The sequence below is a fragment of the Vanellus vanellus genome (genome assembly GCF_965231255.1).
Source record: "Vanellus vanellus genome assembly, chromosome: 9".
Taxonomy (NCBI): Eukaryota; Metazoa; Chordata; class Aves; order Charadriiformes; family Charadriidae; genus Vanellus; species Vanellus vanellus.
Window position 1 is genome coordinate 25,038,820 of NC_138914.1, and position 107,874 is coordinate 25,146,693.

Genomic DNA, 107,874 nt, shown 5'->3' on the forward strand with positions numbered 1-107,874 from the left:
TGGCCTCCTGTGGGCCCACTCCAACAGGTCCATGTCCTCCTTCTGTTGGGGTCTCCAGAGCTGCACGCAGTACTCCAGGTGAGGTCAAGTGAGAGTGGAGTAGAGAGGCAGAATCACCCCCCTGAAGTCCCATCAGCATCTCCACAAAGAGAGCCCTATTTCCAAGGCACCACCCAAAATTCTAATGTCAGCATGTCTCCACTGCAGCCACTGGTGAGCTAAACTCTCTTAATGCCATGGGGATTTTGGTGACCACAACAAAGGGCAGCTGGGACCTATGAGGATGTAGCCAGACACTCCTCTGTAAGTGGGGCTGGAGCAGTTTAAGGCTCCTCAGCTGTCCTGTGCTGCTCCTTGGGTGACGGTCATCTCCAGCAGCAGAGCTGTGCTCACAGTTTCGGTATTTTTACTCTGGAAAGTCAGCTGGATTATCTTCAAGCTGTGCTGGGGGCTGCTAGAGCCGACATTGCCGATCCTGCACGGAAACAAGTTACGGGAGACTCGGTGGCTGTGTTCTGGCAGCTTGGACATCTTGTTAACCGTCTTGCCAGGGATCAACAGATAAAGAAACTAATTGGTGAGGTTGTCTCATTGTCCTGTCTTTTCCATGAGTATTCTGATCTAGAAGCTGCGCAAAGAGGGTGCTTGGCTGCTCTCGGGCAGGGAGGAGTGAGCGGTGGAGCTGTGCTGAGATGCCTCAGCAAAACATAATTTGATCATGAAGTGAAGTTTCTTGAAGTTTTGAAGTGAGTTTTTAATACATACTTTTAAGCCAGCTGGAAAAAAAGCAGTCGCTTAGGACGCAGAAGACATCTGTGTGGTGGCCACAGACCCTGCGGGCAGTAAGCAGTGGGAGGTTCGCATCGGCTGACACAGCGCTAGGAGTCCAGGGGCTGCATTGCACCAAGGGATCTGCTCCTGTCTTGGAGCTCATGGGAGAGGATGGGATTTTTCAGGAGTATTCAAATGGCCTGGGAACTGAAGTCTCACGGATGGTGACATCCTGAAGCGGGCACTTCAGCAGAGCCTCCATCTGCTCCTTCAGTTTGAACAGTGACGGCTCACGGGACTGAGCCCTCAGGTCCCACGCCTGGCGTGGTACTCAGAAAGGGCTCAGGCAGGGCCATCAGCACAGAGGGAAGGCTTGCCATCATTTTTTGAGCTTCCCAGTTTTTCATACCATCTTGTAGCATTCTTCCTATAGATATCCTCTGTGGACATCCAAGGCCCTTCCATTTTATGATGCCCTGTAGCTTTAAAGCCATTCGCCCCGTAGTTATTTCCATGCTACTGTAGAGAAGTAAACCAAATTATCTGTGTTCCTCTTGACCACATCCACTCTTTAAGGAAATGTTTGCAAAGAAGCCGTCTATGAAACCAACCTTGAAACAACAGGGATCGCTGAGCTGCCAGAGAGGGGCCAGCAGATGACAGGGTACGTTCCTTCCAGTTTTCCCCTCTGATGGCAGATTTCCCTATTGCAGGAGGTGGTTCACACCATACCATACTGTCCTATTTCAGTCCTATTTCGGTGGGCACCAAGGGGCGAGCAGCACCCATCAACCCCTGACTGTCCTACGGGCAACTCCACGGTAACTTCACAGAAGTGGTAGTTCAAATGCTGCAACAAAATCCCCAGATAAACCCAAACCAGGAGCAATAAGGAGATGTGCAGTTTGAAACAAGGCATTCGAGGATGTAAAATTTTTAGTTTAAAATGGCTAAAGTCATAAAAGGAGACAGGTTTAAAAGGGCCTTTCATGTCACAAATTAGTTTAAAGAATTATATAAAGAGTTTATTTCGTAGTCATAACTCTTCATGCAGTTTGCATTTATCAGGCCATACATGCACCTTCTCACTTCTCCCTGGCCTTATATTTCAGCACGCAATCTTATGTCATGCACCATCTCGACATGAAAAAGTTACTTCATTGGGCATCAGTGTCATTAAAACATCAGACATTAAAAGTTTGTATTTATTGTGAGTCACCAGAATCCGTACAGAGTGCACAGACAAAAATCTGAACTTTGACCATCCTATCAAGTGTCAATAAAAAATTATCACTTTCTTACAAGATTTTAAATTTTCAGATATTTTATTTTAATTTTTAATTTTATTTTTTAGGGAAAACAATTGTAGTAACTCAGAGAATTCACAGTAGCTCCCTCGTAGTGCCGCATGGAGAGGAGGCGCAGGGAGAGGCAGGAGCAGAGGGCAGGAGAAGCTGCCAGCAGTGGGAAGCAGCGTTGGTAACTCCACCTGGCCACCAGTTCTCCGTGGTGGCTATCAGGCAGGATAACCTTTAGAGGTAACACATCTTTGTCATTATGTTTCTATATTTATTTGGGGGAAAAAGAGAACCAAGAACTGGTCCAGACTCCTGCGTATTTTGGAAAAAAAAAAACCTTCCTCGCGGTGAAAGCATGTAACATGTTCCATGTTCCACAGCCGTGCGGACGGTTAATTGGTCCCGTGTTAAAGCCTTAGGCAGCCTCCCAGCATCTCCCAGACCATTCATGACCAGCGGCCCCATCGGTCGGTGCTTTCCGTAGGGAGCCCTGGCTGGGCGACGCCAGGACCTGGCAGCCAAAGCCTCCCACAATTTAATGAACATTGCGCACAGAAATATTTTTGAAGTGGTTTTCGCCTATATTTGACAGCAGGATGTAAAGCAGTGAAACGACTGTCATGTTTTACCGAGCTCAGCGACGGAAGCAATCGCTTATGGCAGCAGCAGAACTATTTCCATTAAATGTGGCCCTGAACTTCAAAGCCCATGTGGCAGGAGGTATCATGCTGGCTACGTCTTTTCACTCACCGTTCACGTTATGTGTGCAGTTCTTCATTGAATGTAACCTTCAGGAGAATAACTTAAGTAAAATATATTAAAAAAAACACAAACAACAGACCGAAGGAGCATCCCGTGCCCTCCATGCTGGGGACCAGGGAAAAAAGCAAAACTTCTGTAGGGCTCCCAGCTGCACCCAGGGAGCTGAAAGGGCAGTGGAGGGCACTTTTGGAAGTGCAAAAATCATGCAGGAGTAGGCTGGCAGGAGGTTTGCAGAGCGGTGAAGCAGGCAGCAGGCAGCAGAAGCTGTGGAGGAGATGGGGGCCGGCAGCCCCGCTCAGCCCCTGGCCACTGCTGGCCCCGGGCTGCCCCATGGCTTGGCTGGGACCAGTCCCAGTTTACATCATGGCCCGTGGTTGGGAGCGCTGAGCAGGTTGATGGGACCAACATTATTTTTAGGGTCCTCCTGGTGGGACCATCACCGGGCTGGTGTGGAGGGAGCTCTGCGGAGACCCCCAGGCCCGCGGCCACCTCTATCCTGCACCAGCCCTGACCACCTGCGCTGGGTGGCATCGAGGGGGGGACCACTCACACCCCGAGAATTGCGGAACGACAGAAACCAGCTCCCGTGCAGCACCCATGGCTGCAGTGCCCGGAGCCTTTGGGAGCAAGGAGGTTATGGCATCAGCTCTCCTTCCTACCAGGTGCTCCCGGGCTGGAGTTTGCATATGTACTCTGAGAGTCGCTCTGTTTCCCAGCACGGATATTATACTAGCCTCATGGTTTGCTCAGCGTCCGAGGTTCATACACACGGGAAGGTGCCCGGTGCTTAGGAAGTGTTTTGATAGAGGTTTTGGCAAGAAGGAAGATGTGTGCATGTGCCACTCTCCCGACTCCGTGCCCATCGCCACCAGATTCCGCCCCAGCCCGCAGGATCGGCTGAGGCTCGGCAGCCCTCTTCAGGCTCTGCGAGCAAATGTAACGTCTGAAGCGGCAGTATTCACATTCATTTACATTAAGAAAAAATAACCCCCCCCAAGACGTGATGTTCCAGCACATCCCTCTCATGCCACCCCCAGTTATTGCTTTTTTCTTAAGCCCTTGTTAAACTCTTCTGTTTTCTATAGCAACGGCCAATGCTGAAGTACACAGCAGCTGTAAATCCAGATTAGCAGATACAATAACCCCCCCGCAGACCACAATAACCTCTGCCACCAGTGTGACCGAGCTCGCAGGCAGCGAGAGGGGCCGCGGCGTTCCCCGAGTGCCTACGGAGAGGTGGCAGCAGCACCAACAAGGAGATCTTCCTCAAAACTTACCTGCGGGGCAGTGGCCATCCCCTCCGCTCCTTCCCCAGCCAGGCTGGGAGAGTTGGGGGTGTTCAGCCTGGAGAAGAGAAGGCTCCGGGGAGACATTATAGCAACTTTCCAGTCCCTAAAGGAGCTCCAGGAGAGCTGGGGAGGGACTCTTGATCAGGGAGGGGAGCGATGGGACGAGGGGTGGCGGTTTTAAACTGGAAGAGGGGAGATTTAGATCAGATATTAGGAAGAAATTCTTGACTGTGAGGGTGGTGAGCCCCTGGTGCAGGTTGCCCAGAGAAGCTGTGGCTGCCCCATCCTGGAGGTGTTCAAGGCCAGGTTGGACGGGGCTTGGAGCAACCTGGGCTGGTGGGGGGTGTCCCTGCCCAGGGCAGGGAGTTGGAACTAAGTGATCTTTAAGGTCCCTTCCAACCTAAACCATTCAATGATTCATCTGCTGCCCAGTACATCTGAGCCCCAAAAACAATGTCTGAGCCCCCCCTGGGATGACAGAATCGTTGGCTTGAGCACACCAGCACCAACACAAAGTTAAAACCAGAGCAAAGCCCCCGGGGCAGCGCTGCAGATGAAAAATACGTTAATATTTGTTAAAATGTGTTTTAATAATCCTTTCTCTTACGGTCAGTTCTTGGAGCCACGCAGCCAGACCTTCACAGCCACCGTAACACCGGGAGTCACCGACCAGCCATGAGGGCCGAGATGCAGCAAGGAGAAAAATGATGAGAAGAAATTCGGTTGCAATCTCTGGAAATCAGTACTTGGTTGCCACATTTTGTGGGGAAAAGGCATGTTCTTTGGGGGAAGGGGGGGGGGGGGGGGGATGAAAATACCAGGCTCCTTCGGGGCTCGCTCCGCAGCGCTGGGCACAGGAGCATCGTCGCTGGCTCGGCCGCCGCGGCTCTCCCCAGCCTACACTGGCTGCCAAAGCCGGGCAGCAGCTTTCAAAAAATGCTATTTAAAAAGGGATTTTGGCCACGGTTACCCAAGTAATGTGGCCACTGTGGAGCCTCATGCAAAATGTTTTTTATAAACATTTAAACCGTTTGTAAACAAGGTTTCTTAACTTGGCAGTTGGACTCGATTTTTTGTTATTTTTCCCCCAGAGCAGGCTGCCGCGCTGGGGGCTGCCTTCTGCCTCCATCTCACACGGTGCAGCCCAAGTGGGACCAGAAGCCTCTTCCAGTCTGAAACTGCATCGAGGAGGAGGATGCGCACGAGCCCATCACTGTCGTCAGTCGAATTCGCATTTATTTCGCCTCTCCCCGCTGTGTTTTATTAGGGCTCAGGATGCTCAATTTTTACAAAGCTGAAGAAGCCAGAAGTTTATTGAGTAAAAGAGAGTTTCAAAGTGTTTATAACTTTTCTCTTTCGGTTTGCTGAGAGCCTGTTATGAAACAGAAGACAGAGTGTAACTAAAGCAGGACTGAATGTTAGACAAACATGACTCTGACAGGGAGACACAAAGCAAAAGGACGTTTGCACTGGCAGGGTTCACAAGCAGTGACACCTGGGGACATGATGCTTGGAGCTGTGCAGGGAAGGTGCTGCCTGGCCTGACGCGGGTGGCAAAATCTGCCGTGACCGCAGATCCGCTGAGACATCACCCCAAGACACAACCTCGACACGTCCTCCAAAGAGGCAGATGAAACCCAAGCGTGACCTGCCTGCCTCCAGCCCAGCAGCAGTGAGCGAGTTAGCCCAGCCCCATCTGCGAGACGGGATTTCTGCCCTCGGACTCGTCCCCGCTGGGATGCTCCGGGCACCCGTGGGTTCTGTGCCTCCAGGCTGGCACCCTTGGGAGCCACCTGGCTCCAATGCCATCCTCCAGCAGCCTCCCACCATCCTGCCGGCCGGCCCTCTGCACTCATCTTATCCCACCACATCCCATTGTGTCCTCTCCCATCCCATCCCATCCCATCCCATCCCATCCCATCCCATCCCATCCCATCCCATCCCATCCCATCCCATCCCATCCCATCCCATCCCACTGCATCCTACTCGATCCCATCTGACCCCATGCCATGCCATCCTATCTGATCCTACTGCATCCCACCCGATCCCCTCCCACTGCATCTCCCCATCCCATCCCATCCCATCCCATCCCATCCCATCCCATCCCATCCCATCCCATCCCATCCCATCCCCACAGTGGTGGTCACACAGGCCCTTGTTCCTCTCCCTCCCTCTTTCCCCGCGTCCCTTTGCGCTCACCAGCTGTGCTCAGCAGATGTTTAACACGTCTGGCAGTGGGTCACTAAATGTTACGTTTCATTACAAACACAGTAACAGAACCACTGTGAGTTAAACTGAGTGTTGTCGGTACTTTATGATGTTCCTGCTTGTATGTAGTACTTTGCCCAACTTTTACTTAATATTTTTGTTTTCATCCTTCACTTGCATTTTTTTAAACTGCTGTATTAGTCTGCACTGCCATGTGTGAACAGTTGCGATTTCAACCTGGAACCCTCCGTCATTTATCTCACAACATACACCAGAGAGTCCTCAGACCTCAATGCCCAACCAAGGACAGATTACAATCCCATAGTACTTTCAGAAATACACCTTTTCCTGCCTAACCCCTGAATTCCTCATGGCATTAGCATCCTCTACTTGGGCATCAATAGAAAGGAACAGTATTTAGCTCTTACCTGCTGCTTGGCCGTGGAAAGGCAAAGCCCCAGGGGAAGGGCTCGGGAGCTTCTTGCTCTCCTCTGCCTGAGCCAAGGAGAGGGGTCTCAGGGCAAAACTCAGGATGAGGACCCTGGGCTGTGCAGGGGCCGCGGGTTTGCCCTCAGCTGGGCTGCGCTGGCACATGCTGTGTCCTGCCCTGCGCTGCATCCCCTCCTGCCGCTGCATCCCCTTCCACTGCTGCATCCTGCCCTGCGCTGCATCCCCTTCCACTGCTGCATCCTGCCCTGCACTGCATCCCCTCCTGCCGCTGCATCCCCTCCTGCCGCTGCATCCTGCCACATGCCGCATCCCCTCCTGCAGCCGCATCCCCGCCGTGCTGGACCAGGGCACAGCAGGTTGAGCACGGGCCTGCGGCTCAGGTCAAGGCGTGGGACGAGGCAGGATTGAGGATCAGGCAGCAGAGGAGCATCGGGGGCGAGACCCACGGCCCCTCCAGTTTTGAAGGCAGCGATTGCAGGGGCAGCTGCAGGCACTCGCACCAGCCCAGAGGAACAGAGGGTGTTGACCCCGTAACTCATCAGAAAAGGAGGAATAAAGGGGCCACAGAGACCCCCCCGGGCTCAGGGCAGCGCCCAGAGGGGAGCAGAGCAAAACCTGCTGTAACCATGGGCCGGATGAAATTGCAGAGTCGCCCTGCATGGATTCTACCCCTGCCTTCACCAAAGTTCTCGAGCAGATTTAAGCAACGTATTTTCTCTTAAACAACAGTCTTTTTGGGGAACGATTAATGCAAACTTACTTCTTCCTTTTTCTTAATTTGCAGCAAGCACAGTTAGAGCTGGGGGCTGCTACACCCTGCGGAACCCACCCCGAGGTGTCAGGTGGCCGTGGGGCTGCATCCCCGGCCCTGGGGCGGCCCCAGCCCTTCACGCCGCCCCCCGTCAGAGCTGCTGCTGCTGGTGGCACTCACCCACGGGTGGGTCAGACGCCTCGGGGACGGGGGACTCCAGCGGGGGACTGAGGTTGGGGACCATCACACCCCAACCCGCTGCGCGACCCCACCAGCTACCAGGGGAGAGCGGTACCCGCTGGGGACCGGCGTCCCCGGGAGAGGGGCAGCAGCTGCTGGAGATGCCACTGTAGCCGAGGGCTGCACGCTCCTCCCCAGTGGGGAGGCACAACCGGCCTCCGCTTGGCCTCTGCTCTCGCTGTGTCACGGGCTTTCAGCGCAATGAAAAGGATTATACAGACTTTCACGGTGGGAGCTGTCATTGGGATAATTATGCTCCGCATGGAAAAAGGTGCCCACGATGTCACTTTTCATCTCTTCGTGGCACTGGAATGATGGCTGCACTGTCCCGTTTCCTGTCCTTACCGTGATCGGGCGCTGGGGCTATGTCCTGCACGAGGGACCTGTCACTGGTGAGCATAGGAACAGCCCCCCCAGCGCCATCAGCTGCTGCGGGACTCCGGGCTTTCCCCATCCCTGCAAAACTCACCCCTTCAAGGCTTTTTAACGAGGACCAGGAAGGTGGCGCGGCGGCTGCTGCCGGCACAGGCGGGCTGCCGCCCCCCCAGCCCGTGACGCAGCCATCCAGCGACGCAACCGCCGCCTTAAAATAGCACAACGCCAGCCCGGCAAAGAAAATGGTCGCAGCGCTTCCTCGGCCGCGCTGCTCGCCATCCCTGGTGGGAGAAGGGAGGGGTGGCCAGACACTTACCGCCCAGCCGATGGGTTAAATCTCCTTTTTTCCTGCGTCGGTAATTGCCCACCTGCCTGTGCTGAAGGACTCCACTGAAGACAGGATGTAAGAAATGCTCTCACAGCTATGGACTGCGGCACGCAGAGATCATCATTAGTCGTTAACAATGCAGTCAAACAATTAGCGAGGTCAGCCCAGGCAGCAGCACCCATGCTTCAGTCGCTTGCAAGCGAGGGGCGAGTGGGGCTCGGCCCTCCCCTGCCAGCCAAGCCCACTGGCATGGGACATGGGATGAGTGGTGGCCACATCCCCGCCCAAACGCCCAGTTCTCCCAGTTTAACTCCTGGGGACGGATCACGGGATATCAGTCACATCTAAGCTGAGAGGTCTGAAAGCCTTCATCTTTATTCCTATCAATTTTCGCTTTGGAAATAAAAATTCTCGAAGAGCCCTTTGGCTTTTATAAATAACAATATACCCCTCACGCCCCTCCTTGGGCACCTATTCCAGATGCCGCCCCTGCAGCGAACAGCCAAACCCCTCCCTCACCCTGTTTCCAGATGCCACCCCCGTAGGGAACAGCCGAACCCCTCCCTCACCCTGTTACCAGCCGCCGCAGTCCCGGCGCATCCCCATCCCAGTGGGGACGGAGGCAGCTGGAGGTGAACCACCGGCAAAACACACGTCAGCAGCATCATCACCACCTGCCCACTCCGGCCCGAGCTGCAGTCCAAGAGTAGTCCACGGGATTGTTGCAGGAGATGCAGCCAACCCCTCTACACACGGGAAATGGATTATTAAAAAATGTGAACTACTTTAATTAGCACATTAAAAAGCTCCGTGTCACACAGCGCGTCGCAGAACAGAACATAGTGACCGATGTATAAACTCACACGTGCAAGGCGTTCTTCAGGAACAAGCCCAGGTGATATCTGGTCATTCCGTAGGATCACCAATTCCAGAGTCTGTTTAACTCTTTGAAGGAGGACTAAATTAGTCTGAAACGCGTCTTATTTCCCGCACAGAGCCACTCGGGGCAGAAGGGAACACCGGCAGCCCCGTGCCTGCCCCACCGGGTGCAGATTCACGGAACATCGCTCGGTCTCCCCCAGGGGGACAAACCCGGCGCTGGTTCTGGGTTTGACACCAACGCTGCCAGTCAGGGAACCAGGGAGCACTGGTTCCTGTAAGATGTCCCCACCGCTGCTCCCGCCAGCATCCACCGACAGTTGAAGGCTTGTTCTCCTCCTGCCCCGCCGCCGCTGCTGCTGCAGGAGCCGGGTTTTGGCCACGCTGGGGCAACGGCAGGGGTTTAAATAGGCCACCAAGAAAACAGGTGCTCCAGGTCATGTACGTATAGGCCACCGCAAACCTAACTTTCTCACTCTAATTTCTGGAAAAAGTAAACGCAGCACCTTACACGTGGGCCAACAAACGAGGTAATTTGCTGTACTTTCACATCCTAGTTTTAGTGACGCTCGTGCAGGTTCTTGTCACCCTTTGGCTGCCCAGGAGAAAATTCTGCTGGTGTGGTTCCACCGAGGGCAGGAGTGAAGGCAGTGCACCCGCAGGACGTGGCACATCGGTGACATCTCCCGTGCACGTTCGTTTTTGTTGCTACTGCTTATTCCACACCACCAGGTTACACTCGAAAAGCGACATCCATCCTCTCTACTGCTGGGCAAGAGGGTGACTGCTGCCTTGAACCTTCACCACCACAAGAGCTTGGGTGGTATGTCCCGAACAAGCAAGAGCTAACGCAGGGTGAGTAACACGGCGGCAGCAATGGGCAGGAGGGGACAGGATCCCGCTGGATCCCCCCGCTACCTGCCATGCCAGCAGCACAGCCGCTCCGCTCCCACTCCTCTGACTTGGGAAGCAGAGAGGAAGAGTGACGGCCATCACTGGGAATCAACTCACGTGGACGCACCAGGAGAGCAAAACCCCTCAGGACAAGCCTGTTCTAACACCGCGTGTCAGGCACCAAACAGGTGAACACTCGGGCAGAGAGACAGCAGCCAACAAGAGTCTGCCCGGACCAAAAAGCTCGCCTGGCGCCTGGTATCAACCACGGTATAAATTTGTAACTCCTCATGTTACGTCAGTATGATCCATGACAGAGAAAACTGCCGTGTAACGGGATCATTTACAAGGAGCAGAGATACAGGCACTGTCCATCACCTGATATTTTGAGTACCCGGGGTTGGCGTTTTTATTCTTTAAACGACCGCCCCCGAGATTTCTGTTGTATTTGCATCTTATTAACCACCTCGCATTTACCCACGGGCATCTGAAGTAGCTGCCTAAAACGGAAAGGAGAAAGCACGGTGCCGACCAAGTGTGGTATTCCCCAAGGGCGGTTGAAGGTCACGCTCTCCTCCTCCGTCCTTCGGGAGGAAGGCAGGTAGTCTGCTAACTCAAGGACTTCACTTGGGCATAGGAAAACTTTTATTTACAAGGTGTTAATTAAAAAAATAGTTGACAAAAAAGGCATACAGTATTTTATACTAAAAGAATAAAGATTTTTATTAAGCACTGTAAGTTGCATTCAATAGCCTTCAAATACACCACACCACAATCCATCTACAACCAATCAAACCCAACAGTAGTTCATTCTTGCACAATCCATGAGTTGGGGCAGAACTCCCTTCAACTTACATTAAGATACCTACTTAGCTCTTGCGGGCAGGGAATGGGGAATTACACCTCATTTCTGATCACTAATGTGTGATGAAGAGCATCAGGAGAATTATATGAAAACGAATATAAAGAAATGATTCTGATTTTGAAGTACATTAAGTTTGGAAACACTAACAAAAACATCAAAATGATACAGGTATATTTGCTTATACTAAATTCTTGATGGGAAAGTTCTCAAGAACAAGCCATTTGTTTCCTGCTACAGAAGGGGGGTACTTTTTTTTTTTTTTGAAGATCAAAGCTTTTTTTTTTTTGTTTTTCACAGAATTTCATATTTGCTAATATGAAGGCATAAAACAGCAACAGAGAACAAGAATGCATACAGCAATGAGTACACCAGGGTAACGTTGATATTCAAAACGGCTAGATAATTTTTTTTTTTTTAAAGTTTTAGAATAAATGCAACAGAGGTCAATAATCACAAAATTTTAAGGTTAGAGCAAGATCAGTCAATGACTAAACATAGTTAACATCTTTTATAGGACTATTACTGATTATTAGCTTTTTGTTTTGCAAATGGGCACAGTACTTGTAAGAATGGAAGAAAGAGGACAATAACATGCATAATATTAACTACACACTTTAAAAATTATGAACCATGCAGAAGTTTAGCTCAAATAGTAGTACTAATGGTCTACGTCTGATTCAAAACCACATAGTTCATTGATCACGGATGCATGGTATTAGTCACAAAAAGTTTCAGAACACATTGTGTTTATTTTGAAAGGTCATTTGCATCTTCTATGATTTCAAGTTTATCTCCATGTAACTCGCTCGTAAAGTATGTATGATGTCTATTTAAAAATCAGCAGAACTGCAGTATTACTCTATAATTTTTCGTTTCGATAGTTTGCACGTTTGAACACAAAAGAACCACATCAACGGTGATGAAATTTCAGAAAGAAAAAACTGTGGTTGTGCCTTTTTCCCCCCATAATCATGAAATCAAAGCCTTAAAGAAAGCTTTATTGTGACACAGTAATGCAAAATCAAATATAATGGCATACATATGGTGCCAAGTACTAAAAATTATATTTTAAGCTATATATACTTAAAGACTGCCAAAATTTGTTTTCTTTATATTTCAAAAAACAAAACTACAAGCTTTTGTCATAACCAGTTTAAACTTTATGTATACTTCATTTTAAGTGCGGGAGTCAAATGCTCTTCATTCTCTTTCTTTTTTTTTTTGTTTTATTGTAGCATTTTGACTACAACTGGTTAAAACTAAAAATGTGTTGTTTAAATCTCTGACATCAAAGAGGGATCCGAATTTCCAAAGTCCTCATTTTTCTCTTACGGAAAGGAAAAAATGTACGTAACTGTAGGCTCTCTTTCTTTCCAGATATTCCTAATCCTGACCCTTCCCAACATCCTTCACCCTCTATAAAAAATAAGTTTACTCTTCTTTTTTTAAGACAGTGGCCTCAAGAGCATCATCTTTATGGCAAACACTGTCTGCATTTAGTGCATTTAAGTGAGGATTTGTATTGCACATTTTAGAGTCATTACTCAAGGCACTTTCAGACTGATTGGAAGCCCTGATGTCTCCTGTATTCCCATTCATCTGGGAAGCTGGTTTTTCCTCATTCACAACTCCATTTTCAGCCAGGGATCCATCTGAAGACACAAGTGAGGATTTAGATTCCTCTGATTTTGACTTAAGTTCTTTGGCTACTTCTTCTGCTGAAGCAGCATAAGGAGGTTTGCCCTATTTTTTAAAAAAAGAAGAAAATTACTGACGAACCACCGCTATATATTTACAATCTGTTACAAAGACACTATTAATAGGCAGCATGCATCGTGCCCAAGTATCGCAACGGAATACTGAGCACTATGTACCGCTGAAATAAGAAGTGGCACAGGAAATAAACAGCACAGCACAGGTGAGAAAGAATCTGCAGTAATTTTGAGCGCCTTCTAGCCATGCCCTCTGCTGCTCCTGCGGTAAAACGCCCTTTCTGACTTCGATGCTTCGGTTATTTGACAATGAAAGAGCTACAGAAACGCCTGGGAACACCGCAACTGAGAATCAATATACAGCTTAACTCTGCTTCTTGGTTCACAGACGTTATAATTTAATGATAGGATTACATGTTATTCAAATACAAACCAAAACTTTTTTCAGACAATTTTTAAAGAAGTGCAAAAGTACCATGCAATATAATCTGTACTAGTCTGTATGCTCCTGAGGTTAGGAGAGTGACTTTCATACCAAAAGCATAGAGCAGAATCTTACAAGGCTGAGTATAGCAGTAAAAAACAGATTTATGCAGCGTTAGATTTCAGTCTGAAGTATCTGCAACAATGAATCTTAGCGTTCCAGAAACATAACAGGCCTTAAACAACAAAACAAAATAAGTAGGTTGGGTTGCTAAGAGGCAACATTCTCATCTGTTCCGCTGTTAACCAAGTCAAGTACTAAGAAATGACTTGAGAGACGGACATCTTATACACCTCAAACAGCAGCAAACAGCGGCACACTCTAATAATCTTAATTTTCACATACTAGAAACAGCACGGTTAGTACTTTTCTGAATTGCTGAAAGGTTTTGCAGGCGAGTGAGAACTGTTGTTCTCCAGCATCAGGATCACAAACCTCGTCATCCAGAACATCACAAAAACTTCTGCAGTAACATGGCACGGGCGTATGACTGGCATACGAGGACAATGAATATTTATCACGTGTGTAAATGGACTTCTTTACAGGCTTCACTAAGTGTTAACTTTTAAATACATGCTTTTTTTCCTTCCAGATCAAGAGCAAAAGGTCTCCCCTTGTGAAAAAATAGCCATGTCTTATGGTCGATAAATACAAATTGCTTATTTTGGTCAGATTCTCCAACCTTTTGTCTGTACGGCCTCATAACGAGTGTCAGTGAAGCCACTGCAGGGCAGATCTCACTCGGTGTAAATAGGCACGTCTGAATCTGCCCCCGCACAGACGCTCTGCCCTTACCCGCCCAGGTTTGCGAGAGAGGGGAGAACACTGTTACTCTGAACTGGGTATCAAAAGCTACTTGCTACGCATTAAGGTTCCCAAGTTCTCCCTGCCACATGTGTTTTAATGCACCTTTTTTCTTTTCCCATAAAAGGAACCATCCTAAAGTATAGCAACTGATGACCGTAAAATCCAACGAGCTCAGGATCAGGCAATAGAAAACGCCACCGTTTATCTTTCTCCTCCCTATCCCAGGCACAATTTTAGACTGCGATCTTTGCGATCACAAGTATTTACCATCCAAATTACGTACCGTTAATAAAAATACGAATACCCAAACTTGCTGACCGCCTCTCAAGACTATCTACCCTCCACCTACAGGCACTATCTGAACTACATTGACAGATGTAAACCTGTAGTAAGCCCAGAATATCCGGGAGCTCCTTCTCAGAGCTTCTTTTATTTCATAGGTTAAGGTACTTGGAAATTAGATACTATATAATTAACATAGTGGTTTCTCTTCTATTTAAAGTAAAAGATGTAAAGCTTTAAATACACAGGTACATTTGTAGTCATACAGAATCTGCGTACACAGGAATTTAACAAGGAAGAGAGCATTTGAGTTTTCACACCTAGAGCACGGAAAGTTTTACTTGAAGTTAATAGTTTCTTCATTGTCAACTGGAGAACATCCCTTCTCTTACTGTCTGAAACCTGCAAACACCCCCCTACTCTTATATCCTGATGTCTCCATGACAAATTGCAGATCCATCCGATATATGAATTGTGAAAGTTTTCCACCTCTTTACTACCCACTCATCCATTACCACTGGGACTTGCACCAACATTCAAAACTGCATAGCAGCAAGAACAATGGAAAAGGGAGGAAAACATAACTCTGAAGCAACTGGCAGTTAATAGGAAACAGCAGTTTGCTTCAGCTGTATTTAAAGGATCCATGGGAAAGACCAAAACCACGATCCGCAGACGCTTCAGATATTGTCACCGACAATGAAAACTGTGCGCTCATGGGGGCAAAGACTGGGCTGTTATTTCCTAGAAGTTCAGAGTAAGTTAGATTTGGAGCCACGCAGCAGCAAAGATCCTTCTACTGCTACTAATTTTGCTTCATGAGGTTGGACCGTGGTCCCAGAAAAGAAACTGGGGCAGGGGGGGGAACAGAAATGGCTAATTTGTTTCAGCTTTGTATTTCTCCCATCTTCCTAAATTTTCTTCTACTCCCACGGCTGGTTAGAGCCGTGTAGGCACAGCTTTCATATCAAAATACATTTTTCCACGTCTGTCTTTCTAACCCAAGTGTGCTCGTAACGGAGATGCAACACTAGCCTGTCATCCATCACTGGTCGTGCAGCTTACAGCTCCAACGCGTAGGCAAGATCATCGTTAGAAACACTTTTATCTTTTAAAGTTGTGCTTGTCAATATTAGCTGGTCTGGAAGTCCACACCATACTAGCCTGTAAACTAGAGTGTTTTGAAGTCAGGCACATGGCTTTATTACCTGAATTGCTCCCTGGCTTTTATAACCTCTCCCGTAGTACCTTCCGCCTCTTCCAAAAGTTCTTATCACTGGAGTGGAAATAACTCCTCTAGGACGCCTGTAAGTTTGGAGGAAAAGGAAGAAAGAAAATTACGTATCAACTTTGTTTAAAACTACATTAAATTTTATTTTGCTGGAAGATTTTTTCTAGCTTTACTGTCTAATGACTAACATTTACATTTCTTTAAAGAAGCAATATGACTAACTAATTCAGAATTACAGGGTTCTACTGCTTCCAAGTGTATGAAACCTATCAAACCTTTTGTTTTCATAGCACTAAAATGACTATTTCTGTATTTCACTTCCAGAGAAGAATAAATGAGTAAGTTTAAGCTTTGCAGCAATATTTTTAAAGTGTCAAATTATCCCTACAGCACAGAGCTCAAAATACATTCACCTTAAAAAAATACGCTAGCAATTTCAACCATTTATAAGGCCTTTTCTCATATTTAATACCACCTCCCAAGTATAAACATGCTAGACAGACGCAACGAGACAAAAGAAAGGAAGGCAAAATACAAAATTGCTTCAGTTTTGATGGGAGAATACAAAATGATCTAAGAACCCGAGAGAAAAAAGGAGGCTTCAGCCATATCTGACATGTAGCAATTTATCAAGTTTGGATGCTTTCAAATGGAGGCTTCCAACCAGGACACACCAGGTGGGGGCTTTTCGATTTGATTCTATAAAGATTAGATCAGCTCAAAACAAACTTTCACTCATCCCAAAGTATTTTCATGCCATCTATTGCAGAAATTCCTTATTGTTATGTCAAGGGTACCTCTCACCTAAAAATTCTTTTTGTTTTCTCTGCTAGAAATACGCGATTGCTCTATTTTTCCTCCAAATGCGCTGCCCGGTACTGGGAGGTCCCAGCGTGAAGACTGCCAAAACTATGTTATGCTGAACTGACTCGGCGGAGAAACACCGATTTGCACCACACAAATCTTTTCACACACATTGCAAATTCCCACACTGAGCAGTCAGAAATTAAAATACTGGGATTTAAAAACAAAGAATAAAAAGCAGGAAGTGGGCCGTGTTTTATATTTAAGTATCACTCACTGCATTCTTTCATAAGATGTTAACAGAGCTTACCTATCCCATTTACTAATCTTTTTACAAGGTGAAAGTGTGCCCTTCAGGGAGCTGAGTAAGATTTTTCCTGCTCTGAAAAAAAAAATCACACTAAATACATTGGTGGATCGACGCCAAGAAAAAGCAGCTGGTATGATTTTACACAATAAGAACATCAGAGTTTAGTGTTGCACAGAGACATGAGACAATGGTGTAAACAAGGCTGACACGATTCCCTCTGTTGAAACAGATTAAAAAAAAGAAATAGACGTGTGTGATAAATTGCAGACAACGTACTGTGCAGCTTCCTAGTAGTGTTCTTTAGCATGAAATGGCATCTGCCAACAAGGACCCTGATCTTTAAAATACCCATCTTTAGACAGAACACTAACATTAGTGTGTTTTCCTACCAGCTTTCATTTTTACTGTCAACTGACACAACAAACTGCCCAAAGACAGTACCTCTGACAGAAAGAAAATGTCAGATGTTTTCTCTCTTAACTCAAAAGCCACTACTGGAGAACAGTATTTCTCTGTCGTAAAGGAGCAGTAACACCCTTTTGGTGGGATACGACCGCTTCCCAGGTAAGGAGGGCTCTCGATTTAGAACCTGTGTTAGTTCCTGGCTAAAAAGTTTTGCATAAATTCATATATTTGCTTCTTCAGAAAATGGAGGAACTGCTGTTCTGCGAAGGAAGTCAACGGTATGTACAAACGTAAGCCAGATCTGAGCCTGAAGTTGTCTCCAGATCATGACTTGGGGTGCCTGGGTCAGACAGTAGTCTCGGAGTACGACACGATAAACTACCCGGAGGTTTTCCACATTCAGCATTTAACCAAAGAAAAGTAACAAGCTCTGTAGTAAGCCAGATTCCGTTTTTTTTTTCATGAGGATCCACAAACAAAAGAACTTATAACCACACACTAACCTCACTTAAATGGTGAAAAATGTTATTTTGCCCACTGAAACTGAAGAGTGAGATTAAAATAGCCAAAGGAGCCTAGCGCCTCACCCCACACCTTAGCTTGTCCCCCCGGTCTCCAGGTGCTACTCTGGAAGAGCGCAGGTGTCCCATGGACCCCACCGGCCTGCACAGTTAGCTGACAGCTGTCTGAAGCCTCTAAAACAGCAACAGGCGCTTATGTTTTGGCAACTGAATCTCATTCTAGAGAATACAATGTTCCTACCTAAATTTGCTCCCCTTAAAGCATCAGCTCTGCTCTTCCACCAACGCTCTTTGCTGCTGCTGAGCTTCTTAATCTTTGTTTCTGCTGTTCTTGCCTCTCCCTGTCCCCACACTTCTCTCACTTCTCCCCCTGCTCCCATTCTCCCAGGGATTTGGATCCAGCCCTGTCCTCACTCAGTCCAACACGAGAGCCGTTCCAACAGCTCCTGCTGACTCTAGCACTACGCTTCATAGTGCACATTTGACTTAATTAATGGATAGAGAGGAATTTGTCCAGTTCAGACTTACTCTTTCAGACTGCTTCCTGGCTCAAGATGGCATAAATATACCTACTTTACTCCACTCATTTAATATAGTTCTAAACAGACACGATATATAACTCACGTTACTTTGGAATTGTCTCCCATAACAGATACAATCTTGATTAGAGACGATAGACAGTTCTGTAAGGCACAGAACAATTAAGCCCATGGAAAAAATATAATCTTAAAAAGTAAAGGACTAGATAGTTTTGCAACAAAGTATTTCTTTTTCAGAAAATTGTGCGCCTGTAATGTCAGCTGTAGCAAAATGAAATAGAAGAGCTGAAGAAATTAATATTCTTTTAAGCACATCTGCCATCATGACTGTCGCAGAGAACTATTAAACCTAGAAATGTCCTTCATGTGTTTTCTGCTTCACAGAAGAATTACATAATGAAGTTATTAAAAATTGTACCATACTTCTTAATAAATGTTCTACCGTGACAAAGGAAGTAATTGAATGCTGTGACAGTTTTGATCAGCTAGAATGTATTTATTGATTCCGTTTAAGAGGAAGCCCCCCAAGTCATTTCCTCATAGAAAACACTCCAGTGTGTGTATATACATATATCTATAGATCAGATTCAGAGTATGACTTTTATTTGCACATAAAAACGCTTATAATCATCTGAATAACTAGTTAAAAACATCTCAAAATGCTTTTCTTGAACACTCAGTAGGCATAATTTACCTAACGAGTCCTAAAACGTGTTGTATGTAACTTCTAATGCCTCCAACTTTCCCCTGTTTTACTTTTTTTCCCCCCAATCATTAAATTACATAGGAGAAGTACGTTCCAGAAGACTGCACTTACCCTCTCGCTGGTCCTCCCACAGAAACGACCTGCAGAGGAAATGGCCCTCTACCCCCTCGTCCACGTCTGCTTCCAGCCCAATGGCCGACTACAGTGCCGGCAATTTCAAGTTTCCCTCCCTGAGAAGGAATAGGTTGGACTCCTGCACATAAAAGCAAAACCAAAATCTTGGTCTTCACAATCATAACATTAAAGTTACAGAATGAATGGAAAACTGGTTTGCCCAGATTTTGTTACATATACAGGTCCCTCTTTTGATTTATTGTTTTGTGATCTTTCAGAAGAATTGTCACTCCAAGAGTCTTTCTCTCCCCCCTTTTTTAAAAATAGGTGTGAATTTTGGAAAGAAAACTCATCTTACATGAGTACTTCAGTTTCAGTAATTAAAAATATACTTCAGATAAGCAGATTAAGAAATGGAAGTGAAATTTTACAAGCTATCTGAAGATTATTTTTTTCCTGCATTCCTAATGAAGAAGTAGTTTTTCCAGGTTTAAGGGCATTTTAGTGAACACCAAATATCAGCATAAGACAGATTATAATTGCTATAAACAACTTACTAGGAAGAAGTCTCTGTATGAAGTTGTTATAAAAATATAGCATTTGAACTGATCTGAGTATAAAAGGTAGGTTTATCGTTCCGCCTACCAAGAAAGCAGCTAAAATTGCATTTGTCTAAAATACAAATATATCTTCTATTCCAGTTGCTCCTATCTCTACATCTGTGTTTTGCCCTTAAAAATCAACACTGGGGCATGACATATATTTAAAAAAAAAATCTATGGAAGTGCAACTGAGCCAGATGTTACTGGTAAGACCATCAGCACTGAAAGGGTTACAAAACACAGCATTTATGCAGCCACTATTAGTCTTTAAACGTTAATACGCTAGGACCTAAATTGCTGATTAAGTTCAAAAAGGTTCATACTTCCCTGTACAAGTCTTTCAGCTTCAAACACACATTGTTTACAGGGGCAAAGTTATTCACACAAGGAAGCATTAGAGGTATGTTCGGTTTTAGGATAAAAGCTCAGAGGCCAGAGAAAACAGCTGAATGTGGAAAAATTTTATCCTAAATTGGCATTAACGGGTTGTGCCACCTCGTAGAGGAGATGGGCAACAGGCAGGTGGGTAGGTAAGTAAACCTCACGCCTGCGTCCACGCTGACACTGATGCCAGCGAAGAACGGGTTAGCAGTAACACCAAAGTCAGTCATGTCTACATCAGGTTGTTTTCGCAAAAAGCTAAACTGCCCCCGAATTTCAGAAAGTAACTGTTAATACATTCAAGCAAAGTTCAGCTGATTACAGATTCCACCCTCGCGTTTTGCAGCGCGGGAGACAGGCGGTCTGTGTTTCAGGCTACCCTGTGTTTGGAGGAGGGTTTCTAGGCGTGAGAGGGGCTGGTGCCGAGGGGGCTTGCGGCGGGGACCTGGGGAGAGCAGAGCAGACAGCAGCCTGGGCAGGCTCCGGAGAGGGAGAGCCGAGACAGTTAGGGAGAAAGGGAGACCGGCAGTCAGTAGGAAAGCCTCAGACCAAACCGTAAAGTGAAGGAAGCCGTTGCCAGAAGCTCTAAGAAAAGGGTTTGGGGTATAATTACCGCCCTGAAACTTGCTAGTCCTGTTGCTGTCATTGCCAGAGAAGGCTCCGGAGTGTCCTGCCGCTGCCGCCACCCGGAAGGCCCGGTAAGCGCCTGTGGCTACTGTTTCCCCATAAGGGCCTCCGAAGCCATAGACTCCTGTTAGACCCAGGGTAAAGAAAGACAGGGGAAAAGCTGTGAGGGGGCCAGGCATCTGGGACGGCCCCCAGCAGAGGCACTGCTGCCTCCTTCCACCCTTCCGGAGGCCGCGCTCCTGCAGGCGATGCTGCGCGGGAGGGAGCGAGCCGCCGCCGCTGCTGCCGAGGAAGCCCTGGCCAAAGGTGTCCTGCTGCCTGAGCGAGCACGGGGTCTCGCATCCAATTAGCAGGTCTTTAACCCCAGGTTTGGAACGGGCATCCCGACTTCTACGGCTAATAAGCACCGAAAGGCTTGCGATGATTTTTTGGCAATGGGCTCCGATGGCTACAGTTGTGGCACCTGCAGAACATCGTACTCCCAACGTCCAGTATCAACACAGCTACAGGCCTTGGTACCGGGGGTCTGAGAAAGGGAGTAACTCCAGGAACAGCCTGGAAGGGTTGTACCAGTGTTTACACTCAAGGGTGCCAGTGGTTAAATGACTGTAGCAAAAAAACAGGGGGGTGGGGCGGAGGAAAGGTTGTCCTCAAGCCTGAGAGTTAAACTGTGTCCATTAATTTAGGCATTCTTAATATTTATAAACATTTTGAAGCAATGTTCAGTGCAAATAAGAGCCTTTTCATATCATCCACCGGGGATCAAATCCTCTTTTTTCTTTTTCATACAGTAGCAGTAGAAATATTTTGATCTGGCACAGTTACTAAAAATCCTGATGGAAATACGCAGCGATACAACCCATTCCATATTGCTAGGCTACAGCTAATAAAAGTAACAACAAAATACAGTGATTGGCACATGCCAACACATGCCAACCGCTTGCTTTTATGTGTTTTTCCTATGAAGTTGAACGAGCAAATCAGTTCATAGTTTTGGGAATGCGGAAGACAAGGTAATGCTTCACACCAACATGTTTTGCACATGTTCGCTTTCCCATCACTTACCAGCAAAGCCTCTCCCCCTGCCCTGAGGTGGTGGGACTGGCCCAAAGTGTCGAGGATACATAGAAGCTGGATAGAAAGGCATGGCAGGTGGAGGTGGGAAAGGGAGAGGATGGTTCTGCCTGGAGAAATTTAATCCTTCTAGGATGCTCTGACGCATCTTTTCAACCTTGGCTGCCTGCTCAGCCTATGAATAAAGAGAAGGTCAGGAATGGATGTTAAAATTCTGATTTCAAAAGTATAAAGCTGCATTTACACAATAAATTCAAAGAAGAAAGCAAAATATAGAAGAGTAGACAACTACTGAAAACCATTTCCATAAAGCTAGCTAGAAAATTGAAGTATTCTGTCTTGCCTACCTGCTAATAGTTCAAGGATATTCCAATTGTTCACAGGAAAATCATTACGTATTAGTTGAGAGATGGTAGTCTAAATACTGACACAGTTTAGAAGTCGGTAACACAGAAACAGTTCACAAGTTAAAAAGGATTTTCCAGAAAGGGACTGAGAAACCTCCGTCTATAATTTCCTGAACACTTAATGCAGCCCTTCGCTTTAAACAGAATAATCATCATAAACTTGGACTGCAAAACAAAATCTATATAGACAGGCTAAAGCACGCCTGGAGGCTAACAAGCCTGAGAGGGACCGCAGCCATCATCAATATTTAATCTATGATCAGCTTCTCTTGAGTCAGAAATAAGCAGCTGTTTTCTTAAAATTTCGTACCTCCCCAAAAATAAATAAAAAAAAGTTTTGGTCATTCAGTAAACCGTTGATTTTTATCAGCTTCCTGTTTTTATAGTCAAATAATAACTTTGCATGATTTGTATACGAAAAAAACTCTGAATAAATTTGTATTTTAAGATAGTTGTGAGAAATGTGAACAGATTTTGAGCTTAGAATGACTTCACAGACTAAAATCAGTTAGAAATCCCAAATTTTTCTCCACTATAAAACCACTGCAGCCTTGTCCTTTGTGAGTCTTGCTAGCAGACCCAAAAAGATAGTACTTGAACAAATGAGCAGGGATATTTTTCAACTCAGTCATTCGTTACATCATAATTGCATTCAAGTTTCAGTTTCCAGAGAGAAAAAAAAAAAAAAAAACAAAACTTTTCCAAATCTACCAAAATGCCACCTCAATCATGAACAAGAGATAGGAGAGTAAATAGAGTTGAAAAATACGTCATATTTCCCTTTTAAAAGCAGAGAGATGATATGTGAAATAAATGACTGATAAACCCACCACACCTAACGCTTCTGAAAATTTGGCACACTTGAGACTCTGTCACACTTCCGAAACTACACACCTGACCATCACAGAGGTCAATGAGCGGAACTTTCTCCCGGCTTGCTTTGATGAGCTTGGTCTGGAATAATTTTCCATCAAAATACATCCACGGACAGCAGTGCTCCCATGGAATTGGCTGTCCGCAAGCGTCGTTTGCAAAAAGCGCCATATCGACACCACTCATAAATAAAGCAGACAGCTGAATTCCTCGGGGATCGAGATTCTCAATCTGTTTAAAAAAAAATTGCAAATTTAGTAAGATAAAAATAAGATGTAATTCAAAGTTATTCCAATAGTTACATTATTTTCAAAACTCTTGAAAACAGAATGATTTTAAAAGCTCGGCCAGACTTTTCACATGTATTGCCAGTTTGGCTAAAAGAATGCAGCAGAATCTACTGCAAATTGTATATGCAAAACTGCAATACCCAGGAAGGCTGTTGTTCCCATCCATCCACTCTAGAGGTGAGAGATAAAACCAAAAAGCTGTTTTCTCAACAACAAAACACAGGAAACAATTTCTAATATTTTAATGTTATAACTCAATTCATTATCAAGAAGTCACTAAAAAGTTTTATTTAAAACATTCGTCTTTAAATTTGTGGCATGTGGTGTCTAAAACATGCAAGATGCATACTTCAGCTGCACTCAGGTCATTGCTAAATATGCAGCACAGAGTTTTCCAAACAATGCTAAAGCACGTTATTGCAAGGAAAACCTTTAAAGACACTTATAGGAAATTAGCAGTAGAAAAGTTCATTAAAAAATTCATGTCAAATAATCTCGCGCTTCTGAGATATTTTGTACAAAGTGTGAGGAACGAGCTCAACATTAGCATTCATTTTTTTCTTCCCACATACCACATTTCCCTTCCAACTCCTTTATAATGGATTTTCTATTAGCTTCATTCCAGACTTCGCTGTTAGAATGCGTCTCTTATTAATGAAGCAATGTTTATGCATACAACAGCTTTATTTAGGACGCAGGATAGATATACAAAGGTAGAGTTAAACAGTGAATAATAGCTGGTGGTGGAAGCAAAAAGGATCTGCTTGCAGCAAATACATTTTTAGCTCTGTCGTAAGAAAATATCACTACTAGTGTTCTCTAAAATACTTCTGAAAATATCAGCCCTTTCTTGGGAACATTTTCAAGACCTTGGTATTAAATTTTAAAATTAAACTACATTACCTTCCTTATGCATAAGCAACCTTTAAGATCCAAAAGACTATCCGGATCGTTTTGCAGATATGCAGCTGGGTTCAAACTCAGCTGCTCTTTCTGTCTGACTTCAACAAAACAGAGAAGCAGCTGCTTCATATGAAGACAGTAACAACAGTGCATGAAATATTGCATCTTTCAGTTAACCAACATATATTATGGAAATGATCCATATTACTCTTCACGTACGATTTAAAAATAAAACTCGGCAAACAATTTCTGTTAACTCTGCCATTACAACTGCTAACACGTGAATTCTCTACTTGCCGTGTGACAAGTTCAAATAGATTCTGAAGGGGATTCTTCAGTTGTTTTCTTCCCCTTACATTTATTAGTACTTCTACAGCTAAGTACTAGGTTTCCACGACCAGATTGATTTGGTTTACAGATTGAGACCGAGAAGTCCTACATGCAGGAATACAACCCAGATTCTGCTTGCCACCCACAGAAGAGAAATAGTCACTTGCTGGCTTTGAGAATGCTCTTGCAGACATGGTATTAGCGGTAAAAAATTCCTTTGAAAAGCCTAATAGCTAAAATCTGTTGCGAGCTTAATTACTGTTTCTCCTGAGAAGAGCCGTGCTAGGATTGCTGCTTTTGTCTGCGCCCCTCTGCAGTGCGTACCTGTGAACAGGACCAGACCCGGGAAACAAGTACCTTCTCCTTGCGGATTTAACTAAGGACACCATGCGCCCAGGCACTGCTGGAAGCAGAACTGGTCACTAGGCTTTCCTGAGCCCTACGGTACCCGAAAGACTAGGCGAAATGACTTCTTCAATGTGAGGTCGCACGACTAAGAGGTGATGAGCATCTCACCTCCTTCACTATGTTGATGATCAATGCAGACAGGAGGTAAGATGGACCATCACTTCCAGTTGTGCGTTCCCAATACATCCTAATACCTCCCATAGCTCCCAAATACAAATGTAGCGTATTTTCAAAAACACTATTGGGCTTAAGATATGTTATGTAGGAAAAATGTATCTAAAATTATTTCCATTCAGAAAAATGTTTGCTTAGGAAAAAAAAAAAAGGACTAGATTTTATTCATTTTATTCAGAGAGCTTCAGAGTAGGTTCTGAACAAGTTTTGAAGAGCAAACAAGGTAAAAGCAAACCCAAAATCTCATGTATTTTAGCTCAAAGGCTAGAAGAGGAAATTTCACTGTGAGCATATGAAGGTTGAACAGGGAAATCCCCCAGAGTAAGAAGATCTTGCACAGATTGATAGGCATTCTGTATTTAAAATAAGCATACCACACTAAACAACTCTTATCAATTAGCTAGCAGTATTTACTTATTTATTTAGCAGTATTTATTTAGAAAAAAATAGAAATTTGCAATCTTAACTTTTGAAATCCTCAAAATAATTATATCTACAATTCCATGAGCACTAATAAACTGTTCTCCTTTTTCCCTCCTGCATTTTTCCATTCAAGATTATGCGAGTCTCTCTCCATTTCTACATTTAGCTGCAAAAATCTTTTGAATGCTGACTCATGAAAAAATACCCAGGTTAGTATTTAGAAACAGCCACACAAGGCATAAGTCGTCTTCTTTTTTATCTTTTCAATGGAAGCACATTTGTTTTAAACTTCTAAGAGACAGCTGCTTCAGAAATTGTGAGAAAAGGCTCTGCAGTATAGAATACGCTTAAGATTTTAGTTATCTATCCAACCAGTGAAACAGAACTAATTATCAATCTTTGCAACACTTTAAAATACTACAATTAATATTTTGGAAAGTATAGGGCATTATGCAAGGCTTGTAGTGAGACAGGCACATACACATCACCCACTACAGTCAATAATACGGATCAGCTTGCAATAAATCTCTTAAATCATGGAAGTTATAGTTAAGAATTACCTTGAGTTCCTGAAGCTGGTCAGGTTCATAGAGCTTTGGAGACAATGCTTGGGCAAGGAAAGCATCAAGTTCCTGGCGACGAAGTATACGAACCCCCGGCCACTGTACCATATACCTAGAGAGGACGCCCATAATTATTCAGAAGTTTCCATTAATAGGTAAATCAAGTGGTATTTTATGTGATCAGAAATCACCAGAATGCAACAACAACAAAACCAAGATATTTTTGTTGTCTAGATTTGAATAGTTAAAAAGGCCAAAGCACTAAACAGATTTGAAGTTTAAATTTGTTTAAATTCATATGGAAGAGCTCCCGGGTATGAATCAGTTGTGCAAACCCTGCTTCCAGTGACAAAGGAGAAGACAGGCTGCCAAAACAGAGTTTAAAACCTAAGTGGATTTGGATACTTCTAAAAATAAAATTAAAAATAAAGATTAATGGTCTTTATAAAAAAGACTAATGATAGAAGGACCTTGTGAACATGTTTTCCAGATAACACATTACTCAGATATTATCTAGTCAGTGAGCTTTATGCTCATCATGTCTTAATGAACAACAATTCATACATGCTACATGTCACAGGAGAGAAACATGCTGTCCAAATGAATGAGGAGCTCGGCTTTAAGATACGATTTGGACTGTTTTTTGTATACTTACTATTCTAGAAGGAGAAAAAGAAAGGAGTCTTAGTGCTCAAAGGGCAAGACGAAGTACAACAGAACCGAAGACAAATTTACCACTCTCAAAACCAGCCTAAAATTTCTCACGTGCAACATGCTAACCTTGAATTCTGCCAAATTTATAAGCTAGCGATATTGAAATAATCACCCCTTTCCAAAAAGGTAAGCATCTCCCAGTTCCTCAGTCAATTTTTCAATCTGAAAATTAAACGGGTAAGTATTTTGGACCTTGTGACCTTCTCTTTGAAAAGCTGAAGTACGGAACTAATATTTCAACTGTTGGTTATCATCATCTCAACTAGATGAGCAATTCTAGCGCGGGGCTTCTCACGCACAATAAGCACAGTATCCTTCACATGAACTTTGCAGCCTGGTCCGCCGCTATGCAGCTGTTCTCTGAAGAACTCTCTTTCGCTTTACAACTTCGCCAACGCAGCCTACGAGACCTCAAACGGTATTTTTAGTAAGTTGAAGCCTGGAGCATAGTAAGAGTAAACTAATTCAAACACTCCAGTGGCCGCTTTGCAGCACAAGGGTTTTTTTTCCTCCTCCCTTCAGTCCTCTAGAGACTGAAGAAAGAAACATTAAATATACTGAATATACAGCATTCTTAAATTGAACATATTGAATATACAGTCTTAAAAGACTCACGGCAGCAATGTTCTAAAACCAAAACAACCCCCTTCTCCTAGTGACGTTACAAATGCGAATTAACACTTTCTATACTCATGGTTTAATACAAAGTTAAACATGTCAGAGAGGTGACACAGTAAAACCTTTCCCTTATTCTGTTTTACCTTAAGGTGACACTGACCTTAGTACACAACAGAGCACCATAAGATGAGTGGGCACATTAGTTGGATTGAGCATTGCTGGTGTATCTGATCTCATACAGGCCAAAAATGCCCTCATTCTTCGGTTCTTGTCTTCTACTGCTTTTCCCAGCCACAGCTTCTTCAGATTAGGACAGGTCCATTCCCTGAAGGCAAGTGCTTCCACCAGCTCAGGGGTTTGAGGCGATTTTCCTTTGTAAGCAGCCCATTCTTTAATTATCACTGGTGAAACTACAAAACAGCAACAAAGGAAAGAAAACATTCCGAGTTAAAAAGCAGCACCTACTTAAAACTTTGTATGCAAGAGATTTTGATCCAAAAAGCATCGCTCAGATTGCAATAGATACCAATGTTCTAGATTACATTGCCAAAAAGGTAAATCAAACTCTGAATGGACCACCTTTCAATTGTCATCACTTACAGACGAAGTGCACACGACCAAGATACTAAGAACACTACATTATTATTTTCAAATTAATATAAAACATAAAGGAACTACATGTATTTTTTCTAAAACACACAGCATAATTTGAAAATGCTCTTTCCCCCTAAAATATCTGTCGCTCATCAAAAACATACAGTGATAAATAAAAATAGTACATAACTACAACTATATTCCATATGTGGTGTATTAAGAACACTATGATCCTAGTGATTTTATTCAAATCAAATTTAGAACTTATGTTATACTTGGTTGTAGTTGTTGCGATGGAATCGGATCTCAAACGTGGGTGGGTTTCAGGGATTTTTTTGCCTAAAAATTTTTTAAAAAAATTATTTTACATAACCCTTTCAAATTCCTGCACTGCTTTCTATTAAGAGGTTAGTATTTTTGTGTCTGCTAAGCTCCCTGTCGTCCACATCAAACCAAAAAACTGTTCAAGTCTGTATGGCTGCTACATCATCTCCCTTTTTTATGTTTGAAGGCAACTACAACAGAGCAAGAGTTTAAAAAAAAAAAAATAAAAAAAATTCAAGACTGAGAAATTATACCTTTGGCCTTGGAATGACCCCAAATGTGACACAGCTCAAAATTTGTCTGCACCCTTCTTAACTCAGCGCCCAGTTATGCAGTGTGGAAAGACTCAAGGAGCTCGTTAGTGAAGCTTCAGGTTACAGCCCGGAGAGATTCATGGCAGGAGCACAGCCCTGCTCTTTCTGCTAGAAAGCTTTCTGTTACAGACGGAGAAAGAGTACTGCTGGTGCCAGGACAGCCCTTACAGTGACAAGGTCTCCTTCAGCAACCAGGCATCAGCCTTACAAGGAATTTTATAGCTCGGGGCAGGCAAACCGTGGCAGAGCTGATGATTAGGATTAAAAAAAAAGAAGCTCCAGAACCCCTCAAAACACTCTCATGCTTTTCCGGAATAAAACTACTGCAGCATTATAGCTACATTTCAGAGAGCTGGGGCTAAGTTTTACAAAGATAACATGCAGCAATGAAAATAAATATTCTGATATTTTTAGTTGGTAGCCTCACTACAAAATCATGTTCTATTTTGGTTGCCACCAAGCTATAGAAGATGGGTTTTAACTGCCAGTAGAACCACGCTGTGATTTGTGCACCGCTTATCACAAGGCTGTTCACTTTTTTAGGCCTGGGACAGCAAACACGACAAAATAAAAGGATGTATTTTACATCCTTTCAAAGACCCGGTTAATTGCTTTAGGTCTCAGAAGCAAGAGAGACTTTTGGATCAAAACTTCTTAGCTCTCAGCAAACAGACAGGAAACACCATGAGGTGTTTCAGTTAACTGCGTTAACAGTTTAATCTGTTAGCAGTTAAAAACCCCAAACTGTTGACAATTGACATAAAATAGTTGTTTGTGTTTCAGAGTTCTTTTTTTCTTTCCTTCAACCTCCTTTTGACAACGGAGGCAATATTCCTCGCTACACTCCATTTCTTGGTTTGGATGCAGATGCAAATTCCATGTGCACACCCCATCAGATGAGCACCAGTTCCTCAGCTTCTAAAACTCCTGTACCAGCAGACAGCAGCAAGCGTTTCTTTCATATATATTTCACACATAAAGACCTTAAGCTTAGAAGAAGGGAATATTTGATGTCTAGGTTTTCTACCTGCAATCCTACATTTCAACATTCAAATTTGGTTCAAAGCTTTTAATCTGGGGACGACAACTTTTACGACCCTACAAGATTAAGGCCACAGGAAGAGTAACTCAGTTGCTCTCAAAACATACCGTCTTCAGTAACATGCCATCTGTAGAGGTCACAGTGGAGATGCACCCTGGCGTCAAAATTTTGCAAAGTAATGGTTATTATGGGAAAGGTAACCATGCTTCTTGCAGAATGGTTTAATACGAAGGTCACTCTAGCGGCCCAGCAAAAGGTACCCTCTGACTGATGGCGATGAGGAATTACAGCTGTATCAGTTGATAAGTGACTAGCACTGGTCACCCAAATTTAGCATTTAAAGTAACAGGTGAATCTAGGACTTGTCTATACCCACTTATTTCTCCAGAGCATTTCTTACACCTTTGACAGCTCTGTACTGGGACTGCTGCCAAAACCATGGTCTCCCTCAAACACTGAGGATCTGTGTCCTCAGAGGAACCCTTTGTGTTCTCTTCCCAGGACTTCCACTTGGAGATTGGCAAGGTCTACCCCAAAGACCACATTAGCTACAATGGACACTCAGCATCAGAGTGTGTTCACCCACAAGATCCCAGTGCCAATTATACTGGTTTTCATACTAAACTTCTTCCTGCTGCTGATCAGCAGATTTAAACACTCCAAGTAGACTAAGCAGCTGCACAGTATATTGACATCTGCTTTGAACATCATCCGCACGACACTTTAAGGTCAATCCAAGTAAAAATGGGTCAGCATCAATCTGCATTAGGGTAACCAGCTTGAGAAACATGTGAATGCCATTCCAGGCTCTAAGGACATTAGCAACAGCATCCTGCCCCTCAAGCTGTCTGTTAGAGCCCTTGTTGCTAACCACAGCCCAGGTGGCTTTCGTATTCTCTTTGCATTTTCTTCATGAACTGAACCTGAGGTGTTGAGGTACCTAATACCACTAGAAGACAAGCTAGCTAATGCAGATTAATCAAGCCTCATTTTTAACCTTATAATCCTCACTAACAGCACAGCTTGAGCTAAGCATGCTTGATTTTGCAGAAGGGCTACTGCCCAAGATACAGCTTTCCTTTTTGGCAGAAACCGCATCAGCTGAATATCTCCTCGATGGAGAACAGTACATCACAAGGTGGCTGGGCTTAAAATAACAAACCTTTGGATCCAACCAGGAGTTATGACAGCTTGTACAAGTGTGCATTTTTTCCACAGAGTGGAAAGGGCAGATGGTTTCATCTACACATATGATTTCTCAGAACATGGGAAATAACCCGTTTCAGAGCTTGGAAAGGAGAGCAAGTCAGACACTGGGCTTCCGTCTCCTCAGAGTGCAGCCAGCGCTGTGCCCTCAGCAGTAAAAGCACGATCAAGAACTTTGTGATTCAGCTTTTCATATCCTCTGGGAGCAGACATAAGGACATGCACAGCAAATACATTACTTAGCAGACAATTATCACTGAAGAACCTCACTGACTACCTCTGTTTTTATTGGCTTTTCAACTACGTAAAAATAATAGTGATTTACAAGGCAGAAGTCATCCATTTTAGGAAAGATCCATTATTTTGCTGTCTATGTATTTCACAATTAATACTGACGTGTCAGTTAATTATGTATTTTCCATAGCCTCCTATAACCCTCGCATGCAATATACTTGCAAATTATTCATGCACAATTATTATGTTGCCAGTGTTACGGCTTGCACAACAAAGATGACAGGATGTTAGATATTAATATATTCATTACCTCTCTACATAAACCTTAAGGGGAACATAAATGTCTTTAGAAATTAATTTCTTAATTCTCTTAACATCTCAATTCTTACATTTTCTCTAAATTGTCTTCATTATGGTGTTTCATAACTTATGCGTTTTTGAGAGGGGCAAAAAACCAAAAAGACACTGAAGGAGAATCAACATCACCAGTTCATTACAGCCTGGGTCCTCAGAAAAGTTAGCAAGAGCTAGTAAGTATGACTAATTGATCCGAGATATCTACTCTTGCCGCTTAAAACACTATTCTCTCTTTGCGTCTTTTTGCATCTTGCACAGCCTGGCCAATTCTTGCTATTTTGTTAAGAGGTGACCAAAATAAATGTGCTCCCTGCAGTGCAGCCCTTTCAAACCACATGCTTGCATCTCAGCTCAAATCCATCGTTACTAGCATCGTTAGCCTTGCAGTGAAGCAACTAACTTTTGGGCAGACATTCAAGTATTTATTTTTTTTTCTATTTTTTGAAGAGCGTGGTCAGTCCTAAGATAGAAGAAGTAGGTCAGTAGCTGAACATGTCCTGCAGCAAGATTTGCTGGAGCTCCTGTAACTAAACCAAGTCAGCAGTAGCGTTCTTAGCCTCCACTGAGAATAAACCTCTGAAAAGCAGTATAAATGAAGAGAAAATAGAGATTATATAGGTTTCCCCAGTAGCCTGTAGAGAACATAACAGGTTTACAAGACAAAAACATGCTGAAAACTGAAGCAGACCTTCAGCACTCAGCTATTTCACAACTACCAACATTGTTGTACACTTTTAAGGACAGAAGTCTAATGAGGATAACTGAATACTACAAATAATGTCACTATTTTCATCCTGAAATAACCTTGTAGCCTGAAATACTACTATGTTGTGCGAGTTTAAAGCATTAAGAAGTTTGTGACAATATGCGTGCTGAGATATTATTCAAACAGGATAAATATTAATTCCCACAAAATAACTGGCTACAATAAACAGTTTTTCGAACAACACTGGAAGATTATCATGTTGACTATGAATGTACAAAAACTTTTCACAGTTAAAAATGGAAAGAGAAAAGGAAATGAACATAAAGGCTACAACGGATTCTTATTTTTATCCTTTTACACAGGAAGACTGTGAATGATGCTTTCATACATTCTAAATCTGATTCTTAAATTTAGTCTAGTGACAGCAGACGCCAATATATAAATACTTCTGCTGCTGCTCCCATCCACTTAATGCGTTAGCATTCCTTTAACCTTTCTAAGATGCTACTGTAAAGTTCAATCATTTCCTTGTATGCATTTCATTATAAGAAAAAACAGTGCAGAATGAGGAGGTTGAATTTTCTGCAATGACAGTAATTCCTGGAAGCAGAATACTTAAAAAGACAACTTCCAGATGAATACGAAGATTAACATCCACCCCTCTGAATTAGCAAAAGGATCTTTTGATGAGTCTGTGTGCAAAAGTTTAGTCTGACTTCACCCAGGTCTGCCTTTACTTATGTTACACCTCACTTTTGTGGATTTTACACCAAGTTTTTATATGCCAATACCTGAAAGATACTAGAGACTTGCACATTTCACTGAACTACACTTAATTACACAGTTGGGTTGGTAAATTAAACATATGCACCTCTCATTTTTGAAAAAAGTATGCAAATTTGTATCCATGTGCACAGAATAGAAGTTTCCAATAATCAAGTTCTGACATATACTTTGAAAATTAAATCACAAACTGACATTTCTTGCTGCAAGCCTGATAGCAGCTTGAGCACACGTTTTAAAACAAACCCCAGAGCTTGCTTAGAAATGGTGATGTTTATACTTAAACTACTACAGGAAATAAAATTTCAAATTAACCACATCTTTTTCTATTATCCATGGATCAAATAAGGCATAAATTCCTCCAGCGATAGCTAGACCGATGAAATCTTAATACATATTCTCATTCAAATCACGGTACGAATGGATATGAAAACACAGCAAAGGGAAGAGAAATAAAGCATGGATTCTACAGTACATACATTCTGGTGGAAGTCTGTTCTTTCTAAAAGCGAGTCTTTCAGTTTTCTTTCTGCTTTCTGCCAAACTAAACAGGACTCCGTAAACATACTGACGAACTGGCCTATAAAGAAGAGCAGCAGGAGGCAGGTCTTTGTTGGCTTCATCTTCTATAGAAACAGCAATTTTGATTTCACCCTTTTGCATGAAAGAAAGCAGAAAAACATGACACATTATAGCAAACAAAGTATTTAGAAATGCACGGTAACTCAATACAGCTCTACTATAAATCTCATCTAGACAAGACAAATGTGATTCAGCAGTAATGTGGATTTTATGTATGTGAAGGTAACACCACAGGAGGATTACCCCGCAATCTACTTGCTTTACTCCAACAAGTCTCCAGGCTCTGATTATCCCTGTTGCTCCCCTCTTTCTCCATCACACACCTTTTCTTTTTTTGTCTGGACTGTCTCCAGGTGAGGATTACCTAAATATTGATCTTCAAAAAGGGATACTTTGAAGAGTGAAATAGTACCCAAGAAAATACAGTAATGTGCTTAAAGACAGTCAGAGCACATTTCAAGCTGATCTAAACTTAAGACTATTCATGCTAAAATCACCAGTCTTTTTGGTGCAAGGATTTGAAACAACATTGAGGACTCATTGTCAAAAAAAAAAAAAAACCAACAAAAAAACAACTGGGAATTACATACGTAAAGTTGGTTTTGCATGTATATAAAGCTTTAACTTTTTATACTTTTTCAGAAAAAAAGCATGAAAGAACCTTCCAGCATTCTCCTTCAAAACAGCAGCAATATTCTACGTTTTCTGTGTCTGCACCTCCAAAACTGTTAAGATTTTCTTGGAAAACAACTGACTTCACTGTATTGGTCCCATACACTAGCCCGTATTCTCAACAGTGACAAGCAAGCGCTCCATTTTGCTACTTTCACTTGAAAAAACATTTAAACTGTCCCAGTAATGAATACCACAAGAGGCAGCTTGGAGTGACTACATTAGGATATTGTCAGGTTTAACTCAGATAACGCTACTTTAGGTACAAGGTATGTCTGAAAGGTCTCTATACATAACAGCAACATAACCTGGAACACCTCTACATGCCAATTTCATAATTATACCACATTTATCTGTCAGTGTACCCATGGTATACTTTAGGTTCCCTGCACGTACTTGCTCAAAAGCATTATAGATAGTGGGGGAAGAAAACCAGTCTTACGTAGTACTGATTTACTTTTGACACAGCCATCTCTAGTTTGACTTTTTTTCTCTCTGTCAGGAGTGGATTTCTCGAATCACAGAATCATCTAGGTTGGAAAAGACCTTTAAGATCATTGAGTCCAACCATCAACCTAACACTGCCAAACCCACCACTAAGCCATGTCCCTCAGCACCACGTCCGCCTGTCATTTACATCCCTCCAGGGATGGTGACTCCACCACTTCCCTGGGCAGCCTGTTCCAGTGCTTGATAACCCTTCCGGTGAAGAAATTTTTCCTAATATCCACCCTAAACCTCCCCTGGCACAACTGCACAACTTGAGGCCATTTCCTCTTGGCCTATTGCTTGTTCCTTGGGAGAAGAAGCGGACGCCCCCCTTGCTACACCCTCCTTTCAGGCAGCTGTAGAGAGCAATAAGGTCTCCCCTCAGCCTCCCTTTCTCCAGGCTGAACAATCCCAGGTCCCTCAGCTGCTCCTCACAAGACTTGTGCTCCAGACCCCTCACCAGTTCCGTTGCCCTTCTCTGGACATGCCCCAGCACCTCAGTGTCTTTCTTGACATGAGGGGCCCAAAACTGAACACAGCACTCGAGGTGGGGCTTCACCAGTGCCAAGTACAGGGGGATAATCACTGCCTCAGGCCTGCTGGCCACACTGCTCCTGATACAGGCCAGGATGCCGTTGGCCTTCTTGCCCACCTGGGCACACTGCTGGCCCATATTCAGCCGGTTGTCCACCAACAACCCAGGGCTTTTTCTGCCGGGCAGTTTTCTGCCACTCTGCCCCAAGCCTGTAGCGCTGCGTGGGGTTGGTGTCCAAGGCCAGGACCCGGCACTTGGCCTTGTTGAACCTCACACCACTGGCCTTGGCCCATCCATCCAGCCTGTCCAGATCCCTCCGTACAGCCTTCCTACCCTCCAGCAGATCAACACTCCCACCTAGCTTAGTGTCCTCTGCAAACTTACTGAGGGTGCATTCAATCACCTCATCCAGGTCATTGATAAAGATATTAAAGAGAACCGGCCCCAGTACTGAGCCCTGGGGAACACTGGATTTCACTCGATTCGCCACCACTCTGGGCACAGCCATCCAGCCAGTTTTTTACCCAGACAAGAGTACACCCACCCAAGCCATAAGCAGCCTGTTTCCCCAGCAGAAAGCTGTGGGAAACAGTGTCAAAGGCTTTACTGCAGGCATTTAATTTGGTTCTTCCCATTGTGAGATATGTATTAAATATCAAGTAGTATTTAAATGTACTAGAACATTTGGCTATGCAAAGTATGAAACAGAACTAGCATCAATGGTCTTCATATTCATACACCTTTTGATTCTTCCCCACTTTTCTTCGGTAAAGAAGTGTAAGAGGACAGCAATATGAACTGTAACAGGACAGCAATACAAGCTACGGTGCAAAACAAACACATGGGAAATAGGAAAGCCAAAAGCTCAACCTTGGTGCAGAAACTTCTCTTTCAGATCCCTGCCTACGGTCCTTAGTTTTCTGGACTGGACTTTTAAGATGAATACAAGTTAACAGGAATGTGGACAATGCCATTTTGCTAGATGCCGTACAAATATGTACATTGAATGGGCTTGATGTATGAGAAACGGTACTAAGTGTTTTGAACACTAAAGAGGAGGAAGATTAAAGTTGTCTCCTCCTGGGACTCATCTGTTTGCACTTAGAAGGAACAATGAACTTAAGTCTTTTGGAACTAGTTAAGTCGCACACAGAATTGTGCAGGAAAACCGCTGCTCTGGCTCCTTCCCGATTCAAAACAAAGCAGAGTTCAGCAGCCTCCAGACACTCCGAGGCAGGTTATCACTACCCACTTCTGTAAGAAGCTCTCCAATTGCCTTCCAAGGTGTCCTCATGTGGCCATTCAGGTAGATTATTTTTTTTTTTACTGGACACACTGAGCAGACAGTGTCCTAGGTTGTGTGAAAATGTCTGCAGCTTACCTGGGATGTGAAGGTTTGCACATAAAATAGCCAAACAAAAAAAAAAAAAAAAGAAAACCCAAAAGCCATCAGAAATGTACTGCCAAACTAAAATGAACAAAAATTCAGAACATCGAGTGCATCTATAATTACATTTTAGCATTATATAAAAGGGGTTTCCTATAGCTGCTATGTTTCCATCAGGGCTAGCTACCAGGGATGGGAGGGATCAGACTGTGAGGGAAAACAATCTAAGTGTTTCTGAACACTGAAAATAGAAAAGACTTGGCACAGACACCAAAGCACATAGGCAGGATTTTTTAGATGGAAATGGACTCTATATAAAAAAAAACAAACACCACACACGCACACATATATACACACACATACACAGACATATATACACACATGCATAGAGATGTAAAAATATCTACACATATTCAGGAAACGCGATTCATTTTTAAAGTAAACTCTTCTAGTTACAGTCATCTCATATTTATTGGAACAATGTACCACACCAGATCAGTGCTTAGAAAACAGGAAAAAAAGGTTAGAAGCACTAAAAATGGAGCAGAACTCAAAGCATTAAAAAGGATGTAAATTTATGATACTCTTTAGCCAGAAATGTAAGTGCAATTATCTTTACAGAATCGTTATTTCACAGTACATAATTTTTAAATGTCATACCTTGGTTAGGACATGAAAGATGTAGGGATACATTAACCCCTTCTTGTGCCTGTGTTCTGCCACTCTTAATACTTCAGGTGCTACAGGAGGTAATGGAGGGGTAGTAATATCCATGTGGTTTCTGGTGGGCATTGACAACAGGCATGGGATTTGTGGATTACTGGTTTGATTCCCTTTGCCATCAGCTGCCTGACTTCCTGAAGAAGCACTAGAGGAACCTTCTGCCTGTAACAGAACATACAAAAAAAAAAAAAAAAAAAAGCGCTTTTTAAATTTGTACGGAAACATACCAGGAGATCAGCCAAGAGAAACAGCACATTTCCTTCACTCACAATGAAAATAGTAAATCTTGACATCATGTTGTATCAGTATGTAGAATACATTATCCAAAGCTGGCTACAAGATTTGCAGAAAATGTAAACTTTCAGCCATTGTTTGCTAGAAGCAAATGACTGAATAAATAAGTATTATGGTAAAGCTTTAACTCATTAACAGCAACAGTAACTATTATTTTCTTTTTTTTTTTTATTGGCACAATACAAAAGGGGAACTGATGACCTCTTAATGAAATGTGAATGACCTCTTAACGAAGTATTTCCAAGACACTATCAACTAAATGGGTTAACTGACAGTCACAAAGTCTGTAATGTCTCTAGGCTTCCATCAACACATCCCTTCTCAGTCCGCATTTCTAAATAAAGCAGGAAAAACTACACAGTTCAATTTAAAGACATTTAAAATATATAGTATCTGAACTCAAAAGCCTTATGTTTTGTGGTGTTTTGGTTGTTTTTTTTTTTTTAAACATAAAATTCTTTTCTCTGAGAAGAAGATTGAAGAGAAAATGGCAATGTTTTCTGACTGCAAGATTAAAGTGGCATTTTTATTCCGTTTCTAGAAATGTAGTTCAGAGATTTATAGGAAAAGCACGATGCATAAAAATATACTGTAAACCTTCCAGTGAATGAGCCTTTTGTAAGCATTTATGTTGCACCTCTCATAGATACTACCAAAAGAAGTAGAGTGCATTCCTAAAATTCCTTGTCTTCAAAACCGAAAGCTGTTTTTAGTTTTAAGAGTTCATACTAGTTTCATGCCTATAAACCATCATAATAATATTAAAAACTTTTGGGACTGAAATTTAATTTGTTCACTTGATGATACATCATGCATGAGTATTTTCATAATTTGTGTAGAAAATTTCACATGCTTCCTAAGACTTTAAAAAGCAAAGCTGCAACAGAAATGGCCAAAGCCATGAAATCCCACAGAACAAGTAAAAAAAAAAAAATAGGCCCAAACAAGCTCAGCTTTTTCACTTCAGGTTCTTCTGAAAAATATAAACCTGCATGTAAAACCAACGGAAAAACCCCACACAACCTCCAAAAACCTTCCCTAGGAAGGGGTATATTAGTAAAAATATGCTGTAGCCAACTATCAAAGGGGCAACATTATTTTCGGATGACATTTTAAGCACATAAAGAGGACATTACTGAAAGATCATATTTTAGAGCTGGCAATCCAGACTTCATTTTATTTATCAAAACAAAACTGCCCATTGCTGGGGGCACAGAGGGAAGATGACAAAAAAAACTTAAATGACAGCAATGCTTTCCCCATTTGCACTACCCAGGTTCTTCCTGGATGTGCTCCAGCAGTATTCAAACACCTGAGCTGAGAAACAACCACATTTAAAAGTTTGTTGGTTTTTTTTCTCTTGAGTAATATACATCCACCCAAAGAAGATGAGCATACCTTTGTCATGTACAATCACGCAGTGAGACAACTATGAGCAAGGAATTTTGACATTTAAGTCAAGTGAAAGGAGTGCCAAGATTGCCGCTGTCTGATCTACGCTAGATTTTCAGCACTTTAAATTACCTCAGAAATTCACATAGGTCATTCAGTTGAAATCTTCAGGAAGTATTTCTTGGTTTTAATCACTAATATGTACCTCTCTAGGAAATTAGTTCGTCTACAAAATGTACTTAAAATCCTCCCTGTCATGCTCAACAGATGCAACTGTCTTCTCCTGCTACTGAAGGCTGAGAAAGTGGTTTGATATTAAAAAAAAACAGTAAAACTCCCAAGCATTTATACATTAAATTGGATGCCTACATCTCTTGGAAAGCATAATCACTGCTTCTACAGCTCTAACTCTGCACGTAGGACGACAGGCGGGCAGACATGCCGTGCAGCCTGTCCCCCCCGCCCATCGCCCAGCTCCAGGGGAGGCACCGCCGCTGCTCTGGCTGCTCCCCTCCTCGGCAGGACACGGGGCTGTGCCGCACACATGCAGGGCTGCAGCTGGCACGCACCAGGCTTTGTACGTGGCCCGTAATACAGAGAAAAAAGGAATGTAATAGGTCAAATTAGCATTTGCACATGGTGACTAATCCACAGGCAGATACAGTTATCGTATGGGGCGTAGCCTGCAAAAATAATAACCACTGATAGATGAAATCATCAGCTTGATATTTTAAGCACAAAGCCCAAGTTTACTGGAATTTCTATGCCAAAGGGACAGGGAAAATGTTCTGTTTGTCTGCAGCATAAGTAACTCGTGATTGGGTTTTTTTGACACAAAATTAACAGTTGGTGTACAGCTCCATCACAAAGACACAGAGATATTCAGCGCAAATGCGTTGAACGTTCTTTCCAAAAGCGGTTCAAACTTGGAACACAGACCATCATACTCTTCATTTGACTATGGTGTTACATCCTGAAGAAACTTAACAGGATAATATTAAGTCTTTATCAAGGGCTTAGGTATCCCATCCTTACTTAGTTAAGTAGCAATACACTTTTAACTGGTCCCATGAAGCTACTTTAATATGTATTATATGACATTTATACCAGGTGGTTATAAAGGACTTGTACGCCTCAGCTGAGCTTTAATACACCTACAATGGTCTGTGGCTTAACGTTGAAAAGTGTTAGAGCTGTCCCCACTACACTGTAGCTTATACAGAACCCACAGACACTTAGACTGCTATAGTCCTTAGTAAAAATCAAAATAACACACTACCGTAAACACGGATAGCAATACTTAAGGATGAGATTGTTAGCTAAAGAGTGAACAAGTTTATTGGTTTCTTTCTATCTTATATTCTAACACATTCTATTCAATTTTCTTTTTAATGTATGTGCTAAAATATCCCTTGGAAAACTTCTTACTGTACTTTAAAGCTGTTGTTTTGTAACTCACAAAAATGTGTAAAAGTTTACACTAAAACCTACAGCTCAATATGAAAAATTGAGAATTTTCTGTAAAGCTTTAATACAAAATAATCAATTGTGATGTTTGGAACTTAAGGAATTACCTTTGTTTGGTCTCCCAGCTCTCCACGCGTTTGACTTTCTGACTGGGTTCCTGGTTTTTCCCAGCCTATTTTGTTCCCACTGACATGGCTGAAGGACGACATAAAGAAAAACATCGTATTAAAGTGCTGTTTAAGATACAATGAGATAAAACCTTGGTGACTGCTACTGTAACTATGGGCCAGAGACTCTGATTTTAAGGGATGTTATGTATTAGAAATGTCAATTTGCAGGAGTCTTGAAGAGACTTTAAATACCAACTTTTATTAATTTACACTATGTCAATGTTTACATTGTATTTAAAAGCTGTATATGACAATGAGTGAAAAATGTTCATGCAGGAAAGATTCTTGATTGAACTTTAAATACTTGTCACTATGCCGAGTAATTTCCCTCAATTGGAAGACTATTTCTACAAACTGTGATATAAGTGACACTGCCTAGATTTCAGTTTCTAAATTTATTCAAAATTTATTGCACAAAATGCATAAGGCAACACTATAAAAACTGCCAAAAATACTGTTTTTTCTAAAGCAGGTACATTTCCAGTTCTACACTGCATGGAAGCCATGCAAACTCACTTGATTTACTAAGCAAAACGCATGATAATATTTGAAGCTGCTGGAATACCTAAAAAAGCAAAGTCCAAGCCGTCGTGTGTAATCGTAGACACACTCAGAATGTAATACCCAGTAGCAACATACTTATACTATTACGCACAACCCCAAACTTTTCAAGGCAATCACAGACCCGCTAAAGCCCCGGGCTCCGATTCTCTCACAGTAAGCGACTACACCTAACAAGACAAAAGTAAACACAAACCGCCTGCCTTCAAGTTGCCTCTTCGTAGGTCAGCAAGCAGTAATTAAACGAAAGCCTGCACAACTTTATTGCCAAGGACAGACATACGATCTAGTGGGAAGTCAGAAATACTTGTGCAGTAAATAAGGCGCAGCAGTAGAAGAGAACAAAAAACAATTTCACTGCTGCTTTGTTCCACACATCGCCTGTCAATGAGGGCTCTTCAGTCACTGTCCTAAACAGTGAATTTCTGACATTCACACCCGGTTTCTTTGCAAAGCCACATTATCCCAAAATTTAAGAAGTGTAAACACTACAAACGCAGTTAAGTTTCATAGTTTTTAGCTACTGAAATTTTAATGAATTATACTGTGCAGTAGGAATATTTCTTTTATACAAAGTAAAGAACTCGAAGGCTTTATGACATTTACCAAAATCTCACTCTCTCCTTTCTTCAATAAAACATTAAGGGCACAAATGGAAAAACACCCAGCATTATTTGGTTTTGGATTTCCGCTTGTTAAGGAACAAGGCGTCTCGAGCGAACCATGGATGTGTTTGCAGTCATAGTGACCTAAAACTATTTTCTGAAGGTCTATCATATCACTAGTATGCAGATTTCTTACTTTCAGGATGCTGGCGAACGATTTTGAAAATAAATTTATTTTAACAGAAGCCAAGTAAGAAAACATCCTCATGAAAAACTTACTTCACTGCACCTCCATTGCCTTCATCGTTGTCGGAGGACGAAGATGTAGAAGAGGCAGGAAAATAGGTTGAATCCACATGATTAGGGCTCCCACTCTGAGCTGGATTTATTGGAGAAGATCGTTCATACAATGGTGTATGTTTTCCTTCGTGAGGAATGTTACTGTAGTTGTTCTGCTCAGAAAGACTTTTTCCACCTGTTTCCAAGGTGATGGCTGGCTCAGAGAGACTATATGGGTATGGACCCTGACCTTGGGCCCCACCCTGATTGGACATCTGCTGGGCCTAAAATAAAGTGAAGGTAATGAAAAGGCTTTTCTTTTAAAACAAAATACATTATTTCATCAAGTAGCATTTTCCAAAACGTCCACATTACATCTCAGCCATTTTGGACATCCACAAAAATTGTTCTACTGGAGCCTGTGGCATCACTATAGTTCCTTCAGACTTAATCAGTGAACACCCATGCTAAAAAAAGTTAGATACACCTTTCCCACCTAGATTTTCCTTTGATGAGCACAGCAGGTTTCTCCCAAGGAGAAGGGCAGAGGGCTATACTTACCACAGGTTTTGCTTGTAGTGAGGTCTGTGGAATGTTAAGCATCTGAGAAGGAACATATGGTGGCACTATCCCAGGCATACCAAACTGATTCGGTCTGGCTGCTGTATTGCAAATGGGAGGAGGGGAAAACAATAAGGAAAAAAAAAAAAAAAAACCAAACCGTGAAAAAAGCCCAAACACTCATGAAACCACTCGCTATTTGACACAAATGTTACCCTTGATATCCTTTTGCGTCTATGGTTAATTTACTCTTGTTCTGTTAGCGTTACTGTTTTCTAGTATACCTTTAAGTCAGTTTTGTTCGGTTTTGCCTTTCAATAAAATACTTCGCAGCTTATGAAGTCTATTTTACTTGTCTCACCTTCTCTCAGTTCTTTGTATGTCTCATTACCACACACTTCTATTCTACCTGGGAATCAAAGGAAGCTTAAAAGAAAAAAAGCCCAAGAGATGTCTCAATGAAGAAGCTGGCAAAAACAATGTCACGCAGGCACGGAATGCTGGCACTTTCTATCGTTTGAGTATTTGCCCTAGGGTAGCCTTAACGCCCTTTAAGGCAGGTCTTTGAATGTAAATAAACACCCCATCCCCCAAAAAAAAGAAGGAAAAATCTCTATTAGTAAACCAGTATCGTAACTGAAAATCTTTAGAAAATTTTAGCTCAATTTATGTTTCAGCGTTAAGAATGAGGTATGTGTACTACATCGTGTGATTATACAATTAATGTGTAAGCCTTGAGGATAATCTGCAATGCCAGAACAACTCGTGGCTGCAACTTAAACAGGTATGTTATGACATCAAAATAATCAAAAGGCTATAATGAGATTTCTTAAAACATGTCCAGTAAGTCCAGTGAGAAACAGGAAATATGTTCTTTGGAATAAAAATAGAAACTGTCTTCATGATTGGAACCCATCACCAGATTTCAGTTGTTTACAGCACCATACTCTCAAGTGCCCTAATGCTAAAACCGATGTAGCAATAGCTACAAAAAAAAAAAAAAAATCAATCCAGGTTGTTCTCCTCTTTTTTTTGGGGGGAAAGAACACAACCTCTATGCATATCCTACGAAAACCTTCTTTTGAAACCTCATATTTAAAGGTCAATGAAAATTGATATAAATATTTTTATATATAAACAAAAAAAAATACAAATAAAAAATATAAATATTTTTATAAGATCTTGCTAATACTACTATTGCTGACTTAGGGTTATCGCAGGTTTTAGTTAAAATGAAAAGCCTTATTTCTTTAATTACTTACCTAGGTAATGTGGTGGATGAAATGGCATAGGTTTATTAGTCGCTGAGTAATAAGCAACTGCTCGCTTAAATCGAGTCACTTTGTCATCTGTTCTAGACTAAAATAAAAAAAAAAAAAAAATCCGTCAGGAGCAAATCCAGGCATGTCATCCATACATCAGCATCTATACATCTATACACTAACATAGTTAATGTATACCATATCACATACAGTATTAACGCCTATGGACCCTTGAGGACTACAGCACAACTCCAGCGCAAGAAATATGTCGATCCATGTAAGGATAATGCTTGAAAATACTATCTTCACATACCACTTATTCTCAATGACAGCATACAAAGCCAGACTACAAAACCCTGTTGGTTATCAAGAATGTGACTTTAAAGCACTGAGGGTAAACGCAGTATTTTTACCTTTGGAAAGTGCAGAAAGTGAGATTAGCGTGTCTAAGACACGGCCTATACCAACAGATTTCTATTATCAACTGCTGCAAAACATTGTTTTCACACAATGCAATTCTTCAACACAAATGCACAGCACAATTGGTTTAAAAGAAAACGAAACAAAACAATATTTTGCTTTATACTTCACCTGTGAATGTTGAAAAACATCTTTTGCTATGGCATCCAAATCAGTGGTGTCCTGAATATTACGGACGTAGTCAGCTACGGCTTTGATCACTACGTCACAAGGTGGTAAAACTAACTGGTGAGCACGTACCTAGGCAAACAAACATACACACCAGTATGAAATAACAGGGTAGCCCACGATACTTCAGTTACACAGCAGAGAATTAAACCGTTTATCTATTGAAAACATATTCAACAAATTCCATGTTGCCAGATTTAGTATCTAAATATTTTGGGGGCTTCCACCTTATTTCTACAACTTCACCTTCAACAACGACTCATATATTTTTCACCTACAGTGCATTTATACATATGCGAATCCCCACCTTTATGTAAATATTTGCTAGCTAAATATCAGCTCCAACAACAAACAAGGTCAACAATGCTAACTATATTACTGTTTGATAGATAGGCATTTCTCTAGTGCAGAATGCTCTAGCTAATGTGGATACATCCATTTTATATCTAAATATATAGAGAGACATGCCAGAAAATATTTTATTTTGACAGTTTCTATTCTGAATGTAAAGCGGTATCAGAATTGACAAGAGATCCACTGGGAACGGGAAGACCTCTATGTACACAGAAAAGAAAGGATGTGAAAAACAAATGGAGAAAAGGAATACCTCAAGGAAACTTATTTTCAAGATTCTACAGAAATTGGTCTAAAAATCATTATTAGAAGATTACATAGCTTAATAATGAGTGTTTTCAAATTTCGTATATTTCTTTATCTGCAGTAGAATATATTCATATATCTTCACATATATAACACTTCAGGCAAGGAATTATTTTTAATTCTTTTATATTATACATTGACAAAGAACAATGTATGGATTTCGCCTGTTGCTATGATGTGAGCGTAGTTACTTTCTCCTTCAAGGATTTCAGTACCAACATGGTTATAGGGCTGGTTACTCTTTTTGCAGACACAGAGGAATCTCTTAAGATAATTCCACTGATAAAATAGTTTCACTATTCCGGCATTTAAAACATTGCTGTTCCACCATCCAATGACAGATGTGTCTGACCTCTCATATTCACCACCTATTTTGAACGGATGAGAAACGTGTTTAAATGCATGCTAAAAATCTCCCTTGAGTTTATGCCTGAGCCCATACATACCATATATTTGTCATCTACAAACCAGAGTCCACAGCACAGTCTACTCAAGATCTTAGGAAAATGATGAATTCCCATTGATTCACTGGTCACTGACTCACACTGTGGGCTTGAAAAGGCAAGAATCACTCTGGAGTTTGTAGCAAAAGACCTCTCTCTGTAGTAAGAAGGAAGACCTGGAAGAACTTTGCGGAATGACGTCCAAAGCTCCCGCAGCTCCAGATGGATGCGCTGTACTAGAAATTTTAGATTCAGTTCTTTGGCCTGATACCTTCTCCTGTCCACATGGAGAAAGGACAGGAACTGGATAACCCTGGAAATCCTGCACTTTCATCTCACCACTCTCAATAGGCTCCTCCTATAACAACAGTCCTGAAAATAAACTGAGCATTACTCAGCATACGATTATGGAAATTGCTGCTCTTACGTGCTCTACGTGATCCTATATGGGGTCCAGAAACTTCAGGTCAAGCAACCATCATGGACCATTGCAAAATTAAAAGCAGTGAGCAGTGCTGCTAGTTGGGTCTGAAGAACTACTCAACCATCAGCGCCTTCGCTACTTTCCCTCTGCGCCACACAATGCGCATACACAAGAACGACAAGAAAGAGGTCTTCAACTCTGTGTCCTAAATTTTAGAGAACGCCTAAGGAATTTCTAAAAACTCTGTGTGGAACCTCCGTACAATTTTGGAGCACTCCATCCATGCCTATAGGGGCAGCTAGGTTTTTTGCTTTTAACATATTTTAATTTGCCTCTTTGCAAAAATTCAGTGATTCAAGACTTGGGAGATCATTATTATTATTTAACAGTTCTGGTTTTTAAGATATGAGAAAATATGAAAAATCTTTATACTTGCATTCTACACAGAGGTATGCTTTACTAGAAAATACTGCAATTCAGCTTTGTCAGAAATGTTTATGCAAAATTCTGATTAATACTTCATTAGTTTTATCTTTGCAAATTTAAAATCTGTACCGCAACTTCTTTCTATTTTATATGGAGTCTACCATATATAACTATTTTCTTTCCTGCCCTTATTTGCTTTCTTCATACTTAGACCATGGAATTTTTACAGAGATTCCCATTTTTATTAATTTCCTTCTCCTAACATCTACTTTTTTTTTTTTTTTTTTTTTTTTTTTTTAACAGATTTCAGGATATTCATTCTATACCTGGTCATTCTCTACCAGAGATGGGCTCCACATTTTATGAGCCTAAATTAAGAACAGTTCTGTTTAGTGTGGTCAGTGGCATGGCATTATTTCTATTTCAGGGAGTAAATTCTAAAATTTCACTAGTGACCATTCTGAATATATACAATGCTAAACATAGATCACATTTGCCTGTAAGCTTACAGTCACAAATATTGACTATAAAATTTTGCACCCAATCTGCAAGCAGAAGCAATAGATTTTCTTCTCACTAGTAATCTAAGTCGTTTCCTGAACACCCTCCATTTTATTTGTAGGTGTAACAATTTGGCATCTCTAAAGTGGCTGAATTGTAACAGGACCGTGTCACATTAGATGCGCTCTCTGCAGAGTCCCTTGGGGAAACCCCGCAGTACTACCTATGTGTTTCTGCAACCTCTGCTTGAAAATTCAGTGGAGGAAAGGCGTAAGCAATCTGTCATTAGTTTTATGCGATCTCCAAGACAGTAATATTTAATAAGCCGTAAGCAGTTAGCATCAAGAGAAGACATCACATCGCTCTAGCACTAATATTCAGCTCAGACCCCAGAAGTATAAAGCTCAAGTGAGACACATTAAAGGCTTACTATGCACATTGCCCCCAGTTTAGCTGCTTTTAAACAAACAGCCCAAAGACCTCACTGGAGCATATTCTTAATTCCTGAAGTGAGACCTTCTGAGAGTACGTGCAGATTTAGAGATATTTCAGATATCTGAACTGTATTTTATTTTATTCTGTTTCAAAGACACCCAATCCAGATGTGAGAACACCCTCAGAACTAAAAATGTCATGACCTATGCAGAAGCCATTATCAAGAAGTGAAGAAATAAGAGGTACTTTCCTGTATTAAAGAAGAAAAGATTTCTACTAATTTTAGAACTTTCCAGAAATCCTAAACTGTAGATTTTTTTTACTGAACCATAAATAATATTTCTATTACTGTGTGCATTAAAATATAGCTAAGTCTTACTAAGTGTTAGGTATGGGAAAAATTAAGACTTAACAGCAAAAGTTAAAAAAACCTGTTTGTGGTTCCAACTTACTTTAGTTGCACGCAAAGCATTTCAGAGCAAAATCAGCACCATATTTTACTGATTTTTCATTGTAAGAGATTTCCTAGAAGCTATTTTTTTAATGCACTCTGAAAAGATTAAGTGGGGAAAGGAAATTAATTCTACATAGGTATTTGTCCAAATGAGAGGCAGAGAACAAAATTACAAGCCCAGAAGCTACAAGATACAAATGTCTTGGTTTTGACAAAATAATTTTGCAAAATTGCTTTATTAAAAGAGAATAGACTCACATATGTGTAATTCCATGGAATTATTAGGATACTGTAGAAGGTACCTAAACTACACTTGGGAAAAGCTCCCCAATTCTGGGACAACTTCAGTTGCATGCTGTCTCCAGGAAGCAAAGCCTTTAAAAGCTAATCAACAGAAGTACCAGCATTTACTGCTGCGCCTGCTGGAAACAGATAAACAGTTCAGTTTTATTTTCAAACCATTAAAAAAAGAGACCTCGAACAATCAGCTACTGTGAGGTGACACATAAGGAACGTTGGTTTTTTTTTCCACTGGTGAGAAAAAAAGGCTGAAAATAAGAATAGTACAACAAAATGCCTGGGGTTTGTTAGATTTGCCCAGTAATTTCTACTGGAGATCGCATCCAAACTGTTTGGATCTTGTCTCAGCCTTTGAAAGTTAAAAACATTTAATCTTACAAGCTGCTTGTGCATCTGATCTAATGACAAGCTTTCTGAAGAGGCAAGAAGTTCCCTGCATGACTTAGAATCCTCTCAAACCAGCAAAGCTCAGCTTTTCCCTGAAGACAGGGTTATTCAATTAGAAAGTCTTTCTCCTCCTCTCACCATCCTGGTTGGGAAACTGACCTCTTTCTACTGCTGCATGTCTTGGTGGTAACAAGAATTCACACAACATGGAGATCCTTTGCTAACAATTTACATACATAGGGCTCTGAGAAAACCAAATCTAAACAGAGGAACAAAAATGATGCCAGAAAGATAAAGGGGAGAGCAGAAACACAAGCCAAAGATGTGATACAGACTGGCTTCATGTGAGACAACCCGCGTGACAACCCTGCACACTACCACGAACTCAAGGGCTGGGCTGCCCTCCAGGAAGACCTTGACAAGCTAGAGGAACGAGTCAACAGGAACCTTAAGAAATTCAACAACTACAAAAGCAGTGTCTTGCACCTGGGCAGAAATAACCCCTGGCTCTTCCACAGGCTGGAGCTGTGCCAGAAGGGACCTGGGGCTCTTGGAAGACAGCAAGTGGAACACGAGCCAGCAGGGTGGCCTGGCAGCAGAAGCGGTCAGCTGCACCCCGGGCTGTGGAGCAGGAGCACAGCCAACAAATCGAGGGATCTTGCTCCTCAGCACTCATCAGATCACCTCTAGAGCATTGCATTCCGTTTCAGGCTCAAGCCAAGATGTCAAAAAAGCTGAGCTGGTTCTGCAGAAGGCCGTCAAGATGGTTACGGAGTTGAAACGCTTGCTCTATGAGAAGAGGCTGAAGGAATGGGGCTTATTCAGCCCGGCAAAGACAAGGCTTTGGAGATACCTAACAGCAGCCTTCCAATAACTGCAAAAAGGTTATGAAGCACATGGAGCCAGGTTCTTCACAGCAGTGCACTGCGGAAAGTCTAGAGACAACAGACATAACCTCAAACAAGACGGACTCAGACTGTATGCAAGGCAAAAACATTTTTACTGTTGGGAGTCAAACCATGGAGCAGGCTGCCCAGACAGGTTGTGCAGTCTCCAACCTTGGAGATTTTCAAGACTAGAGTAGGCAAAGCCCCGAGTAACCTGTTCGGACCTTAAGCCGACTGTGCTTTTAGCAGAAGGTTGAACTAGATGACTTCCTGAGGTCCTTTGTGACCCTCATCATCCTATGATGGCACTTAGCATAACAAAAAAAAAAAAAAAAAAGACACTTTAAGCATATCTTAAGAGTACCACCTTTGTTATCTGAGCAGCAGTAAATTACCTAAGCACCTACTTAGTCTCTTATATTAGCACTTATATTAGTCTCCCTCTGACAGACACCCTCCGAAGTCAACAGGGAAAGACAGGAATCTCCTAGAGCAATTCAGAGGAGACTAACCTGCATATTTTGGATTGCTTTCTAGAAGCATCTCTCTCTGCCTCTCTACTGAGATGAAACAATCAAGGAGATGAGCTTTGCCAAGTAAAACCAGATGCAGAATACTGGATGGTGGGCATATCAAGAATTCGCCAAAGACCAATGAGCTCATCCTTTCAAAACCACCCTAATGGGAAGCTGATCCATCGCAAAACAAAGACTGCAATCTCAAAGTTTCCCTGCATACTCTTCATTTCAAAAAGGGAGATTACATCAAGACATGTTTCTAAGGTTACCTTGTGAATAGAGTCAGCACTTCTTCCACGATATGTGCTCCTAAATAGATACTAATTCATTCCAGAGATAAGAAACTACCCTCCTAATATCATTCTGATGGTATTACACATTGATCTTGAAGCTCCATCCTGTAACAAGCTCTCCCAGAGTGAGAACCAAATTGTCTTTGTCTTAAAGATAAATCCCAAAGCACACAAATAAAAAGTAGTATAGTGCCAGTTTCCAAGCAAGGTCTAACGGCCAAATTATTTCTCAGGAAGTCTATCAACTCCTTTCATGTTTCAGCTGGTCATTTCCATGAACTCTGCATTCAATCAGGTAACAGGAGGCAAGCACAGGTCTACACGTTTATTAGATGCATTACCTGTTTACACAGGGACATTTAGACAGACAAGACCCTGACACAGAACAACTGGCAGTGTCAGATTTTGATTCTTTTCCCCTTTTGCACCAATAGCAATTCAAATCTCTTCATTTAAATTTGTCCATGGAACTTCACAGTTTTGCTGAGCTGATGGTCATTGTTGCTATCTTCTGAAAGGCATGGCTTTTTAGCCAGCGTGTAAAGATGTCCTGACTGTTAGGTTAATTTCCTTCTAGATGTGAAATACAGATTGTTCGTTCAGGTTCCATTTCCCTTCCTTTTTCCCATTTCAACTCAGGTGATGAACGCACCACCCTCATGTCCTTCTTTAAAACAGAGGTACAGGTTTCTCAGATTTGCTTTTTCCACCTCACTATGTTGATAAATGAGCAAATACACCGACTTTCTTTTAGAAAAGGAACTACCAGTCTTCGCCAAGTTATACTTCTGAATTGGTGAACTAGCAAAAGCTTCTCTTCTAGAAAAAGTAACCATTTTGCTACTTCATAATAAAAACTGAGTGAGAAAGAATGCAGAAAATAAATTGTACGTTATTAACTGTCATAGTTCTCACTGAAAAGGAACAGATCAGGCCATTGGGAACTGACTCTGTTAGCTTTGGTGCTCAAGACCATACCGTCTCAGATACAAAAGATTAAAATCCTTACACAACAACAGTCTTCCAAGTCCTGAATTGAATGAGGTGTGGAATTAGAGCCCCTGGTTCCTGCGTATGGAGACAACTCAACAGTAACTCTAAATAGATGCAACAAAGCAAAGTTTGTAAGTATAGCCCAGGGATGACATCCCGGGCAACCACAACAATTTCCTCCCCTGTTTCCAGTTTTCGTGACAGCTTGCACTTTTTGTAACTGTTCTGACACTACTTCTTGTTATCATGCTTGTAGCTAATACAAACGTATCTTCCAGGGGTTTTTGAGCATTCATAAAATTTACAAGGAATGTTGCTTTCTGCACATCTACAATTAACAGAAGAGGTCTCCACAGAAAGAGCTGTAATGACATCACTGACATATTAGTGTACCAAATGAAATTAAACTGAGTTAATGAGCTACTGAAACAAGTTTTAATTTTAAAACAATGAGCACTGTTGAAACTGAAGCTAAAATAAAATAATAGTAAGCTGTTCCTTGAGTAGCAACTAATGAAGACTGGTTTCCTGTAGACCTGTGTCATTGTTGCTTTAGGTCTTCTTCTTTCTCTCCCTTTGACATCTTTATCAGCCAGGAGACAGAAATGCTGCGGTGAGTCTGGGGCTACGTACTTAAGAACTGGCCAGCAAGCTGCTGTGAAATTAAACAAATCCTGTGCTGCGCTAGCCTTGTCCCCTCAATAAGGGCACTAATTTGGGTCTTTTTTGTCACTGATAACAGTTTATCAGTTTTCAGGGAGCCTGTAACAGCCAACCGGGAACTGCTTTCAAATCTGATTAACACTGGCCAACAGATTAAATAAATACAGGGAGGACTCCCTAAGACAGCCCAGTGACGCTCTGAGGAAACAAGTTTAATTTTTCTAGGACGCCAGCTACAAAGCCCTATCAGTGTTTGCACTGAAAACATAAATCTAGAAGCAAAGATGACAAATATATAACTTTCATTCTAGTCAAGTAATTCACTATATATTCAGAATACTTTTCAGAAGGTCTAGGTGTCTGAAATCATATTCTGAACTGTCTGTAAAACAAGTCTACTCAGCCTAAACCACAGTAAAGTATTCTGAACATCAGAAAGTTTATCAGCCACTTTGAGAAAAGAAGTCCTACATTTTAAACTTTTTAGTTAAAAATGAAAATACAGGCACGCTCTTTCAGTCTTTCATATGAAGTTTTACAAGGAAGTAGCAAACACGCGTGCTTATTTTGTTTTGCCACTACAACGTGCTGACACTTACCTTCTAAATACAGGAGCGGCAGCAAAATAGGGGATGAGTGTAACATCAAATTGTCACAGCTGTCCACTAAGCAACGCATGTGCAAGCCTTAAAAACTCTGCTGAAAATCTTGTTTTTAAATTCTACCTTCAGCAAATTGTTATAATTTTTCAATGCTTCATAAACTTTTGGAACAGAAGGGGAAAAAAAACCCACCTATTTTTGTTGTAGATATAACAAAACAGTCTTACAGAATTTACAAGCAAATTGATTTGCTGCATTGTACACCTTAGGAGGCAGGGAAAGAGACGTGTCTATTGTGGCAGACAGAAAAAAGGTCACTATTATCCCATTCTCTGATGTGTCCAGTTTCCCTGTTTCCCTTTTATAGCTGTCTACTTGGCAGATGCACACAGCAAGTGTGATGAAGCAGCAGAACAGACATACAGTAAACTAAGAGCATCAGACACAAGTTACTTTTCTCAAAAAAACCCAACCATCTACTGAAGGCCACATTAGCCTTCCTGTGCAACTTATTCTCTAGCACTTTAAGAAGTGCAAAAACCTATCAATTACACACTAAGCCCAGATCAGTAGAAAATAAGACAATATGGTAGGAAGATATGCAGCTAATTGCTTGACAGTTGAAGAACATGACTAAACAAAGAATTCCGCTCTTAAAAAAAAAAAAAAGAAGAAGCTACTTTCTCAAAGTAAAACCACACTGAAGGTATTGAGTGCATGGCTCATGTAGCTGAAGGACACCGAGGGTGATCACAAAGGCTAAGTTTAGCCTCGTAAGGCTAATCACCCCAGGTATCCTCTGCAGTCAGAGAGGGACTGGGATACCAGAGGGTGACCGAGAACAAGAGCCCTGCATAGCTGCTGTGAATTAACCTATTACACTGCTCTCATTAACTGTTATGATTGATTTTAGCTCAATTGCTAGTAGTTATATTAAATTTGTACCTTAAGTGAAGCTAGTGGATGTTCTGGACCAAGTAAACTCCAATGAAAGGAAGCCAAATCTTCATCAGGTAGAATATGATTACCTAGAACATAATACAGAACTTTATTTAAGTACACCATAAAACATTACATACCAATTCTACATGCAGCAAAAAAATTTGCAGTGAGTCCTCCATTCCCAATCAATAGGATTAACAAAGACAGATTAAACTTGCAGATATCTTCCCGTTACGCCAGAAAAACCTAATTAGCATGCTGCTGCTGCAGCAGGATCCACTTCCCTCTGTTCAAGAAGCAGTCTTCCATGAAACCCAGCTCACTGACAGAAGCGACAGAGCCAGTCACAACACATGGTGTCAACCCCAACCTGGCACGTCCTATTAGGGGATCCTCATCAGGATTTAGTACTGCAGGTGCAACAGTGTAAGAACACGATGTCTTGCTCTACGACACAAGCTGGTAAGCCTTTCCTGCATCCCAGCACGTGCCGTTACTGATCCACATCGGAGCTGCCTCTGGAATCTGCACTCTGCTCCATCATGCAGCGTGGGTCAAGCAGCAAGCCACCAGGCAGATTTATCTAACCCTCAGGAATGCGGGCAGCTCCGATGACACTTAGCAGGTTCCCAGTTCCTGAAGTTTCTTTTGCTGACCTGACCAGGTCAGAGAGAAGCCTGGGCTGGCAGCACCAAAGTAATCAGAAAATTACGTAGTTGTTCCAATGAGCAGAGGTAGTGGCTACATTTACCAAGCTGTGCATACCAAATGGAAGATTGCTTAAAGTATGTTGGGTTTTTATCCAAAGCACATCACGCTCAGAAAAAAAAAGTAAAAAAATTCTTACTAGGAAATATTTCAAACATTTGAATCAATCGAAGACTAACCAATCAGCCACTGGCAGAGTTCAGTGTCTGTGGATCTAAACTTTACAAAGAGCTAAACAGAGTGCATTACTGCACTTCTGGTAAAAAACTTCAGGATATTTTCAGTATCCAGTTTTACAGAGCGGCAGCTTAGCAGTGAATGTATAGCTCTCATTGCTGTTAATATAGTTACAGCTTTTTTCTATTTTAATTTCACAGTTTGGACATCATCTTGAACTCTCACCTACTCATAAAGAACATGATATGACTCTCTGAATTTGACAACAATTGTTTACTTTCTTAATATTTTGCTTGTAAAATAATTTAGTTTGTTTTTAATGCTCTTTAACACCTGAAAACCAAGAAAGCTGTCCATTGCCTGGTGACTAGTAAATGCCCTCTTTGAGAGGGAAGTCTTTGTGTCCAATCAATACTTCACCTACTGCTGAGATCTCCAGCAAGGAGACATAATAACCTTTATTCATGACGAGCTAAACTTCAATCTCGCATCAGAAAGATTCAACAAGTTTGGATACAACAGCCAAACTCTTGCTAATCTAATCAAGTTAGGATTAGACAGCCTTTATAACACAGGTCTGAAAAAATCAATTACAGCCAGACCACTGGACAGTTTTGTGATAACTAACAATAACTCCTGCAAATGCTAAGATTACCTTTTAAAATAGTCAGAGCTTCTCTCCCTTCCACCAAAACCTCAATCTTGTTTTGTCTCCATCTGTTGTTTCAATTAATTCCATCCCCTTAAACACACACATAAGACAGTGTGACCATTTGATCAATTCTCACCACAGTCTGAATTGTAGAATTTAGGATGCGGAAGTGCAGCAGTGTCTTCTGTAGTCCAAATAAGAAGTGATGCCTGTACTTACCTTATACAGTTCTAAAATTTTACTGAGAAACAGAATGAGACTATATAACTAAACACATTACAAAGTACTGTCACAGTGGGAAAGAGATCAACGTTACATAAGCAACCTCTATTTCTTGACCTGGCTGAACAACCTCAACATATATTGATTTTCCCATTTTAATGGCTTATTATAGTGTACGCCTTAGGTTTTTTTAAGGCAATTAGATACTAATTGAAGCCACTGCCCGTTCTAAAGAGTTCGCTGAATTACAGCCCAATACCTCACACTGTGTTTGTTTTTCAACTGTTGAAGCTTGCGTTGTTTGGTTTTTTTTAAATAATTCTGATATATTTGAGTCAAAATTTACAAAAGAACCCAAATCAACTCCCCATTTACCTCAACAGCAATTAGGACAGAACTTTTTAAGAGCACATGCTCAGAGGACGCATTTTAACTACCCATGACAAGGGTACGCCTTATATTATAAAGCTAGGACTACAAAACACTTCTGCCTGGAAAGCTCTAAGAAGATAAAAGCTATAAAACCAACCAACCAACCACAGCATATACATAACTTTCTCAGAAAGTAACCTTTAAAAATTTCCCTAGTTGGTACAGTTAGAAAAATACTTTGCTCAAATACTTCCATAGAGACTTTATCCCTCAATCCCAAATAATTTGCCATTAAAAACATTTTTTTGAGTTAGGTGTTATTCCTCAGGCTCTTCCAACTGCTAAATCTTTGGCTGAATCATTCAAGATTTTTTTTCCTCTTTTCAGCGCCCTCAAATTGACCCTTGAAGTTAATGACAAAAAAGTATCTGAAAACAAAATTTTGAATTTTCCAGAAACAGATTTGCAAACCTAAAGCTGAATATTGATGCAACTACTGTGGTAGTTTGGGCCTTCTGTAATTGTCAACATTAAACCAGCAGCTTAACTGCAATTATTTCAGAATACATTCATTTATTCCTAAACAAAGTACTAGCATGGGGAGTTACACTGATGTACCCAGATCAGAAGAGCAATGTAACAGTCATATGGCTTCCCACGTAATCAAGCACTCGCTTATTCTTTCACATTGTGATTTTCTTCATTCTACTTACAGGTTCAAAAGAGGCCGAAAGGGGTCACAGGAGCAAGGGCAGAATAACCTGTGAAGCCAAACAAGGCCTCAAACATTAAATAAAAATATAAAAACTTAGATCTGAACGAGCTACCTTGCTTTAAATATACACCACACCACACACAATTACGTGCCCAAAAGCATTTAGTATTTTATTAAAAAACCTGAGGTTAGTATATTCTTAAGGTTGCAAAACTTAAAAAATGTTGCCAGTGCTTTAAGTCAAACAGTATCTGTTGGTTATAGGCTTATATAACCATTGTTTGTGTCACCAAATACCTAGGTTTCCTAATATTCACTACTTTATATAAAAAAAAAAAAAACCAACCCTCATTGCAGGAAGACCTCCAAAGTACTTTCTGTTCTAACCCTGACTTCCATAAACTTTACTCTATTCTGCTTACTCATACTGAATACACACACAAAAGAAATGCAAAAGAATACACAAAACTAAACTTGTAGCTGAACTAGGTCTTTTTAACCTTTATACCAATTTGGGAAAAGAAAAAAAAAAAAAAGCTACAAAACATCTCTCTAGTAATCATGTGAAATGACCTCAAGTTTCTTTCTCCCAAGAGCAAGCCGAAAAATATTTTGTCGTGTAACACAGCAAGAGAGAAAAATATTCAAGAGCTTCTTGCACAAAATTGCAAAACCTTCAGAAAACTTACCAGAATATGTTTCACCTACCATTTAATATAACCAAGCAATGCCTCAACTGGCCATGCAGCTGTAATTCTGTGACAAGTTAAAATGATGTCGTTCACGTGTACTTCACATTAATTCCATAAAGCATATCTGCAACTGTGAAACTGCTTTTCGAGCAGTAATTCTTACTCACTGAATTGGCATGCAACAACTTATTTATAGACTCCAAACCAAAGCTTAGCAATAGTAGTCTGTCATGCAATTTACACAGAGTTTTTGTTTTAAATTGCAGCTTAGGCAATTATCTACTATTCCTCCATATAGCCAGGCAGGCAGGTAAGGATTCTGGAGATGAAAAACATATACTAACAAAAAGCAACTTCAACTAGTCAAATACTTGTGGCTTTCTGCTGTAAGATGCATTGCTTCTTCCCTTCTTACCATGGAAGGTACTTGTCTGGACTAGAAACAATTTAATATTCAAGACTACTAAAATATTCGTATGCTAAAGCAATAATACACAGCCTCTCTCATTTACAGCTTTCAAATGAGAAGTTTTATTATTCCATCATGTACCCATACTAAAACACAAAGTCAGTGAGAGAAGAAAAGGAAAATCCAGTTTTCTTGTTTGCTCAGTACAACACAATCAAGAACATGGCTGCTCAGTGCTTATTTACCCCAAATGAAGTTAGAATGCTCTTCTAAATAGATCTTATTCACTGTAGTCAACTAGTAATTAATTCACTCTTCCATCTGAGAGAGCATGACAGCTATTCTCTACCACTGCCGTGGAAACACAGTGTGTTAAAACTGTCTCATTTAAGCAGAGATGTGAAAACAAAGTCCTTCCTACCTATGCTTCTTTAAAAATACTATACCACTTTGCATCAGAAGCAGGAGAGCTAAGAAACTATCCAACCACCACTAACAGAATGGTAAGATGCTGGTTGCCTGCGCTTTTAGAAATGTGGAGTTTCACTCAACTATACAGTATAATGTATTTCTGGTGCAGCTGATGTGCTGTTGCATTTGTCTGAGGGGAAAAAAAAGAATAAGCTCCTGCAAGCCAAAAATCTTCACTCCATGTATGTTATTTTTAGGTAGAATACAAAACAGGACAGAAATATGCTTTCCCTGTATGGAAAGTGTGTTGTATTATTAAAAGTAGACCTCATATACTATGTAAGACCAAAACTAGTAGAACCACAACTGTCCCGATTCACCCCCACCCACTGAGAACATTCTGGCTAGGCAAGAGCTTCGCCGAATTCTTACTTTCTACTCTTGTTTCTAGACAGCCACAATTTGCATCGCTCGCAGGTCTCTACAAATTCAGCATGTCTGGCCTCATAAAAACGCATCTGGCCCTCCTCAAGTATAGTAGGAATGTCTGAAACAAAGGGATGTCTTTGCCTAGGTGCTGTGTCAAATTATACACACATATTTTAAAACAGTTAACAGAAACTGAAATCGTAAGTCTGACTGGCAGCATTGAGTTCTTTTATTACTTCACTTACCTAAAAGAGCAGCAAAAATAGGAAAGCGATTTGGATTCAGGTCCAGTTGCTTGGCAACTTCATGCATTAGGTATTGGCTTGTTGTGAGACTTTTCCCATTACGGCTCAGTTTTAGGGCATGGGCACTGAAATAGTAAGGGATGTTGCACAATGCATAATCGGAGTCATATGCAACCAAACCATGGAAACCTTTTTCTCTGCAGAAAGCAATTACTTCTTGATGATGATCCTCAATGCTCTGTGCAACCTACAGTGGAAGACAGAGTAATTAGCTACAGTGTTAAATTGCAGTACTGATTTATCACATGTATTACAACATATTGGGGGTCTTCCTGAAACTATATATGCGCATTTGAAACACTTGCAGTATATTTCAAGTAATTTAAAAAAAAATCCAATGACACAGCACATACAGACAGGATGTAAGGAGCGCTCTGCAACACAGTACAAAGTTCTGGAAGCCTACACACTGGAGTGGCATTGTGTATTACTGACCTCATCTGAAGGAAATGTTTATTAACAGAATCACTCACGCTCTAAACATATTACTATACCAACGTCTGTATTAGCTCATGGGAAAAATCTTAAGGCTGTGGATACTTAAGCAGTTCAGCAAGCCAAGATGCTCCCTTAAAAAGCAATCACATGAGCACTTTTAAAGTTTTGCAGCCCTGTTTTAAAAGAAACAAACATAACCCTAGATGAACAGAGGTAACTTTCTTGACCTTTCAGATGTCTACCTTGCTGTGTTAAGCCGAATTTTGTCCTCTTTCCACTTTCAAACCTCTACAGCCTATTCATTTATGCACAGCTGTCTCTGGTGGTGCAAATTGCTTCAAGTTTATAGCCCAAACTTCACCTCTCGACTCACGTTGCCTAGCAAAGCACATATTTTAGGCTATGGCAATCAGATGACTAGAACAGACATGTTGTGCCGGGGAGACACGGGCCAATTCATAACGTTGGAAATATAAAAGCAACCCTTTCTTATCAAATAGATTAAACTAAAAAACCCACGATGACAAGTTAGTACCTACAGTCCTGCATTTCTACACACTGTTGGGAACCGTTACAACTACAGTCACAAGCACACAAAAATAAAGCCAGCTGAGTGCTTTTGATGCCTAATACTTTTACCATCCACATACATAATAAACATTCAGCTATTCAGAAAGCCCCACAAAGTTGGGTGTTGGTATAACCTACCCTCACCAAGTATTCAATTTTAACAACATAGATAGCAAGCTATCCCAAAATAGCCTAGCACAAAACTATTAGCTTCAGTCTCCACAGTATGCATGATTAAGTACAGTGTTAGTGCCAATAATGCTATTTATTTCCTCTGCAGCCAAAGCCCTGCAAAACATGAGTGAGGGGCCCTACGCCTCTACAGCCCGCTCCAACCCTCCCACAGTCATCTACCTCTCAGCAAAGAGTTTTTCTCCAGCAGCAAGTTTACAGTGACTCTTCCTTTTCTACTCATGCCTCACACTTTCTGAACCTGACATTGAATTATGGTCTTCTGGTAAGGTATGTAGAATTTCACTTTTCCCCATGTAGCTTCACAAATGTTCTCTTTCAAGCAAAATCCCGAGCAGCTGAACAGCCAGCACCTCGCTCTCGAAGCTATTCCTACAATCTCTCTCTACTCCTAATGCTACCGTCTTATAGTCTTAAGAAAACATTAACTTCTTCAGAAACGTGCTTGATGGACTGTATCAGAGTGGTTTTGAAAATTAATTTTGTCTGTGAGAAAAACAAGCGTATTCATTTTTCTAATAATTACACTGTCACCTAGCATAACATGTGCCTGCTATACACAGAATTGGAAGAGACTGTAAACATCTTTGAAGAAAATCAAAGATATCAGATTTATACAGTTACTAACTCAAGGAGGGCAATTTAGGCTTTGCCATGCCCAGCCCCCTCTCTTACATGTGTTAAATCAGGAAAATCCTCCAGATGTTTGTTGTTTTGTTTTTTTTTTAAGGGTAAATTCAAATTATGTACATGTATCTAAAATCAGTATCTTTTGCATGCATGACAACCATAGATCATCTATAAAAAACAAAGCAAGAACCCTTTTTGCAGCACTAGGTGTGACATGGGTGTGCAGATAGTACAAGAGGAAACTCAGTGTGCAGCCCGCTCTGATCTCCTATAAATTATTTCCTCTACCTCCACAGCCTCCAGTTCGTTCCCTCCCCATTTTATAAGGCTATCTGGCACAGCGAGCTACGAGCATGAAACTGCAGTATATTTAGGTAATACTAGAATCTGCGTCCAAATAATTGAACTGTCACAGGGAAAAGAGCTGTATTTACCAAGGTACAGTTAACCCGCAACATAAAACTCTAGCAAGAAGAGCATCAGAGAAATAGCTGACAGCTCTCACATCCAAGTATAACCAGGCAACGTGCATGCTTCAAAATCAACCCAGGGAGGGGGGACGCAGGGGGGAATCACAGCCAGGAGTGTGGAATCATTTTCAAGTCTAAATCTTGTGTAAACATTAATGATGCTGGATCAGAAAGAAAGAATCCTGTCCGAGTAAACAGGCAGATGCACGTTCAGATACTGAGAATACCACAAAGTCTCCCGAAAGTATTAAATATGTTAAGATCTCCAGTGCTTAAATATTCAAATTTGAGCAAACCTGCTTTGCATAAAAGTTTCTTTTAAGAATTATTCCCCCCTCCCTCAAACAGAAAAATACCAGGTCACAATTAAAGCTAAGAACCCGTAGGATATTTGTTATAACTTGGAGGAACCTGTTATTTTTACATCCTGCTGAAACCATCCGCAAGTGATTTATAATTGTTCTGGATGGAAGACATTACTCTTTTTCCCCCCTCTAATTACCAAAATAGATTAAATTCATAGCCAGTTCCTAGCTCTGCACATAAGCCTTTTACTCAAAACTCAAAATGCTTCCTGAAAATATGAAAATCAGTTTCATACTTAAAGTTAATCAGTATTCTCAAACCCAAACTCTCAAAACAAAGTGAGAAAACACTACAATTTGGGAACTCATGCATATTTAAATTAAAAAAAATGCAAATAAAAAAACCCTCACACCTTCAAGATGCATTTGCTCTTTGCCCACCAGGAGGGCTGCTAGAAAGTAAGCACAAGGGAGAAGGTGAATAAAATTGGAGTAAGTTTTAAGGAAAGAAAGATTACATGTAATGAAGCGGATTTAGAAAGATAATACATTCTGTAAGAGAAGAAGAAAAACAGAAAAGGAATGTGATTTAAGTTCAACAGTATCTTTGATGAGTATTATGCACGTTACCACTATAACCATGAAATATACTTCCTAACCCAAAAACCAATCAATTCAAAACAGAGCTATCCACAATTTCTCAACAGATGCACAAATGAAGCATCAAATGGGAATTGCTGATCTCCTTCCCATCCCCAAAACAGCTGACCAGTTCAGAGAACCAGTGCAACTGGGACATGCACAGTGGTGGCTCAGCAATACCAACCTTCCTAACAGCAACAAACTCCTCACCGCACACCCCAATATTTCATAACCAGCGCTTGCCAACTCCCAGTGCTAACCTAAAGCAGACAAATAACCACCCCCCAAAACTCCCCCATCAAAACTGTGGGGGTTTTGTGTCTGTTTTTTTAAGTATGAGAAAAGGGACTCAGTATGACGTGTCCTCTCGCTCCTAAAACTGTTGCTGGAGATTAAGAATAAGGCCTATTACTGAGAAACCGTAAAGGAGCTAATGCTGCAGCTAAGCTTGAAAGTAAACAAAGTGCTACAGGTGACACTGTTGTCAAATGTGGCAACTTTAGTTGGATGCAATGTACTTCAACAGAAATAAGCCAGGTTTGAGAGAGAGCACAGTTAAAGCACCAACAGCTACTTCAATGTGCCACAAGACTACTATGAATACCAAATTCCTATCAGTATCAAAACAGCTGGCTTCCTGTTATGTACTATGCATTTCAGTACTGCATTAAACAAAGTGTTCAGTTCAACACACTAAAAGGAAAAAAAAATATTCTACCCCATTCATTGCTTTTACTAATGATCTCTAATTCTCAGTGACAAATTAGGGAAGATTTACAATGCAGCCACAAACAAATCAAGGTAAATACCTTCTCTGCATGGCCCTTAAAACTTTTTGCTTAAAAAATAAAAGTATTTCCCAGCTACAGAAAAAAAAAAGTTCAAACGAGAGGATGTTTTCCCTATCACTTAAATTCCCACCATCATTCATATCCAAAACACATCCATGATTTTCTTTCTACGCTGATCAGAAACACACATGACTACAGCAGACACGGCCACAACCAAGCGCCAAGCCCAAGAGATTGAGTTCGGCAGAGCTCGACGGGCCCTGCAAGAATGAGAGCTTTGCCTCTGCTTCCAGTTCGTTCCACACACGCTTCAACCACTGCGGTGGCCTCAGCCACACTCGGCCCCGGCAGGCCAATCCCAGCCACGGTGGGGATTGGCCCGCCACGGCCGAGCATGGCTGAGGCCACCACAGGGTGGGACTTCCACTGCCAAGTGGGCTGGACGCCTGCAGCGTGCCCAGGGTGGCTTCACACCAGCCCGGGCAAGCAGGGAGCTGAAGGGAGCGCGTTCCTCCAAGGATGGCTCTGGTCGAGTGAGCTAAGAGGGAACAACAGCAACTCTCACCCTGTTGATGAAACTGTGAAAAACTTTGCCCAAAGTCACCTTCTGAGCTCCTTCGAGAGAGTCATCTTCACTCCAGGGCTGCACCCGGCCAGAATTTTTCTAATCCGCGGAAAGGGCAGTACAAAAGCCAGATAATGTTAAGCTGCTGCTAGTGATCAAGCGTGCAACTCTAAAGGTTGCGTAATATTTTTCTACATGCAAAAGTAATTTACGATAATAGAGCCTACAAGTATGCATTTCACTCCCGGTGCTCTTCCCTCCCTAGCAGGAAAGCGAGCAAGCGACTGAAAATTGCAGCTTCATCCCGGGGCTTGTTTTTCTAGCGGCTTGTGTTTCAAGAGACACACTCGCTCAGCTTCACAGAAACCATCGTAAATCACAGAGATGCAGCATGCTAATATTCTTTGAAACAGTGGCCTCGGTGTCAGTGCAAGAGCCCCACGGACCCCCATCCCCTACCTGAAGCGTTGTCTGTTATCAGAAAACAGAGATTTCCCCTTAAAATAAGAAGTTTATACAAAGATTGTCAGATCGGTTCGCCTGACCCCACAAACTGGAAGTGTTTGCCATTACGGAGTAAGGAATGAATTATTATCCTACGCCTGATCAAAAGTTCGTTAAATACATTGGGGCAATAGGGGGCAAAACCTTCATAAAGCGATGAAACTCGAACCCCTGTATTTCAGAGCGAGCCATTTCCCCTTCAGCGCAAGTTTAACCACCTCGCCTCAGCAGAGAACTTGTTGCAGATCCACTGTGCGCGATAACTAAACTGATTTTTTTTTTTTTTACACCCCCCCCTTCCCATTTCGTCTTGATAATTAATTAAAGATTACGATGCTTTCGGCCAGCCCCTCTCACCTGCGGTACCAAAGTCCCGGCCTCGCCACCCCCACTCCCGAGCGGAGGCGGCGGGGAAGGGGGGGGGGGGGGGGGGGGGAAGGCCCTGGGCAAGAAGGGACATTTTGAGTCAACGGAGCGGCGGCCCCGAAAGAACATGGAGGCAAAAACCTCCCTGCTGCTGGGCCTGGCTTCACAGACAGGGGAATCCGGGAGGCCCTGGGCGCTGCCGGTCGCCCCGCCGGGCCCCGCGCAGGCCTCCGGCCTGCGCGGGGCCCGGCGGGGCGACCGGCAGCGCCGTAAAAATAGCCAAATCCCCCGGTGGATTGAGGCCGCCGAAACTTGGGCCGCCCCCGCGGGCCTCGACGACATTTTGAGGCGCTAAGGGGAGAGGCTGGGTGCCCTCCTCCTCCGCCGGGCTGGGCCCGGGGCAGCCCCCGCTGCCATCTTGGAGTGGCGGCGCTGAGGAGGGGGGGCGCTGGTGTCCCCCGGGGCTGGGCCGGGGGGGGGGGAAGGATTGGGGCCGCCGGGCCCGTCTCCTCCTCACCTTGATGTGGAAGCGGATGAGGGCCAGGCGGATGCAGTGCGCCATGCAGACGGGCGGCAGGAACCAGACCTTGGGCGGCGGGGTGCCCTTGTTCTGGACGTGGCTGACGATCTGCTGCGCCGTCTGGCGCTCGTTGCCCTGGCGCTTCACCCACTCGTGGAGCCGGGCCTTCTCCAGGGCGCCGTTGAAGAAGACGAAGAGCTCGATGTTGCCGTTGAAGCAGGCCTTGGCCAGGGCCGCCAGGTAACCCAGCATGTGGTTCCACTGCCCGCCGCTCACCCAGTCCGTGTAGAAGCCGCCGTAGAGCCGGTGCAGGCAGTTGTCGGCGTCGATGAGGAGGCGCAGCGGGGTCTGGGGGGGCCGCTGGCGGCCCCCCCCTACGAGGCTGCCCCGCGCCAGCTTCTGCAGCTCGACGGGCACCACGGCGCTGGGGCAGTGCTTCTCGATGTAGTCCTGGAAACCCTGCACTCCCATGGTGAGGACCGGGTGGCGGCGGCGGGCGGGCGGGCGAGCGGGGGCCCGGCGGCGGCGGCGGCGGCAGCGGCGGGGTCTGGGCTCGGGCCGGGCGGCGCGGCGGCGGCGGCTGTAGTTGCGGGTGGGCGGTGGGAGCGGTGGAGCCGGGTGGGAGCGCTGGCTGCCGTCGGTGGCCGTTCAGGGGGGAGTTGTATGGATTAGTGGGGGGCTCATGGCTGCCGCGGCCGCCATGTGCTGCTCTCACAGAGCCATGGCTCGGGGGATCCGGGCTGCTGCCGCTGCGGCTCCGACTGCCGGGGGGAGGGGGAGCGGCACAGCGCGCAGGAAGCCAACCCGCCGCCGCCGCCGCCTGCGGCAGGGAGAGCGGAACAGGCGGGACTTGGCGGCGGGGCCGCCGCTGCCACTCACAGGCGGCGGGGGCGGGGGGGGGGAAGGCGGGAGCGCGCCCAGAGCTCCGCCGCCACCGCCGGCCCGGTGCCCGCCGCCTTCAGGGCCCCCCGCGCTGCCCTGCCCTGCCCTGCCCTGCGGCACTGGGGCGGCGGGGCCCGCGCAGCCCGCCCGCCGCGGCCCTTGCATAACCCAAGCATGCGCGGGAGCGCGGGCGGAAGCGGGTGGCGGGGAAGGGGAGGGGGCTCAGGAGGGGGGGAGAGGCGGAGGGAGGTGGGGGGCGGCCGCGGCAGTCTGCCAGGCCCGGTGCGGCCCGGCCCGGCCCGGCCCATCGCCGCCCGCCATCTCGGCGTTGCCCCTCAGCCCCGCTGCCGCGGCGAGGCCGAGTCGGGGCGAAGCGCCACCCGTTTCCCCGTGGCTCGGGGGGGGTGTCTCCCGGCGTTAGAGCCCCGCGGCGGCCGGGCCCGGCCCGCCCCGCTGCCCTGCACCGGCCTTCCCGCCGCGCCGCCCTCGGCCTCGGGCTGCCCGGGCGGCTCCTGACAGAAACGGCAGTCCCGGCCGTTATTTACAAATCATAATTACAGGCCGGCCTCACCTCGCCCGCCGCTGGGCGTTTTCTGCTGCCGGTAGAAGTTCCCGGTGATTTTGGTGGCCTTTCTGCCTCAAACGGATGGAAAGCGGCTGCCTGCGCCGTGAGGCCTGTGGGCCACGGGTTGGCTGAACTCTTGCCGTGACTGGTAAAGGAGCATCAATACAAAATTACTGGGGAAAAACCTCGTGCTTTTCCACACAAGCTGTGAGGAATTACCTTCCTTCTTCCTTATATTTTTTTATAGGCCCAGATCAGGACTGTGCCCAAGCCTGCGAAGTCGTGTGCGGTTTGTCACTGAAACGTTAACATAGCGTCTGAGTAGTTCTCTGCCGTGCAGGTACCAAGAAAATGTCAAGCGGCACGTGCTGTATATTCACATCAATATTGTATTAATCAGGAAAAGAATGCATTCTTAATGAAATTTCAGCCGTCCAGGATTGGCACCTACAGTAAATATTCCCACCGGGGAATAGCTGTTTCTTAGGCAGTGGGCTGGTTCGCTCGCAGACAGGGCAGCGCTAACACGAGGCTGCTCGGTGGAGGTTTGTATCCAAGGCCCCGTCTGGTACAGCGTAAGGACGATGAAATAAAGAATGCTGAAAAAGCTATGGAAGTAGTTGGTGAGAAATGTACGTTTCTTCCTAGAAATATGTTTTTGTAATAATCTGATAGCGTGGTTTCCTAAGTAAACAGATGGATCTCTTTCCAAACTACTTTTCCCTTAGACTTCCTACATTTTCATTTTAAGAGTAGGCACATGTTATGGTAACATCAAAATAACAAAACACCGTATAACACTTTGAAAGACACACAAAACATGGTAGTAGACCAACAGTGCTAATACAAGGAAAGACGATAGAGGAGAAAACTTTAGAATTCCAAATATCCCCAAACACACACAAATTTGGTCAAAGGGACAAGTATGGCCATACTTGAAGTACATAAAAAGCAGGTGTTCAGACTTACCCATGGGTATTCAAAGCTCTAACCGACCAGAGTACAAAATTTGATCAAAACCAGGACAGGTCATTCTCTAAGTAGCCTTAAGAAGTGAGCAATAGCTGATTCAAGAAGATTTCAAGACTTGAATCATTAATTATCACACTGGATATTTAGGTTCAATAGTCTTAGGAATGTATAAATAAAATATCTCCTAAGTTTACTTTTTTTTTGTTTGTTCTGTTTTGTTGTTATTGAAGAAGGAAAACTAGTCAAAAGCATCTGCCACCAAAACCTGGCTCTTAACATCCTCACACTTACCGTGGAGTCAGGTAGACGCAGCAGAACTGAATGCTGCTGGGCTTATGTGCCAACCCACAAACATGACCCTCCCTCCCTGAAAAAAAAAGAGAAGAAAGGAAAAACAGAAGGGGAAACAAAGTGCTTCAAGAAGTTACTTGACACAAGTAGCTGCCTCGCTGCAACTAAAAACTTTGGCCAGACAAGAAGGCAACAGAAAAGAAGTGTAACTTATGGAAAGCAAAATTACAGTGGCAGAAAGCCTGCAGGAATCATCGGGTTATCTGCATATAAGGAAATGGCACAATTGAGGAAAGGGCATTGAAGATCTTTCTTTCTCAGCACACTGAGACACAACACATCGCTGTTACCAGATGTTGGTTGTGTAAGGGAAGGGTTAATAAAGATTAATATTAAAGTCAGTGACTCATTATCCAACCTGAATAGAAGAGAGTTAGGAGTGGCTCCCTAGAAGGAAGGAACTGAACAGTCGTTAGGAAGAACTCCTAATGAATAACCATGTCAGGGCAAGAACATAGAGATGAATGGTATCATTTCAGTCCTGATTCCTCTGTTAGTGAAACTCGGTCCCACTGTGAGATGAATATTGACATAGGCTGTGGAATAGGCTATCCACAGTAACTTTCATAGGTATATTTGCCTGGGAATAATTGATAACATATATTATCCATGGGAAATGCTTGTTTTACGTTATTTCCCTTAATATTTCTCCTCCTTTCTCACTCTGGTGTGTCTCACCGTGTAGCTGCTGCCCCAGAACCTCTCAGTCGTTCCTGCTGGGGGAGAAAAGCTCCCAGCTCTCCTTGCTGCCAGGTCTGCGAGCGGCCATGAGCTCGTCCTGTGGGCAAGATGCTTTTCTGCATTGTTACTTTGGTGCTCAAAGTCAAATATGTCTCTTATATTGTTATTTTGGTACTAAATTTAAATGCAGGCATTTGCAAATAAACATCCAATAGATGTTAACACATTCTGCTGTTAGCTTTGACTATCGGCTGCCCTGTTTCCCTTCCCTGTTGTCTGGAGCATTTGACTGTAGTAAGGGTAAATAGCATGCAGCAATAAAACTGACCTTTGTTTCTCTCATGGCGTATAGCTTGCGTACCTACTTGTTAAAAATTTTGTTTACAGAAGCTTGCAGAGTCTTCATGCGATTTATAGAAAACTGGCAAAATTTTACTGGGACGCGTCTGCAGGTTGACTTACCTTCATCCTCAGTACGTATGTTTTCTCAGGTGATTTCCTTTTTCTTTGGTTGGTTTAGGTTTTTTAAGTTATAGGCACACCTGCCACTTAATCTAAAATAGTAGAAATTAAAGAAAAGTTACTTAGGTTTAAAAAACATTTTTGGGACAAAATTTGTCACCTGTGGTCTTGCTCTAATTTTGTATCATAGTACTTGCCACCAGGTGAGACATCCCTTTCTTGTATCCTAGGTTGGTGCGATTAAACACAAAGTTTATACAGCTGAAGAATTTCCATGTTCAGGAATCACATTGTAGATATTTTGGAAGGCTACAAACACCGCCTCACTTTAGCATACAGTAACTATGATAGCTATGATGGAACATTTTCCCCTTAGGACAGAAGAACGTGCATATGGGTGACACCTGAGTCATTTAAATGCTTATCAGTCTCTCCATCAGCACAGGCTCTTAGAGGAGTTTCAGTCTATTTCTGGAACTTCTTCATTTTTCAGCTTTCGGCAAGACATAAGATTGCAGAAACCCATACGTGATTGGTCAGCTTCAATAGATTTACTGCTAACAGTTTATTTTTTTCTTAGTCTATGAGGAGGAATATTATTTTTACAGCAACAATTGGGCAACACCAATTCTCACGGTTTCTTGTGTAAAACTTTCTCTTTGTAAAGAAGACTTTGCTGAAATTTTTAAGTTTCACCTAATCTGCTCTCACCCATCAAGCGTTCCTCTGCAGTAACATTTAATTTAAAATTCAACTTCCACCATGACTTCAAATTGGGAGAAAGGAGTTGTGCTGATATCCGCTGGTGTCCAGCCTTGTCTCTCGGCTGCGTGCGTATCCACTGTTTTGCTACAAGTGTGGAACTTGTGCAGGAGACTGGTGCTAGGGAATATTCTGTGCCGCAATGAACTTTGGTGACTGTTTGCTTTGCAGCATCTTAATTTGCTTTTCAGGGCTGTTTTTGCATCGGCCATGTAGAATTTGTGCCTTTCTCAAGCTCTCTGTCTCTTTTAGCTTAAGCCACTGGTTTAACTGAGGACAGCTAGCAAAGACTGTAAGACATGCATGAGAAAACTGCAGTCTGCTGATTTTTTGGTTTTTTCATTCTCCCTTAGCACTTGCCCTAATAGACCTTTAATGTTTTGTGAGCGTTGGCAATAAATCCTAATTCTTCTTTGCCCACCTAAGGTGCGGGTGCTATTCTGCCGCTGAGGAAGTCTTCTCTCCTTGTGCTTGCCCCATGCAAATATGTGCGAGTGGTGGCCATACAGGAAGAAGTCTTCTCTTCCCCCCCGCTAGTGGCATTTCCTTTTGAATTTACCTTAACAGAATGTAGTTGTTATCCAAAGCATGTTCTTCCTCATTACATTTTTCACTCTCAGTCAAAAGCCATTTCGTGGTAAGCTTTTTTTATTTTACGCGACTGCCTTTTACTATCCGGACCAACTGCTGTTGGTTCTTGATTTATTCATCAGAGAATTTCTCGTTAAGCCCTTCATTAGTTGCATTAAGTTATTTAAGAACCGTCAGTCTTTCCCAAAATTGCTAAATCCTCCTATTCAGATTCTTTTCATCCCATGGAGAAGAGGCTGATCCAAATGGCTGACACCAGTTGTGGAACAAAGACTCTCTTTTTCAGTGTCTTCATATTATTTGGGAATTCCACTTGGCAGCTTAATTTTGCTGTGGGCTCCTTGGAATACTTTCTCCTGTTACAGTTGTTGGCCTGTGTTTTGTTGTGTTGTCCATTCTCCAGCAGACAGACTATTATTTTAGTATCATTAACAATTCCCTATGCAAAACACTATCACGTGGCTCCCCTGGAGCCCCTCTTCTAAAAGTTGCGGCCATGACAAACCCCACAGCACATTTTCAAGTACGTGGTCTTGTGTTCCTCCTGAGACAATACATGGTTTTGTGTGTTTGCAAAAAGCCGATGTAGGAAGTGTATGAACGAACTGGGCAACAATTTACATTTCTTGTACAGAATGGTGAATGCAGAGCGAGGGAGTGAAGGTGTACTGACGCAAAAAAGGGATCAGGAGGAGCTGCGATACCTTCCTGGGTGGGTATTACAAGACTGCTTGTTGGCGGCCACTTTTGAGTTGCACTTTTTCCCATTTTCTTGGGCCAGTTGACCTGTTAATATCCTCTTTGGGTCTATTCTTGTCTCTTTCCCAAAGGCATCTGCTGCTTTCCAAATAATTTCTTTAGGCCATTCAAATATGAGTAAAACACACCAGGCCAACGCTGAAATCCTCTGTGGACAGGACGTATCTGAAAGCGCGCTGCTTGCTACGTGAATGGCAGAGGAGGAGAAAAGAACTTCTCCGAAAGCCTGCTGTGAAGCCCACATTAAGCCGAAGCAATGTGTAGTCTGAGGTCCGATCCAAAGAAAAGATCCTGTGCAACCTCATCAACCTTCCTGTGCAACCTCATCTAGGTGTTCCTGCTCCGACAGGGGGATTGGACTAGATGATCTTTTGAGGTCCCTTCCAATCCCTAGCATACTGTGATACTGTGATACTGTGAAAAGATGATTAAAAAGCCATCGCACTTTAGTAGAGCCACCGCTACAGCCAAACCTGGAATTTTTGATTGAGGCCAACCCGTTAGGAGCTAGGCCCTGTGCAGGCATCAGGTAAATGACAATATTGCTCCAGCAAACTTTTTAGGGCAAGAAAATGACTGGCAGCCAGTCCTCCGAGTGTATGGGAAAAGCAGCCGCGCAGAGGAGGGGGCAAGTGACGCCATCTGAAAGAATTCCTCCTTTCAGAGAACAAACAGTGCTTTCACAGCAGTGGCCACTTCGCCGTGGCACACAGTATACCGATTACATCGGGTCCATTCGCCAGCTTGAATTATTTTTAAAAAACAGAAGCATGAAAATATTAAGTTCTAAATTTGAATTTTCAAGAGTAAAAGCATAAATAATAAAGGCAGTACGAAGCAGGCAAGAGGAGGTGGAGAGCAATAGCACTGGTTCTTAGAAAACCTGGAACAGTAGCATGCTGTTCCCGTGGTATTAATGAATAGTTGTGTGAGTCGTACAAAAAAGCCAGTATTTAAAGTATATTCTGCAGGGCTTTTTGCAGGAGCATCAGTAGTATTACAAACAGATACTAATACGTTACTATAGCTAGATACTACAACAAATACGATGCGTTTGCAAGCGGTATCATCGGAAGAGTATGTAGGAGCTAAATATATATACTGGGGCCATTTCAGAGGAGCAGCTATTTACACTTCTAACACTTTAAAAACATGTCATTTTTGTTGGCATTTATGCAATTAACACAAGTATCTGAAGCATGTAAGTGACAGATTTAGCTACCTAAATGTGGGATATGGATGCCAGGTTTGGGAACGCCATCCAAGCCAGACCTTCGCTTTCAGTCTGCTGCAGTAACTAAATTCTTCATCTTACCCAAACACACGCCAGCGTGGTCTACCAGCGTGGCGGCTGTAGGTGTAGAGAGCTCGGTTATTTGCCTTGCCACCTACTGCCCTTATTTCATCCCTGCGCCTCTTGCTGTGCTCTAAAAGTCAAATGGGAAAAAAAAAAAAATTAAATTAATTTGAATTGCAAAGTCTAAAGTTGTGGGGCCGTGCCTGCTTGCATCTGCACACAGGCTGAAATGAGCTCTACAAAATCCAGGCTTTTCAGTGCAGTGGGCTGGACACAAGGGATACTTTGTGCTGTTGCCTTTTCCCGGCGCATAATGGCTCTCCGTGTCCGTCCCGTGGGCACAGCCACCACTTCTGGGACGAGGTGCTCCTTGGGCTGGGGCGGTTCGGGAGGAGGAAAAACAGACACCGTCCTCCTGTTGTCCACATCTGGCCCACGAGCCACCAGTTAGACTGTCCTGAACCACAGCGCTCAGTTCAAAGGGCTGCTAATTAGTATTTTAATGACAATTTAAATGATACTGCTGATCATTTCAGAAACATCCAGCTCACTAATTACTAGTAGTCTATGCGGTGCTTTAAGCGGGCAAAGCACTGCAGAAAGGTGGAGTAACATGTTCTCAACGGCCTTCAACGCCCTCCCACGTGTCGAAAGCGTTGTTCGTCAGCCCCAGCCTCTGCCCTGGCTGCTCACATCTGTCATCCAGCTGTGGCAGATGTTTTTGCAGCATCCTGGAAACAGGTAAAGAGCAGTGATTCACAAACTGACTTACGTTCATGAACCAAAATTCTACAAATATTAATAAAATATGTTATTATAATCATTATAAAAATATTATTAAATATACTAGTGACAAATACTAAAATTCTTACGACATCTCCGCTTCGGAACATTTTACCTTAAATACTAGCCCAGCCCTGCTGCTGCCACCGGTCACGGGGATTCCGGTTTCCAAGGCTGGCAAGTTGGTACCCGCCAGAAGCATTAAATTCCTTTCTGAGTGTTTACTTGTATTTTATACAAGATGCCCATAGTCTGTTGAGGAATCCATTCTCCAGAAAAAAATATTTGGAGTGCAAGTCACGGTTTTCTCCCCTTCAGAAATTCAGCCAAAACACACCGAATCTTCTAACTGCTGACAACACGGTGGGGGTCAAGATGTTTATAGGTAAAACACTCTATCGGTGGGAGTAAAGCACACATCTTGCCCGTATAATAGATATCTGGTAATGAAATGGAAAAGCCGTCTAAGCCCTTTCCTAAAATACACGCTTTTACAAGAATATAGGTTAACTGTAGTAAGGTGGATTTTAAATGCCAAATCTAAGCAATTAGAATTTTGAAGAGATTTTTACTGGTGCAGGGAAAAAAAAGGAGGCTTGTTTTTTCATCGGAAAATAAAATGCATGTAAATAAACATGCTGATTTTTTGGGTGGGGAATGAAGATTTATGCGAGATTAATCCCTTTACAGTCCTAGAGTGTATTAGGTTTCACTAATCTACCCTCAATTTTAGGTGCGGTTGCAGGCAGAGGCCAGGAGTGAGGAGGCAGCTCGGCTCTGCGTGCCGGCACGCGGCAAAGAGAGCGCGATCCCCTACGTACGCCGCGCACCTGAAGCCAGCGGGTTTGTGCCTGTAGTCGCACGAGCACCTGTTTGTGGGAAAAAGCCCCTGAAACTGCTGTAAGGAGGCATTTGTTTATGCAGATAAAGTGGCTGGTTACAGAACAACAAGGTTTGCACAGGGGAAGGATTTTCCATGCAATTTTCAAGCGGCTTTTTTTTTTTTTTTTTTTTTTTGCAGCCGTTTGACCCGGGAGTTTTGCTTTCCCTGTAAATGATGCGTCTCCCGCTCTCGGGTAGTGCTTTAACCCCATCAGTTGTGTTCCTCTCTTTTTTTCTTCAGGCTCTGCAGCGACGGTGTCTTTGGAAATGAAAGTCTTGAAAAATTCTTGCGCTTTCTTATTAAGTGCTTTTTTTTTTTTTTTTTTTTTCCCCTTTTACAATGTTGGTGGTTTTAGAAACTGAGTAGATCTGAGGGCAAATAATTCCCTCCTTTTCTGTTTCAGGAAACGCTTGCCTTAACTGCCAGTCTGCTCTTACAAATCTCACAGCCTGTACAGAATAGCAGACCTGAGCTGATGCCAGATAAGTGCTGGTCTGGTAAGAAGTAACGTTTAAATTTACGTATTCCCAGATTTTTTAAAGTAAAGATTATTTGCATTTGCTTTTCACTCTTTTCGGAAAGGTCTGAGATATTGGTGTCTTTGGGGTTTTTTTTGCCTGATTTACACAGATTACTTTCCCGTTTTCATATATTCTTTTAAGGATGTATCACTTGAAATTTACCCTGTGATTTTCTTGCCTGCGATGTAAGTCAGGAAAGAATTTAAAATTTAGAGAATGAAATATCTTTGAATAGCGGCAGCTCTTTTGCAAGAGGTGAAAAGAGTTAAAAAACCAGCAAGCTCGTCACTTGATGACAGAAAACCTTACTTCTGAAAGTCGTACAAACATGCAGCCTGGCCTGCGTTCAATGTCTTGACTGCCATAAAACTAGGAACGTTAATTAGCATAAATTCATAGTCTAGTTCTGAAAAGGAAAAAAAAAAAAAATAAAAAAGGGTAAATATTACATAGTTCTCAGTAATTAGAGCATTTTTATTTTCCGGAAGACATCGGTTTAATTCTCCAGATACTCTCAGTATATAGAGCAACTTTTGATCTCCCCCTACATAATACAGCACGAGAGAGTGTCTCTTTAAATTCATTTATAAAATAATTCAGGACTGTGGGTGTCTTTGATCTGTTCCTCTCTGCTAAAGTACAGAAGAGAAGAACATGTCGCTTAGCAACCCCGCGCCAGAATCGGGGGGAGGCGGGGAGGGATGGATGGTCCAGAGTCACAAAAGAGAACGATTAATCCCCGTCAGAAAACTAAACTTCTGACAATGCTTCTCTAAAACGAAGCAAGCAAGTAAACAAGCACGTGTGTTTGCAGAATTAGATAATCTCACTTTTTTTTTCTTTTTTTTTTTTTTTATCCCACTTCTGCTCTATTAATAGTTATCTTAGAGTCACATCAGAAAATCAGGCACGGGATAGGCAACGCAGGCTTAAATAGCTTCAGGACTGGGTTGCAGTCGAAGGGAATCTGAAGTTTTATTTTTAAACCAGTTAAGCGGATCTTAAATTGAACGAATGTTGTCAAGACTAATCATAATTAATTTCATACTGCGTTTTTTTGTCTGAACACTTCAAGTAAGTTTCGTGTGGAGTCTCATCCTATTTTACAGTCGGACAGCTTAAGTGTCACCAGCCTGATTTATTTAGGGTCACTTACCTTGTCGTAAATAAAAACCTAGATTTCTCTAAATGGTTACCAGGCTGTGATTAGCTGGTAACTGGGTAACATCTTAGTAACTTCAGAAAAAATATCAGTTAGGAAAGTACCTTTGCACTGAAGTAGATGAGCAGCACTCAGACAACCTCTACCCTTTCTGCAGCTGCAAGACAACGAAGTCCCGCAGAGCAGTGGCAGGAGCGGGTACCGTCTCGAGCCGCCCCTCCTCTTTCCGTTCCTGACTGGTCCTAGGGCAGCCCTAATTTAGCTTTTTCTTTTGCAGGAGAACTCAAACATCAAACCCCACAGCCCTTCACGGCTGAGTTATGGAGGAGAAAACTGCTGCAAGAAAAACTGTGCCAGAGGAGGAACGACAGAACTCGTTTAAATGTAGCCCACTTCGACGTGTTTCATGCAGATGAAAAATGTCTCATAACTAAATAAAGGTAAATTATTATGCCTGGTCTTATGTTAATGATCCTAAAGATTATTTAAAATCTTCTTAATTTTTATGCCACTTCCATGTCCTAATCACCTAGAACTCATTACTGAACGTACCACTGTACAGTTAAGAGAACCCCTAACTGCTAATGGTTCACGTTTCTCCCAGAGCTCTGTACAGGCAATTCTGCACTCAAATTCTGTAGTAAAATTGGAGATGATTAGAGCGAAAGCTTACCTCCATCCACAGGCTAGAAGCTTATCTAAACTGGCATCTGTTGCATACTCCAGCAATTACTAACATACTTGAAACTAGACATTATTGGACTCCGAAGTAACGCTTATTTTTATCTAGTAACAGAAACAGTAAATGATAGCAGGGACCTCATTAAGATCTCCGTTTCTTAGAATAGTGTACCCAAGAACTTAGTACATAAGTAACAAGATAATTCTTTATTACTGGTATATAGCAAAGACCAAGAGAGTAGAATCTTGTCTCCAATGAGATCAATGGGAATTTTACTAGTTACTGCAGGGGCGCCTGGATTTTACCCAGGAACTCTGAGAGTGTGCTTTTCCTACTGGCAAATGCTTATGTAATGTGATTCTTTGGAGAATTTTAATTAAAGAGAAATGTGTAAAGCACTTGGCATGAAGGGGTCTAGGTTTGTTAACATACAGTGTTTAGAATGAAGCCCAAATTAGAAGCAAATAATGCTAACTCAGCCGTGAGCATTTCAATAAAAATAACGTTCTGGAGAAGCTTGTATAGACGCTCTGCATTGTTGTTTTTAACAAATATTTTCTATATGCTTTCATTTTTATGATCCAGGCATATTTAGAGGCTTTATTTGAAATGTCGCGAGCTGAAGCAAAACCCGTTGACTTGACTTCATCTTTGCTCTCAATTACACTGGGGTCAACAATTCTTTACTGTAACTTAATACTGAATAAGTATTTTTGCTGACTGCTGCAATCGAGTGGGAGGAGGAGTCCAGCAACAGTAGAACTCTTTTACTTGCGCTTGTGTTTACAGTACCAGTTCATATACTTGGTGGTTTTTATTTTTAGGAAACAGAAATATGTACTATCCATGAGGCTAAGATTATCTTGGGTGAAGATTCTTGTTGTTACAAAAAAATTATGTGATTCCTCCAACGGAGATGGAACATCTCCGGCTTCTCAACCAGGCAAGCAGACTTTGTGCGGCTGTTATTTTGGAGGAATATGTTTTGGACTACGCTGACTTAAAAACATGTACAATTAACATAGCTTTCTGGTTATGGCATTCAAGTTACCAGATCAGGATGATACATGAAAAAAGCGTGCAGATAAGGCATGGTTTGCCCAAACATGTCATCACAAACCGACTTCCTAAAGGTATGTTTTAAGCTGGAGAATGAAAACACAGATGTGTGATATTTTTTCATTATAATATCACCACGATGCAGACAACCTTCACAATTTCTTAACCCCAGTACTGACAGAGGGAGAGTAATCTAAATTCCCAGAAGCATCATGTTGGAGAACTCTCAGTTTAGCACAAAAATTCTTGAAAATGTATTTGATGGAGAACTGGGCCCAGCTGACAGTATTGGGGAAAAGAAGATTTTCTTTGGCATGGGACACCATACTCTGACAGCCTCTGTTCTTAAGGAAGAATCTCTAATCTAAAATGTATCAGACCATTTCTCTGTCTTGTAATAGCCTCCAAAATGAAAATAGAACTATTCAGCTTTTTTCACGATGCATAGAAAAGTTTGAAGTTAAAAATAAATCTCAGACCTTTCTCAGTAGAGGGGAAAATGGCTGTCTTTTCTCTTTGTCTTTAAGGAAAAAGCATGCTGGTCTGATCGCCCTCTTCAAAACAGTAGGTCATGACAGAAAGGGTTTTTTTGGTATTTGAGGCTCAGTTTCCCCAGTGATCCATACTTACAGCAATGAGAACTGCGGCAGCGTCAGAGAAGCTGGACACCTTTGCTGCTTGTGGTACTGCCATAACACGTCTGACTCCAGCACCAGAGACCTAGCATAGAAATGGAATGAAAAATTCGCTGAAATGCTTTGATGTTTCATATACGCAGAATTTGAAAGGAATAGGAGCGTTAATTTTTACAAGGAAATTAATAAAAGACATTATAAAGCTATGCAAAATAATGGGTGGTATAAAGGAAGGTCAGGAAATTTTTGTTGTTTTTCTCGCCATGTAAGGAACACGGGCATTCACAGAGGGAGATAAATTATGCAAAAAAAACCCCAAAGAACCCATTCCCTGTTGGATTTCACAATGTGGCCTTGCTGCCAAGCCTGTCCCCTGACCAGCCCGGCCGAGCGGGGATTGTTGGACAGCCTGCCCCAACCCAACCCTGCTCGCTGCCATCTCTCATTGGAGTTACTGTGAGTAGCATCAGCAAAGTGTTGCGGCGCTGCAAATTTGTGACTGGCAGCAAAGGGATTTTGCAGGAGAGAAAAAAAAAAAACAGTGCAGAGAGGTCCTTGTCCTCAAAAAGCCTGTCGGACAATACCTTTTTTTCCTTGGAAGAAGTCTTATTTACACGGGGAATTTACATGTATCAATGACTGTGGCAGAATATTTCTGAGGAAGCCCCTTGTTAATATTTTGGCAGCACGAGAGTGTTTTTCCCAATTGCAAATGTCGCTCCATCTGCCACAGAGTCATTGGTTCCAACAGTCTGTCCTTCCCCGTTAAAGGGGCATCGCAGAAACACTGTGTTTGCTGCTGGGATGTCAGGAGAGGAGAGCAAGATGAATGCGTGGCCCGCTGCAGCAGTGTGCCCTGGTGGCAAAGAGTTTGCCGTGAGAAAACAAGCTGAGGAGGCACATCTTCCTATTTACTAATGAGTGAACTTTTAGGTTAGTTGCATTTAGCATCATTTAGGTAAGATTTTGATAACACCACTGGCTTAAATCTGAGTTACGTCATAGAAGCACTGGTTGGAAGGGACCCCTAGATCAGCTCCCACCTTCCACTCCAAGCAGGACTGCCACCAACACTGGATCAGGTCTGCTGTGATTTTACCTGGCCAAATCTTGGGGGTCCCCCTCTGAGTAACCTCTTACAGTACTGCAGTGCCCTCCCAGCGAAGCAGTTCTTCCCAGTGTCCAGTCTGAACCTCCCAGGCTACAATGTGTGGCCATTGCCCTTTGTTATACCATCTGTCACTGCCAAAAAGAGCTTGGCCCTGTCTTCTTCCCAACTCCAGTTCAACCAGTTGCAGCCTGCCATTAGATCACCCCTTAGCCTCCTCTCCACCAGACTGAAAAGCTGCAGCCTCCTCCATCACCTGAAGCACATGCTCCATGTCCCTGACCATCCCTGTAGCCCTCTGCTATGTTCCCTTCCCATTTCTGAATGTCCTCCTGACCTGGAGGGCCCAAAGCCAGACGCAGTATTCCAGGTGTGACATTACTGGTTTTGAGAAGACAGGGATAATGAGTTTTCTCAATCTGCTGGCCACCCTTCTTCAGAAGTAGGCCAACGTGCAGTTTGCCCCATTTGCAATGAGCACACCATTGGCTCACACTTCACCTGACATCCACTGCAACCTCCAAGTCCTCTCCAGGAGGGCTGCTGCCCAGCCAGACGGTTCCCAGCCTGCCCTGGCGCATGGCATCGTTCTGCCCAAGATGTGGGACTTCTTTGTACATCTTGTTAAACTTGATGGGATTTCTGCTGGCTTTGGTTCCCGAAGGTGCCTCCACACAAGTTAATATTTGGCATGTCCACCCTAATTTAGTGTCGTCTTCAGATTTTTTGCATCTCTGTTCTATATCATTATCCAGCTCATGGGTGAAGTTGCTAAACGATATCAGCCCTGGTGTTGATCCTGGAGTACTCTGCTTCCCTCCGGCGACCAAACAGCTGTGGAGACACTGATGGCCGGCTGGCAGTCTGGAGTCTCTCTGAGTGAGCTTCCTTCACAAACTGAAGGAAGAGCTGGTTGTCTGTTTGGTGCCTTAACTGGTAACCTATTCTTGAAGTGTTCTAGCAGATGGTAGTGGGCTACATAGCGTGCAATAGTAGCAAAGCAAAAACATTGTTTAAATTTAGTAGAATTCCTTAAATAGTCTTCTAAAAATCACATTAAAGGAGAAATGGTTCTTACCATGAAGACTTTTTACGTTTTTCAATACCTAGTCTAACATTTTGCGGCTTAGAAAAGCTCTTTTGCAATTAAGAAAAAAAAAACCCAGCAACATTTGTCTTTCGTTCTGCATTGGAATCAGACCGCCCTCTCACCATTCCTGGGAGGCAGGAAGGAGAGTCCTCCGTGCCGGGAGAGCCAGGGGCCCTCTGTGGCACACCAGTCATCCACGTCCCATCCCTGCTTCAGCTCTGGGCCTGATCTCCTAAACCTCAGGTGCATCCCCCAACCACTGTGTTATTGGCTGACCTGGGACAGGTGGGTGGCACCACCTCTCCGCAGTCCCCGACATTTTCAATATTTAACATCATAACAGATCTATCTCTGCAAAACACTTCATTTTTAGCAAAACATCCCATGTCCACAAAGATATCGTCCCGATTTGTTTTTTGAAATTTGAATTATAAGGAGGAAAAAAAGGTACGTGATTCCTTAAACCCAAAAGAGGCATCCAACAGAAAGAAACAAATGCAATTGTAAAATTATTATTTCAGTGGTGACTTGTAATCGGCAGTTTCATCTACTTGATAATGCCCAGCTTAGTGTTAGATCTAAAAAAAGAATGAAATGAGAAAATCATTCCTTTGATATGCATTAAATTATTCAGTTAGTAAATTAGTGAATCTTATTCTGAGTGTTATTAGCTATTAGCATGTTACACTTCTTGGTGTTGCTCATGAAGAATGCATATGAAAATGAGGAAAAGATTTCCCTTTTGAAGTCACTGCCACTTGAGTTGTTGACATTTCTTTTAATTGGTGGCTGTCCTCTTGAATGCGGTATTCTGCTGTCTGTTTTTATGAGAGATTCTTCATATTTAATTTGTTCTCTCATTGATTAGACTTTTTTTTTTTTTGAACGGGTAACTCTCAAAATAATTAGCCTTTCAAGGGAACCATGTTCTCCTAAATAGTTATTAATGAGTATCATCTCCCCCATTCATTTTACTTAGGCCTTTTTCATTAGGAGAATTTCAAGCTTACATCTGGCCTGGTCGAACCATGGCCGGTACTACTGAAGACAGCGGGAATCTCACTGCAGATCTCAGGAAGAACAAGATCAGACCCTGGGAGTGGAGAAAGATCATTTGCATTCCCTTTGTCTTTGGAAGACGTCTTTTTTCTAGGGGAACCTACAAACCACAGGCTCCAGGACAGGACTGAGGAGGGAATGAAAGGAGTGAAGGAAAACAACGTAATTCCATCTGAGCAAGGATACCGTCTTCAAAGACGCTATCAGCTTCAGCAGCTGGGCTAATGAGCCTCAATTATACTTCCAGTTTTACAGTACTGGAAACTTACAGCTCCCTTTTATTTAAAGTAAATGTACGTTACATAAAAATAAACCCATTAAAACCAACAATCATTCTGCATATGAAGTTATTTTCCCACTAAAGAGCCAAGGATCTTCAATGAGAACATACTTTGTCTTAGAAATTAATGCCTGTATTATACTCGCAATTAAAGAGCACGGTGGATAATAAAATACTCCAACACGTCATGCTTTGCTGCAATGATCTACTTCTGGTTCCCGTTTGTCTTCTGTAAGTCGGTTCTTGTCCCTTCTCTTACTCTTGTCTTTAACCTTAAAATCTGCCTTGAGCATTCCCAGCTGTACTTCTGCTGAAGTGCAGTCTTACTTTTGTATGTTTAGACTCTCTCCTTTCTATTTGCTCTTTCACACCAGCCTGGACCACCCTCCTCCCCATTTCACTACCTCCCTCTAAGCTCTCCTGCTCTCTCTCCTGGCTTCCTCCACACTTGGTCACTAAGGAGCCTCTACCACAGACATGAATTCTCCTGTCATTCCTGGACAGACTTCTATCCAAACCAGAACTTCAGCCCATGTCTCTGGCATTTCTCCATGAAGGTCCAGTTATGTGTTCAAGGTCAGTATCTTAAAGCAGGGGTCTAGAGTGTCTTCCAACCTTGTCCCGTCTATTTATTTCCCAGTTTCTATGAACAGTATGATCACGTTAATTTTTTGTCATTCTCATCCACTATCTCGTCTTCAGCAGAGGTTACTCTATGGGTCACTCCGTACAGACTGTATGTAAACTCAACAGTTGTTTCTCCATGACAGAAACAGCATTTAAGATATACATCCTTTTCTATCCCAACTGAAAACTAAAGCTTTGAACCAGGCTCTGATGATCTTACGGCTCACATATGCATTCCTGCTTTCTGGGCTTCACCAACGCCATTCAAATGATAAAGTAAAACATTTGTATCCAAGTTATGGCTTTGCATCCTTACCAGTCTCTTCAGGCTCCTTTTGTTTTCTGCTTCTCTGTCATTTTAAGTAAGTTACTGCTCTTTGCTTTCCCAGTGCCCTCCTTGACCCACCTCCCCACGCCATCTCTTTCACTAGGAAATGCAACTCATCCCTCCAACGGGTGATGATGCCAAAATTTCCTCGGTGGCTGAGAAGTCATTTCATCCACAAAACTATCTCCTAATCTTCCTCAGAATGCTGTCAAAAGATCCGTGCTTTCCTGACCCGCGCACAGATGCAGTGGCAGGGGCCAAGAGTGTTTACATCGGCATGACCAACGCCGCCGTCTCCTTACCTCCATCTTCTCTTGCTCCTCTGTGTTTGTCTGGTTCATCCCAGCATGTCACCTCCTTCCCTAGGCTGGCTGTTTTCATCCGCATTTATGCATGGCCAATTACGGCAGGTTTTTAGTCCATACTTAAGATTTTTATAAGTAACAGATACTAATAGCTGTCTGTTGTTTTTTTTTCTGCTAGTACTAATTCTGCAATACTAATGTTTGCACTTCCTTGTGATAAATGCTAGTTGTTTTTTAGAAGACATAGCTCAACAGCTACAATGGGAAAAAAAAAAGGGGAGGTCAGAAACATCGACATCACCTTTCAGGTTGAAAATCGATATGAAAATAATGAAATTGAAAGAAGGTGATCCAACACGGGTTGTAAAAGTTGGTATAAACGGCTGCCCAAACCATTACGGCGTCGTAACTTAAAGGGAAGCTTCACTTTGGAGAAGAGCAATGTTTATAGAGAGGCTAATTTTCTTTTATTGAATACTATTAAAATACCTATTAAAAATTATAAGTTGTAATCTAAAATACTGCAGTGCGGCTCATAGAAGAACTAGCATGAAGTATGAAATGGCCTTACATGGTGATATATTTCTGACGTGATATAATATAAGCTATTTCAAGAATCCATTTACAAGTAAGCTGTCTGGGTAGAGCTCTGCCCTCACTGAACTCAACAGGAGTTCTGCTAGTGACATCAGTGAGATGAGGTTTTCCTCTCATTTTTATCCTGTGCAAGATTAAATATTGGGTCAGGAAAACAGTATTAGTTCCATCGCATGCAAGTACCAGTGATTTTAAATACAGCATTTGCTTAGGAGGATTACTAAATGGAATCTGGAAAGTGATTTATTAATGGAAATGATTTTTTGTTGTTGTTGTTAATTCGCCCAGATTTCCTTATTTATTGGTAGAAATGGCCTGTTATTTTGCATCATAGCGTACCTCTGCTGTAGCAGTAACAAATATGCACTTAAGCTGTAGGCCTTTGGCCATGAGAGGTGGGTTGGTTCCCTCCCCCTTTCCAATGGAAAATCAACAAAAGCAAGCATTTAATAGTACGAGTGCCATTATTACACAACTTAGGAGCTTTGCAAGCACCGAAATGCTGCAAGTGCTATGATAATTTATCTTTGAACTCGTTAGTAACAATGCATAATTAACAAGTAAGCTGTAGGAACATGCAATTGCTGTGGTATTTGCCATGCGGTTGTGGTATAATTACAGAGATTATACCCGCGCTGCAGAATAGGAGTACATGGTGTACAGTGTCCTTTATTTGGTGTTATTTCACATCACTTGGCCCAGCGGAGCAGAGCCACAGGAGCTTAACAAAGTATTTCATTCTGTCGTAGGAGGAAGCGCGCCACAGGTACGCAACTGCGCGCGAATCCGCACAGAAGGCTGTTATTGAAATGATCGCCGCGGTTTCTGGCTACGCAGGGTGGCAACCTTGCTTTTTGAGCTCAAGTTATTTCTATTTTGGACCGCCGCCCTTTCAGGGCTATATATGGACTTGAATATGCAGATTCAAAATAAGACAGGCGAGGGCTTTGGGGTTTAGGATAGCAACTTTTTCCTCTCACGTAGGTCTCTATAATAATTACAGGTAAAAGAATGCCTGGAAAGAATCTCTCTTTCTACTAAGTTTAAAAAAAAAAAATGGTGTGCCAGCACATCACCATTTCTTTGCCCTGAAACTCCTTTACCATCAGAATACCAAACGTGAAGTCGCATAACGTAGGCCGTGGGAAAAAATATAGCAGCTAAAGGGGAAAAATGCAAAGAAATATGCTGCGTTAGTCACGTTTTACATGATTCAACATAAACTACGAGGAAAATTAAATTAAAAGATTCTATTATGTTTGAGACCCATATCTGGCAGAAAAAGGAATATGGTACATACCGTTTGATGCAGGAATTGCTGTGCCCCTTCTCCAAAATGGTGGTATCAGCCTTTAAACTGATGGAGGCGGCATTACCGGTTCTGAGGAGAAAATACAGACCTTTATAGAGAGCAGATGCAACACTGCGCTGGTAAAGTAAATAACAGAAACAGGGATTTATTTGCCGTTGCTGAAGATGTAAAATTTCACTTTGGCATACAAGAAAACAATCCAAGAGCTCCCTATTCTGCTCCAGGTGGAAGAAGAAGTAGCGAGCTCTTCTGAGTGCGTGTGTTAGTGTTATTGTTCAGCTTCATAATAATTTTCTTGTCTTGAGGGACTTGATTTATGAGTACAGTGTTAAAAAAAAATAATTCTTGCTCAGAAAAGCCAGCAGTGTGACATGACGGGGCACAAATCGTGCTGTATTAATTTCCAGTTACTGTGTTGGCTGCGTACAGCTACATCACAAAAATGAGATGCAAATTAACACATTATACCCATTTGGATGTCTGACGGTGGTTTTACTCTCTGCGTTACAGCCAGCGCACTCACGGTTCATCTCAGCTGCCTCGGCACCGCTGACATTGGGAAGGTGGCTGTGGCTCCGCGGGGGAGCTGCCGCGGAGTGTGGAGCTCTCCTGTCCCCGCGGCTGGGCTGGATTTGGCACCCAGGTTGGTCGACAAGCCTAAACTTGTTGTTTGAAAGTTGGGTTCGGGGAACTTTGATGCTCAGCATCAACAACTTATTTCTTATTTAGCAGACTAAACGAAGCAGACTAAATTATCCCAAGAGTCACTGATGAGCACCAAGAGTTAAAATTTCAGTCCACCTCAGATGATACAGCTTGAGAACATTAATACGGTGCACTAAGTCTTTTCTGCACTGACAAATTTAAAAATCACTTCAGAAGAAGCTGGTTTGGGAGCAAAATAGAACTTCCCTTTGCAAAATTTGTGTTTGAAAAAAAACGTTAATTGGTTTCTGACTTACGGTCTTCAGTATTTCTATGCGGATTTTTTTTTTTAAATTGTTTTTCAAGGTCCCTGTGTAAGGGACAAGGGAAGAGATGCCCATATGTGTCCCAGTTACAATCACAGGCACCATCATCCATGAATTCCATGACTTTTCATTTCCATTTCTCCTACTTAACATCATAAAGTGCCTGGGTGACAGTTGCAGCAACTGTTTACGTTATCTAAAATAGCAGCACAGTATTTCCACTGCATACCAACAAGAGCCAAGGCCTAGATTTTATAAACGTCTTCAAAGCAAGCATTTAAGGCCAACTGCGAGACTTGGATTTGAAATTCTCACTCTGGTGTACAATGGCACTCGGTGGTCCAGTTGACTTTTACCTCCTTTTCAATATTGCAGAGACGTTCTAGTACTTTTTAAGAAGACACGTGGTAAAGTACCCAAATCCCTCTGAACAGTGCAATCACTCTTTTAAACTTTTATCTGAAAAAATGGTATTTTACAGTCTGAGAAGGGCAGTTCCCTCCATCTAGATAATTGAGAAAGGGAGGCTTTCCACCGACCCCAGCAGGGTCGGAATCACTCTTCCCGCCGGTGTTTTGATATGGTCTTATTTTTCATTAAGACGCAACAATAACCAGGAGAATCCTGTAATTATTTCTGGGAATGAAGTAATTTTTAAACGGAGAAATTGTGCATCATTTCAGTTGTAATTTGGAACCCGACCACTTTATATGCCGGTGAAAGCCTCATCTCTCACAAGGGATGTTTCATGAGACAAAAATTGTAATGAACTGGGATGAGACAAAAGCTCTGGTGAGGAGCAGATTCGAGTTGTGGAGCGGGTAAAATAACATTGTCTTTAGGGTTGGAAAAACTGTCTCCTAGTTAGCGTGAAAAATACAGTTGCATGGAAACCGCAAAAGCATCTCAGTGAATGTCTTAAATAATTTTCAATAAAACGTGCTTTCTATGTGAGTTTTCTACATTCAGAAGTGGGATTGTTCGCAGGGAGAATACTCAAAACCAGATCTTTTGATGTTGTGTTCACAGAAACAGATGCCACATGATGCAAGTTCATACAGAACAAACAGAATTAGGACAAATGTTTGAAGACTTCTCGCAACAAATTGCTCACAAATAATTTATGGCGAGAATTACTTGCAGAGTGATTACAGCACATGTTTTAAAAAAAAATCAAGAAAATCAATCTGCTCGTGGACAAATAATGAAAAGAGGAAGAGGAAAAATTCCTCTAACAAATATGAAACTGCAAACTATTCAGACAGCTCAGTTGGCAACAACCAATTTTTGTGGTAGTAGGAGCTTGTAGAGTAGGAGGTAACTGTATGAAGAATGATTGATTCAGTATCTTATATTGCAATTCTGGAAGGGGTTCAACATCTAATTTAAAAGCCATTTTCTTCTTTTTACCCAGTAAAGAAAACAAAATGATAGTCAGTGTCTGTGAGCTGTTTTGGACAGACAGATAGAATCTATTTTGTGTCCACGCAGTCCTGTGGTCACTGACAATGGCTTGCTCATAAGAAAGAGCAGTTATTTATTAGCGAAGATCTTTCTTGCCAGAAAAAAACCCCCAAAACCTGCCTGAGGAAGGATATTGCCATCGTAATCCTCTTTGCATCTTCCCATTAGAGAGTAAAGGATTTGCCCTTCCAGAAGAGACACATAATCGGTCTTAAACTCAGCGTATCTTTTCAGCCTTTGAGTTGTGGAGTCTTGTGTAAACTGCATCTCCACCAGCCCTCAGTAATAAAAAGAGGGGTGATTTCCTTTCCTCTTGGCAGAATGCAAAGCACACTTTGGGCAGCTCTCTCCTAAGAGCAGCTTCTGTCTCTTCGTCCCCACGCCCCGGGAGGAAGCCAGCCACCCTCTGGGCAAGAGGCTCCAGGATGCCGCACCAGGATCCCGCAGAACTCCCTTCTGCTCAGGACAGAGGGTGACCATAGTGTGTTCTGTTTATGCCTGTGGCGTGGTGGATGCGAGTTCAGCATTCAAAACTCCATAACTCCTTACGCGTGTATTCTTGATTCAATCTTTAATTCCTAATTTAATTCCTGAGCAGGCACATGCTATCTTTCAAAGGCGTAGCAGATGCGAGGATGTCCATTTGATCCCTACTGCTTTACTTTGCAAAAAACCACGCTAATGCTGTAAATAAGCATTGCAGCACAGTCTTTGAGTGAGTGATATCCAACGTTACTCCAGATTTTAGCCAGTGAAAGATTTTACAAGCTACTTTGAGCTAAGGGAAGAACAGTTTTCATTTGAAAACAGTGATGTGTTCGTTCCCATAAATGCTGATTGCTGTAATTCTGTTGTATGTTCTTGGCTTAGTTATACTGAGCTGAGTTAGCTTGTTATAGCTTAACACTAACCATTGATTGTAAATTAATTTTACTATTCCTGTGTTTTTAGAGAGAAAGCTACCGGGACTGATGCATTTTCCTGTCAGCTGAAGGGAACAATGAAAAAAAAAGTGTACTTCTGCAAGAATTTTCTAGGCAACTTTTTCAACAAAGGAAGGATATGCTGAAGAAGATGATCTTCAGGGGCTATTTCATCAGCCCATTAGGATACAGGGTGAGGATATCTGCATCCAGTTGAGCTGTGCTGAAACCACCTTTAATTTCTGCCCTTTGTACCTTTCCTCCCATGCTGGAAATTCACGTTAAATGCAAGGCTGCTTGAAATGTCTTTGGATGGTAATGCCAGTCCACCACGGGTGAACATTCTGCCCACCGTTCTGTGCTTTAGGAGCCCTTCCTGCATCGCCTGCTCATGCTTGGGACAGGAGCTCGGGGCACACAGTGGCTCATCACCTACAAAGTACTTGTCAGGGGACAGCTAATGTGTTGGTGGACCAACTTCAACAATTTCACTACAAAAGAGCTTTAATTCTGACTGTAATCTGAATAGAGACAGATTTCTCAGCCTACTTCAGTCTACTGACTGCAGATACATATGTAGGTTGTTTGATCCAGGTCAAAAAAACACCACTGCCCTTTGGCCCACATGCAATTTTGGAAAGTTTGCCTAGAAAGGGTAAGAGAATGTTGAGCTGCTGCAGTTCCCCCCAAGCCTACCAGCTTTTTTTTTTGCTTTTGTTTAATTTGCTACATGTGATTAACTCCACTGCGTTTCTGCCTGGCAGAATCTGTGACTAAAAATATCCAGTGAGTATACGTAGTATGCTGCAACACTGGCGGAAAGTAAATAAGACCATAGTCTTCATAATCACTGTTTTTTCCAAAGATCTACTGCTCCCAGCAGACAGGCTATTTTAGGCTGTAAATGGAAATCAGAAAATGAGATTTTCTTTCCCTGCTAGTTCTTCTCCTGGGAATTTTAGTGCTTTTTCCTCTGTGCACCTACTTTGGGTGTTGGTGGCAGCTTATTGGTAATACGGCTCTCGGAGGATGGATCACTGGAGCCTATTCTGAAATACACCACTGAACATGGGAAATAAATTCCACTAGTACCAACATATTATTTGTTGATATAAAATCGAGTGTTAGATCAAACCCAGACCTGGATAGCCTGATTTACTCCATGACTGAGGTGACGGTTCACTCAATAGTCAGGCTTGCAGAGTAAATAAAGGTATTTCCTAGCTACCTGCACTTTCTGTTCTGATATTGGTAATGTATTTGCATCTCTCAATTTTGTACCCTGCCTTTTACCTCCTATTTGATGACTGAAGTCCTGTCATGAATGCAGACACCCTTGATTTGTAGACCTGTCGGAACCAGCGATGCCTGGCCTTGCCTCCAGTTTACAGCACAGACAGTATCGTCTAAATCTTACATATCATATGGATCCAATGCGAGATCTTTGCACGGTCTTTAAATCTGGGAAGTTCTAATTATCATTCTTAATACTTCATGTATTATGCATTTTTTTTTTTTTTCTGGAAAAAGCTTCGTAGTATCAGGAATTCAAAAGAATAGGTTTTGCTACAGCAACGTGCTAAGCTGAGAACTTGAGGACAAATCATAGTCTTTTAGAATTATCTGCACTTTTCTGATGCCCCAAATGGCATCGTGAAGGATTTTCTGTGCTAGGAAATACCCTAATGATTTCATAGCGTGGGTACTGCTGTGATATTACGTCTGTATCCCCCCCATGTGATTGGCTACTACTCACAAGCATCCTTTGACCTACTGAATAGCTGGTAATTTATTATAGTCAATTGTACTACAGAGAAGTGCTCTCTTTCTGCCCATATGCATAAAAAACCCCACTTTTAACCTTGGAAAAACATTAATTGTGCTATTTTCTTTGCTAAGGGAGAAGGAGTGGGCTTTTTGGGGAGCAAGCCTATTAAGTGAAAGAATCTCTCAGACAACAAGGGTCAGCTCTGCCACTGAGAGCAGAAGAAAGATTTTCAGAGAATACCAAAAAAAAACCCAGTTGGTTTTAAATAAATAAATAGGAAAACTGCTTTGTGTCATACCCAGACATCACATTTGTGATGCAGACAACACAAATTGTTGTCATAATCATGATCTGTCATTCTCATAGTCTTCCACTTTGCTTTGCCATTTAAGAGCTTTCACATGCTTAACTTTCAGCGCAGTCTGACGCTGTTCACTGGTTTGACCTTAAAATTAGTAAAATTGCAAAAACATTTAGAAAGCTGGAAAACTCCTACCTTGAAAAATCCTTGGAGCGCGATGAAAGATGTGAAGTGGGTGCACAACCCACTCTTGGATTTACTCGGTTTGAAAAGGTCCTGTCCCCCTCTGCCCCTCTTCTTGCACACCACCAGCTGTGGCTGCCCTTGCTCACGCTGCTGCCTCCGTTACTTTTTTTTTGTGGTGGGCTCTCTTCCCTTTACAGGATTTATTCATGAGGCTTCATCATCATCCCTTTCTAGTCCTCTTTCTAAAACGGCACGAGACCCAGTGACTACCTGCTGCCCACCATCTTGCTCTGTGACCAACTCCAGATCATCTTTTTTACCATTAATCGCCGTTATCTGAACATGTTTTACCTCTGTCTTTGACAAAACCCCACAGTTTTCTGCGTAAAATCCCACAGTTTTCTATGTAAGGTCCCTCATCCCAGGACCCACTTCTTGAAACACGAGAGCTCCTCAAAATTAGAGGAGCAGCAGCGAGCAGATGATACAGCTCATTAGGAACACAGCACACGGTATAACATGGTTAGCCAGCGCCAGATCTGCTGTTAATTTTGTAGCCTTTTCTCCAGAGACCCCTTTGTCTTTTCACGTACTGTGCAGCTGGAAGCCGGGAATGGTTTTCTTCCCTTTGCCCAGCACCTCGCACCACAGAGGACGTGACGGTTGTGGTCCCGGGGACGTTTAAGGACATTTTCCAAGTCCTTATCTCCTGTGCTGCAGACTTACCATCTTTGCCTTCCTCGTTCGTAGCCCTTCAGCTTCCCCGTTCCTCAGTTTTCCCTGTGCTGTTCCCCAGCAGGAGCCCCACCAGGATAGACGGGACTGCTCCGCTGTTTGCTACTCGATTACTGTTGCGCGGCCGCATCCCGCAGTCCGGTTGTCTTGCTGATGGGATAGCTAAGCAAACAGGCATACCCCACTGGCACCTCAAAGAGCATGCTTTAACTTAATGCTGAAAAGGTTGGTTATTCTGGAAAATTAACACATGCCATATTCACATAATGTACATAGGTGGGTTTCCCCCCCCCCATAAAAGGGGTCATTTAAGTCCTGAAAGGAAGAGTTGAAAGCCGACGCACGTGACTCCGTAGGTAGATCAAATTGCTTCTAAAGTAACACGCTCTTTATTCTCCAACTCTGAAAAAATCCAACAGAGGAAAGAGGAGGAGTGGGGAATAACATCCTTGCTCTTGTCAGTTCACTTATAATTCCTACGGAAATAAGGGGTAGTAGAAGAGAGAGTCACAAAAGATGATAGGAAAAAAAACCTCCCTGCTAGCAAAACCAAATAGTTTAATTGATCCACAAGGCTGGTGAAAGTTAGGTGACAAAAAAGCAAAAGCAGAATTTGAGAAAAACAGATCTATAGGAAGCTACCGGATTCAAGAATGAGAAGTTTCATTTTCACAGAAACACCAAATATAAAAGAGCATCTCTGGTGGTAAAGTGCAATCAACAGGTTGGGGCTTTGCAAAATCAAGCCGTGGCCTTTTGTGGCATCTGTTAACGTCAATACTGTAAGAATAAAATATACAATATTTCATACAGGGATTGCCAAGAAGTTTTTAAGTGGAAGTCGTGTGTTTTTTTTACAGATTCACAGAACGCATTTGCCTTCAAGTTTACTGTATTCTCAGCCAATATAAAAACACTCTTAAGCAGAGAGGTGTCTCCCAAACTAAGCAGACAATGATTTGCAATGGGAAGAGGAAATTAAATAGCTTGGTAGCTTGCCATTCCTTCCTCTATCTGGTCAGTAAACTTAATTTTTACTTACATTACATAGGTGTGAGCAAACAATTCATATTCCATGAAATAAAGGTATACCTTACGTGAAACTGAAGCTCAGCTGAGCACATCTGAAGGAGCACGACGTGTAGGAGAACACGGGCTCGGCAAACCTTCAAAACGGACGCGTCAGGTTGAGCACCCTAAAACTGTGTCATCCAAACCCCACTGACTGCTTGGGAACAGTTGTACCTGGGTTGGATGTTCCTGTGGCGCTACTGGCTGCAGTGTGGTTACAAGCACGTGAGCTTTGAGTACCACACAGCTGTTAGCTAACTGGTACAAGAAAATCTGCTATTCCAATAACCACTGAAACTTCCCAAAATGATGCCTAAAGAGAGGAAATTGTGTGTCCATACCTGTATTCACAGCATGCTTCAGATGTTATTTCATTGAAGATCCTACGGGCTATTAAGGAGAACGTGTATCAAAATACGTATGAGAAAAACATCTTTTCTCAGAATAGAAATCAAGATCAGTAGGCAGAAAAACCTTCGCTACTTAAATAGGGCTCAAAAATGAACGACAAGTGTGGGCTAATCCATCTGTCAGTCTTCTCCTACTATAGTTGTTCTGGTTGAACAAGGAATACTGTATTTTTGCTAATTATGCTTACTACGTATCACCCCACACAAGGGGGTCCCATCATGCCAGGCACTGGGCAGGCACAAGGGAACGGGTAACCCTTGTCCTGGACATCTTCAACTCTAAATAATGTGTCACCGTCTCCTGCTTTCTTGCTCTTCAACCAGAGGTTATTTTTCACTGCTAACCTGTCGGGTAGTAAAAGGGTTCTGATGAAAGCTGTATTATTGCTTTAAATAATTAAACTACATTGACTTGGATATTCTGAGAGGCTTCACTAATCTCAGCCTTCCCAGCAGTTTGCAAAATAAAATAAAATAAAATAAAAATATAGATATTGGTCTGACTCACCGCCAGTTTTGTGACCGAGCTCCTCTGCCACCTTCACCACTCACCACTCGGGACCAGACCTGCTGCTGCTCCGTCCTGGTAGCTTTGCGCTCAAGGCGACGGCAAGATCGCAGTTTATTTCAGCTGAGAATTTGACGCCGGGCTATTTTGGGACTGCGTGAAACTCGTCCTCCATAATTACTTTACAATCAGAGAAGAGTGATTTCTAGAGCAGCTTGGCATAATACAGAATCATGCTTTAAATATTCTAGGCTGCGTAACAGCAAGAAAGGACGATGACCTAGAGAGTGCAGGATGTTCACTTGGGAGTCCACAAAGACGCTCTGATATAAGGGACAGAAATAGTTTAACCAGGCCTGAAGTTGCTAGCAGGGGACCACGGAAATCAATAAGGCAAACGGGAGAGTTGGACAGTGCATGATGTCATATCTCCTCTATAATGGCACATGGGCTTTTATTTATTAGGAAAAGAAACGTACTTTAATGAATGAAATATCAAGCTGTGATTATGTCTTCTATGCTGCAGAAAGAAGGTGAATATATTATTTATTGGGATCTTCCAGGTATTTTCCGTTTGTCCACGCACCGCGTCCAGTGTGTTTAATCAGAAATAGAGGGTGAGGTCCCTTGACAGATGTGATGCTACGTGCGCTGAGCCAGCGCGTGGGACAGCAGACCGCACACCCGTGGTGCCTCCTAGCAGTGGGGCACGTGTTCCAGCACCTCCCTCACCCACAGTTTAGCAAACCACAACTTTGCACACCTGGTTTCCACTGAAAGAACACCCAGCGCTGGATGCGAGATGTTCTGTACAAACCGTGGGAGTACCGCTACGTGTCCAGGTAATACAAGAACCCAGAGCTGCAAGGGAGACCGGGGTGACATCGCTGAGGCCCCAACATCTGCGTGCCGCTGGGCAATAGATGTCTTGGCCAAAGTGGTACAGGCATGACAGTGCTGTAGCCTGTGGCAAAAGACCAAGCTCATGCCTGTGACATGCACCAAGAAGAGAAATCATCAAGAGCATCGGTTCCTGATGTGTGTTTCCATCCACCAAGAGTTACAAGTCATCAAGAGCATTGTTTCCTGATGCAAATTTGTTTAGTGAAAATTGCTGGTGATCTTCAGGAAAGGAAGATCACTGTGCAGGAGGACAACAATAACCATCTCTCGGTAGTCTCTGTTGCCTTGACCAAGGGAGAAGTTTCCATCCAAACCTCAACTTGTGAGCAACCTTGCTGTGGGAACACCAGCCAGGACCACCAGCCAGACCCCCATGGTTTTAATGCTACTTAGCAAATCTCACTTCTATCCTGTTTCTGGCTGTGACCAATCTTCAGTGGTTGAGAGGATGGGAAAAAAATAACAACCCAACCCCCTCCCCCCCCCAAGTTAGATGATATAGATAACCAGCAGAAACCCCAGGACTCACACGCTATAAGTCTAGTGGCGGTGGGAAACCAGCAACCCCTTCTCTTTTCAACTACAGCAGCCCACAAAATCCCCGAGGACTCACAACAAAAAGCCATTTTCTGTCTTCAGGAATTTCTACTTAGTTGCACAATCCTTCCACGAGCTCCTCAGACCACCTCTGCAATCACAGGGCACTCCAGAATTTTGCTCCTCACATTACTGTTAACTGTCTTCCAATTTCCAGTGTGCGTTTATTCATGACTAATTGATACCCATTTGATCCCAGGCTAACATTAACCTTTAGCTCATGCAGTTCTTCCTGCTTAATATTTACCCCCAAGGGTATTTATAAATAGTTGTCTTCTGTTATGCTTAGTTTGGTGGGGCTGAAAAAGTTAAACTGATGTTTATCAGTCATGGATGTCCTTCCTGCGCGGGAATGAATGTATCCCTTCATCTGGTAGATCAGCCCAAAATAGGTCCTCAGTTTGCAAAACCACAGTTTTCTCAGTTACACGTAAAAGTCGCTTATTTTTTGTTTGCAGTTAAAGTTATCAGGTATTAGAGCACAAGCCCTGGTCGTTTACTGAATGAAGACACTGCGCTTTCCAGCTATGGTCTTGCTCTGCCGTGCTGCTCTCGTTCCCCACAGCTCTGCTGGCGATGACCAGCATGGCAGAACGGTTGGTGCAGGGACCTTCAGGCACCTTTACTGAGCAGCACGGGCAGAGCAGCCCCATCACCCGCTGTGGCGCTCCTCCCAGATGGGCTCTCCATCATCACCAGGACCACGGTGACAATGGGCACCAGGAGGGGAAAGATGTCGCATTCAAGAGCGCTGGTCTTTGACGAGCCTGGTAACGCTTGGAGTCCAAGTGGTTTTCCTCCACTAAGATCCCTTGGGCTGATCAGAGATCAGTTGGCAGCCTCAAAAATACGTAAAATGGATTTGAAGTAATCAGGGATTTCCAGCATAGGAGCAAAGCGGTGCTGACAGCAGCATGTTTTTGGGAAGCACCTTGTTCGTAAGGTTGGCTCAGGCTTACCTGGACATTAGGTGAGCATTGTGCAAGTGTCTGCTCAGAGCCAAAGAATTATTAATTGTCCTAATTGTCATCTCCCTCTGCAAAAGTGTCTCTGCATCTTTGCTACAAGTTTATTGAAAAAATAAAGCTCATCCTGGCAGAATTCAACTAGCAAAGAGCAGAGCCTCTGGGAGAACTTCCTTCAGTTTTGGTTAAATTCTCTGTGGTGTTTGCTGACTGCTGTTTGTGCTCTCCCGTTCCCACACAGGCTGTGACCTTCACTCCATACCCCTCCGTCCTCCTCCCGCCTTGTTGCTCTTCCTTCCTTCAGGGATACCTGTCTGTCTGTTATGGAGCTCTTGCTACGGATCGCTTTGTATTCCCACATGGCTTCAGCTCTGAGCAGGACACAGCCCCTGCACCACCCCGGGGGGTTCCCACCTGACCCCTGGTCCAAAAGCTCAGCCACCTACCGTATCAGGACGATGACAGTAGTGGACCTGGGACATCTGGAAAGGCAGGAGATCCAGGTGATGCATTAAGCACTGTAACAGTCCCCAGGCTGGAGCTAAAGAAGGACGTCTACCACCCATGTATTTGTCATATTTGTGTCCTCCACTGTGTTTACTCCCCACAAATAGAATCATAGAATGGTTTAGGTTGGAAGGGACCTTGAAGATCATCTCATTCCACCCCCCCTGCCCTGGGCAGGGACACCTCCCACCAGCCCAGGTTGCTCCAAGCCCCGTCCAACCTGGCCTTGAACACCTCCAGGGATGGGGCAGCCACAGCTTCTCTGGGCAACCTGCGCCAGGGGCTCACCACCCTCACAGTGTAAAACTTCTTCCTAATATTTAATCTAAATACACCTGCTTCCAGTTTGAAGCCATTCCCCCTCATCCTATCACTACGTGCCCTTGTAAAAAGTCCCTCTCCAGCTCTCCTGTAGGCCCCCTTCAGATACTGGAAAGCTGCTATAAGGTCTCCCTGGAGCCTTCTCTTCTCCAGGCTGAACACCCCCAACTCTCTCAGCCTGTCCTCACAGCAGAGGGGCTCCAGCCCTCGCAACATCTTTGTGGCCTCCTCTGGACCTGCTCCAACAGGTCCAGATAAGTTTAACAGTAAAAATATTTGCTAAGAACGCAACCAAAGCAATTATTCCTGCATGTTTGTGGAGCACCGAAGAGTCATCCTAGGGCGGGCGCGAAGGCAGGGCACTCGGCCAGGCAGTGATGGCCCTTTTGTTCGACCTGTCCCCGCCGTGCCAGGGGCGTTCAGGGCCATCAACGCGTTCAGAAAATAACCTTAAATAATACTGGAAACTCATTTGCTTTGATGTGCAGAACTTCATCGTCTGCAGGAAATATTTCTACAAAACTCCCCCCTGCCCGGAACAGTAACACCCACAGCAGAGCGATGCTTTCCTGCAATTTCCCACCTTTTCGCATTCTGCAACACAATTCAATAGGCTGCACTCTGGGAAGCGCCCTGACCCAGCATTTTGCACTGATAACGAATTACGAGGTTAAAAATGTTCCCGAAAAACTGATGGTCGCATTTTTTAAGTTAATGCCTATTGAGTTACTTTTCTTCTAAACACACAAAGTTGCAAAATTCAATGTAAATAGACACCTCCAAAAGCAATAACTACTCCAACTTAGGGAAAACCAAATATTGAACTCTTTTAAGGAATGGCAACAAAAATATTCAGAAATTCTTGACATATCTTCAAAAGAAATTTCCCTTGCTGTGTTACAGAATTGCTTTTTAGATCACTGTACCGAAACTAGATTGAAAAATGTTTCTAGCCATCACTTAAAGAAAGGAAAAGGCATTTCTTTACTCTCTGTAAGATAGGGATTTAGTAAATTTAAACCACTCAATGCTAAGCTTTGCAAAACTGACTTTAGGTAGCTGAAGTTACACGGGATTGTGCTGCCTTAATTAAATTAATTTTCAAAGCAAAAGTCAGCATTGGAAATTTCACTCCTTAGAGATACAATATTTTCTGTTTTCAGACCTCCGGCGGTGGTTGGAGGTTATGAACTGCCTTACAGGAGAGCATCTCCCAGCCAAGAGCACCAGGATGTCCGAGGAAGCGGTCGCACGTACGGGGCTGATTTACTGTTACGGCTGCAGCCCGGCTCCTGGTGCGAGCGAGGAAATCCGTCTCTGCCCATCGAAAGGGAAGAGGTGGCGTTGGCAGGATGAGGTGGCACTTTCTGGGTCTAAGGGGAGCTGCGGGCTCTGAAACACTGCTTTCCTAAGTGGAAAACATGGTTATTTTTCTTAACTTCCACCTAGTTAAGCCTCTTTTGACCTGTGCTTCGTTAAGAGCTGTCAAATTAAGAGTTATCAAACACAGCGATTGAGCTGGCCGGCGGTGGCTCATGGCTACCTGCTGGCACCGGCCAGGCTGTGGCAAATGCAACCTGCTCCAGAGCGAGCGGCACCGGGTTAGACCTGACGAGATGCATGTGGCTACCGTGGCTAGTCCTGTCGAGGCCGGCTATGCTGCTCCAGCTGCTGGCCTTGACCCTCAGGAAAGCTGCCTCGGTGTCATGATGTGGACACCCCCACCATGCTGCCACGGAGGGCACGGCGCTCCCCCGGCTGGGCGTCCTGGTGGTCCCGCAGCCGATGTCAGCTCAGCCGGTGCTCGGCACCTCCTGGTGTTCGCCACGGCAGCAAAGGTATGTTGTACAGCTGGAGGAGGCAAGGAGAAGGGGCAGAAAGCAGGGGATGCCATCACATTGGTGGTGGCAGAGGGGCTGCAGCCATGCCAGGGCACAGGGTATGTGTGGGGGCCTCCATTTCTCCCTGGCGATGTTCTGGCCGCCGTGCAAAAGAAATCTCTTGCCTCTCAAAAGCAATGAGCGCAAAAGCACAGAGAAAGCTCTTTTCCCTCTCAGGGTCAGCAGACGGCACCGCTTCCGGGGCTAACGGGGAAGGAGCCCTCTGTTGTCACTGCAAATTATTCCCCTTTAAGCACCGCCAAGATTCCTTATTTGTTTGGCAGACACCCACCGACACCCTCACCGCAGCGCGCCGCTAACGTCGACGGCTCTTGTCCTCAGCACCCGCGGGCGGATGGGGCCCCTCTCCCCTTTCACCCCCCCGGGGTGTCGCAGGGTGGCTTTGCTGGGCAGTTAGCTGGAGTTCAGTGATAAAAAAAGGCGATTCTGAAGAATGACAGGTATCACTGTAGATCCACCACCTCTCCAGGGCCTCACTCTCCTTAGAGGGACCCTTTTTTTTTTTTTTCTTTTTCATATGTAAAAAAATAATTAAAATTTAAAAAAATGTCCTACCGGAGTAACAGGTAACGATGCAAAATCCCCAAAGCTGTAAATAGGAGCCGTGGTACAGCCTCCGAATCCCCCAGTGCTGTGCATCCCGGCTGGGGTCCCGCGGCTCTCACACCCCAGAGAAGGTGGAGGAGAGGGATGGACCACCAGTAGAAACTTCTCTGCGGGGCCATTTTGTACAAGAACTGGGGGGGTTTCATCTTGCGTGATGAAGGGAAGAAGTTAAACGGTCCCCAGGAGGCCCCTTGGTCCCCTTGTCTCAACGAGGGGCAGCCCTGCAGGAGTCGCATGCCCACCACCCTCCCGGAGCAGCAGAGCCCCTTCAGCCCCCAGACTCCATCCCTGCCACGCTAACAACGGGGAGGGGGTGGATATCCAGCGCTGCTGGACAGGCAGGGACCCCGCACACCCTCCCACCGCTCCCCTCCGCAGTGGTGTCATGGAGGAGGACCACCAGTGGCCAAGGTGGAGGCTGCGGTGCCTGTGGCCAACAGCTCAGCGTGGGGCGAGAGGGGAAAATTCAAGCTTCCCTTGTACCTTGAGACGAGCTGATGAGCACCCGCGTCCTCAGCCCAGCTTCACCGAGGGGCAGGGAGCATCTCCCCTGTCCTCGCTCCCCGCTGCGGGAGGAAGGTGCAGGGCTGACCCCGCATGGTGCTGTGCTCCCCAGCGCAGGATGCCAGCGCGAGTGCATCCTCCAGGGGAGACACCGAGGCAATGCGAAGACGCAGCTAATTTTAGGAGGAAATAGGTTTTTACTTGGCTTCAAATTTCTCCCTCAATTCCCCCACGTCCGGAGCAGAGCAGGACTATTGCCAAGGGCAGAGCAGCAGCTGATCGGTAAACAGGATGCCAATTGGGGACACTAAATCTTCTAAACCCTTCCCTGACAAACGCCAGCGCGACCGCTCCCCTCTCACGCAGAAACGATGGGGTTCCTCTCATCGCTCCCGGGGCTCGTGCACAGATCCTGTGCTTATATTAAGTTTTTTTTAATAAAAAATGAGCTCGCATGTCGTTGTGCAAGAGACCTTCTCACGGCCGAGGAGAACATTTTGTCCATCAGCTGCAGCTGGTACCGCACGGTGTTTATTGCTCTCCATCCCTCCTGGGCTTCTGTGTCGGGGTGGGGGGGAGAGAGGAGTTTTGCAGAATTTCCCCCCCTCCATCATTTTGCCACCTTTTTTTTTTTAAAAAAAAAAAAAAAAAAAAGACCACAGCAAAGCATGAACTCAGAAACTAAACATTTTGATTGGGTTCCTGCCACAACTAAAGCAGCGATAAGGAATGCAGCTCGGCTGAATCACGCTGGCTCCCAGCTTTATTTTCGCGGCTCAAAAGAGATTTTCCAGAGGCCTTTTCAATTTTGCGAGGACGTTTCTGGGCAGTTAAATGATTCGTGAACTTTGCCCGGTCTTAAGATACAAAACTTATCCAAGGAGACGCAACAGAGTCAGGTTTGATATTTAGGAGGACCGCAGAAATCGAGTCTATCTGATCCTGAGTATTATAAAAACAAGGCCCAGGGAATAGACTGCTGCTTTCAGTTTACTTAATTAGTTTATACATTGAAACTATGAATAAAAGGGCTGTGCAGTTGCTTTGGCTTTAGTAGTAACCCTGCAACCATGACAACAGCAAAGCATTACTGAATCACCATGACAAAGAACGGGCGAGGAGGGCTGCTGCCACCGAGAAGCGAACTTGGGCTTGTCAGAAATTTGGCGTACACGGAAAAATACGTCCTGACGTCGGTGCTGTGCTTCAACGCTCCCGGCTCGGTGCTCTGGGAAAAAAAATATTCGGGAACAGGTTTTGGGCAGCTCACGAGCGTCCATGTCGTCTCATTAACCGTTGGTAACAGCAACGCCTTGCAAAGCCAGGATGTAATGCAGTTATTTCTTCAAAACATAAGGAGATCTGAATATTTACAGGCCGGCGCTGGCCCTGCCTCCCTGCCTGCGCCACCGGGCACTGGGGGATGCTGAGGGTTTTGTCCTAGATCTGATTAAAAAGGACAATGAAAAAAAAAAAAAATGACACGTTTGCTCCTAACCCTTCCAGCCGGTTCCCGCCCTCGTAAGAAACAGACTCAGAAATGAGTCGGCAGCCACAGGGATGACGCCCCGGCATGGTGTGCTGGTGTGGTGCCCTTCATCCCACAGCACCCTCTTTTCTTCTCTCCTGCCCCTGCCATCGATCAGCCCTGCTCCACAGGCGGGCATGGTCCCTTGAGACACCCAGTCTGTGCTGGAGAGGGAGCAGAGGGAAAGGGAAGGAGGAGAGGAGAGAGAAGGAGGAGAGGAGAGAGAAGGAGGAGAGGAGAGAGAAGGAGGAGAGGAGAGAGAAGGAGGAGAGGAGAGAGAAGGAGGAGAGGAGAGAGAAGGAGGAGAGGAGAGAGAAGGAGGAGAGGAGAGAGAAGGAGGAGAGGAGAGAGAAGGAGGAGAGGAGAGAGAAGGAGAAAGGGCTGCTCTGCTTTTCCATCTGGGAAACAACATCGGTGGGTTCCTCCCTCTGTCGCCAGCGTGGCCATCCCATGCTGCCCCGTCACAGTGGGCCCATCGTTCCTCTTGATGCTCGTTTACTATCTTAGCTTGATCTCATCTGACACTCAGCAAAGCAAAAAGTTTACCCAAGAAGCGTAAATAAAGAAAACGAACAGCGCTGCCTGAAAGACGTGTAATCAATTCATCTGCCTAATAGCAATAGCGCTGCAAGTGTGGACGATGCGCTCAGGTCAAAGGAGGGAACTACAAAGCATCCCACAGCTTGTTAAAAAAGAGACAGAGATCCAAGGCCACCCCCGAGATGGTGCCGTTTTGCATGGGGCACGGGGTGGGACAGCCCACCTCCGAGTCGTTCCTAATTTAGCTGGAGTTGGACATGGGAAACCTGTCAATAGCGTCAGTTCAAACCAAAACAGAGGTTTGGGTTTTGCTTTTCCAGCAACCACATTTTCCCATTGAGGAACCATCCAGGCAGGTAATTGTTGAACAATTTTACTTGTCTGCTTTTATAATAATAGACATTAGAAAACAGCGAAGAATAATGGTAAGAAAGAGCAGGAATAAAAGTCTCCAAGTGCTTAACTCTACAATATGTGTGACCCTTTACGTATCTTCGCTGGTCAGTAAACAGAACTATTTTCCCTTCCGCATTGCTAATTGCCATCTTTCTCACATATCATCTCTCAGCAACGAATATTCATCAGGAAAAAAAACAAACACGTGGAAATACATTCCTGGAGTCCTGCTGCGAAGAGCAAACACAACACTGCCAGTAATTTTTAGGTTGTTTGTTGCTTCTCAATGGCATGAGTGAAACCGCTGGGATTGTCTCAATAAGGCAGATGTGTCAGAAGTGTGTCTTCGTCCCAGCCACCTTCTCCTCTCCCCGCTCCCCCCAGCGTCACAAGACAGTATTGGCCATGGAAATCAAGGTTCGTTCTGCCACCAGTAGGCAGGCACAGCGATGCTGAGCCTCACCGACTCCAATTTATAGGGATTTTTTTTTAAAAAAAACCAAACCAATACACACTTCGATTTAAAAAGGACAACAAAGCCAGGTTACCTTCTAAAGTAACCCCAAAAATGTAATGTTTAAGGCTGCAAAGTCCTACGGAGTTTCCGCGCGCACCTCTTCAAAAGCACTCCCCACGTCGACTGCTGCCAGCAGCCGACTGGGGTACCCAACAGCCTCGGCCGGCCGAACGCTCACATGCAATTAGCAAATATTTGAGCATTATTTTGCTATATTTGACATTTTTAACTGACTCCCATTTCCAACGACTATGTTAACAGCCCCTGGAATCCTTTGCTAAACATCTAACAGCCTCAAATATCTTCATATGCCTCCAGCATTAAATCAGCATCTCACCAAATTTATTCCTCCTTTCCTTTCCAGAAATTCTCCCGCTCAGAGCACTAAAGCACTGAGAAACTGAAGGCAGAAAATAAACCATTTAAATATGCGTTTGAGTCTCACAGAAACTGTACAAATCCAGAGGGGATTTGAAACCTTTTTGATTTTTTTTTTCCCCACCCCTTCTAAATCAGTAGCTACTAAAATACTTTGCTGCTTCTAAAGCCCCTGCTGCAGGAAAGCAAGCTGCATCTTTAACATTTGCAATTATTTCCTTTTATTGCCACAAAAATACTTTTTTGACAAATTAAAATGTCTTCCTTTCCAAATGCACAGCTGTTCCGACAGAGCAAGTGTTTTTACTTATTCCTTCAATAATAACCAGAACTCCTCTCTTCCCAGGGGGAAAAAAAAAAAAAAAAAGTCGAATTTTTCCATAAACTGCAATTATTGTTTTGGAAAAGTGCACAAAACACGAAGGGCAACTTTACTGTTCTGGCTGACCGTACACCTCCTCATGACCGAGATGCACCTCTGCCCACACGCTGCAACCCGACTAAAGCCGTGCTGCCGTGGCTGCATCCACAGACTCGCCCGCTTTTAGGATAACACATCGCAGAGCGATTTAGGGTCTATCAAGTGGATCAGAATTTGGATCGCACACAGATTTAAAATCTCACCTTTCTTTGCCCTGTGCGGTGTTGGTACCAGCGTCACGGTCCATGTGTCCCAGTGGAGACAAGCTATGGTCCACGTATCCCCTAAATACTGCAACCAAGGAACATTTTGGTACTTACTCTGCGTTTTATGAGTAGATCTCAGGAGGATCTGACAGATCAACCTCACTGTTCTCCTGGATTCTTCTGTCAGAGCACAGAAGCTGTTATCCAAACGTACCTGCTTGGTTAGTCTTGGGGAAATCTTGGCTCTCCAGCCCCCAAAGCCAGGCTCTTGGGAGAGTTTGGGAGCCCCTACAGTCAGGCTCTCAGGGGGTTTGGGAGCCCTCAAAGCTGGGCTGTCGGGGGGTTGGGAGCCATCACTTTGTCTCAGCTAAGAGCTAAAAAACCATCTCATTAGGCGTATTTATAACTAAGCTTGTACAGCAGTGGGGCTGCCTGTTCGTACGCCCACCAAGGCTTTACCAACTAGCTATCCCTCTAGCTGCCGCCGAAGCCTGAGGGCTGGCTGATAACTCCAACTGTTTTTCCTGGAGGATTACACACTGATTAACAGATCACAGAAAATCTTGAAGCTGAGGCCCTACCCCAGGACATCCCCAAAAGACAGTTTGAATATCTAAAGATACCCCGTATCAATAACCCGGAAAATCTTTATTGAAAGTTATCTCAAGACTTCAGTTGCCATACATCCACAGCTTAGCAAGAAACTGGGGGGGAACAACCTCTTGGAGCTGGTCTACAATTTAGCTAAAGACAAGTAGGTTTTTATCTTAGTCTTGTACAACTCTAAACCTCATGACTATGCTGCCAATAGCTAGATTGCAACAAACTGTTTAATTTTTCCTTAAACGCTTGTTTTATATTCAAAGTAATTTCAGAATAACCAACCGACACCAAGGAGTCCCGTTCTTATGAGCACGCTCATGGTCAAACCAAATGTGCCGGATTGCTTTCATAGCACCTACCACCCAAACAGGAAAGGTGTTTTTTTTTTTTTGGAAGGGGTGTTTTTTTCAGGAGGTGGCACAGGACCGTATGAACTACAGTGACCCACAGGTGGCACGGGAGAATATTTTTCAGGGCTCAGTTTTAGTTGGAGACTTCCTGAGAGGCAGCGGCATTGGTGGAGGATCCTCCTGGGCTTCCCATGAGCTTAAGCCAAGCAGCAAAGGCAAAGGGTGAGCTCCAAGGTGACGTTTTCAGTGACACCATCCAGGAACACTGCAATAGCTTCAGCACGTAGTTGCACCATTTTAGGATGGCCAATATATATGAGATGTTCAGCGCAGACAGTGAGACTGCTGGCGGCTCCGAGCAGACAAATGGAGCTGGAGACATTACCAATGCCTTGAAATATTCATGGGTGCAACGAAAAGAGCTGCTTTGGGTGCCCCTAGCTCAGCATTGCTGTTCCAGCCAGCCAGCAGGGACAAGACAGACACAGCAGACCCATCTCATCACCTCAGTAAAGAAATCAATGTGCATGTCAAAAAAAGGAGGCTGAAAACAATTCCCACCCAACAACCCAAAGGGAAAGAAAGGCCAGGGGCTTGCTGGGAGGTGGACAGGGCTGTCCGCCCACGGGTCCTGCCCGTGCCCACTGTGCACTGCTGAGCTAACCACAGGTATGAAGGGGAACAAGCACGTCCAGCATCCGTGGGAGAAAACACGTCAGCACCTTGATGGAAGCAGGGACTACGCATTGCATTTCAGAGCCAAGTTAAAGCTCAAGTCTTCGTCATGTTCCTTTTCACTCATTAAACCTTGTAATGGGCACACTCACCTGCTTGGGCTTTTGATTGCGGCCCGCAGAAAATATTTCTGATTAAACTCTAAACCCTAATGTTAGGTTGGCATCCCATGGAGAGGGGAACACTTGTTACAGCTCTGCAAGGAAGAGAGAAGCTGGAGACAGCAGGTAGGGAGGAAAAGCACCAAAGCCCAGCTCTTCCTCCGCAGAGGATCCCAGTCAGCGGTCCGTACCAGAGGAGCTCAAGGACCCTTAGCACCTCACAGGGCTTTTCTTTCAAATTGCAACGCAAGCAGTACATACATGGGCTACACCCAAAATGAAGCAGCCTTTTGCAGAAGAGATTATCTAAAACTAGGTGGACTTGGCAGAGGTGGGGAGCAACCGCCGTCCAGGTGGTTGCCACAATTTCCACTCCTTTAATCCTGATACTAATACTTAGATTTAATCTGAATATTTAATCAATTATTTTCAAACTACCTGTGTGGAGACAGAGGCCCGTTGGCTTCCTGCAGCCATAGCTGAGACCGTGGAGGAGCGAAGAGGGTCAGGCATCAGAAAAACTGATGAAGGCTGCCCACGCTGAAGATGACCCAGACCCCAGGAGAACCAGCATGGAATTTCCCTGGAGGAAGCAGCCTTGTAAACTTTTAGGGAATCAAAATCTCAGGTGAGGGCACAGTGTTTTGCTGCGACAATCACTGGAATAGCAACTCATCCCTGGACACAACACCCTTGTCCCCCGTACCCAGCACGCAGGCAATGCCGGCGCGCAGCACTGGCGGGCGAGGGAGGTGCATTCACAGCCAAGGGAAAGATGGCAGCAACCAAAATAAAAAATGAAAGGTGCAGCGCTCAGTGGGACCCCACATCTCCCACCCGTTAAAAAGGGGAATGGATCTGGTCCCTCCCTACGAGCAGAAAAGGCCAAGGCAAGCCACAACTCAGCAAGAGCCTTCACCACTTATCTAACCCCCACTCTCATGCGGGAGATCAGTCTCATTTCCCGAGACGGGGACGGGACGGGACAGGAGGCACCCCAGAGAAGCACAAATATATGTATTTTGGCCCTGGGGCTTCAAAACTCTGAATTTATAAAGTGTCTGAATGGTTCTTTGCTTCATGGCTCTTGAGCTCCGGCAATACATCTAAATCCACCTGCGCTCTCATCGCCCTCGCTGATGGGCAAGAGAAGCCAAGGTGGAAAGGAAATAGGTAACAACAGCATCAAAATAAGATTTATTATTTAGAACCAAGATTTGGAAGAGACAGACATGGCAGATAACAACGAAACAATATGCCAGGCTCCAGCTGCGAGAAAGGATGGTACCAAGAGGCTTACGGGCGAATAGAGATTCCTATTTTTCTGGTGTCAAAAACAAGAGTGAAAAGGTCAGAACATCACGGTGTGGAAACCGCCTAAGGGGGAAGCAACTGAAATCCTTCGGTGCACAGCACAGCAGCAGAGGGTCGGAAGAGTTTGGGGCCCAAACATAACGGCAAGAGCAGCACTCTCTCCCACTCCTTAGGAACAGTGCTAAACCCCATCTTTCTATAAAAACCAAAAAGTTGAGTAGTCCTTTATAATAAATGATTACTCATGAGATTATTGCTACAAACTACTTTGTACAACACCTCAACCCAGGAGACAGCTGAAAACCATCCTCAGTGAATCAAGAAAAAGAAATCTCCCACTACATAATTTTAGCTTGTTGAAGGCACTTTGAAGTCTTTTAAAAATTGTTCCAATTACCGACTCGTCTGTAGAAGGATTTTAGTCTTACATTTAAAATTAGAAGTGATTCGAGAACTGTATTTAGCTCTGGCAAGAAAACGCGGCTGGTCTATAAGAAAAAGAAAGAGGTAAAAAGGGAAGTGACAAGTACAAACTTACTCTCCGGTGAAGTCTCCGTAGTTTACTTGATTTAAGCGGATTTAAAAGAGAGTATTATCTTTACAAAAGAACTGTGAGAAATTTAAATGGAATTGGAACTTGTCTTCCTTGGACTAGAATCTGAATACGCGTGCCTAGCTCATCTTTTGGAAATTTACTTAAATTACAATTAACTGTGTGAAACTAAAAGTATTTGAAGGAGTGCCGCCTCCTCCTCCCTCTTCTCCAGCCGCTGCTCACAGGAACCTGGCTCACAACAGAAGGGAACAATTTGGAACAAAATCCTTTTCCCCCAAAATAATTCTCCTTTATTTTTTTTTTTTTGCATAACATTTTTTGTATTTCCAACTATAAATAAAAAAATGATTAGAAAGAAGTTACAAAATTGCGTCGAATGGACCAGAACGGCACAGAATTTCTCACACATGATAAATCACTTCCCATCTTCCTCTTCCTCCTCCTTAGCCGTGGCGGGGCCTCGCGCTTGGCACCGTAGCTGAGGGGGCCACGTGTCAGTCGCTGACGATCTCATTTTCAGAATCTAAAAAAAAAAAATATCCATATATGGATTTCACGTATAGGAAAACCCAAACAAAACCCCAAAAGGGGCCACATGAGCTCGTGGACCCGGAGCGCGCAGAAGATGCTTCTGCCAGAGCGTGCCAGCCGCTGCGCGCGTTTCGGGTACCGCAGGGAAACAGACACCGAAATCCTCCATTAAGACATCACCTGTGTCGTACTGAAAGCTTAGAAGCACAAACGTATTTATGTTGGTGGTAGAACCCAAGCACCTTGTGGAGTCCCTCCAGAGTCCTGCCTCCTGCGGGGGAAGAGCTACTCTCCTAGGAGGCAGAAATAGAGAAAGCCAGGAAAGGCGCCCCGCGTTTGTCTTGGTTTATGGGACTCTGTTGCTGAGTAAGGAGGGGAGAGGGACGCGGCGCTGCGTGCCAGCCGGCGGCTGCCGCGGGGATGGCGGTGCTGCTGGGGCAAGCTGTGGGCACCAGCCCTCCTGCGCCCGCAGGCTCGGCAGCGCGGCCTCCCTTGTTCGACAGAAACGGAGCCAAGCCTAGGATCCTCCTCCCACCTGGGAAGCAGGGATGCCATGCTCCGTGCCAGCAGAACACCAGGCAGGCATGGGATCCGTCAGCCTCCACCACCCTTGGCAGGCCGCAGGGCAAGATGGCCAGACACAAAAGGGTACGGAGATGCCGAGGCCTTGAGATGACAGTACCAGAATAACA

The 107,874-nt window shown here is 43.5% G+C and overlaps 1 protein-coding gene across 2 annotated transcripts; it reads right to left on the reverse strand.

Moving 5' to 3' along the window:
- Positions 1–12,313: 12,313 nt before the first annotated feature.
- On the reverse strand, positions 12,314–65,179 carry FAM120A (family with sequence similarity 120 member A). Of its 2 annotated transcripts, XM_082487973.1 has the most exons (18): positions 64,610–65,179; positions 58,560–58,806; positions 53,531–53,613; positions 44,543–44,671; positions 43,952–44,048; positions 42,690–42,790; positions 42,129–42,412; positions 40,621–40,708; positions 37,298–37,522; positions 33,452–33,626; positions 27,573–27,822; positions 26,078–26,192; positions 23,011–23,220; positions 21,701–21,884; positions 20,622–20,759; positions 19,023–19,164; positions 15,604–15,700; positions 12,314–12,853 (listed from the first exon to the last, which is right to left on the reverse strand). In XM_082487973.1, the coding sequence occupies exons 1-18, from the start codon at positions 65,081–65,083 to the stop codon at positions 12,542–12,544; spliced, it is 3,351 nt and encodes a 1,116-aa protein (XP_082344099.1). In that variant the 5' UTR covers positions 65,084–65,179; the 3' UTR covers positions 12,314–12,541. The 2 variants fall into 2 exon arrangements, with proteins under 2 accessions (XP_082344099.1, XP_082344100.1); XM_082487974.1 differs by lacking the exon at positions 20,622–20,759.
- Positions 65,180–107,874: the final 42,695 nt, after the last annotated feature.

What these genes read in the sequence shown, in the direction of transcription:
- FAM120A (XM_082487973.1), bottom strand. Translation starts at nt 65,083, where the DNA reads ATGGGAGTGCAGGGTTTCCAGGACTACATCGAGAAGCACTGCCCCAGC. An exon ending in TCATCCACCACATTACCTAG is followed by an intron (nt 42,791 to 43,951) that starts GTAAGTAATTAA and finishes TTTGCAATACAG; the next exon opens with CAGCCAGACCGAATCAGTTT. An exon ending in ACCAGCTTCAGGAACTCAAG is followed by an intron (nt 23,221 to 26,077) that starts GTAATTCTTAAC and finishes TTTTTTAAACAG; the next exon opens with ATTGAGAATCTCGATCCCCG.